Source organism: Opisthocomus hoazin, chromosome 5 (genome assembly GCF_030867145.1).
Source record: "Opisthocomus hoazin isolate bOpiHoa1 chromosome 5, bOpiHoa1.hap1, whole genome shotgun sequence".
Lineage (NCBI taxonomy): Eukaryota > Metazoa > Chordata > Aves > Opisthocomiformes > Opisthocomidae > Opisthocomus > Opisthocomus hoazin.
Window position 1 is genome coordinate 2,165,347 of NC_134418.1, and position 136,123 is coordinate 2,301,469.

The window sequence follows — 136,123 nt, forward strand, 5'->3', positions numbered from 1 at the left end:
GCAGGGTGGGGGTCAGGAGGACGGGGCCAGACTCTTTCCAGTGGTGCCCAGCGACAGGACAAGGGGCAACGGGCACAAACTGAAGCAGAGGAAGCTCCAGCTGAAGATGAGGAAGAACTTCTTCCCTCTGAGGGTGACGGAGCCCTGGCCCAGGCTGCCCAGGGAGGCTGTGGAGTCTCCTTCTCTGGAGATATTCCAGACCCGCCTGGACGCGGTGCTGTGCAGCCTGCTCTGGGTGACCCTGCTTGGGCAGGGGGTTGGACTGGGGGACCCCAGAGGTCCCTGCCAGCCCCGGCCATGCTGGGATTCTGGGATTCGCCAGCCATGCCGTAGCGGGGACGAGCCGCCCTCGCCCCTGCAGCCGCTCCGCTCGCCCGGGGATGGCTGCCAGGGCCGCAGGCCCGTCCTCGCCGCTCGCCAGCAGCCGGGTACCGGGGACGGGGCAGCTCTGCCGCCCGGGCGCCGCCTTCCTCACCTTGCCCCACGCCATGTTTCCTCAGCGGCCACCTCAGAGGCCCCACACGAGGCCACTTGGCCAGCGCCAGCCCAGCCACCACCACGCCGAGCCCGCAGCACGGGCGGCCCGTTCTGAGGCGGCCCCGGCCCGGTCCCCATCAAGAACCGCTCCCAGCCCAAGCCCTTGGCCCTGCAGGCCCAGCTCCCTCCCGGCGCTGCCCCACGCTTCCCCGCACCCTTGGGCCGGCCGGCACCCACGCTGCGACAGGGCCCAGCCCTCGCACCGTCCCACCGGAGGGGGAACGACGAGGCCGCGCCGTGCGCTGTCACCCGGGACCTCCGCCCAGCGTCGCTGCCCTGGGCGGCGGCCCCGGGGCTCGAACCCGCGACCCTCCCTGCCTGTTCCCGCACCCCCCCCCCGAGCCACAGGGGCACGGCGCTACGCGCCAATCACCGCCCGCCGCGGGAGCCGCCCCGGGGCTGGGGGCGGCGGCTCTGACTGGCAGCCCCGCGGCCCAACGGCGGGGGGGCCGCGCACCAATCAGCGCGCCGCCCTGCAGGGGGGCGGGGAAAAGAGGAGTGGGGGGTCTCTCCTCCCGGGGTGGGGGGGGGAACACGACGCCGCGCTGTGCTGCGGCGGGGGAATCAGTTCTCGCCGCCGCCTCTCCACGTTTCCCCCCCCCCCGTCCGGCGGTGGTACCTGCTCGAAGCGGGGCTTTCCCAGCCGGAACGGGGGATAGTCCGCCGGGTCCGCCATCCCCGTCCGAGCGCCGCAAGCGCCACTTTAAACAGCCTCCCCCGCCGCCGGGCCCGCCCCGTGCGGCGCCGCCGCGCTGATTGGCCGCGGCCCACCCGCAGCTGCCGCGCGGCACGCCGGGAAATGGAGTCCGCCGGGCGGGGTGGGGGCGTTGCGGGGCAGCGTGGGAAATAGAGTCCGCGGCGGCGCGGGGCACGACGGGAAGCGGGGTTTGGCGGGAACGAGGGGGGGGAGCTGTGAGGGGGCCGGGGTGGGGTCCCCCCCGGTGGGGCAGTTCGAGGAGCAGCTGGGGAGAGCCCAGCCTGCGAGGATGAGGAGGGGACGGGAGCATCTCTCCTACGAGGAGATCCTCCTACCTGATGGGGTTCAGCCAGGGCAAGGGCAGGGTCCTGCGCCTGGGGAGGAACAACCCCAGGCACCAGGACAGGCTGGGGTGGAGCTGCTGGAGAGCAGCTCTGCGGAGAGGGACTGGGAGTGCTGGGGGACGACAGGGTGACCATGAGCCAGCAGCGTGCCCTGGGTGCCAAGAAGGCCGATGGGATCCTGGGGTGCATCAGGAGGAGTGTGGGCAGCAGGGCGAGGGAGGTTCTCCTCCCCCTCTGCTCTGCCCTGGGGAGGCCCCATCTGGAGTCCTGTGTCCAGTTCTGGGCTCCCCAGTTCAAGAAAGATGAGGAGCTACTGGAGAGAGTCCAGCGGAGGGCTATGAGGATGAGGAGGGGACTGGAGCATCTCTGCTACGAGGAGAGGCTGAGGGAGCTGGGCTTGTTCAGCCTGGAGAAGAGAAGGCTGAGAGGGGACCTTCGAAATGCCTCCAAATATCTGCAGGGTGGGTGTCAGGAGGACGGGGCCAGACTCTTTCCAGTGGTGCCCAGCGACAGGACAAGGGGCAACGGGCACAAACTGAAGCAGAGGAAGCTCCAGCTGAAGATGAGGAAGAACTTCTTCATCTGAGGGTGACGGAGCTGACAACTGTGCATGTAACAAATGCACCGTGTAGGGGATGTTATCAGGTCAGGGGGTCAGAACCATTGCACAGCCACAAGAAGCCTTGGTTCTTTGTGAATCATTGGGACGGGTGCAAGACAAGGGACTCCTGAATGATCCCTTGAGGCGGCTGGGCCTTGGGGGTGCAGGGGTGCGAACTGCAGAGGTGAGGAGGCTGCAGGAGAATCTGAAGACCCCGCCGATCGCCGAGAGACGCCAAACAGACATGTGCGACGGGCTTTACCATCCACCAATGAGTTCTTAGAAAAACCATTACTATGATCAGCATTTCTTGGAAATGTAATTAATATGTGTGTTAACATAGCATAAATACCCAGTAACTGTGTCTCTTCGGGGCACACGTCTGGAGGAGAGATCCCCCGTGTGCCCGGCGCCCTAATAAAGAATCCCCGCTTAATAATCTTCCCACTACTGAGTCTTCAATTCCGTTTTTTCAGGGCATCAGAGCCCTGGCACAGGCTGCCCAGTGATGTGGGAAATGGACAATTAGTTCGATTTTGCTGTCGCTTCCGTTTAATTTTGTTATGGAACTTTGCACCTATGTTAAGGTAAGAGTTAAACGCTGTTATTTAGTTTCATTCTGTTGTTTGTAACCTTTACAACAAGGACTGCTGTGGCTCAAATGTAGCTCACAAGGACTGCTTGGAGACAGACGGAGAGAAACAAGGGCTGGTAACCAGAACTTCGCTGTCTGTAAGGAGCAACTCCAGCTGAAACTGTTTCTACGGTTTGGGACTCAGCCAACACAGACAACTCAGGAACTTTTGAGCCAAAGGTGAAAGCACGCAGCGAGGAAGACCACGAGCCTTCATCCAGAAGACCCCCACAGACGACACTGCGCAAGTGCTAAAGGGGGGTGCAGTATGATAATGAATTCCTAGAAATAATGACAATAGTCCAGCCTACTTAGATAAGCTTTGTAATCAATAGGTGCCTGCTGCGTGACTCGGTGTGCAAGTGAGGAGGAGCGATCCCCCTTGCCCCCGGCGCCGCAGTAAACAGACCGGCTTGATAACTCTGTGAGTTGTGGGGTTTCACTCCGGACGTCACAGGGAGGCTGTGGAGTCTCCTTCTCTGGAGATATTCCAGCCCCGCCTGGCCGCGGTGCTGTGCAGCCTGCTCTGGGTGACCCTGCTTGGGCAGGGGGTTGGGCTGGGTGACCCACAGAGGGCCCTGCCAACCCCCAACATTCTGTGTGATTCTGTGAGGTCCCGAGGGGCTGGGGGAGAGGGGGGTCTCCCATGGCACCAGGGCCACACCTCAGCCTGCCCACTGCTTCACAGAATCACACAGAATCACAGTCCAACCCCCTCTCCTCGCAGCAGAGATGCTCCAGTCCCCTCCTCATCCTCGTAGCCCTCCGCTGGACTCTCTCCAGTAGCTCCTCATCTTTCTTGAAGTGGGGAGCCCAGCACTGGACACAGGACTCCAGATGGGGCCTCCCCAGGGCAGAGCAGAGGGGGAGGAAAAGCTCCCTCGACCTGCTGGCCACACTTCTCCTCATGCACCCCAGGATCCCATTGGCCTTCTTGGCACCCAGGGCACGCTGCTGGCTCATGGTCACCCTGTCGTCCCCCAGCACTCCCAGTCCCTCTCCGCAGAGCTGCTCTCCAGCAGGGCCGCCCCAGCCTGTCCTGGTTCCTGGGGTTGTTCCTCCCCAGGGGCAGGACCCTGCCCTTGCCCTTGTTGAACCTCATCAGGTTCCTCTCTGCCCAACTCTCCAGCCTGTCCAGGTCTCGCTGAATGGCAGCACAGCCTGCTGGTGTATCCAACAGTCCTCCCAGTTTGGTGTCATCAGCAAACTGGGTGAGGCTACACTGTAACTCTTCATCCAGGTCATTGATGAAGAAGTCAAACAAGCTTCTCCCCGTCCGCTCCTCCGTTTTGTGAAACAACGGCCGAATCGAGCAACGGCATCGGAGACGGCCGGAGGCAACCGGGCGACATCGCGCCGCTCCTCCCGCCCCGAGAGCGCGTGCACCTTTCCGACCGAACGCTCCCAAGCACTTGTCTGCTTTTGAAGGCCAACGGTGTTTTCTCAGCGGCACCGAACGCGGATGGTGATACGGGGCGCAGGGGAACGTGATGAGGACAGCAGGCGTTTGCCTTCATTCCGAAATTATCTGAGCGAATAATCACGCACAGAAAGTTGAAATAATCACGCACAGAAAGGCGAAAGCACCGAAGCTGGTGAAAAAAGACCCTCAGATTTCCTCATTTCCTCGTGGAAATACATATTCCTACTTTGATGGGAGCCTAACAATTGCTGTTGACCTTTAAAACACGCGATTAAAAACAAAGACTGGGAAACGTGGAATTAATAAGTTTGCTTTGACGCGGGCTTGTTTGTCCGCTTCCTCGGCGTTAGGATTTGTGGAGATAAAGGCAAGGTCGTGCGGGGCTGGGGGCAGAAGGGCCGCGTACGAGGCGATCTCCAGAATCCTCTTCTCTAGATTAGTGGCATAAGAAGTGTCGGGCCCTCCGAATGCCGCTGAAATTGGTTGGAGGATTAGGATCAATTCTCCGAGGAAGAGCAAAGGGCCGGCAAATAGAGGGGAGAGGGGGATGAGGCAGGGAAGGCAGGCAGGGTACGAGAGGAAGGCTTGGTGCAGCGCATCTAAAGGCAGCAGATCACAGAGCAGGTCAGAAACAGATTTTCCAGCTAAGGAGGAATTAAACAACATACCTGAAAAAAATAAATCCTTTTTTTTTTTGCCTTACAGGGAGAAATAGGAGCATCGCAACGTCTTGCCGGGAGGATGCTGCTGCTCTGCCTGACGGATGTGGCGCTGATTTTCTTTTCCCCGCTCTCTTTCCATCTGCAAAACCAATTTTTAGGCTAATTCACCGCTGATCCCTTTCTACTCCACCTCAAATCTCCTGCAGCTTCGGGTAGAAAAGGGACAGAAAAGGGGCCCCGCCGAGCTGCCACCGTTCCCCGAGCCATGCCATCACCCTGCCCGGTCGCAGAGCGCCTGGTGTCCCGCAGCCTCGGCCCCCTCGGCCACGTTCTCGCGACGGGGAGTCCCGTGGCTTCCCTCGGGCTGTGTGGGAAGAGGTGAACCGTGCTTCGCCAGGGCTTTAACCTGTGCTGTAACACACGGGGCGAGACAGCACGCCGAAGCGCACGCACCGACCCCCTGCGTGACGAAGGAGCTTCCACCAGGAGAGAAAAGCGGCATTTTTTCATTTCTGGTTCCTTTAGCCTTAAAAATCAAGTTGTTCCTTCCCAAAAAAAAAGGATAAAGACAACAAGAGCTACTACAAGAGCTATCTTGCCACAATAGCCCCCAGAAGGCTAAGCGGTACAGGGGATATGGAAGAAAAAGAAAACAGAGAATCAGCTGTTAACCTAGTGTGGAGCGGCTCTTAAAAAATAATTATTAAAAAAAAAAAAAAATTGGGGCCAAACTCTTTTCAGCAGTGCCCAGCGACAGGACAAGGGGCAATGGGCACAAACTGAAGCAGAGGAAGCTCCAGCTGAACCCAAGGAAGAACTTCTTCCCTCTGAGGGTGCCGGAGCCCTGGCCCAGGCTGCCCAGGGAGGCTGTGGAGTCTCCTTCTCTGGAGATATTCCAGCCCCGCCTGGCCGCGGTGCTGTGCAGCCTGCTCTGGGTGACCCTGCTTGGGCAGGGGGTTGGGCTGGGTGACCCACAGAGGGCCCTGCCAACCCCCAACATTCCATGATTCTGGGATTCCCACTCCCTCAGGGTTACAGGCTGCTGGCAGCCAGCATCGCCGCTCCTTTAGCCCTCTCCCTGCCTTCCAAGAATGACAACGCGATCCTCCTCGGGGACAGGCAGATGACGAGCAAAGATCTGGCCCACCAACAAGCCCCGCTCACTGCAGTGTACCCACTCCTGTCCTTACACCGCGTCCTCGGAGCTAAAGGTTTGCTGACTTTAATTAAAGGCGGCTGCGGTGCGGACTGGGGAGTGCTCGTGGCCAGGGCAGGGTTTCATGGAATCGTTAAGGTTGGAAAAGACATCTCAGATCATCAAGTCCAACCGTCAGCCCATCACCACCACGCCTGCTAAACTGTGGCTGCTAAACCATGTCCTTTCACATGGCTCAAAAGATCCTTTTGACCCCCCCCCAGCCCAACCTCGGCTCTTGCAGCTGCATTTTACCACTGCCCGTGGTACGGTGTCGACCCTTACCCTGAAGAATCACAGAATCACAGAACGGTCGGGGTTGGCAGGGACCTCTGGGGGTCACCCAGCCCAACCCCCTGCCCAAGCAGGGTCACCCAGAGCAGGCTGCACAGCACCGCGGCCAGGCGGGGCTGGAATATCTCCAGAGAAGGAGACTCCACAGCCTCCCTGGGCAGCCTGGGCCAGTGCTCCGGCACCCTCAGAGGGAAGAAGTTCTTCCTCATCTTCAGCTGGAGCTTCCTCTGCTTCAGTTTGTGCCCGTTGCCCCTTGTCCTGTCACTGGGCACCGCTGCAAAGAGTCTGGCCCCGTCCTCCTGACCCCCACCCTGCAGATATTTAGAGGCATTTCGAAGGTCCCCTCTCAGCCTTCTCTTCTCCAGGCTGAACAAGCCCAGCTCCCTCAGCCTCTCCTCGTAGGAGAGATGCTTCAGTCCCCTCATCATCCTCGTAGCCCTGCGCTGGACTCTCTCCAGTAGCTCCTCATCTTTCCTGAACTGAGGAGCCCAGAACCGGACACAGGACTCCAGATGGGGCCTCCCCAGGGCAGAGCAGAGGGGGAGGAGAACCTCCCTCGCCCTGCTGCCCACACTCCTCTTGATGCACCCCAGGATGCCGTTGGCCTTCTTGGCACCCAGGGCACGCTGCTGGCTCAGGGTCACCCTGTCGTCCACCAGGACACCCAGGTCCCTCTCCACCGAGCTGCTCTCCAGCAGTTCTGATGGAGAAGAGCGTGCCGGTCGGGTTCGCTTTCCTCTAGGCAGGGGTTCTACCACCGCTTGGAGCCCTAACGCTGTCTCAAAAGGGAAAATCGAATCGTCTCGCTGCGAGGAACGCCCTACAGAGCCACTCTTCTTTTTCGGAAGGTTTCATCCTGTACTTCACAAAAGCAAATGCAGCGAAATCACGCGGGGTCTCAGTGAGGACAGACGATAAACCAAACCTCTCCGTCTCTCCCCAAGGGGAATCCCCCTCCCTCCCCTCCCAGCTAGAGCCAGAGAATCGATACAATCCCTCATGTTGACACTCTACATGTTTTGTAACAGCAGAGGGGAGAGAATCTGTTTATCTAAAACCACATTTGGAGTGACATAAGACTATCACTTTTTTGGTTAAATACCAGAAAGAATATCAATTCTTTGGCTGATATCAATCTACCCAGATCCATTTCGACTGACAACTCGCGTTTCCCCAGTTTGGGGAGGAAGACGGGGAGGGGGTTTCTTCCCCGGCTCGACGACTGTTGAGTCCACACGGCCGTTTCTTTCCGTGTTGCTGGGGGGGAGGAACAAGCCCCCCTCCCCGGGCCAAGAAGCGAGGGAGACGCGGGGGGCTCCGACGGCCGCCCCGCACGTGACAGCTGGGCGCGGGGCCGGGCTGCCGGCTGGCTCGGGGAGAAAGTCACAGGAACATTTCTTGTCGGCTTCCATCTGTAAAGCCAGATTTGAAGAAAACTTGCGGCGGGCAGCAAAACTCAGGCTGCGAGCAACAAACCCAGCCAGCTCCTCCCGCAGGGACGGGAATTGTTCGCATCAGCCCCGAGCCCGGGCTTAAGCTTTCAAGCAGGCGCAGGCACCCGATACGATCACGTACGGCAGTTTTAGCAGGACTGAGGTCTTCAAATCCTTCTTTCTTTCTATTTTTTTGTCTGGCTTGATGGATTCCAGCTCCCCCAGCCTCCCGCTGACTGCTGCTCTCCGACCCCCTGCGCCTCTGCAGCCCACGCCAGCCCAGACCTTGCCAGCTGCCTTTTCTCAGCAGAGTCTCGCAGGGGGTCACAGCTCAGCGCCCTGCTGAATATTTCCCCCCACCCCAGCCCATCCAGGCTCCCAGGGCTAACGTGAACCCCCCCCGGACGGGTGCCGAGCTCGCTAACGGCCTGCGATCCAGCTGGATGAAAACCAACCCTCATCTGGAGTACTCTGTCCAATTCTGGGCTCCCCAGTTCAAGAAAGATGAGGAGCTACTGGAGAGAGTCCAGCGGAGGGCTACGAGGATGAGGAGGGGACTGGAGCATCTCTGCTACGAGGAGAGGCTGAGGGAGCTGGGCTTGTTCAGCCTGGAGAAGAGAAGGCTGCAAGGGGACCTTCGAAATGCCTCTAAATATCTGCAGGGTGGGGGTCAGGAGGACGGGGCCAGACTCTTTCCAGTGGTGCCCAGTGACAGGACAAGGGGCAACGGGCACAAACTGAAGCAGAGGAAGCTCCAGCTGAAGATGAGGAAGAACTTCTTCCCTCTGAGGGTGACGGAGCCCTGGCCCAGGCTGCCCAGGGAGGCTGTGGAGTCTCCTTCTCTGGAGATATTCCAGCCCCGCCTGGCCGCGGTGCTGTGCAGCCTGCTGTGGGTGACCCTGCTTGGGCAGGGGGTTGGGCTGGGTGACCCACAGAGGTCCCTTCCAACCCCTGCCATGCTGGGATTCTGTGATTGAGTGATTCTGTGATTACAGCTAACGAAACTCTTCTGTTGGAGCAGCAAAGTCGTTTACCGAAGCTTAAGGGGAGTTAATTTTTTTCGAAGGAAAAGGCATGAACCAAGAAAGAGGCGGGCCTGGGGAAGGAAGGTTGGGGATCAGCCCTCTGCCCAGCCAGGTCCGCTGCGCGGAGGGGGGGAACACAAGCGCTTGATGCCCACCAAGAGCGGGCAGAAGCCGCCCATTCCCACGAGTGGTGGCACGCAGGAAGCCGGGTTTCCTCACCGGGCACCCCGAGGCCGAACGCTCCGGTGCCTACCGTGCAACACGAGCGCTCCGTTCTTCCTCCAGCACCGCGCAGCCTGGATCTCCCTCCTCTGCTGATTTTCCACGAATCTGCAGGAATGCAATAATAACCGTTGCCCTCCCGCTACGCAGGGGCAAAGGCGGCGTGGAGCAGTGGGGGAGCTGCGGGCAGAGCCCATCCCCCAGCGCAGCGTGGACACCCGAGCCAAGCTCCTGCGGTCGCTCAGCGCCCAACACGATTGTAGGCACAGTGTAAGGAAGCTCTGAGGAGCTTACACAGAACCACAGCATGGTCGGGGTTGGCAGGGCCCTCTGTGGGTCCCCCAGCCCAACCCCCTGCCCAAGCAGGGTCACCCAGAGCAGGCTGCACAGCACCGTGGCCAGGCAGGGCTGGAATATCTCCAGAGAAGGAGACTCCACAGCCTCCCTGGGCAGCCTGGGCCAGGGCTCCGGCACCCTCAGAGGGAAGAAGTTCTTCCTCATCTTCAGCTGGAGCTTCCTCTGCTCCAGTTTGTGCCCATTGCCCCTTGTCCTGTCGCTGGGCACCACTGGAAAGAGTCTGGCCCCGTCCTCCTGACCCCCACCCTGCAGATATTTAGAGGCATTTCGAAGGTCCCCTCTCAGCCTTCTCTTCTCCAGGCTGAACAAGCCCAGCTCCCTCAGCCTCTCCCCGTAGGAGAGATGCTCCAGTCCCCTCCTCATCCTCGTAGCCCTGCGCTGGACTCTCTCCAGTAGCTCCTCATCTTCCTTGAACTGGGGAGCCCAGAACTGGACACAGGACTCCAGATGGGGCCTCCCCAGGGCAGGGTAGAGAGGAAGGAGAACCTCCCTCGCCCTGCTGCCCACACTCCTCTTGATGCACCCCAGCACAGAGCTTACACCCTGCTCCTGTGGTCGCTCAGCACCCAACACAACTGTAATGCACAACATAAGGCAGCTCTGAGGAGCTTACACCTCGCTCCTGTGGTCGCTCAGCGCCCAACACGACTGTAAGGCACAACGCAAGGAAGCTCTGAGGAGCTTACACTTCGCTCCTGTGGTCGCTCAGCGCCCAACATGATTGTAGGCATGACGCAAGGAAGCTCTGAGAAGTTCTGAGGAGCTTACACCCTGCTCCTGCAGTCACTCAGCGCCCAACACAACCGTAAGTCACAACACAAGGAAGCTCGGAGGAGCTTTCGGCCCCTCGGGTGCACCCATCAGCTGAGACAGGGGCAATATTCAGAGAGGGTCTCCAGGTGACCCTGCAGCACCCACCACCCCCTGCCAGCACCGTCTGGTGGAGGGTGCCTGGGGCCAGTCAACGACGCTGGAAAAGCTGCCGGAGAAGTTGGACACCGTCATCCTGCTGCAGAAAATAAACAGATAAATGTCACTCCCTGTCCAAGTGCAATCAGCACAGACGTTGTTGTCAATAAATCAGAAGTATCTAGGAACAGCTTGAACAACTTTTATTTTTTTTTTTTTTAAAGTGCTTAAAACGTAAATATCAAGCTCTTTATAAACATTGGTTGCAACTATTAAAACATGAAACGCACAGAACCCACTTCCCGCGTACACGAAGTACCGGGAAACCAACAACTCCCCAAACCCCGACGCTTCTCTCGCCCGTTTTGGGATGGTTTCCCCACCCCACAACACAAAACACACGGCGCTTTCTTCACCGACGAGTCCTAAGGCTGAGCCTAGGTGACGCTTCAGCATCCGCATCCCTTCAGGGTTGTTCCAGTTTAAGGACACACCTTGGTGGTTCTTCTGGCCCGTGATTCCAGGCAAGAAGGGGCCAGTCAAGGCGAAAATCAATCACTCAGCCGGAGTTCTTTAAAAGCAAGAAACCCAGCTGTGGGCTGACAGCGAAAGCAGAGCGCGGCCGGGAGCGGCAGCACCCTGCGGAAGACCTCGTCAGACAGCCTGAGCGTGGGAAGAGAGGGACAGACCCGGAGGGAAAAGAAAAACACAGGGTAATCGTCACGGCCGCGCTGAAAGCGGAACCGGTGAAAAGCCCGTCAGAACCCTCTCGTCTGCCCGGCCCAGCGCGGAGCGACAGACCTCGGGGCGTCACCGCGCACCGACCACAAGAACGGCAAATAAATGGCTGAACACGGACACTCGGGACACGAGCCACCTGAGAGCATTTTCCCCGCTGCTTTTTCTCACCCCTCCTCTACGAGAAAACATCGAGGTCCTCGGAACCAGCTCCCTCTGATAACTTACGAGGCTTGAACAAAAAATTGTCGAGACCCCAGCTTCAGTGCTGTCGCGTGGTTGTAGCCAAGCTCGCTTGCTCTTCTGCAGAGAATAAAAACTGTAGGGGAGGGGGGGGGGAAATCCCACCTGCAGGACAGCAGGGTGGAAAAACAGAGAACAAAGACAAAAACATTTTTAAGATGCCTTTTCCTAAGCACAACGTAGATATCTGTGGACTTCTGGACACGTGAGGACAGACACGAAACATCCGGGCAGCCTTGGCCGTCGTCACCGCTCGGATGTTTCCGTAGCCCCCGTCCCCCTGTGCAGAGCCGGGGTCCCTGTGCCGTACCCCGGCCTCGGCCCCCGGAGATGCTCTGTGGTTATTGCAAAGCCAAGGCGAGAAGGTTTTCGCTCTGGATGCCGGAGCCTCCTCTGAGACCTCCGAGACGGCGCGGGCTCCGGCGGCGGGAGGCGGTTGGGGGCCCGCAGCGGAGGCAGGCGGCGGGAGGAAGCACGTATTGCTCAAAAGGCCGCACGCCCGACGCGGCCCGCTGTAGCTCTGCGATTCACTTTTATATATTCGAGTGCAAAACATTCCAGCTTCGGAGTAAAAAAAAAAAGGCAGAGCTGACTAAGGCAGAGGGGGGATGAGCGAGGCGGTGAAACGTGATGGAAGAGGAGGGGGGGGCGAAGGCAGGGAGGAGGTGCAGCAAGATGCTGAAGAACATTGGCACTTGTGTGTGGGGAGCACCGACAACGCCGACCGCTGCCGGGGGGAGAAGGCCTGGGAAGCAGCTTTTTTTCGGCGTGGGCTCCTGGTTCTCGTGCGAGATTTCGGCTCTGCGCCCTCCCCCTCCTCACTAACGCCGCCTGACGCAAGCCTGCAGTGCTCAGCATCCCTGCCCGTCCCCTTCTCCCGCACCACGCTGCTCTCCTGACTGCTCTCCAGCGGTCCACAGCTCCTCCCGGCCCGCTTCCAAGCAGAAGAGAGGGCTTCCCAAGAGACCTCCAACCCAGAAAGGGAAGCCAGCTCTCAGGCCACGGGATCTTTTGATTATAAAGGCAGAGAGAGTTTTCTGGCACTTTTCTGCAAGGAGAAACACCTTCCCTCAGACCCTCGTGGCTCACACCAGAAAGGAAGTCCCCCAGTTGGGACACACAGAGGGAGGAGGAACGTGAAGATGAAGGCAGAGAAGTGCAAAACCCCAGATCGCTTCCTCCTAGGGGCAAAGGCAGGTGGGACCTAAAGGCTCGTAGCCAGCATCTTCCCAGGTGACAAATCCTCCTCCTCCTTCTGGTCTACAGGCTAGATACGACCAAACGTTGTCGATGACACCGCCACCAGATCTCCTTTCAGCCGGTATCTCCTGCTCCGACGGCCTGCTCCTCCAACCTCAGACTTCGAGCGTGACCCAAGCCTGTGGTTACCCAGCTGTATTCTGTCTTGGAATGTTCGGCCTGCTCTTCCCCCAGTGCCACCTCTTGACATCTCCACCTCTCGCGTCACGTGGGCTGCCCGTGCAGAACCCCCGCCGAAGACCGGAGGCACCTGCACACGGGGAGGGCAGGCTCCGCTGTCCGCGTTTGAAAATAACCTCACCCCGCTCAGATCAGCGGGCAGACAGCGGGGAAAGCTGCCCACGGTGCGCTGCGCTGAACTGAGAGTTGGATTTCAGAGCCTTGTTTGGTAGGAAACTGCTGTTGTTCTACTGCAAAAGGCACGATTCTTCAAAGTCACGGTTGAAGCAGGTAAGGAGAAAAGAACATGAAGGTTTTGAAAGAATCCAGTAACTCTAGGAGAGGTACAGGGGAGAGAAGATGCCTTACACGTCAGGACAGCTCGAGTCCCGCGCCAACCAACCCTCTGCCTGCACGGGCGCCTTCTCGAGCCAAGATCCTGGAAGAATATATGGGAGGAACCTCCTTTCTCTACCCTTCCACAGAGTCTCCAAACCAAAAGCTGCGCCATGCTGCGGGGCAGCCAGGAGCATCGCTCGCCAGCCTCAGGCTAACGTCACCCACGGTTGTTAAACCGCGTCCATCAGAGGCCTTCCGAGGGCGGCTCGACAGCCAGCGGCAAGAAGCCTTCAGCTCCCGAGAGAGCTGGCCCTGCAGCGCCTCGGGACGGGCCCCCAGCCGCCAGAGACCCGACGCCGGGGTGCAGATGTGATACGATTCGAGCGGTGTTTGGTATTAATACTGGCTTGAAGGGGGTCTGTGGAGATTACTGCTTCGGCAGCGAGCGTGCGACGGACGCCCGGCCTAGCAGGGTGGCACGCGCGGAGGCGGTCGGGCGGTCAGACATCCGTCCCTGCTCACGAGCTTCGGTCCCGATGGCGTTTTTCCTGTTCCTGCTGCGGGGGGCTGCAAGCAGAAAGCAATTCCTGTGGCCGCAGGGACGCGGGAATGTGACACTGAGTAGAAAATTCAGCTGTGGTTTATACACACAGGAGACCCCCCCGGGGCACAGCGGTGCCAGCCAGCCCGGTGATGGGTTGGGTGGTGCGTGAGAAGATCTCCCGCAGTACTGACGGTGCACAAACCACCACTGCCCCGTCTCCAGGTCAGTTTTGAGCTGGGTAACTGCGCTGAGCAGGCAGCAAAGGAACCGACACCGCTCGCCATCGGTGTCCCTCACGGCCTCCGACTCCGGCACCGTCGCTTTGTGTGGCATCTCCCATACGCTCGGGTACTGGCACAAACTGGAGCTGGCTCTTCAGATGGAGACCCATCATTTGGGGGTGCAACACACGGGGCGGGAAGGGGAAGAGGCGTCCACGGAGCAGGCGCAGCCGACAGTAACACGCTGGTAGACCCTCACCGAGCTTAACCATCCCTGATGCCATCAACCAGCTGAACACCATCCACCAGCCAGGGTGCAGCACTTCAGAGAGAAGAGATGTGGAAGAGCGCGGGCAGAAGAGCAGCAGTAGCAGGACGCAGACATGGGCAAGGTGGTTGGTTTCCAGCTCTCAAGATGTCCATGGGCCACTTGAAGCATCGGCAGGGTGAGCGCCTGAGAAGGGGCCGCTTGGTCACAAGGTCAGGAACCTAAGGAGACATCTGCCTCGCATGGAGGGCTCTGCTCCTCCCCACAGGGTGGGTGACAGCCCACCACCCTATAGTTCCCTGGAGCCAGAGCTGGGATAAGCTTGGGCTGGGAAGGAGCAGATGACCTTTCCTGCTAAACTCTGCGAACGGAAGCCACTTGGAGCCCTCCTGTAAGAGGAGAGGGGAGCGCAGGGATGTTTGCGGCGTGTTTACTGGAGAAGTGCTCTAGGCAAGTGACGCTGGTCTCTGGGGAGGGGTTACTTGGTCTTGCTTTCCCCCAGGGGGATCTGGAGGAGTGTGGGAGACTGCTCCATGATGCGCACCAGCAGCTGGTCAATGTAGTTCTCCAGTTCCTGGATGTGCTCCTCCTTCTTGCTCAGCTCCTTCTCTCTCTGCAGCAGGAGCTGGATGAGTTCATCGTGGGTCAAGTGATAATACTTGGCTGACTGGTCCAGTACAGCAGGATCCTGTGGTAGAAACCAAGAGGAACATTCAGTGAGTCAAACGGAAACCGCTGCTCCCTTTGGCATTTGCAAGGTGACAGCTGAGCGAGTCCCTTAACAGGGTTTCGCCACAGACCGTGTCAAACCCCTTTCCCCCAGCCGTTAGAAGCTACGGGCACGGGCACAGCACAGCCTGGCACAGTGAGGCCTGCCATTAGCTCCTCCCCCTCTCTGGGGCTCTCCCCTGCCCCAGTCCTCCAGCAGCAGGCCTGGGTGAGGGCAGGAGAACAGAATTCAGAGCTGAAAGACCCCTCAGGAGCTCCCAGAGGATGAGATCCCTGGGCAGGTCCACCGAGAACCCCAGCAGCAGCATTTCACATGTCGAGCTGGGGACACGAACAGAGCAGCAGCAGACATGGGAAGGAGAAGGCAACCCCGTGAGACTGTGCCCTCAGACATCTCAGACCGGTCTTCTGCTTGCCTCAACGTGCCAGCGTTTAACACGCAGCCAGGCAAGCGACATTTGAGCCAGGCTCCAGGTGCCACCTTCCCTCTGCCTCTGTCAGGAGATAAAACCCTTCAGGCCTTCAGTCAGGCAGCTGTCACATCCTCCATCATCCATGTCCTGCGAATGACCAGGCATTCGCTCACACACTGTACAGTAAAGACCCTAAACCAAAGCAAGCAATGGGAGAAGAACGATGGGGTGAGAAGGTCCAGAGGCCAGGTCATGGAGGAAGGGAGCCTGGGCAACCAGGATCAAGGATGTCGGGGTTAATCCACCTGATTCCTCTCACGCTGTGGCAGGACCCCGTTCTGCCTCCTCCACCACCAGCTCTCTGCACCTCTGCCACCAACTCTAGGACCCCTCGAGCAGGTGGGAACGCAGCTCTCACCTTGGTGGCGGGTTCCTACCTTTAACTTCTTCGAGTCCGCTTTCTCCGGGTGAGAGGACGGGGCCACAGGCTGGATGCTGCTCGTGGTGACCGTCTTCAGCTTCTCCAGGCCGTTGCTCAGAGCGGTCGTCAGGCTGGACCTCTGCTGCTGCTTCTTCTCACCGGAGACCTCTTGCACCGTGGTGCTGATGGGCTTCACTGGGTGAGGACTAAGGAGAACAAGGAGGTTGGACAGTTAACACCCTGCCGAGCCAGGGAGCGACGCTACTGGCTCTCCCTATGGTTTTTATGGGGATGGGACCCACTTATCAAACTTAGTCAGCTCCACACAGCTAAACCCTCCGTGTCTGTGTTGCTCACAGCTCGCCTGCTCCAAGGAGAGAGAGGAGAGCCAGCGTCCTGCAGAGCAGGCAGCCCACTGCGCTCTCCAGGACCGTTTCCACCCAGAGATGGGACAAGGAGCCCCGGGACAGGTCCAGCTGAGATCTGGAACAGATCCCTGAGCCCACACCTATGCTGCTCAGTCCACACCGAGAGTGCTGCGGGTCAAAACTCCCGGCTGCTGAGTGTTGGCACAGCTGGGGGAACTTCACCCAGGTCCAGTGTCATCGGGGGCTGCCACCTCCACTGCCCAGAGGGGCATTTCGCAGCCCAGGAGCCCTCAGACTAGTGTCTGGGGTCACCACTGATGCTTCAGGGATGCTCCTGCACCACCATGCACCGGTTCCTGCGCTGCCTCAGCCCAAGAGCTGGGCTCCACCTGCCTGGAAGACACCACAGAGTTCTGGCCCCCTCCGCCAGCCAAAAGGGAGAGCGAGGAGATGGTGCCTGAAAGCAGTTATGGAGGAATTAAATTTTCATTTATTTTTGCCTCACTCTTCACCCAAAAGATTATTTCTGGGCTTAAAGAAAGCGAGTTTTGCTTTTCAGCGTGATGGAAAGAGAAGTGACCCGACGCTACCTTCCTGCAGGGACCAAGCAGACCCGAGCTCCGACTTTGGGACGAGAAGATCGTACAGTCTGCCCGGGAGCTCTGCAAAGCCCCTGCGCTCCCCGGCCGCAGCAGCCACCCCGCAAAGGGTGACGATCCCAGCTGCTGCGCGTCCAAGCGACGTCTCGCTCGCAGGAGCTCTCCAGTGAGGCGGGCAAGCGCGGTCTCTACAAACGGGGACCTCAGGGCGTTGGTGGGACGGGTTGCGGGAGGAGGAACGACACCCACAGTCACCGTGTGAGCCATCAGCCGCGCCGGGACAGACCCTTCCGCTGGTGGTGTGACCGCTCGGCTGCTTGTTTCCGTTTCCACAGCAGAGCAGGGGGCTTTCAGCCCTGCTCCAGGTCAGAGAAGAGGGGTGAGGCTGGCACAAAGGCAGCATCACCTCAGGCATCAGGTGGATGGCCCAAGTCCTCCAGGCTGGCGTCCTCCTGCCTTGTCACTGGTGACCGGCTCAGGATGTCCCCAGGCGATCTCCCCATTGCGTGGACAGGGCACATCTAGAAGTCCTCTTCAACCACGACGATCCCTCCTGTCACCCATTTGCTAGGAGAGGACAGCAGTGGTAGCCACCGACCAGCTCCAAGAAGCCAAAGAACCAACACCCCCTTGTCAGAGCTGTCCAAGAGCACGGACAGAGCCCAGCGTTCCCGGACAGCTTGAAAGGACGGAGAGGGATCCCACGAATCCAAGCAGGAGTCCACTGACAGCGCCAGGGGTTGGAGAAGTCGCCGTTCTGCACATCAGCCTCAAGCACTCTCCACCCTGGACTGAACCCTTCAGCAGCAGAGCTGCAAACACCACGGTACCGCGTCACCAAGGGTCCAGCAGCTGCTCATTCGTTACGGTATAAAATGGGGTGAACCGGACCGGAGGCCACGCACAGGTCCTCAAAAATGGCTCAGAATCACAGAATCCCAGCATGGCAGGGTTGGAAGGGCCCTCTGGGGGTCATCCAGTCCAAAATCCCAGGGAGAGAAATGAGCCCTTATTATTTCCACCAAGTCCTTTTGACCTTGGAGGAAGAGGAGGAGGTATGAATGAGGATGATGTTTGCCGGTGATGCAGCACTGGGTGCTATGCTGTTTCTCCAGAAGGGCTGAGGATCTCCTGCAGGAGCAAAGCTGACCTCGAGGAACAGGCACATAGAATCACAGAATCACAGAACAGTAGGGGTTGGCAGGGCCCTCTGTGGGTCACCCAGCCCAACCCCCTGCCCAAGCAGGGTCACCCACAGCAGGCTGCACAGCACCACGGCCAGGCGGGGCTGGAATATCTCCAGAGAAGGAGACTCCACAGCCTCCCTGGGCAGCCTGGGCCAGGGCTCCGTCACCCTCAGAGGGAAGAAGTTCTTCCTCATCTTCAGCTGGAGCTTCCTCTGCTTCAGGCTCGGTTGCAAGCCCTTTATGGAAACGGAGTAATGACTTTGCTTGCTTGAACTGCTGCCAGCCTCCTCCCTAGCTCAAAACGCGTGGGGTTCACTGCAGATCTGGGGACAGCAGCTCTAGTACCGCCGCGGGACATCTATTCGCTCCTCAACACGCAGTCTCTGGGAAGGAGAGCGGCGGGGGAGCCGCCAGAACCGCTCGTCACAGCCAGATCTGAAGATCAGCAGCCCCAAAAGCCACCGGCGCCTCACACGTCCCCACGGACGAAGCCCAGAGCACGGCTGCAGCAGCGGCAGACCCGGCACCCCTGAGCAGGAGGTCTGCGGGGCGCTGGCAGAACGCTCGGACCACTTCAGACCTCTGCAGGGGACCTCTTCTGGACCAAACTTCTGAAGGCCACGCTACAGAATGGAAACCAGCAACAGCCTCAGGACACCGGTGGGACAGCTTGGATGCGTTTTGAAAGGAGGGGGACATTTCCCACTGCAAGGCTGGTCGCAGGCAGCTTCCAGCCCCGTTGCCAGTGGGGCACATTGAATTCCGTAGAGCTGGAAAAGGTATTTAAAAAAAACCCATCATAATCCCATTCCTTCCCGCTGAGCAGGGCTCCTGCTGAGCAAAGCAGCAGCTCTGCCCCCTCGGCTCGTCACCCCGAGAAGATCCGAAAGCAGGAGGCACGGCTCCACACGCATCCCGCCCCGGGACGGTCAGCACTGGGTGCTTCCAGGGGAGCAGAGGTTGCTTCACGCCTCACGGCCACGTCTGAAGTCCTGGTGGATCTGCTGAGAAGTTGGACCTGTTTCCATCTGCTGGGCGATGAACGTGAACTTCAGAGTAGATTTAGTTGCTCGCACCAACAGCCTGCCTGACCCACTGCCATGTCTCAGAGTGGACATAAGCCTACGATGAAGCTTAACATGGTCAAGATGAAACATCTCAGGGTGACAGTGGCACAGCCCTGGCCCAAGCCTTGCGGTGTCACAGCACAGCTTTCACCGACGCTGAGCACAGTGAAAAACTGGAGAATCCCCTACAGCAACTTGGAATCATAGAATCATAGGTTGGAAAAGACCTCCAAGATCATCAAGTCCAACCATCAACCCAACACCACCCACAACTGCTAAACCATGTCCCCAAGTGCCACAGCTACACGGTGTTTGAACCCCTCCAGGGATGGGGACTCCACCACTGTCCTGGGCAGCTTGGTCCAAGGCCTGACCACTCTTTCAGTAAAGAAATTTTTCCTAATATCCAATCTGAACCTCCCCTGATGCAACTTGAGGCTATTGCCTCCTGTCCTATCACTGGTTACCTGGGAGAAGAGACCAACCCCCGCCTCACTACACCCTCCTGTCAGGTAGCTGTACAGAGCGAGAAGGTCCCCCCTCACCCTTCTCTTCTCCAAGCTAAACAATTGGAAATTCAGTCTTTATCGACCCATTAAAATGCTTCTCACGGAGAACAAGACAACAAACCCAAGGAAATCAGTCTCTCGTGGGCAAGCTGCTGTGCCTGCAGCAGCCCACCGCCCCTGAGGACCACACCGCTGTGGAGAAAGGGTCTATGGGAGGAAAGGGAGCGACCGAAGTCGGGAGCAGCAGCTCTTCTCCCAGGTCTATCCGTGGACGTGGCAAGCCACTCCCTGAGCTCCAAGGCCTGCACAAGGGTTACATCTAGATCACAAAAACCGGTATGTGATTTGACCTGAAACCTCCTTTTCTGGAGAGGACAATTCTGCTGCGCTCCTGACATCAGGAAGGCACAAAGCAGCGTGTGCCGATACCACCCTGGCACCTGTGACGTCCCCAATCCTGTCACCTACAAGTGCCATGACCGTACATGCAGATGGCATGCCTCTGAGTTCCCAACGGATGGGTGAGGAGCTGCACAACTGCTGGGCTCCTCCACGGCAGCAGAGTCCCCACAGCACTGCCACGGGCTGTCCTTCAGGTCCCACCTGTACCAGGAGATGCGACCGGAGACACCTTCCCAGCGGTGAAGGCACCATCCTGCCCTTGCCCATGAGCGGAGAGGGAAGCCTCCGTACATTCAAGCGTGGACACCGATGCTCCGAGCACCCACCTTACCCCCTGCAGCAACAGCTTGATGGTGAGAGCCCTCCCTCGCCGCAGGAGAGCGGGGAAGGATCTGCACACGCAATCCCAACACGTGTTCTTCTGGACTCTGAGTTCCTCGGCCACACCATCAAATCCGGCACATGAGAAGCTGCTCCAGGAGGGCACAGCCTCCCAGGTCACTGCGACCAGTCAGACGAGGCCGGAGAGGCTGGTGTCACTCAGATACACAAGTCTACCACTTGACTTGCCATCCTGAACAAGGTGACCAGTGGAGAGCCACTCTGGCCACCTGGGATGGGGACGTGGGTCCCCACACCCAGGTTCCATCCCTCCTCAGAAGGGCACATAACCTCAGCACGCCCGACTCTCAATAATCCACACCAAGTCCCAGCTCCTCCTCTGTCTGATGGAGAAGACACTTTTGACCCAGCTAAGCCTTAATGCCTAATCTAAGTTTGAAGGCTTTCCTTTTTGCTGTCGCATTTTTTCCTTGTCTACGTGCCACTCACCAGCCTAACAGGAGATGACTCTAGGAAAGACAAGCATCACCACGGGGACCTGGAAACGGGCCCGTCCACCTTGCCTCTCTCCCCCCACGACAATTAGTCACATCTCCCCAACCTCATAAAGCGGTGCAGATCCTCAGAGGGTTCCACCGAGACCTCAGTAACTCTTCAAAGCTTCTTGAATCACGGCAGCGAGCATCCACAGCATCCGCGTTTCACAGGTAGACAAACCAGAGCAGAGACGTCCAGGGACTTCGCAGACGCCTCTCGTGACAGAAGCCAGCACTGACACGGCGACCAGCTCTCAGGCCCAAGCCCACTCTCCTCCCCCGAGCCCGTCAGCCCTCGGATGGGCGCACAGTCCAGCCTGAAGATGACTGTGAGTACCACTGACAAAGAGAGCCCTGGGACGACGCTTCCCTCGTTGCCCGATGTGACCCTTTGGGGTTGCAGGACACTTCTCTTTCCATGAGACATAACAAACATCAACAAAATTCAGGAGGTTTCTGTATACCCTCTGTCTGCAAATTTTGAACAAGGTTATCTGTCAGAGGATAAATAATCCGATTAAGAATGATTTGAGGATCTGGCCTCAATAAAGAAAAATAAAAAATCAATCAGCCCCATCCCTTGCTGGTCTTTGCTCCCCAGGTCAGCTCGCACGTCCAACCCACGCTCGAGCCAAGCAGGGACCCCCACGCAGCAGGGCTGGAGCTCAGCTAAGTTCTGCTGTCCCCATCCTTCTGCCCTCTCTCTCCCCGAGGCCATGACCAATATTATTCTCGGGCCAGAAAGGATTTTGTCATTGCAGTGTCCCCATCAAGCTCCGTTTGCCTTCTGGCTGATCAAACCAATCCCTGCCAGAAGCCCCCGGTCCCCAAGTAAACCGTAAGAGCTTGATCCCTGACCCTCTGGGCAGACAGCGCCCACGACAACCCCCTCCTGCCCAGGCAGACCAGGGCAAGGCGTACCAGGAAAACCAGACAGACTGAAGGACACAGAGCAAGACTCCGTGCCCAAAACTCAGCGTTTTCCTCTGCTTCGTGGCATTTCTACAAGCCCAAGACTGAGCTGGGAGGAGGAACGGCCCCTTCGTTGCTCCGATGCACCGCCACGGTACCCCCCTTCCCATTCCCGTTATCCTCAAGGCAAAGTCCCACTTGCTCCGTAACCAATGGGCATCTCTGCAGGATGGAGGGGAGAACGGGATTTTGCCACCACCCTGCTGAAATTACCTTTTTTTTCTTTTTGGCTACGGAGAGAAGAAGGTTTTTAGTACCCGCTGGTCGTTCAAAAAGGAAAGGAACCAAAGCTGAATGAATGGAAAGGGAAGGGGCAGTAGCTGCGCGCATGCCATGGAGGAACTCAGGAGAACACTGACGGCTGGAAGCTCTCCTGGGCAGACACGGGAAAGGCACCCGTTTTGCAAGCAACAGGGAAGATGACGGAGACAAAATTAAGCATCGAGCGAAACGCGGATGCAATTCTGCTGCGGCTGAATTTTCAGCTGGGGCACGTCTTGGATGCGTCCCGCCGTTTGCTCTGGTTTAGGGCAAACATAGGACACCAGTGGCCATTCCCGCAGCGATCCGAGAGAGCCAAGGCTTCCAGCTGGTCGGGCTGGACTCTCTGGGACAACGGGAAGGTGAGGGAGAGAGGACCTGCGGCAGCACGTGGAGCGGCCTCCTTGGAGTCAGCGCAACCGTGAGCTGCTGACGCCGAGCCGGGGTTCGCTCCTCGGCCCCCCCGATAAGGGCAAAAGGGAGACAGGGTTCACCTCTACCGAGTCACACACCCTTCGCCTTCCCCGGAGTGCTCACCTGGTCGTCTGCTGGAAAAAGGGCTTCTCAGCTGGCTGTGTCTCCCTGGGCAAAACCACGAGCGCCGAAGCTTGTGTGTCGCCGGACTGCGGCGAAGGGCAGGGCTGGGCGGCTGCGTGGCTGGTGGCGGCGGGGACCCCGCTGCTGGCGGGGCACACGACAGGGGAAGGGAAATCAAACTGCTGAGGGTTAGTCGCAGCCACAAGGAAAGGGGTGGAGAAGGCCAAGGGCTGGCTGTCATGCAGGAAAGGAGGCTTGCCTAGGGGGTCCCTGGGGAGGTTAGGGGGCTGGAGGCCTTGCCCGAGGGCTTCCTCGTGGAGGCTGGTGAAGCTGGAGCCTCCCTGACCAAGCCTTTCGGGGAGCACAGCTTGAACAGGGAGGGGGGCTGCTGGCTTCTCCACGAAGGGATTGCTCGGGGCATTGGGGCTGAGCGCCGGAGCAAAGGGATTTCTCGGGGCTGAAGCGTCCTGCTCGTGCCTCTCCTCTGCCCTATCCGGCTTCCAGAAATCGGCCTTCTTGAAGTCTATCCTGCTGTCTGCCGAGCATCGGCGCCACGGCCCCTGGGGCTCGCTGGCGGGGGGTCTGCCCTGCCCGGGCTGGCCTCCCGCTCGCCCCTCACCGTCACCGCACGCCGGCTCCGGCTGGGGCGGACTCTGCCCATGCGCTAACCTTTGGGGTTCTGCTGCTGGGCTGAGACCCTCAGGGTGACCGGCTGCCTCCTGCTCTTCCAGAGCCGTCCAGAAGATTTCCGGCTGGCCCAGGTCTAGCTTGGAAGGTGGGTTTAGTCCCGACGTACTGAGCTCCTCAGGGAACGGCTCCTGTTCGGAGGCCATCTCCCACTCGGCACCATCTGCAGCCCTCATCGGAGGAGATAAACCCGACTGGCTCCAGCTCTCCTTAGCACCCGACTGGCCTAGTCCATCTAGGGAGAGCTTTGATGGGCAAGTCTCAAACTGCTCAGCCGCGTCCACCTCGTTCATCTCTGACCGGTCTTCCCCCAAAGAGGTGTCTGGTTTTGCCAGCTCGCTACCCCTCGCCTCCAAATCCGCTGCTGCGCCCGCAGTGGCAGACTCAGCGTCCTCGGAGACTGGGAACTCGCTCCCCGCTTCAGCTACGTCCACTCCCAGTGCGGGCGGGCTGGGAGACGCCGGGACGGAGGGCTCGCTGCTCAGACGGCTCCTCGGCAGCTCCACGTCTGCCTTCGGGCCCGCTGCGTCTTCCCATCGCTCCCTGCCGCCTCGCCGCCTCGCCTGCGGGTCGCGAGCATCCTCCTCCTCACCGTCCGCAGCTGCAAACCACCTGGGAGGTTTGGGGGGCGGCTGGGCCGAGCCGGCCGCCATCTCCTCCCTCCCTTGGGTACCCGTCCACGGGGAGAGGACGACGCGTCTCTCGCGGATCTCGGAGCTGAGTTTTACACGGCTTTCGCCGGCCTCGAGCCGCATGCTAGCCTGGAGCCGGTAGACTGACGTCCGTATGTCGAACGCTTCCGCCTCGCCACCCTGGGGCTCCGTGCGCGGCTCGGGGACCGCGGGGAACCGCCGCGCTGCGGCATCCGCGAGCACCCGCGGGGGCACGGCCGCCACGTTGCTGCCTGGCTGGGTTTCGGGGGTGAAGGTGCTTCTGGGCAACACGCAGGCGGCGGCGCGGGATGCGCTGTTCGCTTCGAAGGTGCCTTCGCTGAGGAAGGCTGGCAGAGGGCCCACGCACTCTTCCTCAGCCACGCTTTGGGCGCTCTCTGACGGGTCAGGAGCGGTTTCGGTGGCTATGGTCATCCATCCGTTCGTCCCAGTACTAGAAGGTTCCTCCCCATTGCTGTCCCCTTCCTCCCTAGCACTATTTTCAGCAGTTAGTGGTGTTGAAGGCTCTTTTTCCCCTGCATTTCCCGATGCAAACGCGGCTGTCCAAACCGTAGGCGTGCTGCTTTTCCTCCTCCTTCCCATCGACCCCGCAGACACCGGGCTCAGCACATCCTCGATCACGGTCGCTTCCTGGGTTGTGCTCACCAAGTTTGCCCCCACGTCCAAACCGGAGAAATTTGTCCAAGACCGCAGAGTCGCAGGCATTTCGCTGTCGATTTGCGACTCTGCTTTTTCAAATACCTTCGTCCCCTTCTCCCGTGCCGGCTCGGCTGATCTTTCCGTCGTGCTGGCCGCATCGGGATCGTCGATGAAAGCCATGCCCTCCGCCGCCACCGAAGCGAAGAAGTTCTCCTTCTTCCGTTCCGGCTTCAGCCTGCTGGTGGCAAAGGCATCGAAGGTATCGTCCCACTCCGAGAGGGGAGGAGGGACGGCAGGTTTCTCGTCTGGAGGAGGAAGCTCTCCTTGTGATGGAGGAGTAGTTTCTGGAACGGGGACGCCAACGCTTTTGGCTGGAGACTCCCTCTCCGGGTCTTTATGTCTTAGGGAGGCAGAGGGACTGCAATCCTCAGAGGAATAAAAGCTCCCAGCGACCTCTGTTGAAGCACGCGGCCCAGACGGGAAACTAGAGAAAAAGTGAGTAGGTGAAGGAGAATTTAGTACCTGGTCAGCGAGGAGGTCCTCAAAGAAGGGATTGCTCTGCAGGGAGTTGAGGAATGGGTTGGTAGGGGACAAGCATCCGGACTGACTGTCTCCAAGAGCGGGAGAGAGGTTAGCGCTTGGCATGCTAGCGAGATGGGCTACAGCGGCAGGAGGAAACTGGGCAGGGGAGCAGGGTGGAAAATGAGAAGGAGCGTCTGAGCTGGTTTCTACCTGAGGAGACACTTCCAGGCTGTGGAGGGAAGACAAAAGAGTCCTCCTGGTTAATGCTGTGACAGTGCTGTAAGCACACACCACACACACTACAAACGCTCCGGTTCCAAGCGATCAAACACACACTCGGCTCTCTTGTTAGGCAGAGCGATGATTATGGAGTCAAGGCGTGGAAAGGGCATGCACGACAAAAAGGCAAAGGGCAGCCCTTCTAGCGCAGCCCTCCGCGCTTCCCCCTTCCGCCTGAGCCAGCCCGCAGGCTCGGGAGCTCCAGAGGGTTTTTCCCACCTCCCACGGCCCAAGGACTCGGCTCATTTTTTTTTTTGGTCGCAGTGCTGGTGCTCCTGCCCACCAGGAGCCGGGCTGGGCTCTCGCACCAGGATTACTCACAGAATCACAGAATGGTCGGGGTTGGAAGGGACCTCTGTGGGTCACCCAGCCCAACAGAATCACAGAATCACAGAATGGTTTGGGTTGGAAGGGACCTTAAAGATCATCTGGTTCCAACCCCCCTGTCATGAGCAGGGACATCTTCCACCAGCCCAGGTTGCTCAGTGCTCCATCCAACCTGGCCTTGATAATGAGATGGCTCGCCCGGGGAGGCTTCCCAGGTGGTCTGTGGTGTCAGCACCCAGAGCCACCAGGACCCGAGGCACGGGACGGGGCCACAGGGAACAGCTGGGCTTCTCCAAGCAGGGTCACCCAGAGCAGGCTGCACAGGACCACATCCAGGCAGGTCTGGAATATCTCCGGAGAAGGAGACTCCACAGCCTCCCTGGGCAGCCTGGGCCAGGGCTCCGGCACCCTCAGAGGGAAGAAGTTCTTCCTCATCTTCAGCTGGAGCTTCCTCGGCTTCAGTTTGTGCCTGTTGCCCCTTGTGCTGTCGCTGGGCACCACTGGAAAGAGTCTGGCCCCGTCCTCCTGACCCCCACCCTGCAGATATTTGTAACCATATATTAGGTCCCCTCTCAGCAGACACGGTGCTCCCTCTCGCACAGGGGGAAGGGCAGCGTGGCTGCAGGAGGCCAAGGAACAAGAGCCAGGATGCGGCCCTGGCTCTGCTCTTGCCTCTGCCCAGCCTCTCCACCCGCCCTTCGTCACATCGCTCCCGGCCTGGGGCCCCGGCATGGCTGAACCCCCCACGGGGTACCCCAGGGAGGAGGAAGGGATTCAGCACGGCTCAAATTCAGACCGTCCGTCTCCTCCCGCGCCTCGCCCCGAGGCAGGCGGTCGGTTCTCTGCTGCATTTTCGAGAGGGACTACACCGACCTTTCTTTGGGTTTTCACTGATCTTCCTATGGGAGCTCCTCCAGCAGTGAGCATCACCACCCCCAAGGAAGGCTTGCCAGGCCAGGGCTGGCCGTCCTGGAGGTTTTCACATCATGAAGAGTGCAGTGTGGACACCCCAAGCCCCGAGCAGCGCTCCGATTGCCACCCCGTCCCCTTGGCTCAGCCCTGCCAGCAGCCATCCCGACCCCAGGATGGGGGCACCAGGCACATGCGGCTGTGCCCCCCCATAACCAAGCCGGTGGGATTTCTTCCTTCAGCATCAGCCACAAGAGCCAAGCTTCAAGGAATCACAGAATCACAGAATGGTAGGGTTGGAAGCCACCTCTGTGGGTCCCCCAGCCCAACCCCCTGCCCAAGCAGGGTCACCCACAGCAGGCTGCACAGCACCGCGGCCAGGCGGGGCTGGAATATCTCCAGAGAAGGAGACTCCACAGCCTCCCTGGGCAGCCTGGGCCAGGGCTCCGGCACCCTCAGAGGGAAGAAGTTCTTCCTCATCTTCAGCTGGAGCTTCCTCTGCTTCAGTTTGTGCCCGTTGCCCCTTGTCCTGTCACTGGGCACCACTGGAAAGAGTCTGGCCCCATAAGGAGACCACGGTCGTGGCTTGGGAGAAATATGGACATGGATCAGCCAGCACTGGGCATATCAAAGTTGACTGAGGAATTAATAAAGTAATTGCTTTGCCAATATTCCCAGGGCACGTCCAGCCCTGGGGCTACGTCAGGGTTTTTTCCCCACCTCACCCAAGCTGCTGGCAGGGATCACAGGCGGCACTGGAAGATCACGGGCAATGCGCTGTCAGACGGCAAAGCTGCTTGGACAACTACATTCATCCCTTATTACGATGCGCAAAAAGCCTTAGACACGTTTTAAAGCGCAAAAATGCCATCTTGAGGCAAAAGCTAACGACGTGTGAAGGCGCAGTCAGCATCGGTGGCGTTCAGAGGAGGCAGGGTGACGTGCCGGCAGCGCGCCTTGGACCAGGAGCGATGCACGGACGGGCAGGAGCAGCGTGGGAGGACCCACTTCTCCCCACTCCTCGCAGCTTCGGGCCCCGCTCGTGCATCATCTTCCAAGTAGCGACCTCGGAGAGGTGGTTATTGATGCAATCAATGCCACCAAAGCCCCCTCGTCCTGGTTTTTAGGTAGGTAACACACACAGCAAGTGGCCAAGTGCGACAGGCTCAGCTCCAGCACCCACCAGATGCCACACCAGATACTCCTCGGCAGGACCAGTAACTCGGGCACAAAACCAGCCCCGAAACCTCGATTTCCACTCAAACCTGCAGCTCACTTGGCGCTGCGGGCACAGACAGCTCGTGGGTGCCCTCTCCTGCTGTCACTAAGCAGCAGTGGTGGCCATGGCGCAGGCGCCCGTCCCCATCCCTGCAGGGCCTGGCCCTCGGACAACCAGCATGTAGCAGGGTGGAAAACCCACTATGGGCAGGCACCTCCGCAGAAGATAATTCCGAGCAGCCCAGCTCTTCCAGAATCCCAGCATGGCAGGGGTTGGCAGGGCCCTCTGGGGGTCCCCCAGCCCAACCCCCTGCCCAAGCAGGGTCAGCCACAGCAGGGGGCACAGCACCGCGGCCAGGCGGGTCTGGAATATCTCCAGAGAAGGAGACTCCACAGCCTCCCTGGGCAGCCTGGCCCAGGGCTCTGTCACCCTCAGAGGGAAGAAGTTCTTCCTCATCTTCAGCTGGAGCTTCCTCTGCTCCAGTTTGTGCCCGTTGCCCCTTGTCCTGTCGCTGGGCACCACTGCAAAGAGTCTGGCCCCGTCCTCCTGACCCCCACCCTGCAGATATTTAGAGGCATTTCTAAGGTCCCCTCTCAGCCTTCTCTTCTCCAGGCTGAACAAGCCCAGCTCCCTCAGCCTTCCTTGTAGGAAAGATGCTCCAGTCGCCTCCTCATCCTCGTAGCCCTCCACTGGACTCTCTCCAGTAGCTCCTCACCTTTCCTGAACTGGGGAGCCCAGAACTGGGCACAGGACTCCAGATGGGGCCTCCCCAGGGCAGAGCAGAGGGGGAGGAGAACCTCCCTCGCCCTGCTGCCCACACTCCTCTTGATGCACCCCAGGATCCCATTGCCCTTCTTGGCACCCAGGGCACGCTCCTGGCTCATGGTCACCCTGTCGTCCCCCAGCACTCCCAGTCCCTCTCTGCAGAGCTGCTCTCCAGCAGGTCCACCCCAGCCTGTCCTGGTGCCTGGGGTTGTTCCTCCCCAGGTGCAGGACCCTGCCCTTGCCCTTGTTGAACCTCATCAGGTTCCTCTCTGCCCAACTCTCCAGCCTGTCCAGGTCTCTCTGGATGGCAGCACAGCCTGCCGGTGTATCCACCACTCCTCCCAGTTTGGTGTCATCAGCAAACTGGCTGAGGGTGCACTCGAACTCTTCTTCCAGGTCATTGATGAAGGAGTTGAACAGGACTGGGGCCCAGTACTGACCCCTGAGGGACACCACTCGTTACCGGCCTCCAACTAGACCCACAGAGGTCCATCCAACCCCGACCATTCTGTAACCCACCCCGCAGAAACCCCCGCTTCCCCTCTCCGACAGAGGATGCTGGAAGCAGGAGCCCGGCACGGCGTGTTCCTCTAGAGGGAAACCTCCGCTCGCAGCAGCCTCCTTGAAGATCTTTGCTGCATTGAAACGCTGACTCACCCTCCTCCTCCCAGAGCCAGCTCCGGCAGCCAAAATAAATAGCGGGTACCTTTCTGCCCTCATTTATTTGTTTGGCAGCACTTCACAGACACGTTTTAGCCTCTCAGCAGGAAAAAAAAAAAACAAAAAAAACCAGAAAATATTGCTGAGCAACTCCCTGATGGAAAGTCTACTTGAAACAGCTTGCTCAATGCAGGGAGATGTTTTTCCCTACGGATTGTGGCCTGAATTTCAGGCTGAAGGCAGCTGCCCTGGCTCCGTCCCCAGCCATCGCAGCCCATCTGCAAGAGGGTGGGTAACTGCGCCGCGAAGATAAAGAAAACAGCACATGTGGTCAAAAAGCAGAGTTTTGGGGAGGACAGGGTTCAACCCACAGAATCACAGAATCCCAGCATGGCAGGGGTTGGCAGGGACCTCTGGGGGTCCCCCAGCCCAACCCCCTGCCCAAGCAGGGTCACCCAGAGCAGGCTGCACAGCACCGCGGCCAGGCGGGGCTGGAATATCTCCAGAGAAGGAGACTCCACAGCCTCCCTGGGCAGCCTGGGCCAGGGCTCCGTCACCCTCAGAGGGAAGAAGTTCTTCCTCATCTTCAGCTGGAGCTTCCTCTGCTTCAGTTTGTGCCCGTTGCCCCTTGTCCTGTCGCTGGGCACCACTGCAAAGAGTCTGGCCCTGTCCTCCTGACCCCACCCTGCAGATATTTAGAGGCATTTCGAAGGTCCCCTCTCAGCCTTCTCTTCTCCAGGCTGAACAAGCCCAGCTCCCTCAGCTTCTCCTCGGAGGAGAGATGCTCCAGTTCCGTCCTCATCCTTGTAGCCCTCCGCTGGACTCTCTCCAGTAGCTCCTCATCTTTCTTGAACTGGGGAGCCCAGAACTGGGCACAGGACTCCAGATGGGGCCTCCCCAGGGCAGAGCAGAGGGGGAGGAGAACCTCCCTCGCCCTGCTGCCCACACTCCTCTTGATGCACCCCAGGACCCCATTGGCCTTCTTGGCACCCAGGGCACGCTGCTGGCTCATGGTCACCCTGTCGTCCCCCAGCACTCCCAGTCCCTCTCCACAGAGCTGCTCTCCAGCAGGTCCGCCCCAGCCTGTCCTGGTGCCTGGGGTTGTTCCTCCCCAGGTGCAGGACCCTGCCCTTGCCCTTGTTGAACCTCATCAGGGTCCTCTCTGCCCAACTCTCCAGCCTGCCCAGGTCTCTCTGGATGGCAGCCCAGCCTGCCGGTGTATCCACCACTCCTCCCAGCTTGGTGTCATCAGCAAACTGGCTGAGGGTGCATTCTAACTCTTCATCCAGGTCACTGATGAAGAAGTTGAACAGGACTGGGGCCATAACGTGCTGAGGTTCAGAGCTGTGCTGAAGCACAAGTGACAAATCCCTCCTAGGAGGGCTGGATCCAGGGGAGCACCGTGACCCGACCGCTCACAAGCTGCTTTTTGCACCGTTTCCCGCAGCCAAGCACGCAGCCGGGGAGGGTGGAAAACCAGCAGGACCGGGGTGCCGGAGGCCCCGGCAGCGGCTTCAAAGCCTGGCAGGGATCAGGAATTTCCTCCCAGCAGCATGAGCGAGGCTGGCACGGCAGGATTTGTGCAGAGAAGGGGTTGGGAAGAGACGGCTACGGCAGCCTGGGACATTTTTGTATCAGGTGGGAACTCAAGGGGGAAAGAGTTGGAGGAATATATGCAAATGCTGCATTTAAATAGCAGTTTTGGAGGTGAGAGCGAGGGGTTTAGCTATTTGTGGAAGAACTACTTCGCTTTCTTCTCGGTCCTCACCTGCCCACCATCACAATTAAAACAGACAAGTCCTGCTTTATAGAGATTTTCCCCAAAACCACAGGAACAACAAAAAATAGCAGAGAGAGGATCTGGGCAGTGGGAGCCCAGGTAGACGCAAAGTTCTAACCCCAGCACCCGCTTTCAGGGGTGGGAGCGGGGCTGCGCTCTACCTGCACAGCTACAAAGCAGATTTGCCTCACCAGGGCTGAGCTGGTGCCAGCTTAGGATTCAGTTCCCCATCCTGCTTCACGTCCATCCCTGGCAAACGCGGGCTCAGCAGGCACAGGGAAGGCAGAGGCAATTTCAGAGCTGTTTTTCCACCCTTGCAGGCTCCCTGCACCCCTCTTGCCAGAGGGAAAATGTCCAGCTCCATCCCTGATCATTTTTTACTCGGTGACTGTTCTGCAGCTCGCCTGGGTACAAGACCTGTGCCAGAGATGTGACCCTGGCAGCTCCCGCGACGGACTCATCCGCAGCATCGCCTTCATCCACGACCCCTGGCTCTCACGGCGCGGCGCTCCTCTTCGTCAAACTCCGCAGCCTCCCCGGTTCTGCTCCAGAAGCCCCCATTAATGGCGCTTTGGAGGGGGCTGTCACACGTGTCGGTGTTCAGTCCCACCGACAAGCTCCCCTGCTTCTCCTGCGCCGCTCCCCGCTGTCCGCAGGCCGTGCTCCAGTCGTTCAGAACCTTCTGCCCATTTCCAGCATTTAAGAAATGTATTTTTTAGGAGGCCGTGACGAAGAGTGAGGAATTCGAGTCAGCATTCGCCCTCACTGCTGGATATAAGGGTATGGACTATGGAAAGAGGAGTGACAACCAAGGGGATTTTACATTTATCCCCCACGAAAGCAGCGACAGAGGGAAGAGGCTTTAGCCTGCCAACGGCAGTAATGTGGTTATTTTCACAAGACAAAGCTCAACTTCTCTTTTTTTCCTCCTGCCAAGCATGAGATGCAGCCCCACTTTATCACCCCGAGTCACGCTGCAGGAAGCAGGACCTGTGGAGCTCTGATAACATTGTAGGAAACCCTGAAAATAGTTAAACTGATTGTTTGAGCCCCAGGCCTTGCCTCAAACAAACCTGCTGAGCTTCTTCCTTACACATAACCCTTGACCGCCCAACCTCAAAAACAACAAACCCCAAACAGCCTTTTCTTCAGGTCTCCACAGAGCAAACGCTGTCATCCCACCGCTTCCATTCAAGCCAGTACCCAAGCCCGGTAGCCACCACGGATTAGCAACAGCTTTTGGGACCCGCTTCCCCACCAAGAGCCAGCGAACAAATACATAAATAAGGGCTGAATCACAGAATCACAGAATAGTAGGGGTCAGAAGGGACCTCTGTGGGTCGTCTAGTCCAACCCTCCTGCCGAAGCAGGGTCACCCAGAGCAGGCTGCACAGCACCGCGTCCAGGCGGGGCTGGAATATCTCCAGAAGCATCCAGCCCTCTCCCTGGGCATGGGAGCGGGCAGGTTGCCGATGGGTCAGCGAAAACCACCCGTTAACGAACAGAAAACCTTTTCACAAAGCTGAAGTTAAAACCAGCTGCAAGTCAGCGGCTTCCTTATTTTGGAAAGGGTGCGGTTTTGCAACAACAAGTGGTTACAGACAAGCTGTGCCAAACACCTCTTAGCTGCAGGCCAATTTAAACCTTAACTGTGAAGCATCTTTCTAATTACAGACCTTGTAACTAATTACAGGTTGAGTTTTTTGGTCTTGCAAAGGTGACTGCTTTTGATGCTCTCTCCCCACGTTCAGCTTAGGGTGAAGCTTTTTGCACAGTGGGCAAAAAGGTGAGCGGCTGCTGCTTGCTCAGCTGCTGGGAGCTGCAAAGCTGAAGTTTCCAGCGTCAGGAGAGCGGGAGGGAAAAAATCCTCTCTGCAGGTAAGCGGAAGGCTTCAAACCATTCGATCACAGAATCACAGAATCATAGAATCCCAGCATGGCAGGGGCTGGCAGGGCCCTCTGTGGGTCACCCAGCCCAACCCCCTGCCCAAGCAGGGTCACCCAGAGCAGGCTGCACAGCACCACGTCCAGGCGGGGCTGGAATATCTCCAGAGAAGGAGACTCCCCAGCCTCCCTGGGCAGCCTGGGCCAGGGCTCCGTCACCCTCAGAGGGAAGAAGTTCTTCCTCATCTTCAGCTGGAGCTTCCTCTGCTTCAGTTTGTGCCCGTTGCCCCTTGTCCTGTCGCTGGGCACCACTGGAAAGAGTCTGGCCCCGTCCTCCTGACCCCCACCCTGCAGATATTTAGAGGCATTTCGAAGGTCCCCTCTCAGCCTTCTCTTCTCCAGGCTGAACAAGCCCAGCTCCCTCAGCCCCTCCTCGCAGGAGAGATGCTCCAGTCCCCTCCTCATCCTCGTACCCCTCCGCTGGACTCTCTCCAGTAGCTCCTCATCTTTCTTGAACTGGGGAGCCCAGCACTGGACACAGGACTCCAGACGGGGCCTCCCCAGGGCAGAGCAGAGGGGGAGGAGAACCTCCCTCGCCCTGCTGCCCACACTCCTCTTGATGCACCCCAGGATCCCATCGGCCTTCTTGGCACCCAGGGCACGCTGCTGGCTCGTGGTCAACTCGTTGTATTCGCAACTTGGGGGAGCGGCCCCCTGCTCGCCTCGGTGTCCCCAGCTCTGCCCGTGCAGCTGGGGAGCGCAGGCAGCACCGAGCCTCACCAGCCCTCGCAGCTCCTCGCCCACCCTCGCGCCGACAGCACGTGCTCCCCCGAGGGGCTGCGTGCGGCACACAGGACTGCGACACGCGGCCTTCAGTCCTTGGGAAGGGGGGGCAGCAAGTCCTTGCCTCCCGTCAGTCTTGCAGACCGCTCCGAGGTGGACATCTTCTCACGGGGTGAGGAGGACTTTCGGGGCTGCCCCTGTTCCGAAGGCGCGACGTGCTCACCGCCTCGCTTACGTCTCAGCAGCGCTCTAAAAGCAGTTTAACCCGTGTGGGAATCTGGTTAGGCTGAATAAACCACAAGTGCCCTCCTCATTAAAGGAGGCTTAGACTGAATTAAAATCCTTCTGCTTAATAAATTAGATTAAAGCCAGCCCAGATTCGAAAATCCCTATAATAAATCAACCCCATAGATTCCACCAGCTCTCGACTGCTAGACTTCTTTCCTCTGGCTGCTTTTAACCCCGTTTTCTCCCTCTTGCTGAGCAGTAACAGCGCACCCGGCTCTCGGCCGAGCTCCAGACCCCCAGCTCAGCTGCCGGGGGCTACGGGGATGGACGTGGGTGACGCACGGGCCCGCACGGAAACAGCCCAAACACCCCGTTTTGTGTGCTGCAAACAGAGCGCGGAGGATTTGGAGGGATGAATCACCACACGGAGCAAGAACAATTAGAGATTCATAATCGGGAGGAGGGAAGGCTGGGGTGGGATGGGAAAAGGAAAGAGCTGGGATTAGTGACTTCAGAAATGTTAAGAATATCTCAGGTTACCACAGCACTGCACCCCCAGGCCAGACCAGAGGGGGTGGGAGGTTCATCAATAAAATGCGATTACATGTCACTATGTCCCTACGCTGACTGCCAGGGAAGCTTTTTCAGCTAATTAAAGGATAACGATCCTTTACTTCGAGGCCACAGAAACACTCGGCGTGACCACGCTGAGCCTCACCTCTGCAGAGGGAAACGTCCGTCCCTCTCCGCAAAGGGGATCCCTCCCTTCCCCAACCGGGAAACACGGCCCAGGAGGGCAACGGGAGGTGGTCTGCGGCAGAAACCAGGGGAGGATCCAGGAATTATCACCCTCCCTTTGAGACATTTCAGACCAAGGAAGTGTTTTCCCCTGTTGTCATCTTGTCTGAGCAAGGGGACCGGTCCTCTGCTGACGCCATGGAGTATTTAACAGCGCAGCCATTGAGGACGGGAGGCTGGGGCAGCCAGCTAACGGCCTAGACGTCAGCACTGACCAGTTTCACTGACCTGGGTTTCTGCGGGGACTCCTTGGGCTCCTTCGAACCGAACCAGCCGCCGGATTTACTCCTCTCATCTCCCCCTGCCGTCGCGTGGACGGATGAGCCGTGGCAGGGTCCCGGTTTCTCGCCCTGGGCTTTGCTCCCCGCGTCGCTCTTGTTGCCCCCGTGGTGGAAGAGGCCACCCTTGGCTTTCTTGTCTTCCTTCCTCGTCTCCTCGGGTTGTTTGTCCTTCGTTGGTTCCACTGAGAAGACCATGGGCATCGCAGCTTGGGTCGGCTTGTTCTCTAAGCGACTGTTTTCTTCCATCTTGGCTCTGCCCAGATGGTTACTGAGAGTGACGGCTTTCGTGGAGACCTTGAGCTCTTCTTGCAAGGCTAAAGTGGGAGGAGACGGGATGAACCTGGGCTCGTCTCTCTGCTGCGTCCTCTCAAAGCTGCCGACCCCCCAAGGCACCTGGTGGGAGTCGGGATGGAGGGGGGCGAAGCCGAAGCCCTCCTCCTGCCGCCTGGGCACGCTGGGCACGGGCAGCGGCGCAGAGCTCTGCGGGACGGACACGGGGCTCTTCGGTGCGGGCTCGTCGCTGTAAACGTGGCTCCCGTTGATGCAGAGGGAAGACCGGGACACGGGATCGTTCTTTGGCTTCAGGCTTTGGATTGCTTTGGGCTCCAGGACTGGGCTGACTTGGGAGACGTCGTCACTGAACGCTCGCTTGTGGGTCAGCTTTGGAGATGGCAAGTAGTCTTTCACTGGGGGGAAAGGAAACACAAAGCAGAGGTGAGGCCATCTGAGGAACCAGGACAGGTCTGACAAGAGTCGTTATCTTCTATTTGCAAACCCTGAAGAGATCTGGGAAATGCACCGGCTTTCTCCCTCCCAGGCTCTGCTGGATGATAATTAAATTACTCACAATGCAAAGCACGGGTCACGAGTATGTGACCGTGCAGGCTACACGATATTCTCCCCGAGCACATCACCTCCCACTGCAGGATCTGGAGAGAAGCCTCTGTAAGGCCACAAACGCCTTGGCTGAGAGGATCTGAAACTGATAATAAATGCAAGAAACTACCCAGGAGCTACTCCAAGGGCTTACGCTTCCGTGTGATTTCAGAGTTTGTGTTGAATAAAAGACAATGAGCCCCCGAGCTCCGCTCCGACAGGCCAGGTCGCTGCTCGGCGTTGTACAAGCCAGGAGGGTGCAGTGCCTGCTTCGCCCTCCCCCTGCCTGACCCTGCGGCTCAGCAGATTTTGGGGGGTTACGTGGAGAGCCCAGTGAGAAGCTCTGTGGAGAGGGACCTGGGTGTCCTGGTGGATGGTAGGGTGACCATGACCAGCAGCGTGCCCTGGGTGCCAGGAAGGCCAATGGGATCCTGGGGTGCATCAAGAGGAGTGTGGGCAGCAGGGCGAGGGAGGTTCTCCTCCCCCTCTGCTCTGCCCTGGGGAGGCCCCATCTGGAGTCCTGTGTCCGGTTCTGGGCTCCCCACTTCAAGAAAGAGGAGGAGCTACTGGAGAGAGTCCAGCGGAGGGCTGCGAGGATGAGGAGGGGACTGGAGCATCTCTGCTATGAGGAAAGGCTGAGGGAGCTGGGCTTGTTGAGCCTGGAGAAGAGAAGGCTGAGAGGGGACCTTCGAAATGCCTCTAAATATCTGCAGGGTGGGTGGCAGGAGGATGGGGCCAGACTCTTTCCAGTGGTGCCCAGAGACAGGACAAGGGGCAACGGGCACAAACTGAAGCAGAGGAAGCTCCAGCTGAAGATGAGGAAGAACTTCTTCCCTCTGAGGGTGATGGAGCCCTGGCCCAGGCTGCCCAGGGAGGCTGTGGAGTCTCCTTCTCTGGAGATATTCCAGCCCCGCCTGGCCGCGGTGCTGTGCAGCCTGCTCTGGGTGACCCTGCTTGGGCAGGGGGTTGGGCTGGGTGACCCCCAGAGGGCCCTGCCAACCCCCAACATTCTGTGATTCTGTGAGGACTGCCCGGACTTGAGGCGACACGCAGCTGCTCTCCCCTCCTAGCTGGAGATGCCATCTCCTTCACCGCAACACGAGGATCACGGGGCTGGACCGGTGCCTCCGTTCGCTCTCCGGCCACGCGTGGGAGCGTCACCCAGCAGAAACCGAGAGGCACCACGCAGGTGGCTTCACCAGCACGGTGAGAAGCAGCACGTATCCAGGGACTCCCACCCAATACGGGAATTTGCTGTCTCCAGCCAATTAAACCATTTAATTATATATTTTGTTTCCAAGGGAGAGCAAGAATTAATTCGCTACAAGGGCCTTGTTTGTTTGCAAAGCGCCGCTCCCCGAGCGCCAAGAGCTCAGATTGCTTTGATCACCGGGCACCGGTCACTGCTGCAGCTCTGCCCCCGAGCCGGACGCGTCTCATCAGGCAGCCGGGCAGCGGCGCCGCGCTCAGCGTCACCCAGCCCTCTCCCAGGGGCTTCCTGCTACCAGTCAGCGCCTGCGACCCGCTTCTGGGGGCAGAGGAGAAGCAGTCTGCAAGATTGAAGTCTTCAGAGAGAAACGGTGCCCCGTAGCCTGCGAGCTCGTGGTGCGCTGCAGGGAGAACATGCGGCGTCGGCCAAAGTCGGGCTGTCCGTATGCAGGCTCAGCACGAAAAATAAAATCTTAGACATCTCCCCCCATTCTTATTCCACTCATTCATCAACGACCTGGATAAAGAGTTCGAGTGCACCCTCAGCAAGTTTGCTGATGACACCAAGCTGGGAGGAGTGGTGGATACACGGGCAGGCTGTGCTGCCATCCAGAGAGACCTGGACAGGCTGGAGAGTTGGGCAGAGAGGAACCTGATGAGGTTCAACCAGGGCAAGGGCAGGGTCCTGCACCTGGGGAGGAACAACCCCAGGCACCAGTCCAGGCTGGGGGGGACCTGCTGGAGAGCAGCTCTGCGGAGAGGGACTGGGAGTGCTGGGGGACGACAGGGTGACCCTGAGCCAGCAGCGTGCCCTGGGTGCCAAGAAGGGCAATGGGATCCTGGGGTGCATGAGGAGGAGTGTGGGCAGCAGGGCGAGGGAGGTTCTCCTTCCCCTCTGCTCTGCCCTGGGGAGGCCCCATCTGCAGTCCTGTGTCCAGTGCTGGGCTCCCCAGTTCCAGAAAGATGAGGAGCTACTGGAGAGAGTCCAGCGCAGGGCTACGAGGATGAGGAGGGGACTGGAGCATCTCTACTCCGAGGAGAGGCTGAGGGAGCTGGGCTTGTTCAGCCTGGAGAAGAGAAGGCTGAGAGAGGACCTTAGAAATGCCTCTAAATATCTGCAGGGTGGGTGGCAGAAGGACAGAGCCAGACTCTTTCCAGTGGTGACCAGAGACAGGACAAGGGGCAACGGGCACAAACTGAAGCAGAGGAAGCTCCAGCTGAAGATGAGGAAGAACTTCTTCCCTCTGAGGGTGCCGGAGCCCTGGCCCAGGCTGCCCAGGGAGGCTGTGGAGTCTCCTTCTCTGGAGATATTCCAGACCCGCCTGGCCGCGGTGCTGTGCAGCCTGCTCTGGGTGACCCTGCTTGGGCAGGGGGCTGGGCTGGGTGACCCACAGAGGTCCCTGCCATCCCCTACCATTTGGTGATTCTGTTCTGGCAAGCACATTATTGCCAGTGTGGAGAATGTCTTGGAGGATTTGGGCAGGACGCCACTTCCTAGGTAAGCAACGAGTTAATAGATTTGCAGGAAAGCCTCTTTACAAAGAAAAGAAGGGGGGGAAAAAAAAAGGGGGGCGGGGGGGTGAGGATTAAAACCGTATCCTCTTACCAGAGCGCTCCGTGGACAGGCTGCTGTGTCTGCTCGGCGATTTGGTTACCTCAGGAACGTTTGCAGCCAAGCCCAGGCTGGCAGAAGAGATGGTGCTGTCGGATCCCAGGGAGGTGTTGGATTGCGTCAGGGACGACTTGCGCAGCTTGTTCTTCAAGAAGAAGCCCTTGACTTTGGACTTCTTGCCCCCACTGTCGTAGTCATCCTCCATGTCGAGGGCGCCCATGCTGCTGGGGATGATGGCAGAGGCCGACTCCAAGTCGTATTTCTTCTTGCCTTTCACCTTGTCCTTCAGCTTGCCAAAGGGTGACCGTGGTTTGTCCTTCATGGACAGGTCGAACATGCTGGCTGTGAGGTTGTTGCGCGTAAACTGGATGCTCACCAGGATCTCACCACGCTCCTTCTCCTTCTTCCCAGCCTTGGAGTGTAGCTTGTGCCACCTGGAGCCAGAGAGGAAAGAAAAGGCAAGGCCCATGCATCATTCCCAAGAGCCACAAGCCAGGGAGACCTCAGGGACGACGCTGCTGAGCAGGAGCTAGCACAAGCACCCCAGAAGTCACCTAAGCCCTGAGTCAGAGAGACGCAAACGCCAAGCACTGAGGTGTCACACGGGACCGGACCCCTCCCTGAGCCGCAGCAGCTTGGTAAGGGCTCTGTCTCCATCCCCATCCCAAACCACTACCACCAAATAACCCAGCAAACACCACCTTGCTCACCCTGGCGTCGGGTACCGCCGTGCGTCTCAGGGCGGAGGTTACTGGTGGCCAAGGTTTTGCACAGTCAGTTGACAGGTTGCTGTGAGCCCGTGTTTAAAAAAAGACAGAGCTTTGTGCTCGTCTTTTAAATATTCAAGAGCCAGTGACTCAGAACAAATCCTTTCAAGTCAGAGGCAGTACGGGAACGGCAAAGGCACTCAGCAACATCCATCAAAATAACTTCATGCCAGACCCTCCGTGCCTCACCCTAAATAAAGACGCTGAAGCTTGCCTAGCAGTGTCCTTGCATCAAGCATTTAGAGGATGCTGCATCCCAGGAGCCCTTTACAGAATCACAGAATCACACATGGGGGTTGGAAGGGACCTCTGGGGGTCACCCAGCCCAACCCCCTGCCCAAGCAGGGTCACCCAGAGCACGCTGCACAGGACCTTGTCCAGATGGGGTTTGAATATCTCCAGAGAAGGAGACTCCACAGCCTCCCTGGGCAGCCTGGGCCAGGGCTCCAGCACCCTCAGAGGGAAGAAGTTCTTCCTCATCTTCAGCTGGAGCTTCCTCTGCTTCAGTTTGTGCCCGTTGCCCCTTGTCCTGTCGCTGGGCACCACTGGAAAGAGTCTGGCCCCGTCCTCCTGACCCCCACCCTGCAGATATTTAGAGGCATTTCGAAGGTCCCCTCTCAGCCTTCTCTTCTCCAGGCTGAACAAGCCCAGCTCCCTCAGCCTTTCCCTGTAGGAGAGATGCTCCAGTCCCCTCCTCATCCTCGTAGCCCTGCGCTGGACTCTCTCCAGTAGCTCCTCAGGCAGGAGGAGGTGCCACGCAGCACCAACCCCACCCAACCCAATCAAACCCTACGCGGGTGCCTGGATTTTGGGGAAATTTCTGCATTCCCACAGCCCACTGATGGCAGCCTCCAGCCTGCGATGACCTGACGTGACCGGTGATGGTGGAGGATGCAGCAAACCTCTATGTCCATCACCTTCCCCTCCTCCAAATCCCTCAACGCTGCGGAAGCATCTGTGAAATCCAAGGCAGCCAGAAGCCTGAGCTGAGGAGAGAGCAGGACTTTAACGCTCCACACGCCGGTTGCCAAAGCCCAGCACTGCGCTGCAGGAGCTGGCGAGAGCTCCCGAATGAGATATTGGCCACGTCCACCAGCGCAAAAGCTTCAGCCGACTCCACAGGAGATTAACGGGGGACGATCACCACTGCCCTGCCCCAGACAAACCCCACAACGCAGACTTTGCTCACAGATATGGGAAGAGCATGGGAAAATCCTACAAAACACTGCAGAAGGGAAAAAAACCTCCCAATCTCCATTTAGGTCCCTATCTTTCTGCAGGAACTGGGCTGCATTAGGAGGAGTGTGGGCAGCAGGGCGAGGGAGGTTCTCCTCTCCCTCTGCTCTGCCCTGGTGAGGCCCCATCTGGAGTCCTGTGTCCAGTGCTGGGCTCCCCAGTTCAAGAAAGAGGAGGAGCTACTGGAGAGAGTCCAGCGCAGGACTGCGAGGATGAGGAGGGGACTGGAGCATCTCTGCTACGAGGAGAGGCTGAGGGAGCTGGGCTTGTTCAGCCTGGAGAAGAGAAGGCTGAGAGGGGACCTTCGAAATGCCTCTAAATATCTGCAGGGTGGGGGTCAGGAGGACGGGGCCAGACTCTTTCCAGTGGTGCCCAGCGACAGGACAAGGGGCAACGGGCACAAACTGAAGCAGAGGAAGCTCCAGCTGAAGATGAGGAAGAACTTCTTCCCTCTGAGGGTGATGGAGCCCTGGCCCAGGCTGCCCAGGGAGGCTGTGGAGTCTCCTTCTCTGGAGATATTCCAGCCCCGCCTGGCCGCGGTGCTGCGCAGCCTGCTCTGGGTGACCCTGCTTGGGCAGGGGGTTGGGCTGGGTGACCCCCAGAGGGCCCTGCCAACCCCCAACATTCTGTGATTCCGTGAATAACCCGTGCACTGGCAGGACATGGAGCAACCCCTGGTACGCGACGGGAGAGGGGTCTTGCCCCCTGCCAGCTGGAACAAACGGTGGGCGAGAGGACACCAAGGCAAGAGACGCCTGGAGACACCTTCCAGCTGCCCAGTTCGCGGTGGTGCCACGTTCAGACGGGGCAGCACCAAACACAGGTCACGAGGGAACCATTTCTCCCCCACAAGCACCACCAACCCAGAAGTCCTTCACTCCCTTCTCCTCCCATGAGACGTCCTGTCTTTCCAGCCCGCTTCCAGGCGCTGCTTCCTGCAGCAGGACGAGCGGGTCCCCGGCACAGCCACTGCCCCACAGCTCTGATCCCTCCCGGATCAAAGTATTAAAATTCCCCTTAAGGAGTCGCAAGGAAATCCGTAGGTTTAGGACAGACCCCGTTTCTCTGTGACACGCTTCAGGGGCAAAACATGCAGCTCAGGAGACAGAAGAAATCTCTAGGCCTGGGTTAGCAATTTCCCAATGATTTCCCAGAAAATCAAAACGCCAGCGGTGTTTTACATCCACTTAAAAGGTGAAGTCAGTGGAAAGAAAGAGAATAAGGGAAGGAAAATGTGAAGGGATGGAGACGGGTGTGACGACGCTGAAATCACCAGGGCGAGGAGAAAACTTGAATCGAGTCCCCCCGAAGTTTTGGAATTATTGCTGGGGAGAGGTTATCGCATCTCGGGCGAAGGGAGGAGCTGGGAAGCCTGGGGAGCCCACACCATATCACAGAATCACAGAATCACGGAATAGTAGGGGTTGGAAGGGACCTCTGTGGGTCACCCAGCCCAACCCCCTGCCCAAGCAGGGTCACCCAGAGCAGGCTGCACAGCACCGCGGCCAGGCAGGGCTGGAATATCTCCAGAGAAGGAGACTCCACAGCCTCCCTGGGCAGCCTGGGCCAGGGCTCCGGCACCCTCAGAGGGAAGAAGTTCTTCCTCATGTTCAGATGGAACTTCCTGTGCCTCAGTTTGTGCCAAAAACCGTACCTCGGGAAGGGGGCAGAACCCCCCTAATGCCCTGCTGGGGTGCCAGGATAAGTAACAGGAGTGCGCAGCTGGAAGCACTCGGGTCCTTCGCCACCCAGTCCCGCTGCCACCGACACGCAGCAGGGACAGCGCCTGGGACTCTGCTGCACACAGACGCGGGGATAAACCCCCCGCGAACTCATTCCTGTCCCTACCACTTACTTCTCCCACCTCCATATGATGCCTGCTGCAAAATTTTCAACATCCAGGCTTCAAGCTTGAAAATAGCGAGGTGTACAGAAAAAAAAAACAAAAAAAACAAAAAAAACCATGAAAAAACCGCAGCGTTAACCCCTTACAGCGAGTCATTGGCTGCCAGGAGACACCCGAACCGGCTGATCCGCTGCCAGGGAGCGAGCAGGTGAGCCAGGCGGGCTCTTCCCGCAGGAACGGTGAGGAAAGAGCTGCTTGGAAGAGGCTGCGGCCACAGAACGTCAAATATTACAGAATCACAGAACCACAGAATGTTGGGGGTTGGCAGGGCCCTCTGTGGGTCACCCAGCCCAACCCCCTGCCCAAGCAGGGTCACCCAGAGCAGGCTGCACAGCACCGCGGCCAGGCGGGGCTGGAATATCTCCAGAGAAGGAGACTCCACAGCCTCCCTGGGCAGCCTGGGCCAGGGCTCCGGCACCCTCAGAGGGAAGAAGTTCTTCCTCATCTTCAGCTGGAGCTTCTTCTGCTCCAGTTTGTGCCCATTGCCCCCTGTCCTGTCGCTGGGCACCACTGGAAAGAGTCTGGCCCCGTCCTCCTGACCCCCACCCTGCAGATATTTAGAGGCATTTCGAAGGTCCCCTCTCAGCCTTCTCTTCTCCAGGCTGAACAAGCCCAGCTCCCTCAGCCTCTCCTCACAGGAGAGATGCTCCAGTCCCCTCCTCATCCTCGTAGCCCTCCTCTGGACTCTCTCCAGTAGCTCCTCATCTTTCTTGAACTGGGGAGCCCAGAAATGGACCCAGCACTGCAGATGGGGCCTCCCCAGGGCAGAGTAGAGGGGGAGGAGAACCTCCCTCGCCCTGCTGCCCACACTCCTCTTGATGCACCCCAGGATCCCATTGGCCTTCTTGGCACCCAGGGCACGCTGCTGGCTCAGGGTCACCCTGTCGTCCCCCAGCACTCCCAGTCCCTCTCCGCAGAGCTGCTCTCCAGCAGGTCCGCCCCAGCCTGTCCTGGTGCCTGGGGTTGTTCCTCCCCAGGTGCAGGACCCTGCCCTTGCCCTGGTTGAACCTCATCAGGTTCCTCTCTGCCCAACTCTCCAGCCTGTCCAGGTCTCGCTGGATGGCAGCACAGCCTGCCCGTGTACCCACCACTCCTCCCAGTTTGGTGTCATCAGCAAACTTGCTGAGGGTACACTCGAACTCTTCATCCAGGTCACTGATGAAGGAGTTGAACAAGTTATTATGCTGCTCAGATTGATGCAAGACCTGGAGAAGTTCAAGAGGGAAGGGCTGCAGCCGCCTGCCAGCTGGGAGAGGGGGAGATGTGGGGACTGAATCATTTAGCAGGAAAAGAAAAAAACCTTGCAAGTAGTTTTTATATCTTACGTCATCCTGTGGAAAAAAAAAAAAAAAAAGAAAATCTGGGTGGATTAACATGAGGATTGAGCTTCTGAGGACGCTGCGATGTAGCAGCGCTGCGCTGGCTCAGCTCACACGGAGACGCTCTCCGCTTCTCCCGCCCCGTCACTTCTAATGTTGTGGCCATTAATTTGGGTGCTCGGCGGCAACGCCTTTGGAAGAACAACCCTTCAAACCTGCTCTGCTTCAAAAGCATCCGTTCGAGGAAAATCCTCTGCTTCTGCTGGCGCTGGGTTAAGGAGCTATTTTTGGTTCCCAAGACCTAACCAGCAGCCGGCAGGCAGTCGGGACTACACCTCCAGCAGGCAAAACAGCTATTTTTAGGCTGAGCTCTAAGTTATGGCACAAGACGAGTGTTTGGGAGGATTAAGTTGTTCCATGTTGGGTTTTTTGGGTTTTTTTTATGAATCAGTTCCAGTGGAAACAGGAGGTGCAAACACTGCCTTGGCCGGGACGCGGCAGGAGAGCGGGATCGGGGCGGGTTTCAAGCTCCAGCACTCCCACCACATCTTTTCACTCTTAACCCCATCCCACAGCCCTCGGTTTCCCACGTTTCTCCCATCACCGAATCACAGAATCACAGAATCACAGCATGGTCAGGGTTGGAAGGGACCTCTGTGGGTCACCCAGCCCAACCCCCTGCCCAAGCAGGGTCACCCACAGCAGGCTGCACAGCACCACGTCCAGGAGGGTCTGGAATATCTCCAGAGAAGGAGACTCCACAGCCTCCCCCCAGTGCCCACCTCCACTGCAAGGTGATGCTTCTGCTGTGACACCTCGGCCCCGGCCACATGGAGAACCAGGCTGGCTCAGAGCCATCTCCAACACGACACGTCCAGGGAACGCAGCTCAAGCCAGCCTGAAGACACAAGCTGCAGGTTCAGGCAATCAACTTTTGCTAAAAAAAACCTATATTCCTCCTTCTTACGCCCCTTGGGTCCAGTGCCTCCGTGCATCGGGCGCCTGCTCACAGCACTGCACCCCGCCGGGTGCGCATCCCCCCAGAGGCAAAGGGGGATCCAGCCAAAATCCCATCATCGCCCCGGGATCTGCCCTCCACGGACGCCGCGGTGGGAAGGGGCAGGTGGGTCCCGGGGATCTCTGCCGGGGGAAGGAGGCAGCAAACAGCCCCAACACACAGGGACGGGAGAGGAAACCTCAAACAGAAATCTCCCCGCCGACGCCCCGGAAAGGGGAAGCAGCCGGAGGCCCCTCCGAGCTCTCGGGCAGCTCCCGGGAAGCGAGATGGGCTCCGGGGCTTCGCAAGCTCACACCCCGCGGCTGTGACGCCGCCTGCGAGCACTGACTCGGGGTGGAGGGGATCCCAAGCCCCCCCACATGGCTGTGTGCACTCATTTAGGTCACCGTGTTTAACCAGCGCATCCGAACGCCCTCCGGACGGTTTCAGTCGAACCCTTTCCTGTGCGGGCTCCTCTCTTCTCCCACTCCGCTGAGAGTCCAGGAGAACGGCGAGACACGGAGCGCAGCTGCCACAGGGCAGGTTTGGGAGGAAAGGCAGCAAGCGCCCGGCGTCTGTTCCTGCATTTATTGTCGCTGGGATCGATCGGAGCAGCAAGGGAGGCACGGGGAGCAGAGCACAAAGCACTGCTGTAGCTTCAGCCTTGTTCAACTCCTTCATCAATGACCTGGATGAAGAATCAGAGTGCACCCTCAGCACGTTTGCTGATGACACCAAACTGGGAGGAGTGGTGGATACACCGGCAGGCTGTGCTGCCATCCAGAGAGACCTGGACAGGCTGGAGAGTTGGGCAGAGAGGAACCTGATGAGGTTCAACAAGGGCAAGGGCAGGGTCCTGCCCCTGGGGAGGAACAACCCCAGGCACCAGGACAGGCTGGGGCGGACCTGCTGGAGAGCAGCTCTGCGGAGAGGGACTGGGAGTGCTGGGGGACGACAGGGTGACCATGAGCCAGCAGCGTGCCCTGGGTGCCAAGAAGGCCAATGGCATCCTGGGGTGCATCAAGAGGAGTGTGGCCAGCAGGGCGAGGGAGGTTCTCCTCCCCCTCTGCCCTGCCCTGGGGAGGCCCCATCTGGAGTCCTGTGTCCAGTGCTGGGCTCCCCAGTTCAAGAAAGATGAGGAGCTACTGGAGAGAGTGCAGCGGAGGGCTACGAGGATGAGGAGGGGACTGGAGCATCTCTCCTGCGAGGAGAGGCTGAGGGAGCTGGGCTTGTTCAGCCTGGAGAAGAGAAGGCTGAGAGGGGACCTTCGAAATGCCTCTAAATATCTGCAGGGTGGGGGTCAGGAGGACGGGGCCAGACTCTTTCCAGTGGTGCCCAGCGACAGGACAAGGGGCAACGGGCACAAACTGAAGCAGAGGAAGCTCCAGCTGAAGAGGAGGAAGAACTTCTTCCCTCTGAGGGTGACGGAGCCCTGGCCCAGGCTGCCCAGGGAGGCTGTGGAGTCTCCTTCTCTGGAGATATTCCAGCCCCGCCTGGACAAGGTCCTGTGCAGCCTGCTGTGGGTGACCCTGCTTGGGCAGGGGGCTGGGCTGGGTGACCCACAGAGGTCCCTGCCAACCCCTGCCATGCTGGGATTCTGGGGTTCTGTGAAAGACTACTTGTGTCCCCACAGCAACAGAGAGAGGACAGAGAGCCGAAAAGGCAATCCAGGGAAAACAAGAACGTTGCCAGCAAGCGCACGACCACCTTCTGCGGGCACAGCACGCGGCAGGGAAGGGGCATTTGGGCGAGACGAGAGCTGAAGCGGCCCTGCAGAAACACGCCCGTCGCGTCGGGCCAGGAGGAAGCTCACCTACCCGAGAAGGGAAGCGTAGGGTGGAAAAACAAGCCAGCCCTGGGGAGCTCTGCGCTTTTTGTCTGGCTTGGTGTTTCTGACGCAGCTTCCCCCACCGCTGCTGGGAAGCTTTTCTGCAGCGTCGGTTCGTTCCGTGTTGGTTTTGGATGGCCTCTTTTGCAAGGTGATCCCTCTAAGCTGCGAAAAGCACAGATGGAAAATAAACACGGGGCCGTGTCCCCCGCAGATGGGGAAGCAAGGGCTCGAGCGACTGAGGTGGGAAGAAGTTCATCTCTCTCAACGTTCCTCTGAGAAGTGCTTGAAAACAAACGTGAACAAACCAACCCCCCACAGCTCGTTAGATAATTCAGCTCGCTGCTAACGAAGCAGCTCAACCCTGCTCCTCTAATGGGTTCCACCTTTGGCACGACCAACTCAGCTGCTCCAGAGAGCGCTGGCTAAATGGGATGTCAGAAGCCAAGGTGAGGGGCGAAGGAGAATGCAGGCCGGTAACTAGTGGTGTCCCCCAAGGGTCAGTACTGGGCCCAGTCTTGTTTAACTCCTTCATCAATGACCTGGATGAAGAGTTCGAGTGCACCCTCAGCAAGTTTGCTGATGACACCAAGCTGGGAGGAGTGGTGGATACACTGGCAGGCTGTGCTGCCATCCAGAGAGACCTGGGCAGGCTGGAGAGTTGGGCAGAGAGGAACCTGATGAGGTTCAACCAGGGCAAGGGCAGGGTCCTGCACCTGGGGAGGAACAACCCCAGGCACCAGTACAGGCTGGGGCGGCCCTGCTGGAGAGCAGCTCTGTGGAGAGGGACTGGGAGTGCTGGGGGACGACAGGGTGACCATGAGCCAGCAGCGTGCCCTGGGTGCCAAGAAGGCCAATGGGATCCTGGGGTGCATCAAGAGGAGTGTGGGCAGCAGGGCGAGGGAGGTTCTCCTCCCCCTCTGCTCTGCCCTGGGGAGGCCCCATCTGGAGTCCTGTGTCCAGTTCTGGGCTCCCCACTTCAAGAAAGATGAGGAGCTACTGGAGAGAGTCCAGCGGAGGGCTACGAGGATGATGAGGGGGCTGGAGCATCTCTCCTACGAGGAGAGGCTGAGGGAGCTGGGCTTGTTCAGCCTGGAGAAGAGAAGGCTGAGAGGGGACCTTCGAAATGCTTCTAAATATCTGCAGGGTGGGTGTCAGGAGGACGGGGCCAGACTCTTTCCAGTGGTGCCCAGAGACAGGACAAGGGGCAACGGGCACAAACTGAAGCCGAGGAAGCTCCAGCTGAAGATGAGGAAGAAATTCTTCCCTCTGAGGGTGACGGAGCCCTGGCCCAGGCTGCCCAGGGAGGCTGTGGAGTCTCCTTCTCTGGAGATATTCCAGCCCCGCCTGGCCGCGGTGCTGTGCAGCCTGCTCTGGGTGACCCTGCTTGGGCAGGGGGTTGGGCTGGGTGACCCCCAGAGGTCCCTTCCAACCCCAAACATTCTGTGATTCTGTGAGCTACGGGCACGGTGCCGGTGCAGCCGACGCGGGAGCGCAGGACAACCAGGAACTCACACGAGGACATCCCACCACTGACTCGCCCCGCGCTGGGACAGAGATGCCATCCATGCTCTGCTGTATCCGTGCCCCGCTGACGGGCTCGTCCCACGACCCACAGGCCGGGAGCAGAGATGTTGTCACTCCGGTGGTCTTGATGGAAGGGAACAGGGCACCTCCTCTTGGCTATGGGGGGACTGGGGTGGCCCTGGCCTGCGAAGCCCCCGGACAAGCTTCACCCCATACCCAGAGGAGACAGAGGACGGCTGCCCAGCCACCCCACTGCCCCCCAAATCCGCCCCTACGGTCTCTGCGCTGGCTGGCAGGGGCAAGCAGTGGTGTGGGACGGCACGGAGCGGGGACAGTTTTAGGAGCAGGGTAGACAGCAGCGACGGAGAAGAGCTACCAACCACCAGGACAGCCGCTGGCGTGCCAGCAAGGGCAGGTCACTTCATCGCAAATCAGTTCAGGCTGAGAAGATCAGAGGCTTCTCCCTCTCCAGCGCAGCACGGGCAGGTAGGAAGGGGAAGGGAGGGAAGATTTAAGGAGCTGTAAAACGGAGCATGAAACATTTATGAATGAAGATGAGACGGTAACAGCACGAGACAGAAAGTGATCTCTTCAGCTGTATTTATCTGCTTCTGCTCCAGAGCGTCCAAGATTTGCGTCCTCCAAGTCATGAACAAGCCAATAAACCACATTTGTGGTCACCAAATGACCTGAAACGCCAGGCCAGTGCTGCCCAGGCACAACGAAACCAGGGGACGAGGTCCCTGCGCGAGTACGGGTGAGGAGGCAGCGCTGGCGACCCGCCGACGAGAAACCAAGGGCCCAAAGCAAAATTCAAAACCTGAGCTGACTTTGCAGGATGGCGAAGCACGACCGGCACCGAGGAGCTGCTTCGCCGGTTCCCCCAGGTGCACCTGCTTCTGGGGAGCTGCTTAATGCGCACGGGATGGGCAGGAGAAACATGTTTTTGCTGTAAATCCTTTTCCACTTCCAGCTGGGAAGAGCATCAGGGCAAGGCTCGCATGGAGAACCTGGTAGCTAGAGGCAACGCAAGGCTTGGGAACGCAGCGCCTGACCTCCAAAGGGAAAACCAAGCCCAAGGGCTCCATGCGGCTTAAAATACCGGCTACAGAATCCCAGAATCCCAGCATGGCAGGGGTTGGAAGGGACCTCTGTGGGTCACCCAGTCCAACCCCCTGCCCAAGCAGGGTCACCCACAGCAGGCTGCACAGCACCGCGGCCAGGCGGGGCTGGAATATCTCCAGAGAAGGAGACTCCACAGCCTCCCTGGGCAGCCTGGGCCAGGGCTCCGTCACCCTCAGAGGGAAGAAGTTCTTCCTCATCTTCAGCTGGAGCTTCCTCTGCTTCAGTTTGTGCCCGTTGCCCCTTGTCCTGTCGCTGGGCACCACTGGAAAGAGTCTGGCCCCGTCCTCCTGACCCCCACCCTGCAGATATTTAGAGGCATTTCCAAGGTCTGACCCTGATCACCAGAAGACCCTGACCAAAAGGTGCATGCCAATCACCAGAAGAGACTGACCACCAGGCACATGCCAACCACCAGAAGACACTGACCACCAGATACGCATCCACCACCAGAAGACCCTGACCACCAGGCACGTGCCAACCACCAGAAGACCCTGACCAGCAGATATGCACCCACCACCAGAAGACCCTGACCACCACACGTGTGCCCACCACCAGAAGACCCTGACCACCAGGCACACGCCCACCACCAGAAGACCCTGACCACCAGGCACTTGCCAGCCCTTAGAAGACCATGACCACCAGGCACTTGCCAGCCCCCAGAAGACCCTGACCACCACACGTGTGCCCACCACCAGAAGACCCTGACCACCAGGCACATGCCCACCACCAGAAGACCCTGACCACCAGGCACTTGCCAGGTGCCCAGTGACAGGACAAGGGGCAATGGGCACAAACTGAGGCACAGGACGTTCCGTCTGAACATGAGGAAGAACTTCTTCCCTCTGAGGGTGACGGAGCCCTGGCCCAGGCTGCCCAGGGAGGTTGTGGAGTCTCCTTCTCTGGAGATATTCAAGACCCACCTGGACAAGGTCCTGTGCAGCCTGCTGTAGGTGACCCTGCTTCGGCAGGAGGGTTGGACTAGATGACCCACAGAGGTCCCTTCCAACCCCTACTGTTCTGTGATTCTGTGACTATGACCACCAGGCACTTGCCAGCCCCCAGAAGACCCTGACCACCAGCTCAGAGACCACCGCTAGATCCAAGCATGGTGATGTTTTTTCTCTTATTTCTTCTCTGTCTCTGGCTCTCTCGGCACATCAGGGTAATGCTGCTACAAGTCCATAAACCTTCCATGTTCTGTGGTTTTGTGAAATCAGACATGGTGTTGTTGAAACCTTCTGCCAAGTCAACATCCGTTTCCGACCCCACTTAACGCTCCGAAGTTCCAGGGTTATCATCTTTTGTAACTCCACTGCTGCTCCAAGTAAAGCTTTGTTTTCAGTCCGGCCTCTCGGTCGCTGTTACGACTCTCAGCACCCCGCAGAGAATTAAAAAGTTCACCTTCCCCTACCAGCGTAGAATCATAGGTTGGAAAAGACCTCCGGGCTGGAAAGGCCGTCCTGCTGGAAACCCAAACCCCGCACCCCCACCCCAGCTTCTGAGAAAGAAAGCCAATTCCCCTGGCAGTTACCTGCACACCTTTGCCAAGTACATGCTCCAAGAAGCCCCAGGGTGGGAAGAGAGGCGGCAGCAAACATTTAAAAGCCATTGCCACTCGACAGAGGTCTTCTTTGGACTCCATTTGTCCAGAAAGCCCCGTGCAGCAGCCGTGCAGAGACGGCAGCCCGTGCCTGCAACGGAGCAGCGTCCAGAGCAAGAGGATTTCAACAGGTGAGATGACACCAGAGCACCCGGAGCCCGCGGGGTTACTGGGCGCAAGGAGCCCATTTTCCCTTCGTGCAGGCACCCACGGAAGCGTGTTTGCAAGGTGGCTACAGCGGACGGGCAGAATCACCCGGCCTAGACTCTGCCCCGGCACAGACACAGTCCCCACTCCATGGGATGCTCTCCCTCTGGTGACAGTGACAAAGAAGGAGGGTGTCTCCAGCAGATCCTGAGCATCGCTCCAAGGGACCACGCTGCCGGGGTGCAGCTGAGGGTGCCCGCAGATGCTCTCCTCTGGGGCAACAGAATCACAGAATTATTAAGGTTGGAAAAGTCCTTGAAGATCAAGTCCAACCATCACCCCAACCCCACCATGCCTGCTAAACCATGTCCTGAAGTGCCACATCTACACAGTTTTTGAACCCCTCCAGGGATGGGGACTCCACCACTGCCCTGGGCAGCCTGGTCCAACGCCTGACCGCTCTTGCAGGAAAGAAATTTTTCCTAATATCCAATCTGAACCTCCCCTGGTGTAACTTGAGGCCGTTAATCTGCTACAACTGAGCGGATTCACCCGGGAACCACGAACAGCATTCCTCAAAATCTCCTCTCCAGCTGCTGGCTCACGGACGTCCCTCTTTGAGCCATCCAGCTCAGCCCAGCGTGATGGACCCATCCCCTTGGAGGGCGAGAGGAGTGGAGAGCAGAGCCCACCCCACCTCCCTGGTCACCAGAGAGGAAGGACTGGTGAGAAACATTTTGCCAGGCTCTGCAGGGAGCAGAAGGAGTCACCTTGGAAAGATGAACCGAGGCGGCGAAGCTCCTGGAGCATGGCATGAGTGCTGGCTGAACTGGGCACGTGCAACAGCACCAGCTCCACCCGCGTCTGGAGCTTTGCACCGACGGGTCCGAGACGTTTTCTGAGTGGGCTGTGGGTGTTTCTGCAGCTGCTGAGGGAAAGAGACAGCTGGAAGCAGTTGGGGCTCTGAAGATCAACGTGAAACAGAGAAAGAAGCCTGAATCTGCAGTTTTTTGGTTTTTAAGATGATGGAGAGTGACTGGGTAGTGCTCTCGGCCACCGGCAGTTCAAACCTAACGCGCCAGGCTCGCGAAGCCGGGATCAAACTGCTCAAATATCTTTCAGAAAAGAGGAAAAGCAGAGCATTCCCGGAGCAGAGCAGAGCAAGGGTCTGCTCCAATTTTTCACCATTGGCAACTGGGTGAAAATGGGGTTAACTGGGCAGGTAGAAGCAAAATGAAGCCCTGCCACCCTCTGGTAAGCAGCATCGCCACAGCACCTCGGTGGTCTCCCGTGGGCAAATGCTTGCCCGGGACAAGCCGGCCACCAAGGACCCTACCCCAGGGCCTGGCTGCCTTCTGCCCTGCCTCGCCTCTGGCAGCGCAGAGGGCACCCCGACCTGGTTTTTGGCAGGACTAACCCTCTCCTCCCCCTGCTCGGCAGAGTTTCGACACAGCGGGGCGTTTCCTGGCTTGGCGGAGACGCAACAACCCCTCGGAGCCCCAAAACAAGGATTTCCTCAAAGCTGCTGTTCTCAGCCACCTATAAGAATCCCAGAATCCCAGCATGGCAGGGGTTGGCAGGGACCTCTGTGGGTCACCCAGCCCAACCCCGTGCCCAAGCAGGGTCACCCAGAGCAGGGGGCACAGCACCGCGGCCAGGCGGGGCTGGAATATCTCCAGAGAAGGAGACTCCACAGGCTCCCTGGGCAGCCTGGGCCAGGGCTCCGTCACCCTCAGAGGGAAGAAGTTCTTCCTCATCTTCAGCTGCAGCTTCCTCTGCTCCAGTTTGTGCCCGTTGCCCCTTGTCCTGTCGCTGGGCACCACTGGAAAGAGCCTGGCCCCGTCCTCCTGACCCCCACCCTGCAGATATTTAGAGGCATTTCGAAGGTCCCCTCTCAGCCTTCTCTTCTCCAGGCTGAACAAGCCCAGCTCCCTCAGCCTCTCCTCGTAGCAGAGATGCTCCAGTCCCCTCCTCATCCTCGTAGCCCTCCGCTGGACTCTCTCCAGTAAGAGAGAGCACAGCCCCTGGTGAACAGGGCTCCGTTTGCCCTCGTGTTACAGCTTCCCACTCCAATACCACCACGGAGCAGCCATATCCTCGCCGCCTCGCGGCAAGGTCTCTTCCTCTCCCAGGCTTCAGGACAGGCGTGCGGAGGACACGGCTGTAGCGACGTGGCCTTGGCTTACGCCCGATACGGTGCGGAAAGTGAGCTCTGACCCTGGGTGTGAAAACCTCCCCTAGGAGATGGAGCCAGAAGCCACAGCGGAAGCGGCAACAAGCACAAACCGCTCTGCTGCTAACGATCTCCACTGGTTTTAATTGAGCAAGGGAGGGCGACGGCCATGAGCACGCCGTGGGCTGACAACGGTCCAGAGGGGTTGGTGGTGGAGACGAGAGCGGGTCCGTGCCCGGGGGAAACATGGGGACAGTGCCACGGAAAGCAAGTCACCCGTCTGCTCTCGCCACCGTGAGGAGGGGACGTGATGGGTATGGCCAGCACGGGGAAGGGAACAGCGTCTGGCATGGAGCCCCAGCAGGGATTTGGGACCATCCCTTGGCCCTGAGGGTGCTTCTCGCCCCTCCAAGGTCCCAGAGCTGTTTTGTCGCCGGACAGACGGGCAGCACACATCACTGGGGACTGATGTGACCTTCCCAAGGGTTTCCCAACCACCCTGGGGCCAAAGCAAGTTCAGAGCAACGTCCCCCTGAGCCAGCTCCGTCTCAGCCCGTTCCTCCCCCCAGCCATGCTGGTTTTTTTGGAATCACTCAGGTTGGAAAAGACCTCTCAGATCATGAAGTCCAACCATCAACCCAAACCCACCATGCCTGCTAAAACATGTCCCAAAGTGCCACAGCTACATGTTTTTTGAACCCCACCAGGAATGGGGACTCCACCACTGCCCTGGGCAGCCTGGTCCAAGGCCTGACCACTCTTTCAATAAAGAAATTTTTCCTAATATCCAATCTGAACCTCCTCTGACGCAACTTGAGGCCATCGCCTCTCGTCCTATCGCTGGTTACCTGGGAGAAGAGACCAACCCCCACCTCACTGCACCCTCCTGTCAGGGAGCTGTAGAGCGCGAGAAGGTCTCCCCTCAGCCTCCTCTTCTCCAAACCAAACCATCCCAGTTCCCTCAGCTGCTCCTCATGGGACTTGTTCTCCAGACCCCTCCCCAGCCTCACTGCCCTTCTCTGGACACGCTCCAGACCCTCCATGTCCTTCTTGGAGTGAGGGGCCCAAAACTGAACACAGCACTCGAGGTGCGGCCTCACCAGTGCCCAGTACAGGGGCCCGATCCCCTCCCTGCTCCTGCTGGCCACACCATTCCTGACCCAAGCCAGGATGCTGCTGGCCTTCTTGGCCACCTGGGCACACTGCTGGCTCGCGTTCAGCCGGCTGTTGACCAGCACCTCCAGGTCCTTTTCTGCCAGGCAGCTTCTCCCCCTCTGCACCAAGCCATGCAGCCGCAGGCAGAAACAGGACCAACGAGCTCCTTCTCCAACCGACTCTGCCAGCCATCTTGGCCTGGCCCTGTGACACCTCCATCCCCAGCCCAAGGAAGTCCCCATCCCTTTTCCACCGAGCCTCGCCCCAGAGCCAAGCTCCATCAGGACGCGGGGCAGAGCAGCCCCGACGGTGTGAAGGACTTCAGCTAGGAAAGCTTAGCCCCCAGAGGAAAGGTTTTGTACCCCGAGCAGCTTCTCCGCCAACGGAGAGCAGGAAGGAGAGCAACTGCAAGTCACTGCAGGCAAACGCCAGAGCCAGGAACCACGGCTCCTCTGCTGCACCAACTGTGCCCTTACCCACTGCATCCCAGCGCTGCAAAGCCCTCAGTGTTGCTCTCCAAAGACCCAGCTCCGTCAGCCCGGTGTTTGCACGGCCAGCAGAGCTTCGCCCAGGAAGGCTCACGGCTTTAACCTTTCCCGTTTGCAAGGGGCTGTGAGGTCTTAGGGAAAGAAAGCAAAGGAAAATGGTATTTCAAAGGGGTGGAGAGGACGTAATGACAAATAGGGTTTTTCTTTGTCTGATCTAGGAAACTCTGGGTGCCACCCACCCCTCCCTGCCATCGCCCTCACAGCCCAAAGAGCAACAGTTCTTCATCAATGACCTGGATGAAGAGTTCGAGTGCACCCTCACCCAGCTTGCTGATGACACCAAACTGGGAGGAGTGGTGGATACACCGGCAGGCTGTGCTGCCATCCAGAGAGACCTGGACAGGCTGGAGAGTTGGGCAGAGAGGAACCTGATGAGGTTCAACAAGGGCAAGGGCAGGGTCCTGCACCTGGGGAGGAACAACCCCAGGCACCAGGACAGGCTGGGGGGGACCTGCTGGAGAGCAGCTCTGTGGAGAGGGACTGGGAGTACTGGGGGACGACAGGGTGACCATGAGCCAGCAGTGTGCCCTGGGTGCCAAGAAGGCCGATGGGATCCTGGGGTGCATGAGGAGGAGTGTGGGCAGCAGGGCGAGGGAGGTTCTCCTCCCCCTCTGCTCTGCCCTGGGGAGGCCCCATCTGCAGTGCTCGGTCCAGTGCTGGGCTCCCCAGTTCAAGAAAGATGAGGAGCTACTGGAGAGAGTCCAGCGCAGGGCTACGAGGATGATGAGGGGACTGGAGCATCTCTCCTACGAGGAGAGGCTGAGGGAGCTGGGCTTGTTCAGCCTGAAGAAGAGAAGGCTGAGAGGGGACCTTCGAAATGCCTCTAAATATCTGCAGGGTGGGGGTCAGGAGGCCGGGGCCAGACTCTTTCCAGTGGTGCCCAGCGACAGGACAAGGGGCAACGGGCACAAACTGAGGCAGAGGAAGCTCCAGCTGAAGATGAGGAAGAACTTCTTCCCTCTGAGGGTGACGGAGCCCTGGCCCAGGCTGCCCAGGGAGGCTGTGGAGTCTCCTTCTCTGGAGATATTCCAGCCCCGCCTGGCCGCGGTGCTGTGCAGCCTGCTGTGGGTGACCCTGCTTGGGCAGGGGGTTGGGCTGGGTGACCCACAGAGGGCCCTTCCAACCCTACTATTCTGTGATTCTGTGAAAATCAAGCCAGGGCCAAAGCCCAACCCCACAGGCGTTACCATGCCCCTCCTGCCCTCCCCAGCGCCAAGCCCCTGCCACCCAACCACCCACCTGACCACGTTGGCCAAGGGGAAAACACAGCGTGCGGGTGTTGGACAGAAGCTCTCAGCTCGCTGCAGCTGGAGGCATCTCCACCCTACCCAGATGCCGCGCTGACGGGGATGGACATGGAGGTAACATTACCCGGCTGGCCGCCACGCCGCGGGGAAGCAAGGCAGGACGAGCCCCCACAGGGGCCCGCAACGGCGTTTCCTGGATGCCAGGAAGCAGAAGTGATAGCTGCCTCGTGAGTACAGGAGAAAATAACCCTCGTCTGCTGGGCTGAGGCTTCTTTCTGGAGGGTCTGACCACCCCACCGTTTACCCGCCGAACCACCGCGTCTGGTCCTGTGTCTGTGCCGAACCGGCAGCGTTCAAGGACCCACTGGCAGACCATTACGGTCGGCCACGGTGATGGTCACCATGCCAGGACGCAAACACTTGACCACACAGCCCCATCCTGCCGGCAGCACCGGGGCTTTGGGCTCCCAAAAACCGAGGCAGGACAGTGAGCTGCAGGGACCAGGTCACCAGAGGGAGAGGTGAGGAGGGAGGTTCTCCTCTCCCTCTGCTCTGCCCTGGGGAGGCCCCATCTGGAGTCCTGTGTCCAGTTCTGGGCTCCCCAGTTCAAGAAAGATGAGGAGCTACTGGAGAGAGTCCAGCGGAGGGCTACAAGGATGAGGAGGGGACTGGAGCATCTCTGCTACGAGGAGAGGCTGAGGGAGCTGGGCTTGTTCAGCCTGGAGAAGAGAAGGCTGAGAGGGGACCTTCGAAATGCCTCTAAATATCTGCAGGGTGGGGGTCAGGAGGACGGGGCCAGACTCTTTGCAGTGGTGCCCAGCGACAGGACAAGGGGCAACGGGCACAAACTGAAGCCGAGGAAGCTCCAGCTGAAGATGAGGAAGAACTTCTTCCCTCTGAGGGTGCCGGAGCCCTGGCCCAGGCTGCCCAGGGAGGCTGTGGAGTCTCCTTCTCTGGAGATATTCCAACCCCGCCTGGCCGCGGTGCTGTGCAGCCTGCTGTGGGTGACCCTGCTTGGGCAGGGGGTTGGGCTGGGTGACCCCCAGAGGGCCCTGCCAACCCCCAACATTCTGTGACTCTGTGAGGACCGGCAGCCTCCCGCCCGGGCTCGGCCAAGGCCAAGGGTTTTCCTGGCGCAGAAAGGTGCAGCCTCCAGAGACGCGCATCGGGCTCCCCAGGGCAGTAAAAGGCACGGGTGAAAAAGAAGAGCCCTACACGGCTCAAGTGGGAAGACAGAAACGATGCTCAGAGCTGTTGCTCCGCTTGCCAACCCCAAGCCTCGGGGCTGGCTGAGCGTGGGACGAGCCTTGGGATGCCCAAAAAGCCCATGAGAGCTCTCGGGCTGCTCTTGTCCAAAGTCAGGAGTGGATTTTCTCCTTGGTGAAACACCGAAGCGACCGAGACGTTGGGCGGAACAAGGCAGCTCATAAAACACCCCCGGACGCCGGCTGACGGCTCGTTCCTGGAGAAGAGTCCAAGTTTGACGGAACATTTTCCATCGAGCTGAAAACAAGTATAAAAATCACCACTGGTAAAGTTTCCGTGCAACAAAAATCAGCAGGGAAACGAGAGCGAGGTCAGCACGCTGACAATCGAGGCCTTTTTTGCAGCGCGGGCCCTTCCCAACCGGCAGCAGTTTTATGCCCAGGAGCGAAGGCCACAGACGGGGCCCTAAAAACCAGCGTATGGCGGAGACTCAACTCATGCACCCTGCACTCGGGGGCCAAGAGTTATCTCCGCTGCACAGGCCTGGGTGCGCTCCGCGGTGCAGTCCCGGAGGGGGGGACCCTCTGTTTGTTTTCCTCTTTTTTAATCTGGGACTAAAATTTCCTCCTGAACAGCGTTGTCTGCAACCAGGCCGAACCAGAAGTCGGTCGGTACCCAGCCCGCGGAGCCAGACCCCCGGGGCTCCCCACAACCTTCCTCCCAGCTGCCTCGACACGCTCCATGGCGCTCAGGACCCCCCTTCCAAAACTAACTGCAGCCTTTTCCATGCTGCAGACCCACCAGACCCCTTCCAGCTCAGGGGTTCGAGCGAGCAGAGATGCCTGGGGCGCAGGGCTTGAGCCCCCCGTCCTGTTTTCCGTACTTGCTTCCACCACCACAGGCGAAGATAAAGAGCCTTAAAAGCTCTCACCATCCAGCACGAGGGGAAGTTAATTTTCCTTATGCAAGCGAAGCTACAGGAAGGGAGGGAGACAGCCAGCAAAAACGCTGAGGATCTCCTGCCTCGCAGCACAGATCCCCTCCTGGCACCCGCGACGGGCAGCACGGGGTCCGCCCGCGCTGGACGTTGCACCCGTGGGATTAACGGCCCCCGACGCCGAGACCTTTGAGACGAGGCCACGGGCTCGGCCTCCTGAAACCCTCGCGGGGCCGTCGCGGGGCTTTGCACAACTTTGTGAGCTTCTGCTCACGGGAGTGTGGCTTTCCTCGAGGCACAGCTCCTCCCGGCGCGGGGCTCGCTATCCGAATCGCGAAGAGGGCGGAAAGTTGTTTCGCATCCTGCCGTGCCGAAACAACGCGGCTGCCCCGGCGCAGCCGCCAGGCCGCGGATCGGCTCACTCGCTCTGAAATCTGCACACCACGCTGGTTTGAATCACAGAATCACAGAATCACAGAATGGTAGGGTTGGCAGGGACCTCTGGGGGTCACCCAGCCCAACCCCTTGCCCAAGCAGGGTCACCCAGAGCAGGCTGCACAGCACCGCGGCCAGGTGGGGCTGGAATATCTCCAGAGAAGGAGACTCCACAGCCTCCCTGGGCAGCCTGGGCCAGGGCTCCGGCACCCTCAGAGGGAAGAAGTTCTTCCTCATCTTCAGCTGGAGCTTCCTCTGCTTCAGTTTGTGCCCGTTGCCCCTTGTCCTGTCGCTGGGCACCACTGGAAATTTGGCCCTGTCCTCCTGACCCCCACCCTGCAGATATTTATAAACATTTATTAGGTCCCCTCGCAGCCTTCTCTTCTCCAGGCCCGAAGAATTAGGCCTGAAGAATTCAGATCCAGCTCCTCCGACGCTGCCCATTCCCCAGCCAGCAACAATAAAAGCAAAATAAACGCCGGGGGTGGGAGGGGAAACGCTCAGACACCAGCTCCGGGGTTAGTCACTCTTCCTCCGTGCCCACGCTCCCATTTTAGGGCAAGCAGGAGTCCCCACGGGCTGCGGATGGAAACGAGCCGCGTTTTCTCCACGAGAGAAGTTTTTCCGACCCCTTTTCACGCTCGCCGCGCTCTCCGGGAGCGAGGATGTGCCATCTGCCAAGCCCCGGCGCTCCCTCCGCCGCCTCGCCGGCCGTGCCCGGGGTGGGAGGGCGAGGGAGGCTCCGCTCCGAGCTCCGAGCCCGCAGCTTCGGGCAGCGAGCCAGCCGAATTCCTGGGGTCCAGCGAGCAAAGCTCGGAAAACTTCTTCCCTAAAGGAATTCCATCCGCATTCCTGCATTTCTTTGCTCAGTAAAGGCTAGAAAACATTATTATTGTTTTAAATCTTTCTGAGGGAGGGAAGAGGAATGGCAAATCCCACACACACACAGAGGGAATTACGGCGGAGCTGGGGTTTGGTTCCCCAAACTGGGAGACCCTCCTGCAGCAGCACCCCCAAACTGGGGGCCCCTCCTGCAGCAGCACCTCGCCAGAGCAGGTCACGCCGACGGCCCCAGCGAGGCGGCGAGGGCTGCAAAGCCACGGCAGCCAGCGGAAGGACAGACCACCGCGGGCATCTGTGCCGGGGGAGCGACAGACCCCGGTGGGGGGAACCCTCCTGGGATGCGGAGGGACCTCGCAGCACCCTGACCCCCGGGAGAAGGATCCCGCGATGGCTTGTCCCGCATGGCTCCCTTCCTGGGGGGTGGAGGGACCCCGAGACGCTCCATCCTCCCCACCACCCTTCCCAGAGCACACGTGATGTCCTACCCCCCCCCCCCCGGTGACGCCCTTCCCGGAGCATCCACGGGCCCTGCGATTCCCTGCATCCTGCAACGCCCTTCCTGGGTCACACACGGCCCCCACGTCACCCCATCCTCTGTGACACCCTTCCTAGGGCACCCACGGACCCCATGACTCCCCGTGACACCCTTCTTGGTGAATGCCCCCACGACACCCTGCTCCCGGTGACACCCTCCCTGGGGTGCCCACGGGGTTGGTGATGCCCTACCTCCCGCAGCACCCTTCCCAGGGCACGCACAGTCCCCCCCGACACCCTTCCCAGGGCACCCAGGCACCCTGTGACACCCTGCCCACTGCAATGCCCCTCCTGAGGCTCACATGGACCCGTGATGCCCATCCCAGGGCACCCATGGACCCCATGACGCCCCATCCACTGTGATGCCCTTCTTGGGGCTCACATGCACCCATGATGCCCACCCTGCGGCACCCAGGGACCCCGCAACACCCATCCAAGGGTATGCAGAGACCCCATGGCACCCATCCCGGGGCACCCAGGGACCCTGCAACACCCTGTCCACCCCAGTGCCCTTCCTGAGGCTCACATGGACCTGTGATGCCCATCCCTGGGCACCCAGGGACCCCGCGAGGACCACCCCAGGGCAACCATGGACCCCGTGACTCCCATCCTCAGGCAGGCAAGGACCCTGGGACACCACGACACCACCCAAAGGCACTGAGGGACCCCTCGACACCCACCCAAGTGCATGCAGGGACCCCTCGACGCCCATCCCTGGGCACCCAGGGACCCTGCGACAGCCACCCAAGGGCACTGAGGGACCCCGCAATGCCCATCCTGGGGCACCCAGGGACCCTGCGACACCCATCCTGGGGCACCCAGGGACCCAGTGACATCCCATCCGCTGTGATGCCCATCCTGGGGCATGCAGGGACCATCCAAAGGCAAGCAGGGACCTATCAAAGCCCACCCAAGGACCCCTCGACACCCACCCAAGGATGCCCAGGGACCCCTCGACACCCACCCAAGGATGCCCAAGGACCCCTTGATGTCCATCCAAGGATACTCAGGGACCCCACAACACCCGTCCCTGGGCACCCAGGACCCGCTTGACGCCCATCCAAGGGCACCCAGGGCCCCCACGACACCGATCCCTGCGCACCCAGGGCCCCCACGATGCCCATCCAAGGACACCCAGGGACCCCTCAATGCTCACCCAGGGATACCCAGGGACCCCTTGACACCCATACAAGGGCACCCAGGGACCCCTCAACACCCATTGACGTGGACCCAGACACCCCATGATGCCCATCCAAGGGCACTCAGGCCCCCCACGACGCCCACCGCCGAGGCGTCCCGTGCCATTGAACCGGGCCGTACCCCCGGGACCCCACTCACCGCTCGTCGGGCGCTCGGCCCTGCCGCAGGGCGGGCTCCAGGGGCACCAGGGCCTGGCCCAGGAACCGGTCCATGCCCACCAGGGCCCGGTGCATGACGGTGAGCAGCAGGCCGCCGCGGGCCAGGCCCCCCAGCTCGGGGGGCAGCTCGAAGGCGCACTCCTCCCGCCATTCGGGGTCGCCGGGGCTCTTCTCGGCCACCGAGGTGCTGTACTTCTCGCGGCCCAGCTGGATGATGGTGTAGGCGTCGCTGGTGCCCGGTTTGCCGCCTCCTCCTCCCTTGCAGCGCAGCCCGCGGGCCCGCACCACCGTCACCTGGACGTGGGTGGGCAGCCAGGCCGGGGAACCCTCGGCGGGGAGCGCGGCGGCCCTCAGCAGCGCCATGGCGGGAACGCTGAGGGGAGCGGACCGGACCCAACCGGACCGGACCGGAGCGGGCCGGGCCTCGCTTTCGGCCGCCGCTGCCGCACCCGGGCCGCAGCGCGAGCGCCGCCGGCCGCCCCGCCCCGCCCCGAGCCCCGCCCGGCGCTAACCCCGCCCCTCGGCCGGCGCTGGCGCCGCGCCCCGCCCAGAGCCCCGCCCCCGCCCAGGCGCTAACCCCGCCCCTCGGCCGGCGCTTGCGCCGCGCCCCTCCCCGAGCCACGCCCCCGCCCGGCGCTAACCACGCCCCTCCGCCGGCGCTGGCACCGCCCACTCGCCCCGCCCAGCCGAGGCGTCGCAGAGCCGCGAGAGGGGTGTCGCGACATGTCGGGGGGGGGGGGGGGGGGGGGACGGACACCGACGTCCCGCTGCACCCAGGCCGCGCGCTCCGCCCCGTCACCCTGCCGCCGGGCGCGTGCAAGCGCGAGCACGTGTGCCCATGCGTGTGCGAGCACGAGGACGTGTGTCCATGCGTGTGCCAGCATGTGCTTGTGTGTCCACGCGTGTGCGAGCACGAGCGTTACGCGTGTGCAAGCATGTGCTTGTGTGTCTGCACGTGTACAACCGCGAGCACGTGTGTCATGCGTGTGCGAGCAGGTGCTTGTGCGTCTGCACGTGTGCAAGCATGAGCAAGCGTGTCCTGCCTGCGTGTACAAGCGTGTGTTTCCATGCGTGTGCAAGCGTGAGCACGCGTCATGCATGGGCGAGCAGGTACTTGTGAGTCTGTGCATGTGCAAGTGCGAGCATGTGTGTCATGCGTGTGCGAGCATGTGTGTCCAGGCGTGTGCAAGCACAAGCATGTGTGTCCATGTGCAAGCATGAGCGTGTCATGCATGTGCAGGCGCGAGCATTTGTGTCCCTGCATCTGCAGGCGAGAGCACAAGCGTGCGTCCATGCACTTGCAAGCGTGAACATGTGTCATGCATGTGCAAGCATGTGCAAGCACGAAGATGTGAGTCCACGGATGTACAAGTGTGAGCATGTGTCCATACATGTGCATGTGTGTGCAAGCATGAGCATGTGTGTCATGCATCTGCAAGCGTGTGCAAGTGCGAGAGAGTGTGTCCATGGATGTGCAAGCATGAGCACGTGTCATGCATGTGCAACCATGAACATGTGGGTCCGTGTGTATGCAAGAACAAGCATGTGTGTCATGCATGTGCAAGCATGTGCAAGCACAAGCATGTGTGTTCAGGCCAGTGCAAGCATGAGCACACGTGTCCATGCATGTGTATGCGTGAGCACGTGTCCCTCCGGGTACAAGCATGTGCAAGCACTAGCATGTGTGTCCATGCACGTTCAAGCATGAGCATGTGTGTCATGCATCTGCAAGCAGGTGCTTGTGTGTCCGTGCGTGTGCAAGCATGTGTGTCCATGCACATCATTATGTGTACCTGTGTGTGTGCAAGCATGAACACATGTCCATGCATGTGCATGTGTGTGCAAGCATGAGCACGTGTGTCATGCATGAGCAAGCATGTGCAAGTGCGAGGATGTAAGTCCATGGATGTGCAAGCATGAGCATGTGCCCATACATGTGCATGTGTGTACAAGCATGAGCACGTGTATCATGCATCTGCAAGCATGTGCTTGTGTGTCCATGTGTATGCAAGCACAAGCATGTGTGTCATGCATGTGGAAATATGAGCAAGCGCGAGCATGTGTGTTCATGGATGTGCAAGCGTGAGCATGTGCGTCCATGTGTATGCAAAAACAAGCATGTGTGTCCATGGATGTGCAAGCATGAGCATGTGTGTCATGTATATGCAATCGTGAGCATGTGTGTCCATGCCTGTGCAAGCAGGAGCACGTGTCGTGCATGTGCAAGCGTGTGCAAGAGTGAGGACGTGTGTCCATGGACGTGCAAGCACAAATATGTCCATGCATGTGCATGTGTGTGCAAGCATGAGTGTGTGTCCATGTGTATGCAAGAATGAGCATGTGGGTCCATGGCTCTAAAAGCATAAGCATGTGTCATATATGTGCAACTGTGAGCATGTGTGTCCATGCCTGTGCAAGCAGGAGCATGTGTGTTGTGCATGTGCAAACATGTGCAAGAGTGAGGATGTGTCCATGGACGTGCAAGCATGAACATGTGTCCATGTATGTGCACATGTGTGCAAGCGCGAGGATGTGTGTCCATGCACATGCAAGCATGAGCACGTGTGCCTATGTGTGCAAGCATGAACACATGTCCATGCACGCGCATGTGTGTGCAAGCGTGAGCACGTGTCATGCATGTGCAAGCATGTGCAAGCATGAGCATGTGTCATGTATATGCAAACATGAGCATGTGTGTCCATGCCTGTGCAAGCAGGAGCACGTGTTGTGCATGTGCAAGCGTGTGCGAGAGTGAGCTTTTGTGTCCACGGATGTGCAAGCATGAACATGTGTCCATGTATGTGCGTGTGTGTGCAAGCATAAGCAAGTGTGTCATGCATGTACAAGTATGTGCAAGTGTGAGCATGTGTGCCCATGGATGTGCAAACATGAGCATGTGTGTCCATGTGTATGCAAAAACAAGCATGTGTTTCCATGTGTGTGCAAGCATGAGCATGTGTGCCTATATGTGTAAGCATGAACACCTGTCGATGCACGTGCATGTGTGTGCAAGCAAGAGCACGTGTCATACATGTGCAAGCATGTTCAAGCATGAGGATGCGTGTCCATGGACGTGCAAGCATGAGCATGTGTCCGTGCACGTGCATGTGTGTGCAAGCATGAGCACGTGTGTCATGCATGTGCAACTGTGGTCTTGTGTGTCCATGCCTGTGCAAGCATGAGCACATGTGCCTATGTGTGTGCAAGTGTGAACATCTGCCCATGCACGTGCATGTATGTGCAAGCATGAGCATGTGTCATGCATGTGCAACCGTGAGCATGTGTGTCCACACCTGTGCAAGCATGAGCACGTGTGTTGTACATGTGCATGCACGTGCAAGCGTGAGGATGTGTGTCCATGGACGTGCAAGCACAAACATGTGTCCATGCATGTGCATGTGTGTGCAAGCATGAGCATGTGTGTCGTACATGTGCATACAGGTGCAAGCGTGAGCACGTGTGTCGTACATGTGCAGGCATGTGCAAGCAGGAGCACATGTGTCCATGTGTGTGCAAGCATGAGCACGTGTGTCGTACATGTGCATGCATGTGCAAGCGTGAGCACGTGTGTCCATGCCTGTGCAAGCATGAGCATGTGTCATGCATGTGCAAGCGTGAGCACGTGTGTCGTACATGTGCATGCATGTGCAAGCGTGAGCACATGTGTCCATGTGTGTGCAAGCATGAGCATGTGTCATGCATGTGCAAGCGTGAGCACGTGTCGTGCATGTGCATGCATGTGCAAGCGTGAGCACGTGTCCATGTGTGTGCAAGCATGAGCACGTGTGTCGTACATGTGCATGCATGTGCAAGCGTGAGCACGTGTCCATGTGTGTGCAAGCGTGAGCACGTGTGTCGTACATGTGTAGGCATGTGCAAGCGTGAGCACGTGTGTCCATGCACGTGTACTCATGAGCTCACATGTCCCTGCAGCTACATGCGTGTGCAGGCATGAACACGTATGTCAACACACGCGCAAGCCCTTCGACACGTGTGTGCGGGAGCGGGGCCGCAGCCTCCCCAACGAGCCCCCGTTCCACCCCCCTCCGCTGACCCCCAAGCCGCCATTTCCCGGCCCCTCCAGCAAGGTCACGCCTCGACGCCGCGCCCCGCGCCGCCATCTTGGCTGCTGACGGCCGGGCCGTGACGGGGCGAGCCGGGCCCCGCGGCCCCGATCCCGCCGCGATAAGGCGCGTTCGGGGCCGCCGCGGTTCGCCGGACGGAGCCGCGCCGCTCTGCTCTATCGCTCCCATCTCCGCCATCAAACCGGCGGCCATTTTGCAGGGGGGGGACACACACGCACGACGCCTCCTCCCGCTCCGTGTCCCCTCGCCCGGGGCCGCCCGTTCCGCTCGGCCGCGGGGACGCGGGGTGCCCCGACGGGCGCCGCACTCCCTTCGCCCTCCGCCGCGGCCCCGTTGGGCTCGCCGAGGCCCCGCTAACGGGACCGCCACCGCCAAGGGCCCGAATAGCCACGTTCTGCCCCAAAAAGCGCATAAAATGGGCAAAATGAGGAAAAAAAACCCCTCAGCCACCGGTATTTTTCCCGGCGGCACGCGCTGCCCCGGCCGTATTCAAATCCCGCATTAAAATACGCTTCGGAATAAATAAAAACGACGCGGGGAATTTCTTATCGCCGCCGCGACGATCCGAAATCCAATTATCCCTCCGGTCCGGCGCCCGGCCCCGCTCTCCCAGCCGCCTCTTATCCCCGCTCCGCATCTGCTTTCGATTTTCCCTCTTTCTGATTGTATTTTCCCCTTTTTATTTTCTTTTTTTTCCGCTTTCCGATTATCTCTCCTCTCGCCGTATCTCCTCCTCGCCGCCGCTTTCCATCCTCGCCCCTGGAATTGGGGGTTTTTTTTCCCACTCCCCCCACCTTCCCCACCCCGCTCCCCTTCCCAGTTCCTCGTTATTTTTAATTTTACCGCCGCCTTTGCGTTTGGGGCAGAAAGAGGGGTTTTAATTACCCCTGAAATCAATGATTGGGGCTTTTTAAAAATTATTTTCTTGAATTGTGAGGGAAATGGGGGTCAGCGGCGGCGCGGGGGCCGCGTCACCGCCCTACGGGCGCCCTTCGCCCCGGCCTCCGCCAGCCCGGGCTGCGATCAAGTTTGCTGTAGCTTTTGCTTCAACTTTAATTCTTGCTTAAATATTAATACGTCTTTCAGCTTTAGTTTTTCCTTTAATTTTTGCTGTAATTTTGGTTTTCTCTTTTATTTTGGCTTTAATTTTAATTTTTAATATTAATTTTTACTTTAATTTTTGCTTCAATTTCAATTTTTTCTTTAATTTTTGATTTACTTTTATGTTTTCCTTTAATTTTTTATTTAATTTTATTTTTTCCATTCATTTTTGCTTTAATTTTATTTTTTCCTTTCATTTTTGCTTTAATTTTATTTTTTCCTTTCATTTTTGCTTTACTTCGTCTTTAATTTTTGCTTTAATTTTATTTTTTCCTTTCATTTTTGCTTTACTGTCTCTTTCATTTTTGCTTTAACTTTATTTTGTCTTTAATTTCTGCTTTAACTTTCTTTTTTCTTTAGTTTTTGCTTTAACTTTATTTTTGTTTTACTTTGATTTTTGCTTTGACTTTATTTTTCCTTCAGCTTTTGCTCTTTCTTTCTTCTTTTACTCTGATTTTGGCTGTAACTCTCTTTTTTCTTTAATTTTTGCTTTAGCTTCATTTTTCTTCAGCTTTCGCTCTAACTTTAGTTTTTTCTTTTACCTTACTTTTCGCTTGAACTTTCTCAACTTTGATTTTTGCTTGAACTTCAATTTTTGCTTGAATTTTCACTTTAACTTTCGCTTCAACTTCGATTTTTGCTTTACCCTTAATTTTCCCTTCAACTTTGATTTTTTCTTTAACTTTGATTTTCGCTTGAACTTTAATTTTTGCTTGAATTTTTGCTTGAATTTTCACTTTCACTTTGATTTTTGCTTTACCCTTAATTTTCCCTTCAACCTTGATTTTTGCTTTTGATTTTCCCCTTTAACTTTAATTTTTTCTTTAACTTTGATTTTTGCTTTAATTTTATTTTTTCTTCACTCCCATTTTGGCTTCGTCCCGCTCCGTGGCAGCCGTGCGTCTCCCCGCGCCCGCTCCTGTCCCGGCGACGGCGTCCTCAGCGAGGCTCACGCCTTGCCAGCGAGGAGCTGGAAAATCAAACAAATTGCCCAATTTTGCTTTTTTCCCCCCCATTTTCGGTGCAAAATTCCGCTCTCCACCCGGGTGGCCCTGACAGCACCCAGGAGCTCCCCACCCATCGCCCACCCCAGCACCCCTGGGGACGGAGGGCGAGCCGGAGCTGGGGGACGCAGCACCCCATATCTCCACGCCGCCATCACAACGTCCCCCAGCCTGCGGGACGGACACAGGGAGCAGGACAGACAGCAGCACCCGAACCTCCCCGGGCGCCCATTTTTGGGGGGCCAAGCCGCAAAATGGTCCCTAAAAATGGGTGGCACCGCAAAATCCCAGCCGGCGGCGCAGGGATGCCCGGAACGGAGCGAGGGCGAGGGGGGGGCAGCCGAGGCAAATAAAGAGTTCAAACGGGAAACGATTAAAACCTCAACTCCACTAAAATAAATCGAAAGCGAGCGAGATAAGGCGCGGGCGCCCTCGCTGCCTATTTAACATTCATTGGATTGAATAATCAGGCCTCATTATCTCAAATTGTCTTGCATATTTGCCCTCAAAATGCTAATTTGAAAGTTGGCTGCGAGCGCCGTCTGCCTAGTTGGACTAAAATATTATTTCGCTTTATTGTGCGTTGGTTTGTAGCTCCGGGGGCATTTCCCCTCGCCGACCGACAGGGAAATAGGGGAAAAAAAAAATTAAATAAAGGGAAAAAAAGAAGAGAAAAAACCCCCCCCGACATTTATCAAAAGCTGGCCGGGGAGGAGAGCAGTGCGGGGTTTCGCGTCGAAATGGCATTTTGAGGCCTTCCAGTAAAATTAGAGGCTTTATCAGCTCCTTTTCGGGGACGGGCGGTTTTATCGTTCATCTCCGGATGGAAAATAGGAGAAATAATTTGCTTTTATTCCGCTTGTTTGGCGGAGCGGGGAGGGACGGAGGCTGCCGCTCCCTGCGGGTCCCCTCCGCTCCCCATCTCCTCGCGTCCCCCTCCTTCACCCCCCGTCACCCCTTCACCCCCGTGTCCCCTTCGAGAGGGCAAAACCGAAGCTCTGGGCTTTATCCTCCGGCTCCCGGGCGGAAAATCACCGCTTGATCTCCGGGCGGGATTCAGAGCATCAATCGATTTGCGTTCTTCCCCTTGCTAAAAGTCAATCAATAGATAATCAGGTGGGGGTGATGGCCAGGAGTTAACCCCCCACACACCCCCCCCAAATTCTCGGCCGAGGATTAAGCGGTGTTGAAGGGCGAGCGCTTCGCCCGCGTCTCAATCCGGCGTTAGCGATGCCGCCGTCCGCGCGCTGGCTTACCCGGCCGCCCCGCAAAGACGCGTTTCTCATGCAAAGCCCTGGCCGTGCCCCCCCCCGAGCTGTCTGAGCAGCAAACCGCAATTGTATCGGAGATTAACGGGGCTTTGCGGGGGCCGGGGGGGCGAGGCCGCCGAGCCTCGTCGGCAAATAACGGCGGAAATCCGTCGCCATCAATTCCGCGGGTGCCTCCGGATTTGGCAATGACACTGCTGGTGACTTTCCCGGCTGGGCAGATGGATGGGGGCTTGGACGCGCTCCCGGGTTTCGGGGGGCAGATGGTAGCGTGAAAAATGGGGACCCACGAAGATGTTGGAACCTGGGGATGCTGCAAACCCCCCCACACCACGCACCGGGTGCCAGCCGTCGGGAATCGGAGGAGGGACGCTGTCACCGGGCACGTTTGGTCCCGCTGCTCCAGAGCCAGCGCGTGGGGAAGCACAAACCTCAACCTTCCCATCGCCCCCATCTTGTGCTGCCCCTGGACGTGGCCTTGTGGGGCCACTCGACAGGGTTTGGGGGCTGGTGGCAGCCTACTTGTGTTGCCATCCAGCGAGACCTGGGCAGGCTGGAGAGTTGGGCAGAGAGGAACCTGATGAGGTTCAACAAGGGCAAGGGCAGGGTCCTACACCTGGGGAGGAACAACCCCAGCACCAGGACAGGCTGGGGCGGACCTGCTGGAGAGCAGCTCTGTGGAGAGGGACTGGGAGTGCTGGGGGACGACAGGGTGACCATGAGCCAGCAGCGTGCCCTGGGTGCCAAGAAGGGCAATGGGATCCTGGGGTGCATGAGGAGGAGTGTGGGCAGCAGGGCGAGGGAGGTTCTCCTCCCCCTCTGCTCTGCCCTGGGGAGGCCCCATCTGCAGTCCTGTGTCCAGTGCTGGGCTCCCCAGTTCAAGAAAGATGAGGAGCTACTGGAGAGAGTCCAGTGGAGGGGTGCGAGGATGAGGAGGGGACTGGAGCATCTCTCCTGCGAGGAGAGGCTGAGGGAGCTGGGCTTGTTCAGCCTGGAGAAGAGAAGGCTGCGAGGGGACCTTCGAAATGCCTCTAAATATCTGCAGGGTGGGGGTCAGGAGGACGGGGCCAGACTCTTTCCAGTGGTGCCCAGCGACAGGACAAGGGGCAACGGGCACAAACTGAAGCAGAGGAAGCTCCAGCTGAAGATGAGGAAGAACTTCTTCCCTCTGGGGGTGCCGGAGCCCTGGCCCAGGCTGCCCGGGGAGGCTGTGGAGTCTCCTTCTCTGGAGATATTCCAGCCCCGCCTGGCCGCGGTGCTGTGCAGCCTGCTCTGGGTGACCCTGCTTGGGCAGGGGGTGGGACTGGGTGACCCACAGAGGTCCCTGCCAACCCTAACATTCTGTGATTCTGTGATTCTCCCGGTTAGTGACGGGCTGAACTTGGCCAGCTCACCTTGGGATCAGCCAACGAGCAGGGTGCTGGGGTGGAACCATCCCTGCGGAGCTGACGCAGCTTGGCTGAAGTCACTTGGATCGAGCTGCAGGACAGGCTCCAGCCCCCAGGAACACCCATGGTGCAGGGCACAGCACTGATACTGTCCTTGGTCTGCCCTTGGGTGGCCTCCACACATGGTGAGATGGCATTTGGCTTTTTCCTGGAGATGGTCCCCAGCATCACCCAGAGCTTGCATGGCCGATGGTGGCACCCGTGGATGGAGAGGAGACAGGCTGTCACCCTCCACCGGGACACCCTCCATACATGCAGCATCTCAGGAGAAACCTCCTGGCCCTGGTGTTTCCCAGTCCCAGTGTCTCCCAGCCCAGTTTGTCCCATTCCAGTTTGTCTCACCCCGGTGTGTCCCACCCCTGGTGTATCCCATTCTGGTGTGTTCCATCCTGATGTCCCACCCCAGTGTGTCCCATCCCAATATGTCCCATCCCTGGGGTGTTCCAGCCTGCTGTGTCTCAGCCCACTGTGCCATCCTGGTGTGTCCCACCCCAGTGTGCATGTCCCACCCTGGTGTGTCCCACCTTGGTGTGTCTCATCCCGGTGTCCCCCATCCTGGTGTCCCCCATCCTAGTATGTCCCATCCCTGGGGTGTCCCAGCCCGCTGTGCTATCCCGGTGTGTCCCACCTTGGTAGGTCTCATCCCAGTGTCCCCCATCCCGCTATGCCATCCCAGTGTCTCCCAGCTTGGTGTACCCCACCCTGCTGTCCCAGCCCAGTATCCCATCCTGGTGTGTCCTATCCTGCTGTCCCTCATCCTGCTGTCCCATCCCAGTACGTCCCACCCTGGTGTCCCCCATCCCGCTGTCCCAGTTCAGGGTGTCCCAGCCTGGTGTGTCCCCCACCCTGGTGTCCCAGCCCGATGTCTCACACCAAAGTCCCCCACCCCACTGTCCCAGTTCGGGGTGCCCCAGCCCGGTGTCCCCCGCCCCAGTGTCTCCCACCTGGCTGTCCCAGTTCAGGGTGTTCCAGCCCAGTGTTCCCCAGCCTGGTGTCCTCCACCCCGGTGTCCCCCATCCTGGTGTCCCAGCCCGATGTCTCACACCTATGTCCCCCACCCCGCTGTCCCAGTTAGGGGTGTCCCCTCCCGCTGCCCCAGTCCAGTGTCCCCCAGCCTGGTGTCCCCCAGCCTGGTGTCCCCTCCCACTATCCCATCCCCGTGTCCCATCCAGGTGCCCCCCAGTCCGGTGCCCCCAGCCCAGTGTCCCCCAGAACAGTGTCCCCCAATCTGGTGCCCCCCATCCCGGTGTCCCTTTCCGGTGCCCCCCATCCCGGTGTCCCATTCCTGTGCCCCTCTTCCCAGTGCCCCCCAGCCCGGTGTCCCCTCCCCTGCCCCAACCCAGTGTCCCCCAGTCCGGTGCCCCATCCTGCTGCCCTCCAGCCCGGTGCCCCCCAGCCCGGTGCCCCATCCCGCTGCCCCAGTCCGGTGCCCCCCAGCCCGGTGTTTCTTTCCGGTGCCCCCCATCCCGCTGTCCCATCCCGGTGTCCCATCCCTGTGCCCCTCATCCCGGTGCCCCCCACCCCGGTGCCCCCCATCCCGGTGTCCCCTCCCCTGTCCCCGCCGCTGTCGCAGCGCGGTCGGGCAGTGGCCTCTGGCGGCCACCGCGGGAACGGCCCCGCCGAGACCTGGACTGGGAGCCACTGGGACCCGGACTGGGATCCCACTGGGACCTCACTGGGATCCCTCCGGGACCCCACTGGGACTCTATGCACTGGCGTGCCTCCCAACTGGGATCCTCATTAACTGGGAGCCCGCTGACTGGGACGCTTGCTAACTGGGATCCCTGCTAACTGGGATCTCTGATGAGTAGTGATACACTCAGTAGGATCTACACTAAACGGCATCCCCACTAATTAGCAGCCTGCTAATTGGGCGGCTTAGTAGTAGGGACCCTCTTTAACTGGCAGCCCGCTGACTGGACTTGTGCTGACTGGGATGCCTGTAAACTGGGACCCTGCTGACTGGGTACCCTGCTAACTGGGATACTCTCTATCTCCAGTGCTCACTAAGCAGGGTGCCTGCTACTGGGAATGTCCACTAACTGGGATCCTTACTCACTGGAATGCTTGCTAAGTGGAAAGACCAGTAACTGGGGTGCCTAGTAACTGGGACGCCTGCTACTGGGGATGCTCACTAACTGGGATGCTCACTAACTGGGATGCCCACTGACTGAGATATGCACTAACTGGGATGCTCACTAACTGGGGTCCTTACTCACTGAAATGCTTGCTAACTGGGATGCCTAGTAACTGGGATGCCTGCTGCTGGGGATGCTCACTAACTGGGATGTCCACTGACTGAGATGCCCACTAACTGGGATGCTCACTAACTGGGATCCTACAAATAGGGGTACTCCCTAACTGGGAAGCCCAGTAACTGGGATGCTCACCAACTGGGATGCCAGTTAACTGGGATGCTCAGCAGCAGTGGCGCTTGCCAACGGGGATCCCCGCTAACTGGGACGCTCTCGGGTCCGCGTGGCTCAGGGACGCCTAGCGCTCCGGGTGCCTTTGGGGATCGGTCCCAGCCGCTCGGAGCAGCCGATGTTTTGCTGGAAGCGGCTGCGGCGTCACCGCCGGCATCCGAACGAGCTCCGGTACGGAGCGGGACCAAAGCCGTCTGAACTGGGCAGAGTGGGATTTCTCCTCAGCCACGAACCTCATGAGCCACAGCTCTAAAAAGCCATGAAACAGAAATATGGAATATTATGGAAAAAATAATACCAGGGTATTCCTTTCAGGCACGTGGAAAAGTGCGAAGCCTTTGGAGAAGAGATCTCCCCCCTGCAGCAGCTCCGGGTCCCCCCAGTCTGCTGGAGGGGGGGACCCATTCCAGCCCCGAGCCGCCCAGCCCCGCTGCGGGACCCCCCCCAGTTTGGGGCACACAACGCTTTTTTATCTCGTATCGCACAGCGACGGGCGCCGTTCTGCGTGGAAACTCCTCTGCCGAAGCTCTCAACCTCCAGAAATTCCCTGGCGAGGAATTCCCCGGGTCAGCCCCTCGCAGGGTTTAAAAAAAAGAAAAGAGAAGTTTCTTTGGGGTTATTTTTCCGCCTTTCTGGGGTGACCTGCGCCCATGGGAGTCCTGCTCGAGGGACCCTCCCTGGAGATGGGCCAAGCCTACGGAGAGAAGCGTCCCCGAATCCGGGTGACGAAACCATTAACAACACCGAAGGAAGAGTGGATTTAACTGGGGGGGATCTGGGATGGAGATAAAATGATCCGGGGGGGACGGAGGGGGAGGCCTGGATCCTCCTCAGCCACTTGATGGCAGTGGGGGTCCGAATATTTTGCTTTTTTCCCCAATAATTCCAGCTGAATTGGGGGAAAATACTCTTTGTCCAAACATTTTGCTTTTTTCCCCAATAATTCCAGCTGAATTGGGGGAAAATACTCTTTGTCCAAATATTTTCCTTTTTTTCCCAATAATTCCAGCTGAATTGGGGGAAAATACTCTTTGTCCAAACATTTTGCTTTTTTTTTCAATAATTTCAGCTGGAATGGGGGAAAATACTCCTTTTCCCATCGGACTGGGGGTGTCCGTAGCCCCCCGGCACCGGACGCAGGCAACGCAGCGGGATTTTGCGGGCGGAGGGCTGCGAGAGCTGGGATGGACGGACGGGCGACGGCCAGACAGAGGGATGCTGCAGGACAGGGGATGGACCCCAGGCCAAGGGGGGGGACAGGGGTGACCCTGGAGCCCCCCTCCTGCAGACGGACAATCCACACCTGCCCAGACAGCCCGGCCCGCGGGCTAATGAGCAGCATTGTTATTAATTAGCTCAGGAGCCAGAGCTTTGGGGCAATTTCACCTCAAAATTAGGCAGGGGCCATCCCTGGGTTCACCTCCCAGTTCTGGGTGAATGGAGGGGCAGCGAACCCCCCAATTCCAGCCCTCTCGTGCTCCTTGCTTGCACAGCATCCCCCCCCCCCCCCCCCAAATTACTGACACCCCCCTCCCATCTCTCCAGGACAGGATTTTCCCACCTGGCTGTCCCAAAGCACTGCTGGGTCCCAGTATCTCCAGTTCGGCTCCAGGACAGGGTTTTCCCAAAGCACCTCTGGCTCCCAGTATCCCCAGTTCGGCTCCAGGACAGGATTTTCCCAAAGCACCTCTGGCTCCCAGTATCCCCAGTTCGGCTCCAGGACAGGATTTTCCCAAAGCACCGCTGGGTCCCAGTATCCCCAGTTCGGCTCCAGGACAGGATTTTCCGAAAGCACCTCTGGCACCCAGTATCCCCAGTTTGGCCCCGTATCTCCTGGATCCCGACCCGGCGGGTGCAATTAGCATCCCACCCAGCACAAGGGTGCCGGGCAAACACCCCCCCCGCCCCGGGCCTGGGACCACCCTGCAGCGTGGGGGTACTGGGAGGGGGGCGAGGTGGGGGGGTGTTTGCTGAGCTCCCTCAAACAGAGAGAGTGGGAAAAGGGAATAAAAAAAGGGAAAGCACCTCCTGACCAAACACACCCGAGCCCGGCCGGGGCCTCCCGCCTTTTTAAGACCATAATTAAGAACTAATAAAGCCAAATCTGCCGCCCTTTCATCTCTGCCCCCCCCCCCTTTGCCTTTATTTGCCCCCCACCGCAGCGGCTGCGGGGCGTCGCTGCCAGCACGCTGCCCACCGTGGGCTTTTTATCCTTTTTTAATATAAAGACCCCCACCCCGTGGAGCCTTCACCTGCCGGTGCCGGGCTCGGGTGCACCCCGGTACCGTGGAGCCGGGGGGGGGGGTCGGGGGGTCCCCATCCTGGTCCCCATCCCCGGGGGAGAAATCCTTGGGGTTTGCTCTTTGCTTTTTCCCCTCCCCCCCAAATTTGGGGGGCCCACAGACGCGTGGGGACGTTGCAAAAGCCGAGTGAGGGGGGTTGCTGTCGTGCAGATGTGGGGCTCGGCCCCCCCGAAACCCCCCCGCGCCCCATTTCCTCCCCATTAAAGCCCCCAGCCCCGGCGGAGTCCTTTGAGCGGGGGCTCGCCCCCCCGCCGCGCCGGGCCCGAGGTGTGATTTTTCCCAGCTCGTTAGGAAAAGCTGCAGGATTTGAAGAATCTCAGCCCCTAATGACCATCTGAATCCCATCAGCCGAGAGGGGCGAGCTGGGGGGCTGCGGGGACAGCCCCCCGCCTCTGCCACTGCCTCCCAGAACATCCCTGGTCCTGTCCCTTCACCTCGATGGCCCCCGGGGTATCTTACGTCCCCCCTAAAAAGCAGCTGCGCAGTGGGGTGAACACAGGGGGGGACCCTGAGCCGCCCTGGGGGCTTTGGTGGCCTTGGGGTGACACCGTGGTGTCCCCTGGGCACCTGGATCCTGAGTATTTCAGGGCCAAAGTCACCCGGGGGGGGGGGGGGAGTATCCACGCTGGGGGAGGCCGTGCGGGGGTCTCCATCCCCAGGGCTGCGGCACGTGGAGTGGGGACACCCCAGTCGAGGGCTGGGGGACGTGGCCACCGAGGGAAGGGGGACATGGCCATCAAGGGCAGGGGGACATGGCAGGGGACATCCACACCCGGGCGGGGGGACACAGAGGGGGACATCCCCATTGAGGACAGGGGGACGCAGAGGGGGGTATGGCCACCGAGGGCAGGGAGACACAGTGGGGACATCCCCACCGAGGGCAGGGGGACACGGAGGGTGGGGGACATCCCCACTGTGGGCAAGGGGACATGGCCACCAATGGCAGAGGGACATGGCCACCAAGAGCAGGGAGACATCCCCATCGAAGGCAGGGGCACACAGAGGGGGACAGGGCCACCAAGAGCAGGGGGACATGGCAGGGGACATCCCCATTGAGGGCAGGGGGACATAAAGGGGGACATGGCCACCAAGGGCAGGGGGACTTGGCCGTCGAGGGCAGGGGGACATGGAGGGGGACATCCGCACCGAGGGCAGGGGGACACGGAGGTGGACATGGCCACAAAGGGCAGGGGGACATGGAGCGAGGGGGACATCCCCACCGAGGGCAGGGGGACACAGAGGGGGACATGGCCACCAAGGGCAGGGGGAGGACATGGTGGGGGACATGGGACATCCACACCGAGGGTAGGGGGGACATGAACGGGGACATCACCACCGAGGGCAGGGGGGACACGGAGGGGGACATGGCCGTCGAGGGCAGGGGGACATGGCCACTAAGGGCTCGGGGACACAGAGGGGGACATCCCCACTGAGGGCAGGGGGACACGGAGGGGGACATGGCCACCAAGGGCAGGGGGACTTGGCCGTCGAGGACAGGGGGACACGGAGGGGGGACATGGCCATCAAGCCCGGGGGGGGGTGACAGGGCAGGGGGACCCAGAGGGCAGCCGGACCCCCCTCCCCGCCCCACCCCTCCCCCCCGGGCAGGGCAGGGGGCGATGCCTCCGGTCCCCGCCCCCCCGGGGCCGGCCGGGGCTGCCGGATAAAGGCGGCCAGCGGGACCCCCGCCCCCGGCAGCGCCGGCCATGCCGCCCCCCGCCCCGCCGCCCCCCGCCCGGCCCGGCCAGGCCTTCACCATCGCCGCGCTGCTGGGCCCCCCCACGACCCGGGGACCCCCCCCGGCTCCGGCCCCAGCCGCCCCCCGTCTCCCGCCGCCGCCGCCGCCGTTCTGCGCATCTTGCTGCGGGGGTCCCCCCGCCTGGGCCGCCCGCCTCGGGGCGACAGGTACCGCGACCCCCCACCCCCGCGAATAGGGACCCCTCGAATGGGGACACCCCCCGCCTCGCGAATGGGGACCCCCCGCATGGGGACACCCCCCGCCTCGCGAATGGGGACCCCCCGCATGGGGACCCCCCCCCCTCCGCCTCTTCCTGCGGGACAGCTCCGAACGGGGACCCCCCGAACGGGGACCTCCCTCCGCCTCTCGAATGGGGACCCCCCAAATGGGGACACCCCCCCCTATCTCTCCCGGGGGGACACCCCCAATGGGGACCGCCCCCCTCCTCCTCTCCCGGGGGTCACCACGAATGGGGACCCCCCTCCGAATAGGACCCCCCCTTCACCTCTCCCGGGGGGACAGCCCAAATGGGGACCCCCCCGATTGGGGACCCCCCCTTCTGCCTCTCCCGTGGGGGACACCCCGAATGAGGACCCCCCCCGAATGGAGATCTCCTTACACCTCTCCCAGGGGGACGCCCCCGAATAGGGATCCCCCCCTCCGCCTCTCCCTGGGGGACCCCCCGAATGGGGACCCTCCCCACCTCTCGAATGGGGACCCCCCTCCGAATGGGGACACCCCCTCTGCCTCTTCTTGGGCGACAGCCCCGAGTGGGGACCCCCCTCCGAATGTGGACCCCTCTCCGCCTCTCCCGGGGGAACAGCCTGAATGAGGACCCCTCCCCTTCACCTCTCCCGGGGGAACACCCCAAATGGGGACCCCCCAAATGGGGACCCCCCTCTGCCTCTCCCAGGGGGACACCCCGAGTGGGGACAGCCCAGAACGGGGACCCGCTTCCACCTCTCCCACAGGGACATCTCCAAACGGGGACTTTCTTCCACTTCTCCAAGGGGGGACCCCTCCAAAGGCGATCTCTTCCAGGGGGACCCATGCCCACCTCTCTCGGGACCCCCGAGTAGGAGACCTCCTTCCATCTCTCCAGGGGGAGGCCATTGGCCACCTCTCCAAATGGGGGACCTCTTGCAAGGGGACCTCTCCCATTCGGATGTCTCCAGACAGGGGACCTGCTCTGCCTCCTCCTCCCAAGGGGACCTCTCCGACGAGGACCCTCTTCTGCCCCTCCAAACTGGACCCTCTGGCCTCTCCCAGGGGGACATCTCCATATGGGGGGAGCTCCTTCTACCTCTTCATGGGGACCCCCTCCCAAGGGATGCTCTCCAAGAGGGACCTGTATTCACCTCTCCAAGGAGATCCTCTCTAAGTGGAGGACCCTCTCCCACCTCTTCAAATAGGGGAACCCCTCCAAAGAGACCACTTCTGCCTCTCCAAAGGGGACACCTCCACATGGGAAGATCCTTTCTGCCTTTCCAAGAAAGGACCTTCAAAGGGGGACCCCACGCTAAAAGGGACTCCCTCCAAGGGCTCCTCTCCACCCTGACCCCACCTGTCTCCCTTGCCTCCAGGCTTCCTGATCTCCAAGTGCTGCTTCCCCATCTTCAAAGCCAAGAACGGCAAAGCCAAGCGAGTCCGGACCATCTTCACCAGTGACCAGCTGGCCCGGCTGGAGAAGGAGTTTGCGCGGCAGCAGTACATGGTGGGCACGGAGAGGTGCCTGCTTGCCTCTTCTCTGCGCCTCACCGAAGAGCAGGTAAGCCCCACCACGCTCTGTCTCCTCCTGCCCCACCAGCAGGTCCAGGGAGGCTCCCAGACCTGTTTGCCAACGGGTGGGACCTGGGCCATGTCCCTCAGCCTGGGGCAGGAGCCCTGTGGGGTAGTAACTGCGGGTAGTTCACGTTAAAAGGCTGGAGGATCACAGATGGGGAAACTGAGTCGCAAAGTGTCTGTCCCGAGGCCACATCGAGAAGAGAAGGCTCCGGGGTGACCTTAGAGCAGCCTTCCACGCACAGAATCACACACACAGAATGGTCATGGTTGGAAGGGACCTCTGTGGGTCACCCAGCCCAACCCCCTGCCCAAGCAGGGTCACCCACAGCAGGCTGCACAGCACCGCGGCCAGGCGGGGCTGGAATATCTCCAGAGAAGGAGACTCCACCGCCTCCCTGGGCAGCCTGTTCCAGAAAGGGCCTACAGGAAGGGTGGAGAGGGGCTTTTCACAAGGGGGTGCAGTGATAGGACAAGGGGGAACGGCTCTAAACTAAGAGAGGGCAGATTTAGATGAGATATTGGGAAGAAATTCTTCACCAGGAGGGTGGTGAAACCCTGGGCCAGGTTGCCCAGAGAAGCTGTGGCTGTCCCCTCCCTGGCAGGGTTCAAGGCCAGGCTGGATGGAGCTCTGAGCACCCTGGTCTGGTGGGGGATGTCCCTGCTCATGGCAGGGGGGTTGGAACCAGATGATCTTCAAGGTCCCTCCCAACCCAAACCATTCCAGGATTCTATGACTTGTGTTCAACCGAAGGCTGGACCTTCTGCACCGTTGGCACGTCCAGCTCAGCGACGTGGGCTCAGCTCCTGGGTTGCAGGGGACACTTTTCCATCTCACTGGGGACAGAGCGTGGCAGGGCACCTCTGTCCTGCCCAGCTGGAAGGTGGCTGAGGCTGTGGGCGCCGGGAGCTTTGTGGAGCGTCTGGGCACTGCCTGAGCCACGGGGCTTTACCAGCCCACGAGCCCACGGTCCGTGGAGAAGCCAGGTTTGAAAGCCAAGCTTTACCTCTTCCCAAGGTGAAAGTCTGGTTCCAAAACCGGAGGATCAAGTGGAGGAAACAAAGCCTGGAACAGCAACAAGCCAAACTGGCCAAAATGGGTTTGGCCACCCCGCAGCGGAGCCCCGACTCGCAGAGCCACCCCGGCGAGGAGGACAAGGACTTCCCAGCGGAGGTGGGCCGGGAGGACACGGCCTCATCCGCCGGCTCGGGGACAGCACCCGTACAGACTGTGGCCCAGAGCTGCTGAATCGCCCCTTCGGGCCGCTGTCCCGTCTGTATCATACGAGTGTATCATAGCTGGCAAGGAGCCAACCTAATATATACCGGGCACCGGTTATTTTTGCAGCGCGAAAATAAATTATTTATGCAGCTCTGGGGCTCGTCTTTGCAGGAGGAGGAGGAACACCACCACGTGGCAGCAAGCGTTCAGTGGAGGCTTGTTCATGGGAGCAAGCCCGGGAGGTCTGGGGGCCTGCTGTGCACCCCCCCACCCCAATCCGCCCCATAGACAGGCTCATCCCAAAGGTGCTGGGTGCTCGGGTACCTCCGTGAGCTCTGAAGTAGCCCAGGATCTTCATAGAGCCCGGGTGGTTGTAGAGGACCTCCATCTCCTGGTCCATCCATCTCCATCTTCCTTCCCCTTCACCATAGCACCCTGCTCTGCCCACAGCTCACGGGACCCGACCCGGTGACGGCGTCCCGCTCTCCAGGGCTTTCGGAGCCAGGAAAGTTGGGAAAACCAGGGAAAATGCACCTGGAGAGCAGAGCTGGCGGTGGCTTTGTGAGCCGGACACCTGGAGAGCTGTCTCAGCTGGGCAAGGATTAGCCAGGTTTTAATTTTAATTGCTTGGCCCAGCTTAGGCAGGTGCAGAGGTTTCACAGAATCACAGAATGTTCATGTTTGGCAGGGCCCTTTGGGGGTCACCCAGCCCAACCCCCTGCCCAAGCAGGGTCACCCAGAGCAGGCTGCACAGCACCGCGGCCAGGCGGGGCTGGAATATCTCCAGAGAAGGAGACTCCACAGCCTCCCTGGGCAGCCTGGGCCAGGGCTCCGTCACCCTCAGAGGGAAGAAGTTCTTCCTCATCTTCAGCTGGAGCTTCCTCTGCTTCAGTTTGTGCCCGTTGCCCCTTGTCCTGTCGCTGGGCACCACTGGAAAGAGTCTGGCCCCGTCCTCCTGACCCCCACCCTGCAGATATTTAGAGGCATTTCGAAGGTCCCCTCTCAGCCTTCTCTTCTCCAGGCTGAACAAGCCCAGCTCCCTCAGCCTCTCCTCGCAGGAGAGATGCTCCAGTCCCCTCCTCATCCTTGTAGCCCTCCGCTGGACTCTCTCCAGTAGCTCCTCATCTTCCTTGAAGTGGGGAGCCCAGAACTGGACACAGGACTCCAGATGGGGCCTCCCCAGGGCAGAGCAGAGGGGAAGGAGAACCTCCCTTGCCCTGCTGGCCACACTCCTCCTGATGCACCCCAGGATCCCATTGGCCTTCTTGGCACCCAGGGCACGCTGCTGGCTCATGGTCACCCTGTCGTTCCCCAGCACTCCCAGTCCCTCTCCACAGAGCTGCTCTCCAGCAGGTCCGCCCCAGCCTGTGCTGGTGCCTGGGGTTGTTCCTCCCCAGGTGCAGGACCCTGCCCTTGCCCTTGTTGAACCTCATCAGGTTCCTCTCTGCCCAGCTCTCCAGCCTGTCCAGGTCTCGCTGGATGGCAGCCCAGCCTGCCGGGGTATCCACCACTCCTCCCAGTTTGGTGTCATCAGCAAACTGGCTGAGGGAATCCAGCAGGTTTGGGCCAGGCACTGGCCGGTGCATGAGCCAAGGGGGGCTCCATGGGGAGCTGGGGAGCTCCTGGAGAGGTGCAAAGCAGGTGAGTACCAGCGGCTTGGGACCTCCTGGGTGGGAGCAGCGATGGGGACATCTGCATGGTCACCTGGGCAGCACTGGCTCCTGCTGACTGCGCTGGGCTGGGGCTGGAGGGACCCAGGTGAAGGGTTTATCTGAGGGGGGGTGAAACCTGATGCAAGGAGAAGGGAAGAGGGGACCAGGCGAAGAGAAGGGGACTGTGCAAGGAGAGGGGGACAATTAAGAAGGGGACAGTGCAAGGAGAGGGGACAACGCAAGGAAAAGGAGATGATGCCAGGAGAGGGGATGACACCAGGAGAGAGGGGATGGTGCTTGGAGAGGGGGACGGTGAAAGCAGAAGGGGACAATCTAAGAAGGGGACAATGTAAGGAGAAAGGGACAGCGCAAGAAGAAGGGGACGATGGAAGGAGAGGAGGACAATGCAAGCAAGGAAAAAGGGATGAAGCAAGGAAAAAGGGATGAAGCAAGGAAAAAGGGATGAAGCAAGGAAAAGAAGATGCAAGAAGGGGACAGTGCAAGGAGAGAGGGATGACGCAAGAAGAAGGGGACGGTGCCAGGAGCAGGGGACAATCTAAGAAGGGGACAATGTAAGGAGAAAGGGACAGTGCAAGGAGAAGGGGACAATGCAAGGAAAAAGGGATGAAGCAAGGAAAAAGGGATGAAGCAAGGAAAAAGGGATGATGCAAGGAAAAGAACATGCAAGAAGGGGACAGTGCAAGGAGAGAGGGACGATGCAAGAAGAAGGGGACAGTGCCAGGAGAAGGGGACAATCTAACGAGGGGACAATGTAAGGAGAAAGGGACAGTGCAAGGAGGAGGGGACGATGGAAGGAAAAAGGGATGAAGCAAGGAAAAAGGGATGAAGCAAGGAAAAGAAGATGCAAGAAGGGGACAGTGCAAGAAGAAGGGGACGGTGCCAGGAGAAGGGGACAATCTAAGAAGGGGACAATCTAAGAAGGGGACAATGTAAGGAGAAAGGGACAGTGCAAGGAGAAGGGAACGATGGAAGGAGAGGAGGACAATGCAAGCAGAAGGAGATGATGCAAGGAAAAGAAGATGCAAGAAGGGGACAGTGCAAGGAGAGAGGGATGACGCAAGAAGAAGGGGATGGTGCCAGGAGCAGGGGACAATCTAAGAAGGGGACAATGTAAGGAGAAAGGGACAGTGCAAGGAGAAGGGGACAATGCAAGGAAAAAGGGATGAAGCAAGGAAAAAGGGATGAAGCAAGGAAAAAGGGATGGTGCAAGGAAAAGAAGATGCAAGAAGGGGACAGTGCAAGGAGAGGGGGACGATGCAAGAATAAGGGGACGGTGCCAGGAGAAGGGGACAATCTAAGAAGGGGACGATGTAAGAAGGGGACAATGTAAGGAGAAAGGGACAGTGCAAGGAGAAGGGAACGATGGAAGGAGAGGAGGACAATGCAAGGAAAAAGGGATGAAGCAAGGAAAAAGGGATGAAGCAAGGAAAAGGAGATGCAAGAAGGGGACAGTGCAAGGAGAGGGGGACGACGCAAGAAGGGGACGGTGCCAGGAGCAGGGGACGAGGTGACGGAAGCTGCCCTTTGTCCCGGCTGTTCTCAGAGCCCGGATTAGCCAGCAGGTCTCAAAGAGCCCAAACTGTGCTGATGTCTTCACATGCCTGCCGAGAGCCCGGGCTGCGCCGGCGGGTTTAATCTCGCACGCCGGTGGGTTTATTGCAATCACCCCCGAGACAACAGGGCTTAGGGGGGATGTTTTAATATCCCCCGGCCGGGGGCCGAGCTGATTGCCAGAGTTAAGTTGTTCTCAGGACACCTTTAATCCCCTGGGAGCTGGCAGCGCTCAGCCTCGGGCGTCACGGGGACTTTCGGGGGTGCTGGGCTGCTCCGGGATGGGCATCCAGGAGATGCTCCTGCAGGGTCTGCCCCGCTCAGACCCCTCTGCGTACCAGGGAAAGGACTTTAATTAAATTAAAACTGCTGGGCTTGATTGTGTTTTTCGAAAAGTGACTTTTACATGGGATGAATTAAACTATGTCGGTGCCTCTGGCACCTTGGGCTTTGACCAGGAGGCTTTTCACATGGTGGGAGACAATCTTGGAGGGGGTGGCGGGTCCCTGGGGATGCACAGGGCTCGGGATGCCTGTGTTCCCTTTCCTACCTGCCATGGGATAGCCGGGTGCCAGGGTTGGACTAGATGACCCACAGAGGTCCCTTCCAACCCCTACCATTCTGTGATTCTGTGATTCTGTGAAGGCCATGCCCTGTCTTCCTCTCACCCAACGATTAACCCGTCTGCAGGTTCCTTAGGGTGGGGAAGGGCCCGATAACGGGATGGAGTTAAAGGTCTGGGCCTGGTAATGGGACCGAGCTGAGGCTTTTCAGCAAGGTTGGATTCAGCTGGGTCATTTTATGCCCTGCCAAGCCCCTGGCATCCCGGAACAGGGGTAGAAATGCAGTGTTCTTCTCCCATCGGAGACATCTCCCTCCCCAGTCCAGGGAGGAAGGCTTGCAGCTGAGCCCAACTCCTGGCAGCTCGACCGGGACACATGGATTGGGATCAGACCTGGGCACGGAAATCTGGCACCGTGGAGAGATGCTCCGAGAGCTTGGCAAGGTCTTGGGCTGGATCAACCCACCCGGGACACAGCCTTGGCTCCTCTCATCCCCCAGAAAAGCCTGTGTGGAAGAAGAGCTGCGTGTCCTTACCCGAACCCCACATGCATCCAAAAAACCCCCCCTAGCCCCTTCCCGATCCTGCTGGTCACATTGCTTTCTTAAAGACAGTGGTTTTTTCACCTGTCTGCAAAAAAACAGCTTTCAGTGACAAAAAAACAGCTTTCAGTGACAGCTAATTCTAAGGAAGTGAGAATTAAGCAGCTTTATTAAGAGGATAAAGGTTATCGGCTGAAGATGCGGTGCTGAGCCCTCCCCAGCAAATCTCTGCAGCTCTCTAGATAAGCAGGCGGCTTGTAGGAGGACAGGTAGGTTGTGAGGTGGGTGGGTGGGTGGATTATTTGCCCCCAGGAACAGCCTGGCCTGCATGTGGAGAAGATGGACGGGTGGAAGACTGGGGATGAACGCAGGGCGCTGGGGAATAGGTACAAACGGGTGGGTGGGTAAGTGGGATGGGGTGGGAGATGGATGGGGAGACAGGAGAAGGGATAACCGGGTGGAGCTGTAGCGTGGGGCTCCTCCGTGTCCCCCTCCCCGCTCTCCTCCCTGCCAGGATTATTCCTGCTGAGCACACGATTTGTTTGCACCGGTTGTGTTTACTCAGGCCGGTAGAAGTTTGCAGGACGGGGCGTTCAGAGCAGCGTGACCCCTCCAGCCCCCCAGTCCCCGTGACCCAGCCGCTTTCCCGGGTGCCTTTCGCACCCCTTCCCCGAGCCAGCAGCCCCCTTCTCCTCGGCTGATTGCCCCCCTCACGCTCTCTTTTCGAGGCGTTTTGCTAAATGGGATTATCGTGGGCCGAGGAGGGCAACCTGCCGGCGGCGGAGGTTCAAGGCAGAGCCCGACCCGAGCTGGGACGTGGGGCGCCGGGGCCGGCCGTGCGTGTTTCCAGGCTCCGTCTCGTCATGTAATCTCGTTAAATGGTCAGGGAGCATTTCCCCCTGCTTCTCCCTCCCCTCTAATTCCCGATTGAAACATCAAAGAAGCTTCCCGAGGCTGCCAGGCAGCTCCGACAATTCCACGCTGCCTGGTTTTGGTGGAAATAAAAAAAAGACATCGGGAGCTATGGGAGGAAATGCCACGACATCCCAACTTTTGGAGTCTTTCTGGGATGAATTTGCCCCAAGTTGCCTTGCTCAGCCAAGGAGCAAAGGCACCGCTTCTTAGCGTTAAACTCGCGGCTGGGAGTAGCTCCTGGATGGGGTGGCCCTGCTGGAGAGCAGCTCTGTGGAGAGGGACTGGGAGTGCTGGGGGACGACAGGGTGACCATGAGCCAGCAGTGTGCCCTGGGTGCCAAGAAGGCCAATGGGATCCTGGGGTGCATCAAGAGGAGTGTGGGCAGCAGGGCGAGGGAGGTTCTCCTTCCCCTCTGCTCTGCCCCATCAGCAGTACTGGGTCCAGTGCTGGGCTCCCCACTTCAAGAAAGATGAGGAGCTACTGGATAGAGTCCAGCGGAGGGCTACGAGGATGAGGAGGGGACTGGAGCATCTCTCCTACGAGAAAAGGCTGAGGGAGCTGGGCTTGTTCAGCCTGGAGAAGAGAAGGCTGAGAGGGGACCTTCGAAATGCCTCTAAATATCTGCAGGGTGGGGGTCAGGAGGATGGGGCCAGACTCTTTCCAGTGGTGCCCAGCGACAGGACAAGGGGCAACGGGCACAAACTGAAGCAGAGGAAGCTCCAGCTGAAGATGAGGAAGAACTTCTTCCCTCTGAGGGTGATGGAGCCCTGGCCCAGGCTGCCCAGGGAGGCTGTGGAGTCTCCTTCTCTGGAGATATTCCAGCCCCGCCTGGCCGCGGTGCTGTGCAGCCTGCTCTGGGTGACCCTGCTTGGGCAGGGGGTTGGACTGGGTGACCCCCAGAGGTCCCTTCCAACCCCCAACATTCTGTGATTCTGTGAAAATATGGCTGAAACCTGCCTGGAAAGGCAGTGGGATAGCCAGGCGACTAAGGAGACCCCTCATACGGGGTGAGCGCTGCAGCAGCCAAAATCTCTGGGTCCGAGGTTTACCAGATATTTATCCCACGATGAGAATCACGGGGCTGTGGAGAAAGACCGTGCACCAAGCGCTGTCGGAGCGAGAGCGAGCCGCGCCGAGCCTAAATCCTGCGCAGGGCTGTGCAGGGACGTTCCGGCTCTGTTACGGGAACATCACCAACCTCGGGCTTAAATAGCTGCTGGTGCTCACCCCTGCGGCTCTCCTGCTCCTTGCTCCTTCCTTGCTTCCCATCCCAGTTTCAAAAATGCAAAGACTGGGAGGAAATCCCTCCCCGGCTCTGCTCCCAGCCATGCACACGGCAGGGCCTGTCAGAAACCAGTTTGCTTCGTTTCAGGGAGATGAACTGAGATAGAGGGGAAAAAAAAATTATGAAAATTGCACCATCTCCCATTTGCAAATGGTTTGTGGCACAAAATCCCTCGGCCCTGTGGCACTGCCACCCTGGCACGGTCGGGCTGGGCTGTCACTGGGTGTGTACCGGGGGCCCTGGCACCAAGCACCCTCTGGAACAGTGAGGTTTTAGGTTAAAAAGTTGATTAAATCATTAAATCAAGTAAGCCCTGATGGTATGGAGTGAATAAGGGGACCTCGCCGGGAGGTGCAGGACCGGCATTCAAATAAAGTTCTCCCCAGCTCTGCTAGAACCTCCTCCAGGGACTCGGGCTGCGACGCTCTCGTGCCTCAGTTTCCCCAGCTGCAGGAGCCGGGTAAATACAGCCCCGGATGCATGTGGGATCAGCTCGAGTCCTGCTTACCCGGGCCGGGTCTGATCCCGCTCCCACTCAGCACCCCTGCCGAGAGCCCAGCCGGATCCGGCCCCTGCTCGGTCTCATCCTTCCCCCACCCCATCTCTCTTGATTTAATAAGATGGAGAGGAATTAACGGGGGCCGGAGCATTGGAATAATGAAAGATGAACAAAGGGGCAGCGCTAGCAAAGATGCTGCCAGGTTTTAATGATGAGGCCGGGCAGATCCCCTGCTAGCTGTCCCTTTGGAGCCGCGATTAAGAACATACTGTTATTGTTAAGGCAGAGAGATAAATCCCTGCACCGTTTCTGATGTGATCAGCCGGGGCTTCTCCCTACAATTTGTGATCCTATTGTGGATGGTGTTTGCCCTGGGCAAGGAGAGTCTGGGAACCGCTTATGAACCATCCTTTGGTCATTAGTCTCCTCATTAGGAGAGAACAATGTGGGAGAAAAAAAGATAATTGAAGGGAGCAGCGGGCTGGTGGTGCGCTCAGGCCTGTGCCGGGGCTGCCTCGATGCTTGTTCATAATTCCCAATTAATTTGAAATGCCTGGTTTTGGGATGCTCACAACTGCAACCCCTGTGCTTGACGGGAGGACCACGGAGCATCCTCCGAGGCCTTGCGGGAGGGCACCGGCTTATTTTTGGGGGGTCACCCAGACTTTGCTGTCAGCTGGGTGTAGCCCCATCGTGGTCTCACCCCGCGTGGGGCTTGACCCACGCTGTGTTTGGAGGGACCCCGGGCAGGCGGACGGGCGCCCAGCACCCGGTGAGGGTGAGGGTGGTGGGATGCAGGAGGTCCCGCTCCCTCACGTCACATCTGGCTGAGGTAGGAGGCCAGATGTGACACTGAGGAGGGTGACACCGAGGAGGGTGACACCGAGGAGGGTGACACCGAGGAGGGTGACACCGAGGAACAACCCCGCTTGGATCAGGGATGACATCTCCACACGGAAAGTCAGGATCCAGCCCTGCCATGTCCCAACATGGGCTTCATTCAGCTCTTGCCTGGAAAGCTCAGCCTGGGTGATCAACCCCAGGAAAGCCCCGAGGCTGGGGGGGTAGAGGAGCTTTGCCCCACAAATTTGGCAATGGAGCAGTAAGAGGAGCAGGTCGCCCATCCCCGGGGACAACCTGCCCGGGCTCCGTGCCCCGGGGAGGAGCGGGAAGAGCCGCAATTCCTCAGGATGCTTGATTTTATCAAGTGCTAATGAGACCTGGATGGGGCTGAGGTGCTTTGCAGTCCATTATCCCAAATTAACCTGACAATGAAGCCGGGGCCGGTGTCTGGAGGGCGGCTGGGGTGTGTATTGGCTTGTCTGGGGCTGGGGGACAGAAGGGTGCTGCCCTCTGCCCGCACCCCTGAGCTGAAAGCAAGGGCCCTGCGTTTCGTTGGTTTTCCATCCCGTGAACACGTTGAGTCGGCTCCCGGAGAGAGGTTTGAGAAGCCAGAGCTGGAGGGAGGTGGTGGGGATGGAGAGGACGGGGGAGCGGGGGTGTCTCCTCCACAGACTCCCGTTTCGGCATATCCCACTTGGAGCAAACTCTCGCACTCCCAAATCCTCACGTCCATCCCGCGCTGCGACTCGCACGGGGCGTTCGCCAGTGCTTGGGCAGTGGATGGAACTGGGGAGCGCTCAGCTGGAAGGTAGCTGTGATCTCAGAAGGAGCATTTCCCCGGAGCCGGTGGCCATCCCTGTGCTCGGCGCTGGCAGGGGGACATATGGGGCTGGCCGTGCTCCTGCCACCTGCACCCAGGGCTCCCATTGCTGTAGAGAAACGTGGAATCGTAGATTTGTAGAACGGTTTGGGTTGGAAGGGACATTTAAACGTCATCCATCTAGTCCACCACCCCCACAATGAGCAGGGACATCTTCAGCTGGATCAGGTTGCTCAAGTATGACTTGAGGTTGCTCAATTACAACTCCAGGTTGCTTGTTATAGAATCATAGAATCATAGAATGGTTTGGGTTGGAAGGGACCTTAAAAATCATCTGGTTCCAACCACCCTGCCATGAGCAGGGACATCTCCCACCAGACCAGGGTGCTCAGAGCTCCATCCAGCCTGGCCTTCAACCCTGCCAGGGAGGGGGCAGCCACAGCTTCTCTGGGCAACCTGGGCCAAGGTTTCACCACCCTCATGGGGAAGAATTTCTTCCTAATATCTCATCTAAATCTGCCCTCTTTTAGTTTAGAGCTGTTCCCCCTTGTCCTATCCCTACACACCCTTGTGAAAAGCCCCTCTCCATCCTTCCTGTCGGCCCCTTCAGGCACTGGCACTGCTCTAAGGTCACCCCGGAGCCTTCTCCTCTCCAGGTTGAACAGCCCCAGCTCCCTCAGCCTGTCCTCGGAGGAGAGGTGCTCCAGCCCTCTGACCATCTTCGTGGCCTTCCTCTTATAACACCCTCAGACAGCGTCGTGCCATCGCTCCTGTCCTCACCCCAGTTTGGGTCCGCTCATGGGACCCTGCAAGGCGCCGAGGATCCAGAAGGCAAAAGGAACAGGAGAGATGGGTTTTGCCCGGAGGGATGGACACCGGCACCTTGTTCTGGAGCTCTCAGCAGCTCCCCAGCACCGCGCTGAAGGTGGGAAAGCCACAGCGAGGTGGCACCCCGACGCTGCGCACTGCTGGGCGCTCCAGCAGCGGAGAGCACGCACGGTCGTCGTCGTTAACCTGCGTCATTTCTCTTTTCTAGAGTTTATGATAAAGGAGCGAACACGCATCATCTGTCCTCCGGGGAGAAACCCCACGCTCCTCTCTTTGCCGTGAAGAAGAAGCCCCATTCGCTTCTCCGCATGGGATTCGGTGGCTTGGGAAGGGGCAAATCACCAGCTCCAGGAGGCATGGGATTTGGAGACGTTCCCCACTGCCTTATTAGATGAAGATTAGATAAGATAGATATAAGATCCATTATTATTGGATCATGGATCCTCTTCCCTCTGAGGGTGACGGAGCCCTGGCCCAGGCTGCCCAGGGAGGCTGTGGAGTCTCCTTCTCTGGAGATATTCCAGCCCCGCCTGGACAAGGTCCTGTGCAGCCTGCTGTGGGTGACCCTGCTTGGGCAGGGGGTTGGGCTGGGTGACCCACAGAGGTCCCTTCCAACCCCTACCATTCTGTGATTCTGTGATTCTGTGATTATTGTTATGGATTAGATAAGATAGATATAAGATCCATTATTATCGGATCATGGATTATTATTTATTAGTATGGATTATCGCAGGAGAAATGGCTGCAAAAACCTGACACAAAGCCAAAAGCTAAAGCTGGTGCTCAACACCCCGTTATTAAGCAAGTTTTGGTGGTTTTTTTAAAGACTAAAAGCCAGGAGCTCGCGATTTCAGGCTCCTCAGGTTGGTGGTGCTGGGCTTGTTATCCTAACGAGCGCAAGCACACGCCTGTCTAATCATGAGCCCCGGGATCCGTCTTCTCCCTCATAGGATGCGACCCAAAGGATGCTCTGGGTCGAGCAGCTCTTTTCCCGCTCGCAGCAGGACTCGCGGCCCCGGATCACGGATGCACGGAGTCCCCCGGTCACGTCTTCACGTGTGCTTGCTGTGGGCTCGGGGAAATTTCCGCCACCTCTTTTCGCCCGCTGCGATGGTTTTGCGGCTTTGGGGAGGGCTGGAAACGGAGCCGGGCTCTCCCCGCTGCTGGAGGCGAGGTGTGAAATTTCTCACGGGCGAACAAGTGAGAGCCGCGGGGTGCCCAGAAGAAGGGGGACAGAACAGATTGAAGGGGGGGGAGCGGAGGAGAAGAGAAAGCAGCAGCCAGGGAGAAAGAAAAATCCCCGAAGCAGCAACCTGGTTTGAAGGTTTGGGTTTTTTTTGAGGCGGTTTTCTATGAGGGGATTGTAAAATGCGCTCTCTCTTTCCCCTTTGCAGGGGGGCAGCTGGGCCCCCACTCTATCTGATAGTCATTAGCATCAATTAGCCCCGTTTGAAGTAGGCAACATCTTTGTCTCTGGGCAAAAAAAAGAAATAAAAAAACCTTTCAGGGAGCCCATAATAACATCTGGAGCGAGGGGAGGCTGAGCTCAAGTTCCCCACTTTCATCTCTTGTCGAGGTACTTGGAATGTTAATGCAGCCTCATTCTTTAATGGAGTTATCAGGAAATGCTTTTCACCCCCTTCCCTTTGCTCCGGGGGGATGTTTACAAAGGGCTGGGGGCTTTTTTGTTGGTTTGTTGTCAGGATTTTATTTTCTTTTTTTACCCCCTTAAGAAATTCCCCCCCTCCCCTTTCATTTTCTACGCTCTCGACAAAACAAAACCGGAATAAATAACACAAAAAAATTTAAAAAAACCACCACCAACACCCCACCGCCAAAAAAAAATCAAGCGGATTGGGGAAGGGGGTGCCCACGCTTCCACCTCCCCTGCCCGCTCCTCCTGGGGCCGCTGGGGTGGCGATGGGGCCGGTGGCTCTGCCCCGTGTCCCCTGCTCTGCCCGCCCGCCGGGTGCGACATTTCCCAACTCGTTAGCGGCGAGTGAAAATTTCCAGCTTTCCACCCGCGCCGCTAATGGGAAGCGGGACGCGTCATTAGGCAGCCAAGGCGGCCCGAGCGGGAGAAGCCAGCCGGAGGGTTTGGCTGTCGCTGGCAGTCTGTCCGTCTGTCTGTCCGTCCTTCCTGCCAGCAGCATCTCCCCCCGGCTCTGCCCATGGCTCGCCCATCCCAACGACCCAACGATGACCCACAGAGGTCCCTTCCAACCCCTACTATTCTGTGATTCTGTGATTCTGTGATAAGAGCAGGAGCATCTCCAACACCTCTACCCACGGGAATTACACCAGCACTCACAGCTTACTATAAAGAGGAAAAATAATTCAGAGATCACAGAATCACAGAATCACAGAATCACAGAATGGTAGGGGTTGGAAGGGACCTCTGTGGGTCATCTAGTCCAACCCTCCTGCTGAAGCAGGGTCACCTACAGCAGGCTGCACAGGACCTTGTCCAGGCGGGTCTTGAATATCTCCAGAGAAGGAGATGGAAGAGGCTTTCCAACAAACAGATTTAGGTGGTGTTGGGGTGACGGTTGGGCTTGACGATCTCAGAGGCCTTTTCCAACCTTCACGATCCCGTGATCCGAAATCCAAACCAGGCGTAACGCCGCCCAGACTCTACCCCACACCACCTCTGTGCAAGCAAAGCCAGAAGCTGTGAATCTCTGTGGAGATTTTTTCTCGGTGGCTTCTTTCTTTTTGGACGGGGGGGGGACACACGGGCTTCGGCGCTCGCCCAGCTTGGAACGTGTGATTTCAATTAAGCACACAGTTCCGCGGCGGCGGGATCGGGGCTGGCTGTTTGGCGAAGGAGCAATAAAGCAGCAGCTGTATTTATTCACTTATTTTGAAGCTGCCGTGGAAGACAGGATGCTAAACGGGAGGGGAAAAAAAAAACGTGTTTTAAAGGCAAACTAGAGGGGCTCTTTTGTCTCCCGCGGGCATCCTCTTCCCCCGGGGTCCCGCAGCCATCACCAGGGTGCTTCCTCGCGAGCGGGATAATCCTGCCCGTGCGTTCCCGGCGTTCCCATTCGCTTTGAAACGCTCGAAAATATCGAGATGCTCGCTCATAGCGAGGGCTACTTCTGCGGCTCGGGCGGTGGAAAGAAACTTTCAGTCCCGCAGCTCCCCGACTGGGCACGGAGACGTTGAACGCCGGGTTCTTAAGCCACGGGGGGTTTTTTGCTCCGTGTTTACGAACCTGCGGACTCCGATCTGGGGGGATTTCTCCATGTTTGCAAACACCGGGGGGAATTTTTGGAGCGTGGTTGGCGCTGTGAGCGGGAGGGTTTGTGGGTGCGCAGGGCCGTGACCCCCCCCGGCGCTGTGCCTGTCGGCAGCTCTCCACCGGACCCCGCCGCTGCGGGGGTAGCACACGGCCTCATCACCCACAGAATCACAGAATGGTCAGGGTTGGCAGGGACCTCTGGGTCACCCAGCCCAACCCCCTGCCCAAGCAGGGTCACCCACAGCAGGGGGCACAGCACCGCGTCCAGGCGGGGCTGGAATATCTCCAGAGAAGGAGACTCCACAGCCTCCCTGGGCAGCCTGGGCCAGGGCTCCGGCACCCTCAGAGGGAAGAAGTTCTTCCTCATCTTCAGCTGGAGCTTCCTCTGCTTCAGTTTGTGCCCATTGCCCCTTGTCCTGTCGCTGGGCACCACTAGAAAGAGTCTGGCCCCGTCCTCCTGACCCCCACCCTGCAGATATTTAGAGGCATTTCAAAGGTCCCCTCTCAGCCTTCTCTTCTCCAGGCTGAACAAGCCCAGCTCCCTCAGCCTCTCCTCGTAGGAGAGATGCTCCAGTCCCCTCCTCATCCTCGTAGCCCTCCGCTGGACTCTCTCCAGTAGCTCCTCATCTTTCTTGAACTGGGGATCCCAGAACTGGACACAGGACTCCAGATGGGGCCTCCCCAGGGCAGAGCAGAGGGGGAGGAGAACCTCCCTTGCCCTGCTGGCCACACTCCTCTTGATGCACGCCAGGATCCCATTGGCCTTCTTGGCACCCAGGGCACACTGCTGGCTCATGGTCACCCTGTCGTCCCCCAGCACTCCCAGTCCCTCTCCACAGAGCTGCTCTCCAGCAGGGCCGCCCCAGCCTGTCCTGGTGCCTGGGGTTGTTCCTCCCCAGGTGCAGGACCCTGCCCTTGCCCTGGTTGAACCTCATCAGGTTCCTCTCTGCCCAACTCTCCAGCCTGCCCAGGTCTCTCTGGATGGCAGCACAGCCTGCCCGTGTACCCACCAGAAGGCTGTGCCCCAAACCAGGTGAACGGTCACACCTCCCCAGCGCAGCCATCCCGCAGCCTGCACGAGAGCTCCTGGGGTGTTTTTCACCCCCCGAGACGGCCGGGCACACACGGACACGTTCCCCGGGGCATGGTGGGCTCGCACAGCCACTGCAGGGGTCCGGCCGTGCCCGTGAGCAGTGGGCAGTGGTGGGTTGGCCTGAGGAGCGTGGCCAGGGCGATGGTGTGGGTGCGCCCGTGGGGAAAGTGTGGGGGTCAGGGGGGGTCTGGGGGTCAGGGCGGGGAGCTGTAGGGTGTCCACTGGGAGGGTGAGGGTGCCAGCAAGGTTGGGGGGGAAGGTGTCATTGGCAGGGGGAAGGGAGATGGTGTCCGTGGCGGAAGGAGCAAGTGTCCTCGTGGGTGTCTGTCTGGAGTGGGTGCTGCTGTGGGTGTCCACGGAGCAGGGGTGTGCGTCCAAGGGGAAGGAGCAGGTGTCAGCATGGGGGTCCATGGAGAAGGAGGTTCTGAGGGTGGGTTTGGGTGCTCCTGGGGAAGGAGCGGGCCTTGGCGTGGGGTCCGTGGGGAAGGAGCAGGTGTCAGCGTAGGTGTCCGTGGAGAAGGAGTAGGTGTCAGTGTGGGTGTCCGTGGGGAAGGAGCAGGTGGAATTGTGGGTGTCTGTGGGGAAGGAGTGGGTGTTGGTGTGGGGTCTATGGGGAAGGAACATGGGTGCCTGTGGGGGAAGATGTGGGAGTCCAGGTGGGGTCAGTGGAGGAGCCAAGCAGGGAAGGAGCAGTGTTTGTGGGGGTGTTGGTGGGGAAGGAGGGGTGTCCATGGGGGTGTAGGTGTGGAAGAAGAGGTGTGGAGGTGTGGAGGTCCCGGTGTGGACGGAGGGGTGTCCGTGGGGGTGTCAGTAGGAAGGAGGGGTGTCCATGGGGCTGTCAGTGTGGAAGAAGCAGTGCCTATGGAGGTCCCGGTGTGGAAGAAGTGGTGTCCATGGGGGGATGTCCGTGTGGAAGGAGAGGTGTCCGTGGGGGTGTTGGTGGGGAAGGAGGGGTGTCTGTGGGGGTCCCGATGCGGAAGTAGGGGTGTCTGTGGTGGTCCCGGTGTGGACAGAGGGTTGCCCGTGTGGGTCCCGGTGTGGATGGAGGGGTGTCTGTAGGACTCCTAGTGTGGAAGGAGTGGTGTGGACGGAGGGGTGTCCATGGGGATGTCACTGTGGAAGAAGTGGTGTCTGTGGGGGTCCTGGTGTGGAAGCAGTGGTGTGGATGGAGGGGGTGCCCGTGGAGGTCCCGGTGTGGATGGAGGGGTGTCCGTGGGGCTGTCGGTATGGACGTAGGGGTGCCCTCGGGGGTCCCGATGTGGATGGAGGGGAGCCCACGGGGCTGTCAGTATGGATGGAGGGGTGCCGCAGGGGTCCCGGTGTGGATGGAGGGGTGCCCGCGGGGGTCCCGGTGTGGACGGAGGGGTGCCCGCGGGGGTCCCAGTGTGGATGGAGGGGTGCCCACGGGGGTCCCAGTGTGGATGGAGGGTTGCCGCGGGGGTCCCGGTGTGGATGGAGGGGTGCCCGCGGGTGTCCCGGTGTGGACGGAGGGGTACCCGCGGGGGTCCCGCCGCAGCCCCGCGGGTGGGTGCAGCCCCCCCCCCCCCCCCCCCCCCCCGCCCCTTTGCATAGCAGCGCGCCTCATCCCAGCCCACCGCCCCCTCCATATAAGCCTCGGAGCCCGGCCCCGGCCCCGCCACACCGGCCCGGCCATGCTGCGCAGCCCGCCGCGACCCCGGCCCGGCCCGCCGCCCCCCCCCTCCAAGACCCCCTTCCACATCGAAGCGCTCCTGGCCCGGGACCCGCCGCGCCGCGGCCCCGCCACCGCCGCCGCCCCGCAGCCCCCGCGCTGGCCCGCGGCGGGGCCCGCACCGGGACCGGGACCGGGACTGGGACCGCTGCCGGGCTGCTGGGGCTGGGGCTGGGCCGCGGCCGGACGGGGCGGTGCAGGTGAGCGGGGGGATGCGGGATGCTCCCGTTGCGGGATGCGGGATGCGGGATGCTCCCGTCGCGGGGGGGTGAGTGGGAGCGGGGCCAGGGGCTCTGCAGGGGAGGGGGGGGTGTCCTGCCAGCCTTGGCTGGGAAATACGGGGGTTGGGGGTCACCAAAAATCGCTTTTTAAAATTATTTTCTCCATAACTGTAGTTGAATTTCTCTAACCCCGAGGTGAAGAGGTGGGCTGGGGCCGTGGGAAATGAAGGGGGTGGGGGGGCAGAGAATTGGGCTACAAAGGGTTGTGAGGATGATGAGGGGGCTGGAGCATCTCTCCTACGAGGAGAGGCTGAGGGAGCTGGGCTTGTTCAGCCTGGAGAAGAGAAGGCTGAGAGGGGACCTTCGAAATGCCTCTAAATATCTGCAGGGTGGGGGTCAGGAGGACGGGGCCAGACTCTTTCCAGTGGTGCCCAGCGACAGGACAAGGGGCAACGGGCACAAACTGGAGCAGAGGAAGCTCCAGCTGAAGATGAGGAAGAACTTCTTCCCTCTGAGGGTGACGCAGCCCTGGCCCAGGCTGCCCAGGGAGGCTGTGGAGTCTCCTTCTCTGGAGATATTCCAGCCCCACCTGGCCGCGGTGCTGTGCAGCCTGCTCTGGGTGACCCTGCTTGGGCAGGGGGTTGGGCTGGGTGACCCACAGAGGGCCCTGCCAACCCCTGCTCTTCCCCCTCTGTAGCCATCGCTAATTAATATTAGCCGTTACCCCCAACTGATGGCACAGGTTTGCATCCTTCAGGCCTGACTTCAGCAGGAGGGTTCAGCGCAGGGACAGGTCTCCCACCTGGCCCCACCTTCCGAGGGTTGCTTTGCCCACGCCGGCATTTATTTCTCTTTTCACGTCCTTTCTCTTTTCTGCTGTGACTTCCCAGAGCTTCGTCCCCCAAATTAATTCCTCCACCCTGGCAGCACCCCTCTGCTGTTGTGTGGGACCCCCTCTTCTCCCAAAGCTGCCCTCGTCCCTCTCTAATTTTGCTCTCCCTGCCAATTTTTCGCTGGTAGAATTGAAACTACTGAGTGTTTCGCAGCGCCCGGCCCCAAAACCTGTATTTTTAGTGCAAAAGCACCTAGGGAGAAAGGTTTTTGTTGTTGAGCTGTGGGTAAAATTCAGACAGTGGTGATGGATGATGACGGCTAATCCGTCAGGCTCTCTGTGTCTTCACTGAGGGCTACCAAAACTTTTTATAAGCAAAATGACTCATTTGTTTTAATGAAATGCCTCTATTCAGGATATTTTTCTTGACGTTAAGCATCTTTTTAGCATTCAGAGCCTGATCTCGTTGTTGCCCAGGCAAAACCTGCAGCCAAGCACATAGTTTACTCGTGTGAGGAGCTCTTGATTTGATCCCCAGCACTCCAATATTCAGATACCAAAAGTATTTGCTACTCTTGATCATTTTTTTGAACTACTTAGCATAACTGTTTAATATATTCTTTCTTTTACGAGACAGCATCTGCATAGCTGTGTGTTCATCTAAGTGTTATATCAAATACACAGGTATGAAAATATAGTTAAACAATTTGCAAAGCTGTTCCCACAAAGTATTTCTTGTTTGAAATTACACTTGCTATTGTGCGAGTATTAAAATAGAAGAAATGTGACGGGTGAAATGACTTTAATGATGCAAATAGTTTTAAGTGCAATTACGGCTGCTAAGCTGTCAGGTCTCCGTCCCGCAAATCCTTAAACACGCGCAGAACTTGCGCCCAATTAGCGAAACGAGGCGGGTCAGGGTGCCCTGGGGAACATGGCAACATCCGTCATTCAAGGCGAGACAAGCGGTGGGTGGGAATCGGTGTCGTCATGAACAGTATTTCCATAAAAATTAAAGAAACTGGGCTTGCCGGGATCTGTCGCACCCATCCAAGGTCCCTGGTGATGGGGAGCCGTGACTCCAGCTGAGGGGGACTTTGAATCCCACCGCTGACCTGGGACAGACCCCGTCACCCAGGAGCAGCAACGCTGAGGAGCATTAATGGCCTGATCTTGCAGGTGCAGACCTCGTACGCCGCCTTCCACCCCAAAAAGTCCCGTTGGCTCTGCTAGTGGGTTCTGTTTCTTCAGGTTAAGCTTGGGTGTTGGCAGGACAGAAGCTGTGGTCCCATCAGCCTTGTCTTAGTGCTGGCCTTGTCTGGGTCCTAATACCTTCACGGCTGTGCTTTGATAGGGCCAAGGGTAATGGTTTTAAAAGAAAAGAGGGGAGATTTAGATTAGATATAAGGGAGAAATTCTTCTCCCTCAGTGTGCTGAGGCGCTGGCCCAGGCTGCCCAGAGAAGCTGTGGCTGCCCCCTCCCTGGCAGGGTTCAAGGCCAGGTTGGATGGAGCTCTGAGCAACCTGGGCTGGTGGAAGGGGTCACTGCCCGTGGCAGGGGGTTGGAACTGGATGGTTTGTAAGGTGCCTTCCTGCCCAAACCAGTCTGTGATTCTACGGTGCTTGGAGATGTTTTTACGGCACCATCCTGCTGGCTGGAGTCCTCCCAGGCCTCAGAACAGGAGCCAAGTCCCCAGTCCAGCAGCTTTCGGCATCGAGCACAAGGGGCTCGGCTGTCGCTCCCGCGCCTCCCGCCCAGACATGCAAAGCCTACGCCAATGTTTCCGTGGTGTAACCCCAGACCCAGCATCCCAGATGGCCTCCCGGCAGCGGGCTCTGGCTGGGGTGAGGGTCCCTCAGGAGGACAGGGCTGGGCTGAGCCGTAGGGGTCCTGGGGAAGGGGCTGCGGGTAGCAGTCGCAGGCTGCTTTCGTACATCCAGATGCGTGCAAGTCCCCGTCTGTGCTGGCAGGATGGGGGCTTCAGAAACCAGAGACAGCGTGTTCTTAGGCTGGAGGTCTTAGGCTGGTGCCATGCCGGTGCTGGTGTTGCATTGTATGATAATTAGGTAATTATGGTTATCATCAGGCCACAGCTAGAGAGGAGACTGAGAGCAGATCCACTTGTTAGTCCTGCTAATGCCTCTGCACAGGAGGAACTTTGTGGATCGTTCAACCAAAGGTCTAAGGTCTCAGATGAGGACCTGCGTGAGGGCTGGTGGCTCTTCTCCTCCTCAGGCCAGTCTGGCAGCTTCAGCATCTTCTCCTGGACGCTGGCTGACTGCAGGTGTCAAGGGAAGGGTGAAAGCGGGGGCCAGCATGGGGTGAACTCCCCCAGCCTTTAGACGTTTGTGACGAGGGGCTTCTTGAGACAGAGATGGGACTTTTGTGTTCAGCAGCTCTTGATGGACTTTATTGTCCTGTTACAAAGATGCTGTACAGAGGGAGGTCAGACCCTGCTCACCTCACCGAGCGCTGACTTCTTTGGGTCTGGCTGCACGTCCAGGACTGTCCTAGGCATAGAACCACAGAATAGGTTGGAAGCGACCACAGAAGATCATCTGGTCCAACCTTTTGTGGGAAAGGGAGCCTAGATAAGATGGTGTAGGTAGGGACATCCCTGCTTTCGTGTTTGGTGTTACCTTCTCCCAGCCCCCTTGAGTGCATAGAGCAGCTGCGTTTGGATTTTGGCTGCAACCAAAGCAAGCTGGGCTTGGCACCTCGACAAGGCTGGAGGAATGGCCTCCAACATGCAGACCCCTTCAATGGCTGCTTCTTGCTTGCAGGTCTGGAGTTGTCTCACTGTGTAGGGGCCAGCTCGCTGGGCCCCGCTGTGCCTTGGAGGTCCGGCGGGCCCTGCAAGATGAAGAGGGTCCGCACGGTCTTCAAACCAGAGCAGCTGGAGCGGCTGGAGCAAGAGTTCCTCAAGCAGCAGTACATGGTGGGCACGGAGCGAGTTGACCTGGCTGCAACTCTGCATCTCACAGAGACTCAGGTAAGTCCCGAGTCTGGGTTTGCTCCGTGGTGAAGTGCGGTAGGAGCAGGACATGACGCGGAGTGACCCGTGGGACTCCCCGCTGCAAGGTGACGTTGAAGCCACGTGCCTGGAGGGATGCAAGATAGGTCTAGGTGGTTTATGAATAGGAACACCCTTTTCTTAATCCATGAAGTGGAACAAAAAGCATTGAGGAGCACAAACCGGCCTGCTTTAGAGTTCAGGCTGGGTTGGACTACATGGTTATGGTCCTCTGGAGGCAGTTTGTGCTTTAAGTGTCCGTTTATGACACTGGATTTAAGGGTTTTTTCTGCTCTTCCCAGTATGCTTCTGCCCCTCCCACTGCAAGCTGTGTATTTCTTGTAGAAAGGAGACACCTGACCTTCCGTGGTGGGATCCAAATTCAGCTGGGGAAAAGGGAGAGCAAGCGAGGGTGGTTCTGGGGGCTCGGGGAGGGTGTGAGCAGAGCAGGGGACAGGGGCAGGGGGTAGGTGGGTGTCTCATCTGGCAGCCGTGGCCCCAGGGATGGGTTCAGTAGCTCCAAGGAGCTGGGGGAGGCAACTCCTTCACTCCCCCGGCCGGAGCCTCCTCTGTGCAGCTGCGTCCCCCTCTCCCTGGGTCCCTTCTCCCAGCACCGTCCTCCCCTCCATAGTGTCACCCCCTCCTGCTCGCTCTCTGCCCCAAACAGAGAAGGGGCACGTCCTCCTCTTTACGGAACTCTGCTTTCTGGGGACATCTGCCTCGGGAACGTGTGGCAACGGCCGCCGTGGGGAAGGGGCTCCTGGAGACCTTGCCGTTTTTCCTGCTAGGTGAAAGTCTGGTTCCAGAACCGGAGGATCAAATGGAGGAAGCAGAGCATGGAGCAGAAGGCGGCAAAGCTATCCCAGTTTGGGGTGATACAGCCTGCCACCGCGGACTCGACGGACATCAAGGACCACGAGGAGGACACCGTGGACGTTGAGCTTTGACCAGCCGATGAGATTCGGCTGCCACCGTTGTGTTTTGAGCTGCTCGAGGGAGGTGCTGGGGATGCAGGCACGTCTGCGCTGCTTTGGTCCAAGCGAGCCATGACGCTCTTGATCTGAGAGCTGGAGCTACAGGACGAACTGCAGCTGGCTGGGAGGAACCCCCCCAAAATATTGTTTGGCTGCTGTTTGGTAGCCGTGTGCCGTAATTCCTGGGGCTTCATCACCAGCCCGGTTGTCCTTGATGGTGCCATAGCTGTGGCGAGGCATTGCCGTCTCCTGTTTGCTCCTGAAGCACCGGGACGCACAAAGAGTTTCCAGCAGAGAGGCTGGGGTGACAATCCGACGGTGTCTCTGACGGCTGCGAGCGTTCGAACACGGGGTCACTCGCGTGGTGTGTGGCCGTGTGCTCCTAGGAGGGAGGCCTGTGCTGGGAGGACAGTCAGCTCCCCGATGGTTTTTCCTGGTTGACTCCCATGTTCGATGCTTAGATCACGACAACAACAACAACAAAAAAAAGAAGTGAAAATTGGAAAGCCCTTTGCTCCCACCCCCAAACCGTATCCTTACTCTTGCAGTAAGATGACCAGGGTCTGCTTCTGCCCCTGGAACAGAAGTGCCTCCTTTTGTCCTGTGCCTCAGTGTATTTGTGCCTTTGTTTCGGCTTCCCAGACCCGGAGGGCAGAACCCGGTGGGTCTCTCCGTCTTCTGGCGTTGCCTTCCTTCGCCCAGGCAGTGCGTGTGCTGCTGCAGCAGGGAACGAGTCGCTGGGGCTGGCCGAGGGGATTGGGGCTGTTAGAGCAGCACAGAGGGGTTGGAAAGCTGCCTTTCAGACGACCCCCTGCCCCTCGTCCAGATGTGCCGATTCTGGCCCCGGCGCCAGTGGCTCTGTTCTTTCCTCATTACACATCCAGGTGCCGTGGGAAACGGCACCCGGGGTGTTCGGCCAGCACATGTGTAACCACCCGGCGCTGTTAGCGTTTCTGGGGGGTGGGAGGGCTTGGGGGGGGGTCAGGACTAAGGACTCGACCCTCTCCTGTCTGTGTGTTAGCAGCTAAGTGCTCTTAGGCCAGGCTGTCAGCGCTCAGGCTGTCACCTCGCCTTCCTCGGTCCGCCCTGGTACCAGGCACCACGTCCCGTCAGCTCAGGATAATTTATTGCGTCTCTTTCTGACCCAGAACACTGTATATCACTTTACTCTTACAATGTTATTTATGGAAATAACTTTTTTTTTTTCCCTTAATAGTGTCATTTATTTATTTGCTTTGCTTCTTAATAAAAATCTAGTGTATTTTGAAAAGAGATGGACTGGCTGGGGGAGGGAGGGTTGGGCAGCTCCTCGGTTTCCGAGCAGGCAGCGATGCCTCAATGGCTTCTTGCCCCACAGCTGCCAGGGATGGGTTCCTGATCCTTCTTGCTGTGTTTCCAAGATGAAATTAAAGAGAAAAGAAACGCACCTTTTCCTTGTCCCAGTAAGACCTTTGTCAAAATGTAACAGCTGTCTTCTAACAGCAGAAGTCACAAAGGGTGATTTCTTCTCGAAAGGGTGATTTCTTCTCACACGTTTTCATTCCTGACGTGCCAATACAAATACAAAAGCAGGTTTTTTCCCCTCACACTTGCGTGTTTGCTGGTAAACCTGTGCGCTCGTCTCAAGCTTGAGCATTCGGAATGGAGCAAGAACAGCTTTTAAACAGATCAGCTGAAAACCTGCAAGTGTCAAACAAACCAGAAGGAAAACACATTTCCAACTACTCTTTTTTTCATTTTCAGTTGAAATTACTCTAAAAAAAAACCCCACCCCAACTTATTTTCATCCTTCCCAAAAGTTTGAGTTTGAGGATTTTTTTCTTAATAAGCTGTTCTGCACAAAAATGCTAAAAAAAGAAGTGTTTTCGGAAATTGATTGGTGACCCCATATCATGGGTGAAAGTAGATAACACGAGTTATTATCTCTCGGCCAGTTCCTGCAGAGATAGAACTACATTTATTGCATGAAACCTGACGTCTGGTAAACACGGGGTGCTCGGGTTCAGGCTGCCGCTCCGGAGATCCCATCTCTGTCCGCGGGCAAACCTTCTGCGCAGCTCTGACGCTTCAGCAAACTCAAGTCCAGGAGAAGGTTCCCCTCACGCTCTGCAGACAAAGAATCATAGAATCATAAAATGGTTTGGGTTGGAAGGGACTTTGAAGATCATCTGGTTCCAACCCCCCTGCCATGAGCAGGGACATCTTCCACCAGACCAGGGTGCTCAGAGCTCCATCCAACCTGGCCTTGAACCCTGCCAGGGAAGGGGCAGCCACAGCTTCTCTGGGCAACCTGGGCCAGGGCCTCAACACCCTCATGGGGAAGAATTTCTTCCTAATCTCTAATCTAAATCTGCCCTCTTCTAGTTTAGAGCCGTTCCTACTTGTCCTATCGCTACACCCCCTTGTGAAAAGCCCCTCTCCATCCTTCCTGTCGGCCCCTCCAGGCACTGGCAGCTGCTCTAAGGTCACCCCGGAGCCTTCTCTTCTCCAGGCTGAACAGCCCCAGCTCCCTCAGCCTGTCCTCGGAGGAGAGGTGCTCCAGCCCTCGGATCATCTTCGTGGCCTCCTCTGGCCCCGCTCCAACCCATCCATGTCCTTCTTATGTTGGGGGCCCCAGAGCTGGACGCAGGACTCCAGGTGGGGTCTGAGGAGAGCGGAGTCAAGGGGCAGAATCCCCTCCCTCGCCCTGCTGCCCACACTGCTCTTGATGCAGCCCAGGGTACGGGTGGTTTCTGGGCTGCCAGCGCACATTGCCAGCTCGTGTTGAACTTCTCATCCACCAGTACCCCCAAGTCCTTCTCCTCAGGGCTGCTCTCCAGCCACTCTCTGCCCAGCCTGTACTGGTGTTTGGGGCTGCCCCGACCCACGTGCAGGACCCAGTCCAGTTTCTCAAATACTTTTAAATAATTAATGCCGTGGGCACCAGGGCTTGTCTGGAGACATGGAGGAGGCTTGGAAGTGTTGCTGCCTGGGCCACGACCCGAGCTGATGCTCGCTGGATGAAACACCCCGCCGCTTAGCACCGAAACCTTCGCAAAACAGGAGTCGTAACGCTGTTGTTACACTAATGGCTCATCTTCCTGCTATTAATATGAAGATGTAATTGGAATAGGAGTCATAAGGCAGCATTGCTCCAGCTGTGTCTTGGTCCTGGTGGACCCGTGGGATGGGTGTTGGGTGGTGGGGCACTGCCCCGCACAACCGCTGCCGGCTTCACCGGGGCCAGACCCCAAAAATACAGCTGGGGACGGTGTCCCTGGCTGTTTGTCTGTCCCTTGTCGCCGGGCCGAGTGGCCGGGGAGGTGCCGGCCTGCGGCCATGCTCCCGCCATGCCTGTGGCCTGGCCATGGCCATGGCGGCGGTGGGACCCAGCCGGGCCATCGCCACCCGCTGCCGTGTCCCCGCCGCGAGCCGACAGTGACATCTAGTGACACCAAAACACCCGAAAACGCCCCAAATGTCAATCTGTCCCCATATTCCCAACCCCACTGCCGGGTTGATGAGGACCGGGCTACGCACAGGCGCAGGCAGCGCCGGTGTGAATTAGGAAACACAACTAAAATCTGCGTTTTCCCGCGTTTTAGGCGTTTGCGGACAGCCTGGCAGGAGGTAGCGATGGCACAGGGGCCGCATTAGCGTGTTTTGATGGGTTTTTTTTTTTGGTTAAGCTGGGCCAGTTTTGGGCGCGCAGGTGGCCACGTCCCCTCGCCCTGTGAGGGGCTACCTGGTCCCCACCGGACACTATACGAAGGCTATTCCCTCCCCCCCGGCTGCAGGGTTAAAAAATAATAATAATAATTAACAGAGGAGAGGCAGCCAACCTCCTGCTTGTTTTCGCTTGCCTGTGGAAGCGCCTCAGCCCCGTTTCGGGGCTTTTTTTGTGGTGTTTTTCGGCTGAGGGGAGGGGTAAGATGGCGGCCGGCGGGCTGAGGGGGGCGATGGCGGGCGCGGACCTCTGAGGGGGCGGCGCGGCCGCCATCTTGGCGCGGGGTGGCGGTGGAGGAAGAGGAGGAGGAGGAAGAGGAGGAGGAGGAGGGAGAGGAGGAAGAGGAGGAGGAGGAAGAGGGAGAGGCGCTGCCCGCCCCCGGCGGGTCGGAGCGGGGAAGTGGCCGCCCGAAGATGGCCGCCGCGGCGGGGGCCGGGGCTGCGGCGGAGGCGCGGTTCGTCAGCAGCGCCAAGGTGAGCCCGGGGGCCGCGGGGGTCCCGCCCTTCCCTCACGCTGCCCAGGGGCCCATTTTTGAGGGGGGAAAAGGGGGTGAAACCGCGGCAGCCTCCCCTCAGGCGGGGCACCCTCAGCCCACGGGTGGGTTTCGGGCTTCCCCGACCCCGCGCCTTCTCCCTCGGCAGGGGAAGGGCTTGTTCGCCACCAAAAACATCCGCAAAGGGGAAACCATCTTCGTGGAGAGGCCGGTGGCGTCGTCGCAGTTCCTCTGGAACGCCCTGTACAACTACCGAGGTGAGCTGAGGGGGGAGGTTTGTAAGAGCAGGGTTTTAAACTTTTATTTTTGTTCTGCCTAGGCCCTGCTGTCTGCTGAGTTCCGTTGCGGGCCCAGCAGCGTGGGGATGGCCCCTAAACCCTGCCCAGCGTTACAGGGCAGAGCATGAGGGCTGGGGGGGGGTGAAATCCAGCAGAAATGGTCTTTACTGTGGAGGGAGCGGGAGGAGACTGGTGCCTCCAGCCTGGAGATGGTGTTGGGGCCAGTCACGGGATCACGTCGTAGAGTCACAGACTGGTTGGGTGGGAAGGGACCTGACAGACCACCCAGTCCCAACCCCTTTGCCACGGGCAGGGACCCCTTCCACCAGCCCACGCTGCTCCCAGCCCCGTCCAACCTGGCCTTCAACCCTGCCAGGGAGGGGGCAGCCACAGCTTCACTGGGCAGCCTGGGCTGGGGCCTCATCGCCCTCAGGGTAAAGAATTTCTTCTTTATATCCTGTCTAAATTTCCCCTCTTTCAGCTTGGAGCCATCACCCCTTGTTCCATCACTCCCTGCCCTTGTCCCAGCCCCTCTCCAGCTCTCTCGCAGCCCCTCCAGGCACTGGCAGCTGCTCTAAGGTCTCCCCTTGTCCTTCTCCTCCCCAGGCTGAGCAGCCCCAGCTCTCCCAGCCTTTCCTCCCAGCAGAGGGGTTCCAGCCCTCGCATCATTGCTGGGGCCTCCTCTGGCCCCGCTCCCACAGCTCCAGCTCTGTCCTGTGCTGAGGGCTCCAGAGCTGGACGCAGGACTCCCGGGGGGGTCTCAGCAGAGCGGGGCAGAGGGGCAGAACCCCCTCCTTCGCCCTATGTCCACGCTGCTGGGGATGCAGCCCAGGGCACGGTTGGCTTTCGTGCTGTCTTGCCCTGGCCCCTTTTCTGACTGTGGTGTCCGTCCATCTTGTCACCCCACAGCCTGCGATCACTGCCTGCGGGCTTTGGAGACGGCGGAGGAAAACGCCCAGCGGCTGCTGGGGAAGAGCTCGCTGGTGCTGCCTCACCCGGAGCAGTGCAGCATCCGGAAAGACCTGCACCAGCAGTGTCCCCGGTGCCAGGTACGGGGCTGCCGGGAGGGACCGTGGTCTTGTTGGGATCACCAACTCCTTTGCAGCATCTAGCCAGGCACTTGCGCTGCCCCGAGATGGGTGTCTGCTTTTTCCTTCTGCATCACGATGAGCTGGGGCTCATATGGTCAGGGAGGGGGCACAGCTGGGCCTAGGACCCCCCTTTTCCTGCTGCTGTAGCCAGTGCTGGGTGCTGTTCCCCTCGCTCTAGGTGACATACTGCAGCGCTGAATGCAGGCAGGCCGCTTTGGAGCAGTACCACCAGGTCCTCTGCCTTGGCCCGTCCCGTGATGACCCCACGCACCCCCTCAACAAGCTGCAGGAAGCATGGAGGTAGGGGAGCAACCTGCCTGATGCTTCACAGGCAGAGGGGGTGGCTTTCCTGGGCTGGGTGACACTGCGTGGGACCGGGGCTGAGGACCATCCTTGCTTTGCATCCCTGCGTAGGGTGGCTGGAGGGTGGTGGTGGCCGTGGGACACTGGCCGGCTGTGCCTGCTGGCTGGGCAGTGGGTGAATTTGTGTTGGCAGCGCGAGGGTTCAGACACACAGCTCAGTAGTTGTTTTTCTCCCAGTAGAGCTACAAAACACTGAGCTGCGCATCCCTCACTCCTGCAGTTTTGTAGCGCTCCTGCAGATCTCCAGCCTCTGGGAGATCCTCCTCGTAGCACCCCTGCGGGTACATAAATTGCTGCCCCTGCTTGCAGCTGACAAAATGGGCACAGAGGGGAGAAGCAACATCCCCAGCTCGTCACGGACTACAGCTCTCACTGCAGTCTCGGGCTTTGTGTGGGACCCAGGCTCTAACTGAGCAGGATGGCAGGGGATTATTTGTGTGGTTAGAGCAGGCAGGTGGGTGCGGGCTTCTCCTTGCCCCAAGCAGCGCTGGATCCCCACGCAGCGATGCTGCACTGGCTGCTTCGGTGTGATGGATGAGAGAAGGCCTGACTGCTTGCACGGCAGCTGCCTCTGCCTCCCTCCAGTTTTTATTTCCATGCTGGCATTGATCTGCTCATCGCTTTTCTTCGTTCTTATCCCCTAGAAACATGCATTATCCTCCGGAGACTTCCAGCATCATGTTGATGGCCCGGATGGTCGCCACCGTCAAACAGGTACGTCTGCGGTTTGGAGCCACAGCTACCAGTGTGTGGTTTCCTCAACCCATTGTGGCTGTTATTCCCAAGGACTGACCTCTTCTCTGGCAACTGGCGGGGTCCTGCTTGAATAGATTTCAACATCTAGTGGTCCCTGGTCATGGAGACAGCAGGCAGTAAAGGAGGTTCCTATGTTCTGAGCCAAGGAGGTCTTTTTTCCATACCAAAATAGTTAGAACTATTTTATGTACTTGTTAGAACTATTTATATGTACTTGTGTTTGCAACCCCAAACACAAGCACAGGCTGGGCGGAGAGTGGCTCGAGAGCAGCCCTGAGGAGAAGGACTTGGGGGTACTGGTGGATGAGAAGCTCAACACGAGCCGGCGATGTGCGCTGGCAGCCCAGAAAGCCACCCGTACCCTGGGCTGCACCAAGAGCAGCGTGGGCAGCAGGGTGAGGGAGGAGATTCTGCCCCTTGACTCCGCTCTCCTCAGACCCCACCTGGAGTCCTGCGTCCAGCTCTGGGGCCCCCAGCATAGGAAGGACATGGATGGGTTGGAGCAGGGCCAGGGGAGGCCACGAAGATGATCCGAGGGCTGGAGCACCTCTCCTGCGAGGACAGGCTGAGGGAGCTGGGGCTGTTCAGTCTGGAGAAGAGAAGGCTCCGGGGTGACCTTAGAGCAGCTGCCAGTGCCTGGAGGGGCCGACAGGAAGGATGGAGAGGGGCTTTTCACAAGGGTGTGTAGGGATAGGATAAGGGGGAACGGCTCTAAACTAAAAGAGGGCAGATTTAGATTAGAGATTAGGAAGAAATTCTTCCCCCTGAGGGTGGTGAGGCTCTGGCCCAGGCTGCCCAGAGAAGCTGTGGCTGCCCCCTCCCTGGCAGGGTTGAAGGCCAGGTTGGATGGAGCTCTGAGCACCCTGGTCTGGTGGGAGATGTCCCTGCTCATGGCAGGGGGGTTGGAAGCAGATGATCTTCAAGGTCCCTTCCAACCCAAACCATTCCATGATTCTGTAACTGAACCTTTCCTTTGGCTCTGTTTCTTTGGCCTGGCTTTCTCGGTGTTCATTCTGACAGTGAACTACCAGCATGCAGCTGCTCCTGGTGGGCAGCAGGCTGAGTGCCTCTGAGCTCCGCGGGGCTTGTCCTCTCCTCCCTCTCTCCTGGCAGTGTTGATGCGATGTCTTTGCTTGGTTCCTTTGTCAGGCCAAAGACAAGGAGTGGTGGATCAAGGCCTTCTCCCAGTTCTGCAATAAAACGGCAAACGAAGAAGAGGAGATTGTGCACAAGCTGCTGGGGGACAAATTTAAGGTAGGAGCCTGGCAACGCTTGGATGTGTGAGCCTGCCCTCTCCCTGCCTGCGTCTGCGAGCCCACGGGTGCAGAGGCCCCGTTACAGCTGGGATGGGAGACACTGGAAATCCCAGGCTCGAAGTGGGGGCACAAAGCCCCCCATTAGGGACTGGCTGACCTGACAGAGAGGAATCTGTTTGCTTAGAGGGCTTTGGGCTTGTGCTGCAGTGGGACACACTGCTCGTTCCTGTGATGGGGATGCTTCTGCTGTGGGCTGGGACAGGGTGATATTTAGGTGCTGAATAGATGAGGTTTTCTGCTAAAATAGGTGGCTTTCGCCACTCTGAGGGCAGCAGCCTCCAGCCTCGCAGGGAAGGATGAGGAGCCTGACTCTTGGGCCTTCTAGCCCATGCCGGCCTCAGCTGTCAGCCTGGGTCTGACTCCCAGCCGCGTCTCCCTGTGCTGACGGTGTTGCCATCTCCTGCCAGGGCCAGCTGGAGCTGCTGCGGTTGCTCTTCACCGAAGCCCTTTACGATGAATATCTCAGCAGGGTGAGTTGAGCCCAGAGCATGGCAGGACCCTTCGCTTGGCGCCAGCCCCCCTGGGTCACATCTGCCCCGAAGGCCAGGGCTTCCCCTGGGACTCTGCCCGTTCCTTGCTCCCCCCCAAAGCTCCCTGTGGGATTTGAGTGCTTGCAGAGTGGGGTGCTGCCACAGGCTGGCCTGGGCTCAGCTGCTTTCTCGTCTCCCTTCTGCAGTGGTTCACTCCAGAAGGCTTTCGATCCCTCTTTGCCCTCGTTGGGACCAATGGCCAAGGCATAGGAACAAGGTAATGGGGCTTTCTGGGTGCTCCTTGCAGGGCAGCAGAGATGTGGCATGGAGAGCATGTACAGTCCATGAATCCACGCTGGGCTGGGTTCAGATGTGAGAGATGGGGTTGGAGAGGCAAAATTAAAACCAGTCCTTCGTCTTGCCTGTGCCCATCCCTTTGCTGTCCCTCTGCCAGACCTCGGCCACTCGGAGCCACTGAATTTAACCTTTAGTTCCCCCTGCGAGGTCTCACCACGTGCCAGCAGCGCTGTGGGCCTGTAACGATGTCCCTCTGCTTCCCGACAGCTCTCTGAGCCAGTGGGTGCACGCTTGCGATGCCCTGGATCTCCCCATGCTGCAGCGAGAGGAGCTGGACGCCTTCATCGACCAGCTCTACAAGGACATCGAGAAGGGTGAGGCTTGGAAGCGGCCGTGGGCAGCGTCACGCAGCGCTGTTTCACAGAATCCCGGCATGGCAGGGGTTGGAAGGGACCTCTGTGGGTCATCTAGTCCAACCCCCCTGCTGAAGTAGGGTCACCTACAGCAGGCTGCACCAGAGCCTGGTGGAGTTTCTGCTGCTGGAGACTCTTCCCAGGATTCAGGGACTGGGAGGGATTCCTGCTGGGGGCTGGGAGATCCCGCTTCCCCTGGTCCGTGCGAGCCGTGCCCGCTGCCTTTGGCTTGCGGCGTGAGTAGGGCAGGTCCGTGCTTGTGGGCAGCACGCCCTGCGGCGTGGCGGGGTGGCTGATCCGGAGGGATGCCCGCAGGGAAATCCCGTGTATGCTGAATGTTCAAAGACCCATTCATCCCCTTTTTGACTGGTGTAGCTGCATGAGTACAGGGACAGGCCAGGGAGCGCACGCTTGAACTGAGGATGCAAATCTTCATGTCCTCCATCCCCTCCCGGTGACGGAGCCCTGGCCCAGGCTGCCCAGGGAGGCGGTGGAGTCTCCTTCTCTGGAGATATTCCAGCCCCGCCTGGCCGCGGTGCTGTGCAGCCTGCTGTGGGTGACCCTGCTTGGGCAGGGGGTTGGGCTGGGTGACCCACAGAGGTCCCTGCCAGCCCTGACCATTCTGTGATTCTGTGGGGTAGGGAAGGGTGCGTCAGAAACCGCCCTCCGACACCCGGCCCCCAACGCAGCGTTGGCTGGGTGCGTTCGGCGTTGGTGGATATCCCGTGGTGCTCGCGCTGAGCTGCGCGCGTGGAAGAGCCGGAACGGCCCGTGCAAAGCTCTAACCCCCTCTCTCCGCCACAGAGTCGGGAGAGTTCCTGAACTGCGAGGGGTCGGGTCTCTACGTGCTCCAGAGCTGCTGTAAGTAACGCAGGGACTGGGAGGAAGACTAGTAGCGAGGAGGGAGATGCGCTGTGCTACACGGGCTCACTTCTTCCTAAAAGCCTCTGGAGAAAGGGGTTTACGCTTCCCATCGGTGGGTGGGGTGGGGTGGGTGCTGCCGTGGAGCCTGGCTGCTCTGTGGGGGTCTCACCTACCTGTGAAGTGGTCCGTCCTGGCGTGGGTGGGACTCGGGTGCCACATGGGCGGTTAGCAAAGAGACCGTCCCCAACCTTGCCTGAGCAAAACGGAGCTGAACAAACTGCTGAGGGAGGGAGCCGTTCTTGACCGGGCCGTGGGGACGTCGGAGAGGATGTCCCAGCACCCAGAGCTGTCTTCTTCCACTCCTCAGCGTTAACGGCAGAGCGGGGCCCAGCAGGCCCTGGGGGCTGGCTGCCGGGAGAGCCGGGAAGTGGGGGAGAAGCGCTGCCCTGTGCATCCCTCTTCCAGCACCTGGGGGCAGGGGATGGTGCTGTGCGGTCCTGGGGGTGATCCAGGACAGCTCACTCTCTCCGAGTGGTTTTTGGGGGGTCTGAGGGAGAGCCCTGGCCTTGCTCCGCGCGACACCCTTGTCCCCACTCTGAGTGGCGAGTGTCATACTGGTGTCCCCAGGGCAGATGGGGTGGCCGCAGCATTGTGCTGCCTTATCCTTAGCCAGACTGTGGCCCTCCCAGTTGGAGGCACTGGCTCCTCCGTGCCCGGGCCACACGGAAGGGCAGGCACAAGCCCCCCGAGCTCGGTGGGGTCTCCGACCCTGGCTCTGCCTTCTGCTTCCTCTGGAGATGCCCTCACAGCTGTGTCCCGTCTTCCCTGTAGGTAACCACAGCTGCATCCCCAATGCTGAAACATCCTTCCCAGAAAACAACTTCCTCCTGCATCTGACAGCTCTGGAGGACATCGAAGCGGGAGAGGTGAGACAGCACGGCCTGCGTAAACCTTGGGCGTCATTGCAGCATGGCAGAGTGCACCCTCAGCCAGTTTGCTGACAACACCAAACTGGGAGGAGTGGTGGATACACCGGCAGGCTGTGCTGCCATCCAGAGAGACCTGGACAGGCTGGAGAGTTGGGCAGAGAGGAACCTGATGAGGTTCAACAAGGGCAAGGGCAGGGTCCTGCCCCTGGGGAGGAACAACCCCAGGCACCAGGACAGGCTGGGGCGGACCTGCTGGAGAGCAGCTCTGTGGAGAGGGACTGGGAGTGCTGGGGGACGACAGGGTGACCATGAGCCAGCAGCGTGCCCTGGGTGCCAAGTAGGCCAATGGGATCCTGGGGTGCATCAAGAGGAGTGTGGGCAGCAGGGCGAGGGAGGTTCTCCTCCCCCTCTGCCCTGGGGAGGCCCCATCTGCAGTGCTGTGTCCAGTTCTGGGCTCCCCAGTTCAAGAAAGATGAGGAGCTACTGGAGAGAGTCCAGCGCAGGGCTACGAGGATGAGGAGGGGACTGGAGCCTCTCTCCTACGAGGAGAGGCTGAGGGAGCTGGGCTTGTTCAGCCTGGAGAAGAGAAGGCTGAGAGGGGACCTTAGAAATGCCTCTAAATATCTGCAGGGTGGGGGTCAGGAGGACGGGGCCAGACTCTTTCCAGTGGTGCCCAGCGACAGGACAAGGGGCAACAGGCACAAACTGAAGCAGAGGAAGCTCCAGCTGAAGATGAGGAAGAGCTGCTTCCCTCTGAGGGTGACGGAGCCCTGGCCCAGGCTGCCCAGGGAGGCTGTGGAGTCTCCTTCTCTGGAGATATTCCAGCCCCGCCTGGCCGCGGTGCTGTGCAGCCTGCTCTGGGTGACCCTGCTTGGGCAGGGGGTTGGGCTGGGTGACCCACAGAGGTCCCTTCCAGCCCTGACCATTCTGTGATTCTGCGGGTGTCTCAGCCCGGCTTCTTTCTCTTTGCTCGCAGGAGATCTGCATCAGTTACTTAGACTGCTGTCAGAGGGAGCGCAGCAGACACAGCCGCAACAAGATACTCAGGTAGGGGCTTCTTGGAGGAACCTGGGGGGAAAATGGCACCGCTTTGCACCCCCAGCAAGTCAGCCTGGGCTGCGTCCCCACCTTGGGCCCTGCCCTGTGCGTGCCCTGACACGTGGCTGTCCACGGGCTGGTGTGCCAGCTGGTGTGCTCCTGGGAGGGTGCGCAGACAGCACGTGGTGCTTCTGGGCTTTGTCCATGCTGCCACTGTAGGATCATAGAATGGTTTGGGTGGGAAGGGACCTTAAAGATCATCTGGTTCCAACTCCCCTGCCATGAGCAGGGACATCTTCCACCAGCCCAGGTCGCTCAGAGCTCCATCCGACCTGGCCTTGAACCCTGCCAGGGAGGGGGCAGCCACAGCTTCTCTGGGCAGCCTGGGCCAGGGCCTCACCGCCCCCACAGTAAAGGATTTCTTTCTTGATCTCACCTAAATCTCCCCTCTCTCAGCTCAAAGCCATCCCCCCTTGTCCCATCACCCCCTGCCCTTGTCCCAGCCCCTCTCCAGCTCTCTCACAGCCCCTCCAGGCACTGGCAGCTGCTCTAAGGTCTCCCCTTGTCCTTCTCCTCCCCAGGCTGAGCAGCCCCAGCTCTCCCAGCCTTTCCTCCCAGCAGAGGGGTTCCAGCCCTCGCACCATTGCTGGGGCATCCTCTGGCCCCGCTCCCACAGCTCCAGCTCTGTCCCATGCTGACCCTCAGGCCGTGGGGGACTCGTCTCGGAAGCTCCCTGCTTGTGGGCTGTAGCCCCAGGGACTCGGGGTTTGGTGTCCCTGCTCTGCAGTTGGCTCCTGCCAACCCTTGCTGTCCTCACCCACCTTCCTTTTCCTTCTCCGCCCTTGAAGGGTGGGGGTTCCTGCTGATGGTCCCCGTCCCTGTGTCCCATCACCCCCGCAGGGCCGAGAAATCCCCCTCTCCGCCCAGACTCCCTCCACCCCACCTGAGCCCAGCAGGACCGAACCCCCAAAGCCCTCCAGGTTTGACCCCTCTGGCCCCTTCCCGGCTGCTCTGTCCCGGCCCCCTGCTCGGCAGCAGTCGTGGGGTTGTGCCTATCTCCATGCCATCAGTCTGTTCTCCTCCTTCCTTCCCTTCTGCCAGGGAGAACTACTTGTTTACCTGCTCGTGTCCCAAGTGCCTAGCGCAAGCCGACGACGCCGACGTGACGTCGGATGAAGAAGAGGAGGGCGAAGGGGAGACGGACGATGCTGAGCTGGAGGACGAGATGACCGACGTTTGATCCCGGTCCCGGGCGAGAGGAAGAAGGGAAGGGACGGGGCGGGGATCCTCGAGAGGCAGCAGCTTTAATACTAGGAACAGGGTTGTGTTGTGGGGTCGGGTGGGAGCCCGCGTGCCGGCGGTGGGTGCGGAGCTCTGGCAGAGCCGGGGAGGCCCCGCTCCCGCCGTCCATGTGTTGGGCCATCCCTGAGAGACAGGCTGCGAGCCGGTGGCCCCCCGCCGCGTCCCCGTCCCCATCGGTGCTTGCAGGGGAGGCCGGAGGAGAGCAGGGTCCGGCCAGCCCCCGGGCTGGGGTAGGGGACGTCACGGTGGTCGCCTTGCGGCCTCCGAGGCCGCTCCGCCGTGTCTGTGCCAGCCGCGGGTGCGGAGGAGCGCGTCCTTTCCTACCCCGCAGGGACGAGGGGACCGTGTGCGTGTCTGTACGTGTGTTTGTGCACGAGGGGTACTATTTAATGTCTATATTAGCACTATCTACACACTTAAGGAGCTGGGGTCCTTATATATACTCCATTCCACGCCTTGGCGAGCAGCGGGGGGCTAAAGGATTTTGCTGGTGGGACAGAGACACCTCATGGGTGCTCAGATGCCCAAATCCAGCGGGAAGAGCGGAGCCAGCCCTGGCAGGTGCCTCCTTCCTGCCTCGGCCCCATCCTTTACACGACGCGAAGCCCCATGCAGCGGGGTTTTCGGGGAGGGGAACAGCCAGGCTGCTGCCAGCTCCGAGCCAACACGGGGTACGGCGTTGTGTACGCGAAGTCACCGTCCAAAACCCAGAAGATGTTTTGGATTTTGCAGAGCGCGAGCCGTCCTGCCGGAGGATGCGCCCGAGCGGGAGCCGCTGTGCCCGTGGACGCGGCGTGGTGCCGGCTGCTTCCCCGCACCGAGCTTCACGCACTCGCCATGGAGAATGTCACCAGCAGCTGAGTGGTGTCATCCATCCTGGTCTGTAGGCCACGCGGCCGGAGGGAGAAGACGGCTCCGAGCAACGGCCAGGCAGCAGGTTGGGGATGCGCCCGGGGTATTTTCCACCTCTCTTGGATTTTGGGGAGCTGTTTTCCTGCTGCCGCGTCCTTCAGGCCCGTGACAGCCGGATGGCGGGACCGAGGGCGACGCTGTAGATGGGCACCTCCGACGCTACCATCGCCGCCGGCCCTGCGCCTCGCTGCTTGTCCCGGGGCCACGTCCCCTCCCGTGTTCGTAATAAACCGCGACCGGTGAGGTCGTGTGGTTTGTGCTGGTGAACTGGAGGGTGGCGAGGGCCGCGATCCAGGGGCTGGTCCTGGTGGGGACACGGGGGATGAGGGAGCAGACACCCACCGAGGTGGGGGCTCTGCGTCGCTGTCCAGTGGGGCTGTTTCTGCCCCACTGCGTCACCGATCCACGTTGCACAGGGCTCCGAGCCAAGCCCGGCCCCGGCTGCAGGAGCCATCTCGGGAAGTTTACTAGGAAAAACATCGCTCAGGGATGAGATTTGTTCCTTCATCCCCTGACTGATGAAAAAAGAGAAACTCCCCTTTTTCTAAAACTTGTTCAGACTTCATTAGCTCAGACAAAAATATACAGATGTTGGGTGAGCCCCACCAAGCCTGCATCTCGCTCTCCCCCCCATCCCTGTTGGACCTCACCCACGCATCCCTCTGAATCAGCCGCACAAATTACCGGTGGCATCTTGCGCATCACGAAGACGTTTCTTGGGGAAGCGCTGGGCCATCGCCTCCCTCCTGCAAAGTCACTACAAAGCGTGCTCGGTGCCGGGCTTGAGGTTCCCACCGCTGGCACTGGTGGCTGCCCTTCAGCAGAGAAAGATCTCCCTGGTGCAGAACGTGGCAGTGGGATCCTCCTCAAACCTGGTCCTCGGGGCCAGCTCCTGGGATCCACAGAGAAGTCCTCAGCTGGTCATGGCCCGCCGCTGCTACCAGAAGGTCCAAGGGGGCTGCATCATTTCATACGTGGGGATGGTGGTGACGTTGACGGGAATGGAGATGACGGCCCAGGGGAGCCCGTGCTGCTCCAGGGAGCGTCTGATCATGTACCTGGAAGGACAAAGGCAATGGGCGCACGTGAGCCGCCCAAGTTTGCTGTTTGCTGATGCAAAGTTTGCTGATAACACCAAGCTGGGAGGAGTGGTGGATACACCGGCAGGCTGTGCTGCCATCCAGAGAGACCTGGATAGGCTGGAGAGTTGGGCAGAGAGGAACCTGATGAGGTTCAACAAGGGCAAGGGCAGGGTCCTGCACCTGGGGAGGAACAACCCCAGGCACCAGTACAGGCTGGGGCAGACCTGCTGGAGAGCAGCTCTGTGGAGAGGGACTGGGAGTGCTGGGGGACGACAGAGTGACCATGAGCCAGCAGTGTGCCCAGGGTGCCAAGAAAGCCAATGGGATCCTTGGGTGCATCAAGAGGAGTGTGGCCAGCAGGGCAAGGGAGGTTCTCCTCCCCCTCTGCTGTGCCCTAGTGAGGCCCCATCTGGAGTCCCGTGTCCAGTGCTGGGCTCCCCAGTTCAAGAAAGATGAGGAGCTACTGGAGAGAGTCCAGCGCAGGACTGCGAGGATGAGGAGGGGACTGGAGCATCTCTGCTACGAGGAGAGGCTGAGGGAGCTGGGCTTGTTCAGCCTGGAGAAGAGAAGGCTGAGAGGGGACCTTAGAAATGCCTCTAAATATCTGCAGGGTGGGGGTCAGGAGGACGGGGCCAGACTCTTTCCAGTGGTGCCCAGTGACAGGACAAGGGGCAACGGGCACAAACTGAAGCAGAGGAAGTTCCAGCTGAAGATGAGGAAGAACTTCTTCCCTCTGAGGGTGACGGAGCCCTGGCCCAGGCTGCCCAGGGAGGCTGGGGAGTCTTCTTCTCTGGAGATATTCCAGCCCCGCCTGGCCGCGGTGCTGTGCAGCCTGCTCTGGGTGACCCTGCTTGGGCAGGGGGTTGGGCTGGGTGACCCCCAGAGGTCCCTTCCAACCCCTGCCGTGCTGGGATTCTGTGAGTTGGGAGAGAGGAGCTCAGGCATGAGCACAAACAACGAACCAGCTCAGAGAGTGACTCTGCAGATTAATTACGACTGAATTCACTAAAAATCTGGTTCGCTGAGCCCGGTTGGGATGCGCTGATCTCTGGGGCCTCCCTGTTTTGTGGGGACAAGGCTGTCGCTCGGCCCTTCCCGTGGGATGTTCGGCATTTGGGCAGAGGAGCCGTCTCTCGGCCGAGGCACCCACCCGTCCCTGCCCAGCAGGAAGAGCGCGGGGATGTCGGCTGTCCGCCTGGTGCTGTCCTGGATCATCTCCGTGTAGAAGCTGTCGTTATCGTAGGCGTTATCCGCGATGATCACCGCCCGCCCGCCGTGCTCCTGGATCACGCGCGTCTTCGACAGGAAGGAGCAGCCCCTGGGGCAGAGAGCGACAAACCTTCGGCACCCGCCGGCAGATCCTCGGCGGGTACGAAGCCTCCGAGTGCCAGAGCTTGCCTGGAAACACCCAAACCAGGGCCCGTCTCCCTCGCCCCACACCTCCCCCAAGCCCTGCTCCTCTCCGAGTCTGTATTTTAGACACAGGCTGCCCACGCTTGCCACCTTCTCCTCAGAAAAAAAAGAAAATAAAACGGGGCTTTTTCCGCCTTAGTGCAGGCTGTTTTCTAAGAGACACACAACGTGAAACGCTCTGGGGTAAGAGCACCTTCACGTTTTCCTCATGCACCCACACGGGGTAAGCCACGGGAAGAAGCTGGAGGTGATGGCCACGGCCCTGCGCCACGGGCAGCTCCCCTCCCACCCGAGGGTCCCCCCCAAATGGCTCCTGTGACGCCAGACGTACCCCCTCTCCACCAAGGCGATCTGGTCCTGGATGAAGACGCCATTATTCAGCTCTCCGCAGGCTTCGGGGGGATCGGCCGGCACCAGGTGGATCTGCTCGTACCTTGTGTTCTCCGAGGAGGAGACGGGCAGGGCTGAGCGAAGAGGGATCGGGGCTGCTTCCCGGCGCCTGCCCCGCCGCGGCCAGCCCCGCTGCCCCACACCCTCCTCATCCCTGTGGGCTTTTGGGGAGATTTAGGGGTGCTTGTTGCCCCTTTCCAGACCTGTAGAGCCATCCCGACCTCGCTCCATGGCTTGCCTACATCTCGCTGTCACCACGGGGAGGGGAAACTGAGGCACAGCACCATCCATCCATCCCACCGCTCCCAGAAGACATGTCCCAAGCCAGGAAGTGTCTTTTCCTCCAGTCCTCCATGGCCCATCTACTTCCCAGCAAACCTGCTCCCGCACCCCCATCCCGATTCCGGGTTTATTCAGGGAAAGACTGCAGACTGGTTGGTTGATCTCTGCCGTTCCCCACAGGAGCCCGACCAGCTCTCCTGGGCCACGGCCGCGCCTGTCTCAGCCCTCGGAGGAGGAAAGAGCGGAGCACGTGCTCCCTGAAGACACATGGGACCAAATTCCCGCTCCGAAAGCCCGCTGAGGCCGGAGGCGGTGACCATCGCGTGCCTCCTTCCTAAGCAGAGGCTCACGGAAGAGCAATTAGCTCCATTCTTATACCAGGCTTCGAATCCCCAGGCCCCTGCGATGGAGAAATATCAGGATGAGCCAAATCCAGTTCTTAACACTTACAAACACGCCGCCGAAATCCTTGGCCGGAGTGGCAGTGAAGATGTAGCGGATGTCGCCAGGGCTCAGCACTTGGAAATACAAATATTCATGGACGCGTAAACCTGGGCGCGCACGGAGAGAGGCGAGAGGCAGAGAAAACAAAAGGGAAAAGTCCTGAAAAAAGGGAAAATGCCCAGCTACCGCTCCTCTGCTCCTCTACCAGAGGACCCAGAAAGCCGGGTTCAGCCTAGGGTGCTGCGAGGGGAGATGGGAGCAAGGCACTGGGACTGGGGTGCAGGAGGGGAAGGGGAAAATGCAGCTGGAGCGCGGAGGGGACAGGGGTGACGTGCACCCAGATCGCGGTGCACGGAGGGGAAACGCGCTTGGGCTGAGGCACCCTGGAAAGAAATGCAGCTGGGATGGGGTGCTGGGTGGGGAAATGCACTGGGGCTGGGGGGCACTGAGGGGAAAGGCAGCTGGATCGTGGTGCACGGAGGCAAAACGCAGCTGGATTGGGGTGCAGGAGGCAAAATGCACCCAGACTGGGGTACACCGAGGGGAAATGCACCTGGATTGGGATTGCAGGAGGGGAAATGCATCTGGATTGCGATACACCAAGGGGAAATGCACCCAGATTGGGATTGCAGGAGGGGAAATGCACCCAAATTGGGGTATACCAAGGGGAAATGCACCCAGACCGGGATTGCAGGATGGGAAATGCACCCAGATTGGGGTACACCGAGGGGAAATGCACCCGGATTGGGATGCAGGAGGGGAAATGCACTGGGGCCGGGGGACCCCGAGGGGAAAGGCAGCTGGATCGTGGTGCACGGAGGCAAAATGCACCCAGACTGGGGTGCAGGAGGGGAAATGCACGCAGATTGGGGTACCCTGAGGGGAAATGCACCCAGACTGGGGTGCAGGAGGGGCAATGCATCTGGATTGCAATACACCGAGGGAAAATGCACCCAGATTGGGATGTAAGAGGGGAAATGCACCCAGACTGGGGTGCAGGAGGCAAAATGCACCCATCTTGGGGTGCACCGAGGGGAAAGGCAGGTGAATTGGGACTGCAGGAGGGGAAACGCACCCGGCTCGGGGTGCATGGGGGGGAAAGGCAGGCGGATTGGGGTGCTGGGTGGGGAAATGCACTGGGGCTGGGGGGCACCGAGGGGAAAGGCAGCTGGATCGCGGTGCACGGAGGCAAAACGCAGCTGGATTGGGGTGCAGGAGGGGAAATGCACCCAGATTGGGGTGCACTGAGGGGAAATGCACCCAGACTGGGGTGCAGGAGACAAAATGCACCCAGATTGGGGTACCCTGAGGGGAAATGCACCTGGATTGGGATTGCAGGAGGCAAAATGCACCCAGATTTGGGTGCAGGAGGCAAAATGCACCCAGATTGGGGTGCACTGAGGGGAAATGCACCCAGACTGGGGTGCAGGAGACAAAATGCACCCAGATTGGGGTACCCTGAGGGGAAATGCACCTGGATTGGGACTGCAGGAGGCAAAATGCACCCAGATTGGGGTGCACTGAGGGGAAATGCACCCAGATTGAGGTACATTTAGGGGAAATGCACCCAGATTGGGGTGCACTGAGGGGAAATGCACCTGGATTGGGACCGCAGGAGGGGAAACGCGCCCGGGTCGGGGTGCACGGGGAGGAAAGGCGGGCGGATTTGGGGGGCAGGAGGGGGAATGCCCCGGGGCCGGGGTGCGCTGAGGGGAAAGCAGCCGGATTGGGGTGCAGGAGGTCACTGAGGGGAATGCAGGCGGATTGGGGGGGCAGGAGGGGGACACGCAGCCGTCTCGGGGTGTACGGAGTGGAAAGGCAGCGGGCCGGGGTGCCGGGGCCGCTCGCACTCACCGCGGGCCGGGCCGGAGCAGAGGCAGAGGCAGAGCCAGAGCGAGCGGCGGAGCATGGCTGCGCCCGGAGCCGCCCCGCCCCACTCGCCCCCGCCCCGCGCCCATTGGCGGCGCCCCCTGTCCCGCGCCTTCCTATTGGCCGGCGCCGCCATCAATCTCCTGAGAGACCGGAGAGGGCAGGAGCTGAGGCCTGCGCGGCCCTGCGAAATAATGTTCCATCCCCGGCCCTGCTCGCCCCAGGCCGCGCACCCGCTTCCTCCCCTGTCAAATAGTGAGCTGCCTTCTCTATGGCTGCTCGGGAGAGAGGGAGCGCCTCGCCGGGGCCGCTCTGTCCTTCCGTACCATTGAGCGTGGCCGGAAGCGGTCGCCTAGCAACGCGCGCTGCCCCCTCCCGCCGCGGGGAAGCTTCTCGGCGGGCGCGGTGCATTGTGGGGCGGGGCCTGTCTGAGGAGGGGGAGGCCGCAGCGCGGAGAGCCGCCGGGATGATGGTGAGTCTCATCCGCCGCCATCCTGGCTGCCGCCGCGCTCCGCTTCCCGGGAGTCGCCTGTCCGGCCTCCGCCGCCCTCTCGGGGCCGTGCTTGGCGGGGCTGTGGCGGGCCGGAGTCGGGCCGGGCATGGTGGAGGCCGCCCTGCCGCAGAGGCCTGCCGCTTGCCCGCGGCGTGAGGGGGCAAGTCGGGCCCCGGTTCCCCCTCTGCCGCAGCGCCCAGCTCCCCCCCGGCTGCGGGTCCCCGGTGCTCCCGGCACTGAGCCCCGTGTGTGTCCGCCTCTACCCTGATTTATCTCGGGGTTGCAAAGGTTTCTTTTCCGGTCCCCGCTCTGGTGGGCGTGGAAGAGCTCGGCACGTTTTCTTTCACAGAATCTTCCCAGGTCTTAGGGAGGCCTGGCTGTGATACCCCCAGCCTTCTGCTCGCACATCGGACCCTCAGCCCCAGCATTGTCACTCTTAATCGCAATATAATTTTGCTCTCTGCCTGCAGAGTATAACTGGCTGCCTCACAAACTTCGGCTGGGTTTGGGCTTTATTTGAGCTTTGCCCCTGAGGCGTGTTTGATTTCTGAAAAGGGCTGGTGCGCCCTCGGAGCAGCGAGAAGCCCTTGTCTGCTGTGGTGTCTCTTACCTCTGAGCTGTCTCCAGCACGGTTCGCTGTCAGGCAGGTGGAATCCCTGGAATCGTGTTTGCCTACCGCGTTCTCTCTCTGAAAGCATCTTTCAGCAGCTGATGTCGTGGGGGCAGCTGGGACCCTGATTTTGTGTGTGACAGGGAAAGCTGTTGTGCCTGACTTGCTGAGCATCGTGCTGGTGCTGTAATAAAAAAACCACTGAGCCAGTTGCAGCTTTGCTGCAGTTCCCTGCTGTCCCAGTAATGGATCTCCTGTCTGCTCCAGTCTGGCGTCGCAGTCAGAACTTCACTGAACTGCGCTGTACGGACGAAGCCTGCTTGTGGGCACAGTTACAGTACAGTCCTAGAGTGTGCGCTGGGGACAGCAGGGTCAATTCCAGTTACGCTGTGGGAGACGGAGAGCAGTTGGCTCATGTGAAGGCAGAGGGGTTTTAAGGAGGCTGCAGGTTTTGATCTCGGCCTTTTTAGCTGGTGGTAGCTTGCTGGGTTGTGTGAGGAGTCAGCTCCGGGGTGTTGGGATGGGAGTAACAGCTCTGCTGTGGGTTCTCTCTGCAGCCTACACCGGTTATCCTGCTGAAGGAGGGGACGGACACCTCGCAGGGGATCCCCCAGCTCGTCAGCAACATCAATGCCTGCCAGGTTATCGCGGAGGCTGTGCGCACCACCCTGGGACCCCGGGGCATGGACAAGCTCATTGTGGATGACCAGGGTAAGCGCTGGGCAGTGGCCTTCCACAGCCATGTAGAAAAGCGATTTGGAGATCATCTCACAGAATCACAGAATGGTAGAGGGTGCAAGACACCTCAGTGGATCACCCAGTCCAACCCCCTGCCCAAGCAGGGTCACCCACAGCAGGCTGCACAGCACCGCGGCCAGGCGGGGCTGGAATATCTCCAGAGAAGGAGACTCCACAGCCTCCCTGGGCAGCCTGGGCCAGGGCTCTGTCACCCTCAAGAGGGAAGAAGTTCTTCCTCATCTTCAGCTGGAGCTTCCTCTGCTTCAGTTTGTGCCCGTTGTCCTGTCGCTGGGCACCACTGGAAAGAGTCTGGCCCCGTCCTCCTGACCCCCACCCTGCAGATATTTAGAGGCATTTCGAAGGTCCCCTCTCAGCCTTCTCTTCTCCAGGCTGGACAAGCCCAGCTCCCTCAGCCTCTCCTCGGAGGAGAGATGCTCCAGTCCCCTTCTCATCCTCGTAGCCCTCTGCTGGACTCTCTCCAGTAGTTCCTCATCTTTCTTGAACTGGGGAGCCCAGAAGTGGACACAGGACTCCAGATGGGGCCTCCCCAGGGCAGAGCAGAGGGGGAAATCTCCAAGTGCAGTGCATGCTGGCAGCGTGCACATCCACTCATATTTTCATATCAGTTAAAAGCAGCATTTGCACATACGCAGGCTTCACCTTCCTCGCCTCATACTGAGCTTAACTCTCGGGTTAGAGGTTCAGCTGCTGCCTGAGTGTTCGGTTTAACACCTTGACTCTGGCTTGCACTGTTGAAGAGGAGGCGATTGTCAGACCTACCTGAGGACCTACCTGTTCGCTGCCTGCTAGCCTGAGTCAAGGCAGCTCTGGTCTTTGCAGTGAGATTAGGTACTTCCAGGGTTAGTGGGACTGGATGGGAGAAAGTCCATGCCGAGAGGAGAAGCGGTATCTTGAACCTGGTCCTCAGCTATCCCTGACCATCTCTATTTATTTATTTTTTAAATGAGGTTCATAATATGTGTGGAGTTACTCTGTGGTGGTTGTGGCTGAGCGTGAGTCTGGCGGACGTTACTGAGGTTTATTTTGGTATGATTTAGGGATGAGACTTGTCCCCCCTCTGGAAAGACTTGTATAAAGTCACCAAGCAAATGTATTGTTTGTAGTTTTTTTATTGCTGGTACTGAAGGGTGGGGTAGAAGGTCTTAGAAATGTCATTAAATAGCTTTTACAAACAGAAACTGTAATAATTTCTACTAAAAAAGGATCATTGGATTAAACTTTACCTGATAGCGAATAGGATTGATTTCTAGTCTCTTCCTTCACGTGAGTTTCAGTCTAGAGTATCTGCTTTTATCTGTCTGGGGAGGGTACTCAGAGGCAAGAGGGAAATGAACTTAAAGCCCCTGTTAGTTGGTGTGGAGAGTTGTGCACACAGGCTGAATTCGCTTAATCTGCTCCAAAAATGGACTAACAGGCGTTTAACAGGAGTGGAGGCACCTGCTGAGACACCCTGTGTGAAACAGCAGTTCTGGGCTCCCCCTCTCCGTGGGGGTGACCCCCGTGCTTTCCTTTTCAGCCAATTTATAGTTGCGTACTTCGTTGTAGGAGTGCATCAAAATATTGTGGTGATCACATTTCAAATCACAGAGGAGAAAAAAACCAGTCATTTGGCTGAAGAAAGATTACTTCAAAGTGGGAATTTGGGATGAGAGGCTGTCATTGCTTAGAGGTGACAAAATTCACGGTGGGGTTGGGTCAGGACTTGACCACTGTAGCCTCGTAACAGTTTTGGGCAACATTTAACCCGAGGTGAAGTGGTGAAGCACAGGGAGATGGGCTGGTCTGAAGTTACTGTTGTATTAAAGTCTCCCTGAGGTCTGAAAACCTCCCTTGCGTGTTGGGTGCCCTCTCAGAGGGACCAGGGCTTTACTCGCGGCAGTCAAGCTTGAGTTCCTCTTCTACATCAATCCTAGGCAAAGCCACGATCTCCAACGATGGTGCCACCATCCTGAAGCTCCTCGATGTAGTCCATCCGGCTGCGAAGACGCTGGTGGACATTGCCAAATCTCAAGACGCAGAGGTAGGAGGGGGGCCTGGCTGCGCTCAGAAACACAAAATGCAGCAGCAGGCTGGCTCCTGTCAGGGGTTGTGTGGACTGGTGGTGACGGGTGGGAATTGCTCATGGAGTGCTGGCATTTGTTCTGGTCTCTTTAGTGATCACAGAATCACAGAATGGTGGGGGTTGGCAGGAACCTCTGTGGGTCACCCAGTCCAACCCCCTGCCCAAGCAGGGTCACCCAGAGCAGGCTGCACAGGACTTTGTCCAGGCAGGGCTGGAATATCTCCAGAGAAGGAGACTCCACAGCCTCCCTGGGCAGCCTGTTCCAGTGCTCCGTCACCCTCAGAGTGAAGAAGTTCTACCTCATCTTCAGCTGGACCTTCCTCTGCTCCAGTTTGTGCCCGTTGCCCCTTGTCCTGTCGCTGGGCACCACTGGAAAGAGTCTGGCCCCGTCCTCCTGACACCCCCACCCTTCAGATATTTGTAGGCATTTCTAAGGTCCCCTTGCAGCCTTCTCTTCTTCAGGCTGGACAAGCCCAGCTCCCTCAGCCTCTCCTCGTAGGAGAGATGCTCCAGTCCGCTCCTCATCCTCGCAGCCCTCCGCTGGACTCTCTCCAGTAGCTCCTCATCTTTCTTGAACTGGGGAGCCCAGCACTGGACACAGGACTCCAGATGGGGCCTCCCCAGGGCAGAGCAGAGGGGGAGGAGAACCTCCCTCAAGCTGCTGCCCACACTCCTCCTAATGCACCCCAGGATCCCATTGGCCTTCTTGGCAGCCAGGGCACGCTGCTGGCTCATGGTCACCCTGTCGTTCCCCAGCACTCCCAGTCCCTCTCTGCAGAGCTGCTCTCCAGCAGCTCTGCCCCAGCCTGTCCTGGTGCCTGGGGTTGTTCCTCCCCAGGGGCAGGACCCTGCCCTTGCCCTTGTTGAACCTCCTCAGGTTCCTCTCTGCCCAACTCTCCAGCCTGTCCAGGTCTCGCTGGATGGCAGCACAGCCTGCCGGTGTATCGACCACTCCTCCCAGTTTGGTGTCATCAGCAAACTTGGTGAGGGTGCACTCGAACTCTTCATCCAGGTCACTGATGAAGGAGTTGAGCAAGACTGGTCCCAGTACGGACCCCTGAGGGACACCACTCGTTACCAGCCTCCAACTAGACTCGGCACCGCTGATGACAACCCTCTGAGCTCTGCCATTCAGCCAGTTCTCAATCCACTTCACCGACCACTCATCCAGCCCACACTTCTTTAACTTCCATAGGAGGATATTATGGGAGACTGTGTCGAAAGCCTTGCTGAAGTCGAGGTAGACAACATCTGTGGCTCTCCCCTCATCTGCCCAGCCGGTCATGCCATCGTAGAAAACTATCAGATTGGTCAGGCATGATTTGCCCTTGGTGAATCCATGCTGACTACTCCTGATAACCTTCTTTTACTCCACTTGCTTGTTGATGAGCTCCAGGATAAGCTGCTCCATCACCTTTCCTGGGATGGACGTGAGGCTGACCGGCCATTGATGCCTTCTCTTTTGTTATAACTTTAAAATCTTTAACACGGTTTCAGCCAGATCTGATAGGGGGGGGTTGGAAACTTCAAGGATACAAAGTTCACGTTTTGTGAGCATAGGTGACTGGGAAATGAGACTTCACCCTCAAACATGGTGTATTGTGAACTCTAGGCAGACCTAGAGTTTGCCAGATTAAAAGAGACAGCTAAGTCTAAACTCTTCTCCCAAAAATCCTTAAAATATGCGGGAGCGTGGGCTCTGTGGTTAGTGGCCAAAAGTTTAGCTGAAGAAAAACAGGCAGCCCAGGTAGAAATTCAGAACCTACGGGAGGAAAATGACAAACTGAAAGCAGAAATAAAGGCTCAGCAGCTTAAACTTGAGGAGGGTAAAACTTGAGAAGGAGTTGCGGCTGTGGAGCAAGTGCGAAGCGCTCTCCAGTATCAAGAGGTGTGTGAACAAAAAAAGGCCATATTGAATGAAAATCAGACGTTGAAGGAAAAACTGGCTGTCAGTCCAAAAGCTGCAGAGGAGGTGCAAGGAGCAATCCGAGTATTATTGTGAACCCAGCCTTTCCTAATCACTAAAGCGTCCAGCTGCAAATCTGTGAGCAGAGAAAACTCTGAAATCTGATTTCCCCTGGAAGCCCTTGCGTGGTTTTGAAGTTGTGGGCTTGCAGTATGTGGATGACATGGAGCGTTTCCTCTCCGTGCAGGTTGGTGATGGTACCACTTCCGTGACTCTGCTCGCTGCCGAGTTCCTGAAACAGGTGAAGCCCTACGTGGAGGAAGGCCTCCATCCTCAAATCATCATCCGTGCCTTCCGCACGGCAACGCAGCTGGTAAGGCGGCGCTGCTCGTAGCTGAGGGAGGGCTCGGCTGCTGCAGAGCTGAGGGGTGCTGTGGGCTTCCCCAGAGCGTCTGGGGAGAGAAGTTCTGTGCCAGAGAGGAAAAATAACACACTTCCAGACAAAAGTCAGTAGTGAATGGGCATGGGGAGCGACAGTAGCGATCTCATGATGTCTTACTGCAAACAGCAGCTGCCCTGTCTGGTGTCAGTGAGCTGTTATTACCTGCTAGTACCTCTTGGGTGCCATCGCTTCCTTTGGTTTTTTTCCAAAGAAGAGTAAGTGGGAAAATTCATTTCCATTCTCCTGATCTCTGCTACTGCTTGGTAAACCTTACGTCTCCTGAAGCCCGTCAGTCCCATTAACTTGAACCTTCTCTGGGGGTTAACTCCCTCAATAGCTCTTTGGTTCCCCAGATCTCCCCCGAAAACAGTGGACAGCTGTGAGCCTCTGCCCGATCGTCTTGGACTTACCGTGGTGTGTTTCTTAGAATTACTGTGCTGGGCGGGGTGGAATAGCTTAAATGCTTGAAACTGCAGTGAGGCTGAAGTAGGGAGTAAAAGGTAACAAAATGCAAAGAGAAAAATTGGAGATCTGATCAGAATGAATCACTAATCCACCTTTTGGCTTGTGTTTTGACAGGCTGTAAACAAGATCAAAGACATTGCTGTTACGGTGAAGAAGGAAGATAAAGAGTAAGTTTCCCTTACAGGTGACCTGGTTGCGTAGCTGGGCTTCAGTTAGCTGATGTGAGGGCGTTTCTGACTTCTGCTGTGTCTCTGGCTGAGGTCTCAAGGTCGTGCCCGACAGCTGCGGCCCCACACCGGGGTTTATCTCAAGCTTTCAGAGTTTCCTGCTCCTCCAGAGGAGAAGCAGTGCTGTCACTTGGGCTGCAGCAAAGTATGTAGGCCAGTGTCTTCCAGCACGCGTGGAGGAAGCTAGGTACCAAAATAAGTGGCCTGATTTCTTTTTTCCAGTAGTTGTGGAGACTTGAAGCTTTTCCTGTAGTCAGTGGCAGTGTTAAATGCTCAGTGCTTCCCTGAAAATCACTTTTTAGCTGTTGAATTCATGAAGTTACATAGCTAATAGCAGTAAGGAAATGGTACCTGCAGGTGAGGTGAGAATACTAGAGTTCACTTTCTCCCTGCATTTTAAGCTTTTGTCTGCTTGATCTGACCTTGCTAATACCTGCAGTGAAGCTTTTAGCTGAACTGCGCAACCGTCTTAAATAAGGCAAAAGGAGCTGTAGCCCTTCCACTGTCCTGTGATGTGGAATACAGTAGTTCTCATGGTCAGCAGTAACTTGGGTGGTGGAGCCTGGGAGTTTGATCTGTATTTCCCTGGTATCCCTTGTATCATCCACTCTGTTATGGCATTACCTGAGGTGGTAGTGGGGCGCATTAAGCAGAGTGTGGGCAGCAGATCGAGGGAGGTTCTCCTCCTGCTCTGCTCTGCCCTAGTGAGGCCCTATCTGGAGTCCTGTGTCCAGTGCTGGGCTCCCCACTTCAAGAAAGATGAGGAGCTACTGGAGAGAGTCCAGCGGAGGGCTACGAGGATGAGAAGGGGACTGGAGCATCTCTGTAATGAGGAAAGGCTGAGGGAGCTGGGCTTGTTCAGCCTGGAGAAGAGAAGGCTGAGAGGGGACCTTCGAAATGCCTCTAAATATCTGCAGGGTGGGGGTCAGGAGGACGGGGCCAGACTCTTTCCAGTGGTGCCCAGCGACAGGACAAGGGGCAACGGGCACAAACTGAAGCAGAGGAAGCTCCAGCTGAAGATGAGGAAGAACTTCTTCCCTCGGAGGGTGACGGAGCCCTGGCCCAGGCTGCCCAGGGAGGCTGTGGAGTCTCCTTCTCTGGAGATATTCCAGCCCCGCCTGGCCGCGGTGCTGTGCAGCCTGCTCTGGGTGACCCTGCTTGGGCAGGGGGTTGGGCTGGGGGACCCACAGAGGTCCCTTCCAACCCTGCCATGCTGGGATTCTGTAATAGTTTAGATAATGTGCCACCTTTAGAGGGGTTAAAGAACTCCTTACTGCCTTTGGAGGAAGGACAGGGTGCCAAGCCCTGCTGTGTCGCTCAGGCCTGTGGTGTCTATCAGCCAGCCAGCCTGGGCAGTGCTAGCCTGATGCTCTGGCTCCGAAAGGGAGAATTGTACTGGGACAGCCGGGGCTTTGCCGTGTGCGTGCCTTGCTTTCCCCATCTACAGCAGGGAGCTGATCTTTGCCTCTAGCAGAGTGGATTAATCCCGCCATACACGGTGTCCTGTGAGCTTGTGAAAAGAATTGGCAAGTGAACAAGACCTTTATTTTTTCTTTCTTTCTTGCAGTGAGCAGAGAAGCCTGCTGGAGAAGTGCGCGGCCACGGCCCTGAGCTCTAAGCTGATCTCCCAGAGCAAGGAGTTTTTCTCCAAGATGGTCGTAGATGCTGTCATGATGTTAGACGACTTGTTACAGCTCAAAATGATTGGGATAAAGAAGGTGCAAGGAGGTGCTTTGGAAGTAAGTTCTGTCAGAGCCTCTCCTGAAAGGATAGGAGACGGCGATCACAGCTCTTCTGGTGGGTTGACACTAGCAGAAATGTGGCCTGGCTTGCTGATGCCTGGTCGGGAGTTGCCAAAGTGAAACAAAGCTCTTGTTGTGAGGAAGAAGCTTAGTGAATAGGGCTGGATTTCTTTTATATAGGTAGAAAAAAAAATATATATTTTTTTTTTTTTCTTTTTTTTGAGCCAAATACACTCTTATCTCGCTGCCCTCTGCGGCAAATGTTGTTGCTGATACAAATTCACAGAATCACAGAATAGTAGAGGTTGGAAGGGACCTCTGTGTAAATTCCATTTACATCTCTGCAAATAATGACTTTTTTTGGGGGGGGAAGTCTTTGTTACTTCTGGAACCGAAAGCCATATGGTCCCAGTTGTATGCAGGAGTACCAGGCTGGGAGAAACGCAAAGAGAACGCTGTGAAGGAGCTGGGCTGGTGGGGGGCAGGGCAGACGGGCTGAGCGGTTTATGCCACAGTGCTGGAATACCCGTTGTGCACGGGCCTGCACGCCGGCGTGTGGTGGGGAGTCGTTCTTGGGCTGTGGGAGAGCTGGTGGCTCCGTGCTCTCTCCTGCCTGTATCCGTGTAGGTTTGGCCCGGCGCTTGGGACCCTTCTGCTGAAAAGTAAAGCCCGCCACGGTCTCTCTGAATTATTATGCTGTGGCTGTTAGTGTCTGTAAACACTCTGCATGAGCGTTTTCATTGAGAAGAGACATTGTAATTACACCAGACAACTAATTTAGTGAATTAGGAATGTTTCAGCATCTGTTTTTGTGGTGTCTGGGCTTGCTGGTATTCTGAGGCTTGCAGAAATTGGTCCCCTGGGGACGGCGGTGTCTCCCGTTCCGGATGAAAGCAGCTCTCCCTTCTCTGTATTTTCCCTGTCAGACTCCTCCAAGAGCTGTGTGAGGATGGGGCAAAGAACGCAGCCCGTCAGCTCGAGCAAGGGAAGTCTGTGCTTGTCCTAGCTTAGGAGGGACGGGGGTCCTGTGGGCTTCCGTGGCTGGGCAGAGCCGCGCCTGCGGTTAGATACTCACGGGGTGGGAGGTTCAGGTGCAGATTCCTCTCCCAGCGGTGAAGTCAAGAATTTTAATTCAGGGGGCAGTGCTGGGCAGGGCAGACCTGCTGCAAAACAATCCAGGAGGTGGTGGTGGAGCTTGGAAAAACAAACCAGGGCAAAAAAGAAAAACCCGAGTGTGGGACTGGATGAGAAGTATCCATCTTCAAAGGGTAGAAATGGGAAAGACATCAGAGAGAGAACAGATTGCTCCGTCCCTTGATCTTTAGATTGTGTATAGCATCTTTCACTGCGGTGTCTGGAGGGGTAGGAAGGAAGTGATAGAAGCTGGTTTTGTGAACAGAGAGAAGGAAATATTTGCTGCTTATTTTCTCTGAAAGTGGGTTAATCAAAGGAGGCAGCTGTTGGTGAGCGCTTTGTGAACGAGGGCTCTGAAAGCAGGGAGTCTCCTGTGGGAATTATTAACCCTGTGGAGAAAACCTTGGGAGGCCGAGCCTGACACAAATCCCTGTCTTCAAGGACTCCCAGCTGGTGGCCGGAGTCGCCTTTAAGAAGACTTTCTCTTACGCTGGGTTTGAAATGCAGCCCAAGAAGTACCAGTCCCCCAGGATCGCCCTGCTGAACGTGGAGCTGGAGCTCAAAGCCGAGAAGGACAATGCCGAAGTCAGAGTAAACACGGTGGAGGTAAGAGCCAAAAGGGGAGCCTGTCCTGCTTCCTCGTGCCTGTGAGAGGTGGTGGTTGCTCGAGAGCCAGTGGGATAAATGGGATTGCCTTCTGCACATCTTCCCCCCGCTGAAAATAGCTGGTGAGTTGTGCTGCCTCGTCTGGGAGAAGGCTGTGGCAGACTTTGAGTTAGAGCAGGTTTAGGGCACGGTTCGGCTCAGTCACTGTGCCTCGGCTGTGCCGTGATGGGTCGGCAGCTGCGCGGTGACTTCTTTACGCCTGACCAGTGGCCTTCCAGGGAACGCTTAAAGAGCAGCACTGTAAATGCTGAAAGAGCCTCTGCGTGTTTAAGCAAACAAGGTGGCTGTCTGGACAGCAGTTCTCTTTCCATCTTGTTAGAACGCCTGTATGAAACATCTCTATCATGCCCTGACACCACCTTGGGAAGCACCGCAGCGTTGGGCTCGTTTGGTTCCTGCCGAACTGTGGTATCTAAAGATCTCTGGGTGCTTTGCCTTTGGGCAGGAGGACGGGGCCAGACTCTTTTCAGTGGTGCCCAGTGACAGGACAAGGGGTAATGGGCACAAACTGAGGCACAGGAAGTTCCGTCTGAACATGAGGAGGAACTTCTTCTCTCTGAGGGTGACGGAGCACTGGAACAGGCTGCCCAGGGAGGTTGTGGAGTCTCCTTCTCTGGAGATATTCAAGACCCGCCTGGACAAGGTCCTGTGCAGCCTGCTGTAGGTGACCCTGCTTCGGCGGGGGGGTTGGACTAGATGACCCACAGAGGTCCCTTCCAACCCCTACTATTCTGTGATTCTGTGATTCTGTGGGGTCTTGGCACCGCTGTGGGCTTAGTAATTACAGAATCACAGAATGGCAGGGGCTGGCAGGGACCTCTGTGGGTCACCCAGCCCAACCCCCTGCCCAAGCAGGGTCACCCAGAGCAGGCTGCACAGCACCGCGTCCAGGCGGGGCTGGAATATCTCCAGAGAAGGAGACTCCACAGCCTCCCTGGGCAGCCTGGGCCCTGTCACCCTCAGAGGGAAGAAGTTCTTCTTCGTGTTCAGCTGGAACTTCCTCTGCTTCAGTTTGTCCCCGTTGCCCCTTGTCCTGTCGCTGGGCACCACTGGAAAGAGTCTGGCCCCGTCCTCCTGACCCCCACCCTGCAGATATTTAGAGGCATTTCTAAGGTACCCTCTCAGCCTTCTCTTCTCCAGGCTAAATAAGCCCAGCTCCCTCAGTCTCTCTTCATAGGAGAGATGCTCCAGTCCCCTCCTCATCCTTAAAACATCCTTATGTTTCCTTAAATTTCCCCTCGCCGCCGTGATCAGCGCGATGGTCTCTGTCGTAGCCAGCTGCTGCTTGTGGCGTTGCTGCCTGCTGTTGTCAGCTTTCCCAGCTGTCTGTGGCTGGACGCTTCACCGACAGCTGGAGCACAAAAGGCCTGTGAAGCCTGAGCACGCTGGGAAAGCACGAGGTTTCTCGGGATTTGTGTGGTTTTCCTCTGTGAGAGGCACTCTCAGCCTCTCCACCCCCCCTTCCCTGCGCAGTTCTGTAAACACCTCTCGGACGTAATCCCTTTTCCTCCTTGTGCGCTCTCTCTTGAGCTGTCGCTGCCTCCGTCGGCTCATCCAACCCCTTTATCAACTCGCTGGAAGCCTTTTCACAGAAGTGGCTCTCTGGCAGAAAGTGGAGTGACCTAAAATCACCTGTGAGTCTTGGAAAGCAGTTGTCTGCCAGGGCTGCGCAGGGCAGCGTCATTTTCGAAGAGCTCTCCCTTCGCGGGCGCTGCGGGATGGCGTTCGCAAAAGCCCTTCGTAACGCGAGCGCTTGGCCCTTTCTCGCTCCTCCCTGCTAGGATTACCAGGCCATCGTGGACGCGGAGTGGAACATCTTGTACGACAAACTAGACAAAATCCACAAGTCGGGAGCCAAAGTCGTCCTGTCCAAGCTTCCTATCGGCGACGTGGCGACGCAGTACTTTGCGGACAGAGACATGTTTTGTGCTGGCCGTGTCCCGGAGGAGGATCTCAAGCGAACCATGATGGTGAGCTGCCTTCTTTCAGAATAAAGATTTTTGATTTAATTTTGACAGCACCAGGCTGGTCATTCTCAAACCAGGGCAGCAGTTGGTGACTGAACACGCTGTTCCATACAAAGAAGTAAAATTAAAATCGCATGATTTTTTTGCTGAAGTGGTTATTATGCATATACTGCCAAAGCTGTTCGTTGACAGAATGAACAATTACACACTAATTGCGTCTGCACTGCTTTTTTGTTTCTCTGACATTATATCATAGAATCATAGAAAGTTTTGGGTCGGAAGGGATCCCTAGAGGTCATCTAGTCCAACCCCCCCACAGCGAGCAGGGACACCGCTAACGAGATCAGGGTGCTCAGAGCCCTGTCCAACCTGGTCTTGAATGTTTCCAGGGATGGGGCCTCCACTACCTCTCTGGGCAACCCGTGCCAGTGTTTCACCACCCTCACTGTAAAGAATTTCTTCCTTATATCCAGCCTAAACCTACCCTGTTTTAGTTTAAAACCATCACCCCTCGTCCTGTCACTGCTGTCTCTACTAAAAAGATTGTCCCCATATATAGGGTCCATGCATTGTGTGGGTAGGGGTTTATTTTCCCTAGTTCTTGCCTGTTCCATCGTGAGTGTGGGGTTTTTTTTCCCCCCCCGAGCTTTCTTTTTGTGGCTGCTGGACTCCAGCGCCTGTGAGTCAGCACTTAGAAGCAGCATAATCTTATTTTGCTGTCGAGGATTATTTCGGATGTTGGTAGCCTGCCTACATGGGAGGAGAGAAGGATTTCTTTTCCTGAATCTGGCCTGCAGGGTGGTTTTGCATCAGCTGAAGGGCCAGGCTGTCTCTGAAGAGTGGGAACCTGCTGGGCAAATTCGTCTTGTTTGTCAGCGTTGGTAACGCCGCGCTTCATCTCCTTTCTCTGCAGGCTTGCGGCGGTTCCATTCAGACCAGTGTCAATGCCCTGTCGGATGATGTTCTGGGCCGATGTGACCTCTTTGAGGAGACTCAGATTGGAGGAGAGAGGTAAATAAATACACCAGCCGTGAACCTGCCTAAGCGCTCTAGCATTAGTTGGAGAAGTTAGGGTCTGAGTCTTGGCAGGTTTGAGCATCTCGCAAGGCGGTGGCGTGAAAACAAGATGGTGTTATTGCTGCTTTTTATGAGGCTGAGGAAGGGGGTAAGAGTAAGCTTTCATCTAAATCTTACCTCTCTTATATGCTTTTAAAAATAGATATTTATTCACCAATGTCTTCTAGGAAGCATAGTGGTATGCTTTCATTCGTAACTTCAAAGCAATGCGTTTTGGGGTTGATTGTGGCACTCATCTGATGTCCCACAGTGACACTTGACCATCAGGGCCGATGGAGCTGGGTACGACACGGCGGGGTTCCTCCTGTCACTAGAGGAGAAGCCCTCTTTGGGGCTGTCTGCTGACATCTGCGTTCCTGCCAAGCGGAAATGACAGCGCTGGTTTAGCGCAAAGCCCGAGCAGCGGGAAGAGAGTGGATTTTCCTGGGTCAGCTGGAATTTCACTTGTACATTGCCTAGCTCAGGGTGTGATAGGGGCACTGCGTAGGGTGAAACGGCTTCAGTCGTGCATCTGGCTTCACAGAATCACAGAATGGTCGGGGTTGGCAGGGCCCTCTGTGGGTCCCCCAGCCCAACCCCCTGCCCAAGCAGGGTTCACCCAGAGCAGGCTGCACAGCACCACGTCCAGGGCTTGTCAAGAACTTCTCTGTTCCGGCACTGTCGTATCGGTGCAAAGCCTGTTCAGCTGCAGCGCTGCTCCGCCGTCACCGTAACCCTTCTTGCCTTGTGCCGTTGGCAGGTATAACTTCTTCACGGGCTGCCCGAAGGCAAAGACGTGCACCATAATCCTGCGAGGGGGTGCTGAGCAGTTCATGGAAGAGACGGAACGGTCCCTGCACGATGCCATCATGATAGTCAGGAGAGCCATCAAGGCAAGGACCGGCGGAGATACCTCCCTGCTGGATTGGTGCTGCTGATGGGAGCTGGCACAGCTGTAGCTCCTTCTAGAAACCTTTTCACACACCAGCACTTGGCTGAGGTCTCTGTGGAGACTCCGGAGTGCGCAGACAGGCAGCGTCGGATTGATTAACTCGAGCGCTGCTCAGCAGCCAAGGCAGCGTTGTCTCTGCACTGTTGCCAGCTGCTTTCCAGGCACGCCTGGCTTTTGCCTTCTCTTTAGAAGAAGACTTGGGCTTCACTTGGGCTTGCAGGGTTGTGGTGTGTTCTGTAGACACCTCCGTCCTGAAGGGAAAACAAGATTTTGGGTAGACCCTCAGTGAATTTCAACAACAGGGTTGATTCCACGTGCATGGCAGCGGGCGTTAAAGCCACTCGCTCGCTCCCTTGGGGACCAGGCTGAGGGGTGACTGTCCCCGGGCTGCGAAGGTGGGCTGGGAGCCCCGAGAGAGGAGTCCGAGGTGCACGTGGATGGGAGCTCTGCTCGTGGAGCTGCTGGTGCTGGGCGATAGGTGCTGCCTAACTGCGGGCGTTTCTGGGTTATGCATAATAATGTGTTAACGTGTTGTCTGGTTAAAAACAGCTTTGAGGCTGAGTGCCCTGAGGGGATGGGAAGAAACGTGTCAAGATTTTTTGGAAACTGTTTTGCTTTCAGAAAGAACATCGTGATCTCCCTACGGAAGCAAATAAGGAGGGGGAAAAATATAGCAGAGCTTGGCTGCGAAGCGCTGCTGCAAATAGTTTTGAATGTTTTACGGAAATGAGGGAAACTTGCCCAGCAAAGGGGAGCTGTGGTCTGCTGTCCCTCCCCTGGCACAGCGTCCCCAAACCACCCCTTTAGCTTGGGAGGAGCTGCTGGCGGCTGCCATGGGGTTCTTGGCCCCTTCCTGAAGCTCCCAGCAAGGGCTGGCAGCAGCCTGGGCTATGGGTTCCCCTGGGCCTGGAGTGTCTGCGTCGCCCTGACGTGCAGTGCTCGCAGGAAAGGACCCTTTCTTGCTCTCCCCCTTCTTGGAATTGAGAATTTCCCCTCTTCTTCCAGAACGACTCGGTTGTTGCCGGCGGCGGTGCGATAGAGATGGAGCTTTCCAAATACCTCCGGGACTACTCCCGGACCATTCCGGGCAAGCAGCAGCTGCTGATCGGTGCTTACGCTAAAGCCCTCGAGATCATTCCCCGGCAGCTCTGCGACAACGCCGGCTTCGATGCCACCAACATCCTGAACAAGCTGCGAGCCAAGCACGCGCAGGTGGGTGCCCGTCCCCGAGCCGAGGGCTGCTGGGGAGACCCAGCGCCGTGCGCGATTTCCTGCATTCTGCCTTTATTTCTTGAGCCTGATGGGTCCGGTGTAACTCAGCTAAGCCCATGTTAGGCTTCTGTCCTCTCTGTTTAAACGCCGTGTCTTGTTTTCAGATCAAGTGTGGGCTCGGTGCAGGTTTCTGTAAAATGATTTGTTTTCCCTTTGATCGCAGCTGTCGGGTGACTTCCAGAGCTGGGAGTTTTGATTTGCTTTCTGAAAATGCATCGTTTGTCAGGAAGGTGCCT

The 136,123-nt window shown here is 58.6% G+C and overlaps 7 protein-coding genes across 11 annotated transcripts in view; 4 read left to right on the forward strand and 3 right to left on the reverse strand.

Annotated features, from left to right (window-relative positions):
* Nucleotides 1-1,262, reverse strand: part of SFXN5 (sideroflexin 5) — a 117,913-nt gene extending 116,651 nt beyond the window's left edge. For both annotated transcript variants that reach the window (XM_075420233.1, XM_075420232.1), the window contains exon 1: nucleotides 1,157-1,262. In XM_075420233.1, the coding sequence (XP_075276348.1) occupies nucleotides 1,157-1,213 (57 nt within the window). In that variant the 5' untranslated portion in view covers nucleotides 1,214-1,262. The remainder of the gene's footprint in view (nucleotides 1-1,156) is intronic.
* Nucleotides 1,263-10,529: 9,267 nt separating this feature from the next.
* On the reverse strand, nucleotides 10,530-61,912 carry RAB11FIP5 (RAB11 family interacting protein 5). 4 transcript variants are annotated; one of them, XM_075420236.1, is made up of 6 exons: nucleotides 61,445-61,912; nucleotides 38,571-39,010; nucleotides 34,827-35,565; nucleotides 23,118-24,929; nucleotides 15,685-15,874; nucleotides 10,530-14,793 (listed from the first exon to the last, which is right to left on the reverse strand). In XM_075420236.1, the coding sequence occupies exons 1-6, from the start codon at nucleotides 61,825-61,827 to the stop codon at nucleotides 14,584-14,586; spliced, it is 3,774 nt and encodes a 1,257-aa protein (XP_075276351.1). In that variant the 5' UTR covers nucleotides 61,828-61,912; the 3' UTR covers nucleotides 10,530-14,583. The 4 variants fall into 4 exon arrangements, with proteins under 4 accessions (XP_075276351.1, XP_075276350.1, XP_075276353.1 ...); XM_075420235.1 differs by having other exon boundaries at nucleotides 22,449-24,929; XM_075420238.1 differs by lacking the exon at nucleotides 23,118-24,929.
* Nucleotides 61,913-76,805: 14,893 nt separating this feature from the next.
* LOC104337877 (uncharacterized) lies at nucleotides 76,806-79,902 on the forward strand. The gene is made up of 3 exons (XM_075422132.1): nucleotides 76,806-77,004; nucleotides 78,421-78,605; nucleotides 79,638-79,902. The coding sequence occupies exons 1-3, from the start codon at nucleotides 76,806-76,808 to the stop codon at nucleotides 79,866-79,868; spliced, it is 615 nt and encodes a 204-aa protein (XP_075278247.1). The 3' UTR covers nucleotides 79,869-79,902.
* Nucleotides 79,903-99,230: 19,328 nt separating this feature from the next.
* On the forward strand, nucleotides 99,231-100,399 carry LOC104337876 (homeobox protein not2). The gene is made up of 2 exons (XM_009943865.2): nucleotides 99,231-99,431; nucleotides 100,241-100,399. Exons 1-2 carry the CDS (start codon nucleotides 99,300-99,302, stop codon nucleotides 100,397-100,399), a joined length of 291 nt encoding a protein of 96 aa, XP_009942167.2. The 5' UTR covers nucleotides 99,231-99,299.
* A 4,076-nt stretch (nucleotides 100,400-104,475) lies between these two features.
* SMYD5 (SMYD family member 5) lies at nucleotides 104,476-114,986 on the forward strand. The gene is made up of 13 exons (XM_009943863.2): nucleotides 104,476-104,605; nucleotides 104,774-104,882; nucleotides 105,813-105,952; nucleotides 106,173-106,294; nucleotides 107,002-107,071; nucleotides 108,263-108,367; nucleotides 108,837-108,899; nucleotides 109,106-109,176; nucleotides 109,464-109,570; nucleotides 110,414-110,470; nucleotides 111,305-111,399; nucleotides 112,379-112,449; nucleotides 113,542-114,986. Exons 1-13 carry the CDS (start codon nucleotides 104,546-104,548, stop codon nucleotides 113,678-113,680), a joined length of 1,209 nt encoding a protein of 402 aa, XP_009942165.2. The 5' UTR covers nucleotides 104,476-104,545; the 3' UTR covers nucleotides 113,681-114,986.
* A 189-nt stretch (nucleotides 114,987-115,175) lies between these two features.
* PRADC1 (protease associated domain containing 1) lies at nucleotides 115,176-120,196 on the reverse strand. The gene is made up of 5 exons (XM_075420241.1): nucleotides 120,120-120,196; nucleotides 118,272-118,372; nucleotides 117,481-117,590; nucleotides 116,887-117,054; nucleotides 115,176-115,712 (listed from the first exon to the last, which is right to left on the reverse strand). Exons 1-5 carry the CDS (start codon nucleotides 120,172-120,174, stop codon nucleotides 115,592-115,594), a joined length of 555 nt encoding a protein of 184 aa, XP_075276356.1. The 5' UTR covers nucleotides 120,175-120,196; the 3' UTR covers nucleotides 115,176-115,591.
* A 300-nt stretch (nucleotides 120,197-120,496) lies between these two features.
* CCT7 (chaperonin containing TCP1 subunit 7) overlaps nucleotides 120,497-136,123 on the forward strand; it is a 17,658-nt gene continuing 2,031 nt past the window's right edge. The window contains exons 1-11 of the mRNA XM_075420240.1: nucleotides 120,497-120,606; nucleotides 121,795-121,948; nucleotides 123,910-124,016; nucleotides 126,212-126,337; nucleotides 126,986-127,038; nucleotides 128,666-128,837; nucleotides 130,416-130,580; nucleotides 132,422-132,610; nucleotides 133,521-133,618; nucleotides 134,424-134,556; nucleotides 135,621-135,827. Coding sequence (XP_075276355.1) covers nucleotides 120,601-120,606; nucleotides 121,795-121,948; nucleotides 123,910-124,016; nucleotides 126,212-126,337; nucleotides 126,986-127,038; nucleotides 128,666-128,837; nucleotides 130,416-130,580; nucleotides 132,422-132,610; nucleotides 133,521-133,618; nucleotides 134,424-134,556; nucleotides 135,621-135,827 — 1,410 coding nt within the window. The 5' untranslated portion in view covers nucleotides 120,497-120,600. The remainder of the gene's footprint in view (nucleotides 120,607-121,794; nucleotides 121,949-123,909; nucleotides 124,017-126,211; nucleotides 126,338-126,985; nucleotides 127,039-128,665; nucleotides 128,838-130,415; nucleotides 130,581-132,421; nucleotides 132,611-133,520; nucleotides 133,619-134,423; nucleotides 134,557-135,620; nucleotides 135,828-136,123) is intronic.

Bases quoted from the DNA above. Each gene is read 5' to 3' on its own strand.
- RAB11FIP5 (XM_075420235.1), bottom strand. From the start codon at position 61,827: ATGGCGCTGCTGAGGGCCGCCGCGCTCCCCGCCGAGGGTTCCCCGGCC. The intron at 35,566-38,570 runs GTAAGAGGATAC...CTTTCCCCCCAG, and splicing joins CCTGTCCACGGAGCGCTCTG to TGAAAGACTACTTGCCATCT. The intron at 24,930-34,826 runs GTCAGTGAAACT...CTTTTTCTCTAG, and splicing joins GAGTCCCCGCAGAAACCCAG to TTTCCCGTCTGGGCCGCGTG.
- LOC104337877 (XM_075422132.1), top strand. From the start codon at position 76,806: ATGCCGCCCCCCGCCCCGCCGCCCCCCGCCCGGCCCGGCCAGGCCTTC. The intron at 77,005-78,420 runs GTACCGCGACCC...CCTTGCCTCCAG, and splicing joins CGCCCGCCTCGGGGCGACAG to GCTTCCTGATCTCCAAGTGC. The intron at 78,606-79,637 runs GTAAGCCCCACC...CCTCTTCCCAAG, and splicing joins TGCGCCTCACCGAAGAGCAG to GTGAAAGTCTGGTTCCAAAA.
- LOC104337876 (XM_009943865.2), top strand. From the start codon at position 99,300: ATGAAGAGGGTCCGCACGGTCTTCAAACCAGAGCAGCTGGAGCGGCTG. The intron at 99,432-100,240 runs GTAAGTCCCGAG...TTTTCCTGCTAG, and splicing joins TGCATCTCACAGAGACTCAG to GTGAAAGTCTGGTTCCAGAA.
- SMYD5 (XM_009943863.2), top strand. From the start codon at position 104,546: ATGGCCGCCGCGGCGGGGGCCGGGGCTGCGGCGGAGGCGCGGTTCGTC. The intron at 109,177-109,463 runs GTAATGGGGCTT...GCTTCCCGACAG, and splicing joins GGCCAAGGCATAGGAACAAG to CTCTCTGAGCCAGTGGGTGC. The intron at 109,571-110,413 runs GTGAGGCTTGGA...TCTCCGCCACAG, and splicing joins CTACAAGGACATCGAGAAGG to AGTCGGGAGAGTTCCTGAAC.
- PRADC1 (XM_075420241.1), bottom strand. From the start codon at position 120,174: ATGCTCCGCCGCTCGCTCTGGCTCTGCCTCTGCCTCTGCTCCGGCCCG. The intron at 117,055-117,480 runs GTACGTCTGGCG...TCTCTGCCCCAG, and splicing joins ATCGCCTTGGTGGAGAGGGG to GGGCTGCTCCTTCCTGTCGA. The intron at 115,713-116,886 runs GTGGGTGCCTCG...TTGTCCTTCCAG, and splicing joins TTCCTGCTGGGCAGGGACGG to GTACATGATCAGACGCTCCC.